Source organism: Diadema antillarum, unplaced genomic scaffold, assembly GCF_040938485.1.
Source record: "Diadema antillarum isolate AM-2024a unplaced genomic scaffold, OU_Dant_1.0 scf00000180, whole genome shotgun sequence".
NCBI lineage: Eukaryota > Metazoa > Echinodermata > Echinoidea > Diadematoida > Diadematidae > Diadema > Diadema antillarum.
This window is the reverse complement of record NW_027271069.1, coordinates 2,414,571-2,558,749: the sequence shown is the minus strand read 5'-3', so window position 1 is coordinate 2,558,749 and position 144,179 is coordinate 2,414,571. Positions and strand designations below refer to the sequence as shown.

At 37.9% G+C, this 144,179-nt stretch overlaps 1 protein-coding gene across 1 annotated transcript; it reads left to right on the top strand.

Annotated features, from left to right (window-relative positions):
- Positions 1 to 23,471: 23,471 nt before the first annotated feature.
- On the top strand, positions 23,472 to 125,805 carry LOC139723028 (gamma-aminobutyric acid type B receptor subunit 1-like). Its single transcript, XM_071634305.1, has 17 exons — positions 23,472 to 23,639; positions 98,481 to 98,621; positions 99,810 to 99,980; positions 105,220 to 105,321; positions 107,016 to 107,130; positions 108,734 to 108,882; positions 110,524 to 110,674; positions 112,636 to 112,797; positions 113,595 to 113,687; positions 116,141 to 116,291; positions 117,111 to 117,243; positions 118,486 to 118,593; positions 120,220 to 120,339; positions 121,004 to 121,181; positions 121,983 to 122,131; positions 122,640 to 122,789; positions 125,656 to 125,805. Exons 1-17 carry the CDS (start codon positions 23,499 to 23,501, stop codon positions 125,803 to 125,805), a joined length of 2,364 nt encoding a protein of 787 aa, XP_071490406.1. The 5' UTR covers positions 23,472 to 23,498.
- Positions 125,806 to 144,179: the final 18,374 nt, after the last annotated feature.

Genomic DNA, 144,179 nt, shown 5'->3' with positions numbered 1-144,179 from the left:
TAAACACGTGGAAATTACCATGTATGATGTGTAAACATGTCTCATATACTAGTAAACACTCAGCATGTATAAGGTGTAAACATGTCTCATATAAACACGTGGAAATTACCATGTATGATGTGTAAACATGTCTCATATACTAGTAAACACTCAGCATGTATAAGGTGTAAACATGTATCATATAAACACTGAGAAATTGCGATGTTTAATATGTAAACATGTCGCATGTTTAGTGTATGCAATTTTGTGATCGATCTAAAAATCAGACATGTGTTCTGAGAATAAACACTAAAATGGCAAGTAAACATGTCGCAGTGTTTTTAATCTGTCACAGCGAATAAACATGTCGCAGTGTTTACATTGTAAACAGTGCGTCATGTTTATTTTTTGGTTCAGTGTTTAGATCTTAAACATTGTGGGTGATTATGTGACTGTGCGGTGTTTAGTATTTAAACACTGTGAGTGATTATGGTGTAAACGTTTGGTGTTTAGGCTATAAACACAGCAGGAGTTTAGTTTTTAAACATCAGAACCGTTTAAAACATAAACATGTGTGTGTGATAAACACCTCGGATGTGCTGAAAATAAACACAGCATGTGTTTAGTTCCTAAACATGTTCAATAAATAAACGCGTCGCAGTGTTTTTAAACTGTCACAGAAAAGTGTTTAGTTAGGTGTTTAGAAACTAAACAAATTTTTTACAGTGTAGTAAGTAGTAGTAGTAGTAGTAAGTAGTAGTAGTAGTAGTAGTAGTAGTAGTAGAAGAAGTGGAAGTAGTAGTGGTAGTAGTAGTAGTAGTAGTAGTAGTAGTAGTGGTAGTAATTTTTTTTGTCGTAGTAGTAGTAGTGGTAGGGGTATAGCAGAAGCATCAGTAGTCGTAGTGGTAATAGTGGTAGTCAAGTAGTAGCAGCATCGGCAGTAGATGTAGAACAACTTCTTCCAGATGTGGCCATAAAGAAATGATTATTGTCCTCAGACTAACGATGGTGATGACGATGATGGTAATTTGAAAATGATAACGAGATTTTATATGAAGTGGACAAATAAACCTACACAAATGCAACAGAAGATGATGTAATGATTTCGATATGTTTGGCGTTTGTCATGTTTGTGAGGATACTTATTACTTCCCACATAATTTTAGTGTCCTGACATTACGGTCTATGTAGTATACCACTTCCGATTCAACAATATTTCAAGGCTTCTTTGTTGATGTTCCTATTATGTTCGTGAATCATGTTATGCAATAATTGTTTTTGAGATGCACAGACTTGTGGAAGACCATGCCTTTGTCTGAAGTAAGCATCCGTGTGGAAATAAGAAAAACACACTGACTAAATGAAGGAAGGAATAATCTTTCGTATATGAAACTGTAACAGTCAGTTTTTTCTCTATTCCCATTTTCAGAGAGAGAAGGGGAGGGGGGAGAAGAACGAAAAAGTAGTGGGTAAGGAAGAGAAAGAAAAAAGATGTCAAGTAGGGCCTATTTTTATAATCCCGTCAATGAGAAAGAGGCACTCAAAGGAAATCAATGGCTAATCGAGGGAGCGATCGTCAAATGTATGAGGGAATCCTCTCTCAGGTTGTCCAGATGAGTCGGATGTTAGTCAGTTGTTTGTGTGTGAGTTTGCCTCGAACAACTCGATCGACGGGGGCCGTGAGGTTTGACGAAAAGAGGGGGGCCCTAGCTGCTTCCAGTTTGTATATGCTTGTTATCTCAACTTCATGCGGGAAAATCGAGATCAAACAGCGCCGAATATCAGCGTGATTTCACTTTGTATAAAAAGCACCCCACTGACAATCTGCCTCGAAGCTGATGTCTCTCTCTCCCCTGTCTGTCTGTCTGTCTATCTGTCTCTCTGTCTATGTCTCTTCTATTTCTCTCTCCTTCTCCATATCTCTCTTTGGCCCTATCTCTCCCTCTTCATCCCGTTTTCTCTTTCTCTCCTTTTGAATTTTCATCTGCCATTTCATGATATAAATTGTGTTGATGTAAAAAGAAGGAGATAAGCATCACCCTGAATTCGCAAATCAAAATCACTCTGCGTCTTTCAGGATTATGAGACATTGACGTAAAAAAAAGAAAAAAATAATCGTATCCCCTGGTGAAATGTGAGTCGTAAAAGTTTGCCGTCCTCCGCAATTATCAATCAGAGGCTATAACATGGAAGAAAAAAAGAAACATCAACTACAATGTATAGGAAATTATGAGAGTGCAGTAGTTGTGAAGTATTAAAACATGTCTCGGAGTATACGCCGATCTTTTTAAAATGTCAGCATGTTCTGAGAATGGTTCTACCAAATCTCCTTGTGCCCATACTTTGTTTCATACGAAGGGAATCGTTTTGTGATTCTTCTTCTTTCATGTCATATACCAGAACTTGTCTTTTATACCGTGTCATCTTGATCACAAAAATAGAGAAAAACAAAAACAAAACAAAGCAAATCTGCCTGTTCGTCAAGACGCGTCATTTTCAGGTGAAGCCAACATGTATGAAAAAAGAAGGAAAGACCATATTTTTTGATGGTGTATCTATTGTCGGTAAGAGGCCAATATCAAAGGAAAATACCTCCCAGGAAAATGAATGCGCGCCGTGTTACGTGATATCCTGACTCAAAGACGACATTAAACATATCGATCTTGACGCTTTGAGCCGGCAGCAAAGGGTATGCTCATGCAATCAAGTTATCCTCATAAATGTCACTTCATTGTCTTCAAAGCTGCATCAAAAAACACGTATCTTTATTAAAGTTCACAGAAGATATGTCACTTTCTATTTTCATACTAATTGACTTGATTTTCCCGTTTCTTTGGCGCATAGTTTTTGCTTCAAGGACAATAATATTGTCCCTCTAATCATCTTCGAATGACATTGGATTTTCTCAGGCTGAAAAGCAGAGATGTGTCAGCCCTGAACACTGCTCTTTCGACTTCCACGTAAGATCATCCGGATGTCGTCATATCTATGTATCTTCATGCCTTTATCACCTGCTATTTGATTTTTTGTTGTTGTTGTATAGTAGGTCTGTCAGCATGTTCCTCTATATAATATATTCTATTTAAATGAAATTGCTATTGTTACTATCACTAACAAACTTTTTGTACGCGCAACAAAATTTTTACACATGGAATTTTACCTTTGCTGTGGATTGCAGACAGCAAGAAACATGGTAGAGAAGCGGAGGAATATTAAACATGAAAAGAGAAGAAATGAAGTATATACATATACATATATATCTATCTATATATATATATATATATATATATATATATATATATATATGACTTTCTGAAAATACCTTGCAACCAACCGGTGGGTGATGCATAGATCTAGTAGATCTCACACCTGTCCACGCTCCCCACCCCCCTCCCCCATTTCCCCTGGTGGCACCGTATTACCTCCATGGTGACACTACCCGCTGTCTGATCTCTGAGGCCCCCGCCAACATCCCACAAAAACATGTTTTGGTATCGGGTATATGTGCGGAGAAGTGGGACCAGCAAGCTTACGAGCGCAAATCTCGATAACAGGAAAGCAATTAAGTGATATGAAAACATAATGAAGACCCACCCCTGAAACCGTCCGTACGGTGCTCCCCGTAGGGTTGTAGCGTAGTTACGCAAAATCTAGGCAACATTAAAGCTCGAAAGAAGAAAGGACAGCTAGCGAACGACTTTCAGTCTGGTCGTAGAGCGATATAAAACACGTCAAAAGGAAACAAATCACCCTCGCAGAGAGTCACATGTAATACAAATCAAATGAAGAACACGATGAGATATAGTTTTCAAACTGTTTTGGTTTTTACTCAAGAGGAAGCAGGAGCGTCACCAGCATTTTTTCAAGGGGGGTGCGTTTTGACACTAAAATGTTTACGAGATTTTTTGGACAGACATTTGGAATATAGGAAGCTTTCAATCCCTAGACTTTTACTGTTTTTTTAGGGAAACCAAGCGGGGAAAGGGCACCGGCGTAGCTATAGGATTTCATCTTGGGGGGGGGGGGGGGGGAGGGGGGTTAGTATGCGAGGGAGCGAGCAAGGGTGGGGGGAGGGTGTGGAAGTGCCGGAGGGGGTTGTACCCCCTATAAATGGATTACGGAATGACGGTGTGAAACGACAAATTACTGGCAACGATATCAGGAGAATGGCATAACAACTACATGCGAGCGAGCGGAGCGAGCGAGCTTGAAAATTTTGACATTTTACAGTCCAAAAACTGCCGTTTGTATAGCCATATTTTTTTTTGCTTTGGAAATTAAGAGGGGGGCGCACCGGGCTCAACTGCTGGCAATTTAATACTGGCAGCAACATCAGGTGGATGGCATAACAATTAAATGCGAGCGGGCGAAGAGAGCGAGCTTGAAAATTTTGACATTTTACAGTCCCGAAACTGCCATTTGGAGCCATATTTTTTCGCTTTGGAAATAAAGGAGGGGTGGGGGCGCAACGGGCGCAACTGCCGGTAATTACTGGCAGCAACATCAGGAGAATTGCATAACAATTAAATGCGAGCGAGCGAGCGAGCGAGCTTGAAAATTTTGACATTTTACAGTCCAAAAACTGCCGTTTGTAGCCATCTTTTTTTGCTTTGGAAATTAAGGGGGGGGGGGGATCGCACCGGGCGCAACTGCTGGCAATTACTGGCAGCAACATCAGGTGAATGACATAACAATTAAATGCGAGCGAGCGAAGAGAGCGAGCTTGGAAATTTTGACATTTTACAGTCCCAAAACTGCCATTTGTAGCCATATTTTTTCGCTTTGGAAATAAAGGAGGGGTGGGGGGGGGGGGGGGGCGCGCACCGGGCCCAACTGCTGGCAATTACTGGCAGCAACATCAGGAGAATTGCGTAACAATTAAATTCGAGCGAGCGAGGGAGCTTGAAAATTTTGACATTTTACAGTAAAAAACAAAAAACAAACAAACTGCCGTTGTGTAGCTATATTTCTTCGCTTTAGAATTTAAGGGGGCGCATCGGGCGCAACTGCTGGCAAATAATGGCAGCAATATCAGGAGAGCATAATGATTACATTCGAGCGAGCGGAACGAGCGAGCTTGAAAATTTTACATTTTACAGTCCAAAAACTGCCGTTCTTAGCCATATTTTTTCGTCTTGGAAATTAAGGGGGGGGGGGAGGGGCACCGGGCGGAACTGCTGGCAATTACTGGCAGCAACATCAGGTGAATTACATAACGATTAAATGCGAGCGAGCGAAGAGAGCGAGCTTGAAAATTTTACATTTTGCAGTCCAAAAACTGCCGTTCTTAGCCATATTTTTTCGCTTTGGAAATTAAGGGGGGGGGGGCGCACGGGGCGCAACTGCAGGCCATTACTGGCAGCAACATCAGAAGAATGGCATAAACATTAAATGCGAGCGAACGGAGCGAGCGAGCTTGAAAACTTTGACATTTTACAGTCCCCAAACTGCCGTTTGTAGCTATATTTTTTTCGCTTTGGAAATCAAAGGGGGGGGGGGGGCGCACCAGGCGCAACTGCCGGCAATTACTGGCAGCAACTTCAGGAGAATGGCATTACGACTAAATGCGAGCGAGAGGAGCGAGCGAGCTTGAAAATTTTGACATTTTACTGTCCAAAAACTGTCGTTTGAAGCTATATTATTTTTTTTTTCACTTTGGAAATTAAAGGGGGAGGGGGGGGGGGGACGCCCGGTGCGCCCCTCCCCCTGGATCCGCCACTGTAGTCAAGGGTGTGGGTTTATGTTCATGACTGGGGGAGCTATGACCAGCGAGGTGGCGTCGTGGAAAGGATGTCCAAAATCTGCACTTTAGAGCATTCCCTAAACTAATTGTGCGTGTTTGTTTGTGTGTGTGTATTATATACATGGAAAAGTTAGGATTTTCTTTTTATTGGCAATGCAAGACATTTAGTATGTAAAGCAACACTGCAAAATCAATGATCTAGCTTTGATATAACGAAGCGTGAGGTACAAAGGTGTACATTCTACATCACATTGCGCAACATTGTAGCGACTCTTCGTTCGGATGTACTGAGTACACTGCGCACATCCTGCTTATAATATGCAGAATGCCAACCAGGAGTCACGCTAAATCACAATCTTTTGTCGGGTTCGCGTTTTTTGAACAATGTTTCACACTATATATACCTATTTAATTATGGTTAAAAGAAATCATAGAAAAAATATCTTATTTCTTGATCACCCTTTCATTCAAAAAGCAGTTTACTAACACTTGAACTACTATTTCGGTAAGTTTGTTTGTTTTTTTTTGTTTGTTTTTTTGTTTGTTTTTTTGTTTTTACCAGCGGATTGGGAGGGGGCGCACCCCCCCCCCCCCTCCGTAGTTACGCCACTGCTTTTGGGTGAAATAATTGGACAGATTTCTTAAATTCTAACAAAAAAGTAAGAAAATCTTTTCATCGCGGGAATTATGATTATGTGGGGTGGGGCAAATGGTGCGCTTGCCTTCCAATATTTTTATGGGGGCAACATTTTTGTTTTCTTTCAAAAGCAAGAAAATCTTCTCATTACGGGAATTATTAATTATGGGGGGGGGGGCAAAATTAAAATATGCTTGCCCCTCCAATATTTTTATGGGGGTAACATTTTGTTTTTCTGTCAAAAAAAAAGAAGAAAATCTTCTCGTCTCTGGAATTATGGAGGGGGGGGGTGGGCAAAATGATATGCTTGCCCTCCATTTTTTTTTCCATTTTTTTTTTTTTTTATGAGGCTAAGGCTCGCTCTTGGGCTGGCAATATGGATTGGTCAGAAGTAACGTACATAGACCCTACATACTTGTAAGTAGCACACGTACGTGCAAACGTGTATAAGTGCTCCGTATCGCACGGATGTACAGTACGGTCGATAAATAGTAAACACTGTAGAATACTAATAGATATGTATAAAATCAGTGCTGCCAGAACCAGGGGTGCGAATTGTTTTTGCCGACGATTTTTTTTTTGTGTGTGTGTGTGTGTCTCTGGTGCCAAATATATAAAAAAAAATAGAAAAGAATAATTATTTAGCGTCCGGCGTTGAGGTCGCTCGCAGACTGTTTTTTTTTTGTTTGTTTGTTGTTTTTTTTTTAAGGATCTGAAGGGGGGTGCGTTCGCACCCAACGCACCCCCCCTGGTGACGCCCATGGGAAGGTCAAAAGTTAAACTCGACTGTATGGGACCCCAGAAGATTAGGGAGAGCAATAGGACAAGGGAGTCCTTTTCCTTTTATAGGAATAAAAACTTATTATTGACAAAAACGAAATTGAGCGCTGCTGAACATAATTTATTATTCTTACGTAGTTTGCCACAACTTTTTCATACATGTATACTATGAAACACGACAGGGCTGGTTACCCCAACCCCCCCCCCCCCCCCCCGAAAAACAAGAAGAAATATGTAGAATTGGGCCTATTTGTAGGAGTAATGTAGCTGTTTTTAGTGTGTGTGTGAATGATAGCTATGAAGTTTTAGTTTGCTTTTTTTTTCATATTCAAAATGTGTTACACGTATCAAATTAATTCACTTACAATATAAACTGAATCCTCCTGTGAAAACAACGGTGCCATGGTGCTTATTCGCTAAGTGAGGTTTTCCAGCCGTATTCGACACGTGTAAGTATATGGCATTGTTGTATTATTTGCATGATTGTTTTGTTTTGATGGGGATTGATACCTACCAACCAACCAACCAACAACTCGTAGCAATAGTGTCCTCCATTTTCTCCCCCTTCTCCTATAACTCCATCTCCTTTACCCTGATTTCCTGAGTGGCGTCTAGCATTCCATCTTCCACGATCGCTCACTCCGTTCGGCTTTCCATAATTCTGTTCGATTACCAACGCCAAGGGTACAGATCCCCTATACCGACGTTATGCAAATCGCCTGACACGCCGCGAGGCAAGGAAAAGGAGGCTGCTACCAACCAACTCCCCACGAAGTCCCTGAGAACTCCCTTAGGTGATTAATTCAAACCACCTACTAGTGCGTATCATTGATTACCTAACGTGATTTATAGTTGTGCATATAATGCTGAAAAAAAAAAACCAGCATTGCATTTCAATAAACAGGCTCATCTTATTCCCTGTACATCAACCGTTCCTACTGCTTGAAAGGCCAAGGAAGGAGGAGGAGAAGGAGGAGGAGAAGAAGAAAAAGAAGAAGTAGAAATAGGGAAAGAAAAGTAAACAGAAGGAGGAGAAGAAGGAGATGTCTGTTACGCCTTCCTAGTGTTTTCACATTTTCTCTATCAATATAAAATCTTTATGATGTAATTACGCAAATTGATTACTGCTGTAGAAATGACAATATTTTTGCTATTTCAAGTCACACCGGCGAACGACTTTATTGCTTGAGACATTTAAGGTAGAGAAACTAGAAAGAACAGAAGAAAAACGCAAATATATGTTTACGAAAAGAAAAAAATCGAGACAGGTTTAACACAGCTCAAAATAGAATGCATGCTTGGATATCTTCACCCACCTTTAGAGACACTCGAAACATGTAACTTACTTGTAAATAGAGCAAATATTCCAAAAAGTGGCAAGAATAATGGAAATCAAATCAAACAAAACAATTAAAATAGGGTAAGAAGGGGAGAACATTCAAAAACAAAGATACAAAACGGCGTGAATATCTTTAGACAGTTAGAAGCGTCGATTTTATCAATGAGCTCTTGCTAGATCTGAAAAAAGTAAGGAATTGGCAGCCCCACTCCACAGGGTGTACCAGTCCTGATGTGGTTTTCTGGACCACGGGTCTTGAGGAGGGAAGGACCCACTTATTAACATTGTGAGTGGAGGAAACTAGGTCGACGCACTCGAGAAAGGCGGAAACGGTAGTGTTTTGGCGTAACAAGTTATGCTTAAACTCCGCCTACCTCCCTCTCCCCCCCCCCCCAAAAAAAAAAAAAAAAAAAAATCGCATTTTGTTTTCCATCTATATTGCTTTAAGCCAAGTACATTATGTGGAATATTGCTGCCACGTGTGATCCAGGATACCCCTGACTGATTTGCAGGGACTTCCTTTCAAAAACAAAAACAAAAACAAAAACAAAAACAAAAACAAAAACAAGAACAAAACAAAACAAAAACAAAACCAACCCCCCCCCCCAAAAAAAAAAACAACAACAACAACAACAACAAACAAACAGCGTAATAAAGTTCCAAATCAAAAGCTATGTTTCTACGTATGTGCTGTGTGTAGTATAAAGGAGAATGGAACTCAGATATTATAGGTGGATTGAGGGAATAATGCCACCATATCAAAATAGTAGAATACATCAGCGAAGCTTCAGGAAAGTCTTGCGATCCGTTCAAAAGTTTCGGTGTCGCCGTCGTTGAATAGAGGTGCAAAACGTGAATCTGGATTGAAAATGGTGATCACAACAGTTTTTATTTTTTATAGTTTCATTGGTGACATGAAAGAATGATGTATAGGCTGACTTTCCTTTCTGCCAAACTACAACCAAATGTATATAGCGGTTTTTAATATCAGGGAGGCAGTTCACCTCTCAATTGATATGCATTGTGTGGGTAGGGGACTATGTTACGTGTGTGTAGCGTGTAAATGAGTTGTTTGTGTGCTCTTCCGCAATGCACAATCAGCCCGTATTGTTGATAAGGGTAACACTAATTACAAGAATCATGACGTTTGTAAGTTACGTAGCAAGGAAACTTCGTCAGCTTTCAAAAATAAGCATTGATATAACACTTTCACTTCATAAGCCGTGGTAATCACGTACGTATAGCGAAAAGTAGCTTTAGTGTTTCTTCCCACAGTGTACTCCTCAGCCTCCGCATTGTTATAGGGGCTGTACAGTACTGGTTAAGGTGGGGATTCATGTTTTTTACATTCCTAAGTGAGATAATGAGAAACCTCTTATGAAATATGAAAGAGCATGTAATTTTAAGAAGGATTCAACGTTTATTTGATGAAAATTGGTTTTCAAATGACTGATATATCAAAAAAGTGATGATAATAAAAGACTACATGCCCCAACTTTATTAGGATCTCTTTGTTTCACCTTGTTTTTGGATATCTCTGCCACCTCAAAACCGATTTTCATCAAATAAACTTTTGATACCCCTTAGAATTGCATGCTCTTTGACATCTCATAGAGTGGTTTCTGAATATCTCGCAAAATGTTAAAAGCTAAATCCTCACCTCGACCAGAACTGTACACACCCTTTAACCAGCAGAGATAACGTTTATGAAATGTTTGCATATGCAAGTCTGGGTTTCTTTTGTTTGCGTGATTTCAAGCCCAACAACTGTATAAACAGCGAAACCGGAATATCTGATTCAAAGAAGAACAAGAACACTACGGTCGACTTATTTAGACGTTGGATCTTGGAAGCAATTCGGAATATAGTGCCCCATCAATAAAATCTTTCTTGAGATCCAGTTCTCTGAGACTACCAATGTGCCGTGTTCTGATATTCCCTAATCTCCGGACGCTCCAAGTTAATATAAACGTTCGCGCATATCCAGCCCTTCAGGGCAAACAAAACATCTGCCATATGGTTTTTGCACAGTCCGGTCCGAAGCATGCCACATACCAATGAAGTCTTTTGTTTTTCTTTAAGATAGAGAAAATCAATTCTAAGATGTTTTGCATCCTGTTTTTACTCTGGTCAAACATAGATTGTCAGAATATTTCTAGAAATAATGATTTCATGATACACTTGATACCCTTTTCCTGCCAGGGACTTTAGACGGTTTATAAAATAACGCTATGCGATTTGCTCTTGCAGAGCATACAAATAATTTAAAGCTTCAAATGCTGGAGGGATATATAGGTTACATATTAGTATACCAGACACAGACTATACATTTTTTTTTCATTAAAATTGGAATTTTGGGAATTCCGTTTCCCTTTTAAGCATGCTATGTTCGCGTTCATGGTGCCTATTTCTGGAAACTATAATGAATTTCATGCTAAAAGTTTATGGTGTTGAAATGCTCACTGGAATGAACAATGATACATAATGTATAAACAGGGCTCGACAGTAGCGGTGGCTCGGTGGCACGAGACTACCAAGATTCAAAATAGATGCTCATGTTTTCTTTTATAATTATCATTCTTTGACTAAGACTATCAGCTAACTTTAAGATAATTAATTACACGCTATAAAATTATCTTATTCTTGTTATTGTCTAAGCTCAGTCAAAATGCGACATTAAACGGTTCTGAGAAAGTGGACAGAATGTGTGTGTGCATGTGTGTGTGTGTGTGTGTGTGTGTGAGTGTGTGTGTGTAGATGTGCTTTTCTAAAGCTGGAGGAGGCATACCTAAATTGTTCATCCATGTACATGAAAGTAATTCTTAATTTTATTTATTTCGATGATTTTACTCAACGCACTTTATAGCAAACCAAGAGGGATATTGTCCTAGCTGGACTGATGGACAGTTTTTATATAATGAAAGAATTTGATAGCAAAACAAGTTAACCCCAATCTTCTTAATTTGAGATACTTGCGATTAAATCTGTTAAACCACGAAGATACGACAGGAATGATGATTTCTTTTTTTCATCATAACTTAAAAAAATGTTCCTTATATAACAACTGAGGCATCGCTGAAAAAGGTTTTATTTTGCTCTGACGACGAACTTACTTTAAAGGGATCATACAGTTTTGGTTGAGACCTAATTTCAGGTTTCTAACATTTTTTGGTGAGATAATGAGAAACCTCTTATGAAATACAAAAGAGAATGTAGATCTACGAGGAATTCAACGTTTATTTGAAAAAAAAAATGGTTTTGAAATGGCTGAGATATCCAAAAAATAGCGATTCTAATAAAGTGTGGGACCCACACTTTATTACGATCGCTTTGTTTTACCTTGTTTTTGGATGTTTCAGTCATTCCAAACCCGATTTTCATCAAATAAACATTGAATTCCTCTTAAAATGATATGCTCTGTACTATATCATAGGTGTTTTCTTGGTATCTTGCAAAAAGTTAAAAGACTAATTCTCATTTCCACCAATACTGTACCATCCCTTTAAGTTGTTTAAAAAATGGGGCTTAACCTGTTTTGGCATTAAACTCCTCAAATGTTAAAAAAAGACACCTACTATGTTTTCATTGTTATTACCATTGGACACATTTTCTATGCAAAAAAAAAGAGTCCTACTTCAGTCGACGCGGTACTACTGTCTGTCCATCATACTCATACACAAGTAAAACAGTCATTATTTTTGTAAAATTAGCCCAACGATCTTACAAGCATATTACAAGTGACAGACCCCCCCCCAAAAAAAAATACATTCTCAATCGAATTAGTTATAATACCGTAACTATTAGAAGTTATCAGTTCTTGAACACACTGAAATTTCATATTAATGAAATCGACAATGTATTATTCCCTTTAGTTAGTGAATTAATCATGGAGAGCGACATTTGAGTCTAGATACAATTAAAGACCATTTTTCCCCCATGATTTTGATTGGGAGTATCATTATGATTACAATATACGTCGGTAACAATCTTGAGATAAATGAGGATTTTGAAATCACGGTAATTGGCTGTCACGTCATCAATTATAGCATTTTAGGTGACTATGCAGGAACATTAACTCGTTTCTAGGCGCTGCAGAATTTCAATTTTATGGAAATGAATCTTTACCACGGAGACATTTGAAGAGATGTTGCAACACGGGAGGAAGATGCGCCGATCAATTCCGACAGTGGTTAAGTCTACCGGAAGGAGTGTAATGCTTTTTGTTTCTCTACTTTCCTCCTCCACCTCTGCATTCTGAAGAAAAAAACCCAAAATGATAAAGATTTCTGTGAGACAGAGCAATTCCAACCTCATCACGTCTCTCGTAACAACTGTCCAATGACAGCGCTTCTGGTGCTGGTGAAAGTCTTTGAAAATGCTTAGTCAGCAATCAGTTGGTTAACAATCAGTAAGATCATGAATATGCACAAAATCTCCTTTCTATTATGTATTTTTGCAAACACATAAGAGCCTCGTTACATTAAGAGACTCTGATTGCAAAAACAGAAAACCTTTGATTATGGGGCCTACTAATTCAAAAGAGCTTTATGAAAGATTAAAGAGAAAGTGAGATTGGAAAAACAAAATATGACAAAAGTTTTTTGAACATGCAGAACTTTAAAAACATAGGGAAAAGTTTATTAAGCTCTCTGAGCAAACTATTAAAGCCCATTGAATAACATGACGTCAAAATTTCCATTTCCACAGCTATCAATCATAGAGCGTTAATCTTTAGAAGAATCGCAGCTTTGGAGGGAAGCTGCATTTGATTTTTAATATCTGTCCTCTTTGTCAGTTGTTTGTCACGTGGTAGATACATGCATATTTACCTCTACTATCTGTTATCACTCGTGGTAATTGTTTGACGAGCGCTTATCAAAATGTGACACTTTTACGATGAACGCTGCCTGTGCGCGGTAATCAACTTCGACATAAATCATCCGGTCCTACATAACATTTTAAAATGTCAGCTGTCCGCGTTGAAAGTTTTGCTCGAGCTTTTTAGGTTGAGTGGCATTAATGCACGTATTCCGCATTCCGAAGAAATTTTTTCAAGTGTTGAACATCATCCCTGCTTGAATTATAGAATGTTCCAACATTATTGTAAGAAAAAAAAACTTCATGTTGAATACTTTATGCTTAATCTCCTCTTTCTAGTTATGTATTGAATATCTTTATGCAACAGCAGTCATTAATCGTGATTATATCTGGCACGGGGGGGGGGGGGGGAGGGCTTGATAGCTAATTACAAGAAAAGGGGACGCAGTCGCGCTGATATACCTGATATCTACAGCTGCTGAACTTGCTAATTTCGTGGCAAAGTTTGGCGTAAATATCGACAAAGCCGTAATTCAAATGGTGCAATCCCAGAATCAACAGTACCATCTATCATCTATTTTGTAACGATCCCCCTCCCCCCCCCCAAAAAAAAAAGGTCCTGCATGAGTTCATTATAAATGTCACAGAAGTCACGACCCCGATCACCATGCTGGTGAATCTCTGCTCCAATATAGCGTTTATTACAAAACCAATAATAAAAGCAGCAATATAACCTTGAGATTTCGTTTCCCACCTAACTTGGCGGGGCCTCTCCGCATGGAGAATTTTTGCACAACAAAGACCACAAAATAACACCATGATTTTTTTTCCCTCCAATTTCTACAATTTGTGTGCTTTGTGCTTGTGAGTGTGTGTGTATGTTGGTAGGTTTCTACTGGGGACATGCAAGGACATAGGCACATCTGGTTATTGTAACAGGGTGGTCGGTAAAAAAGTTCTATATTTGTCCTGTTTGTTATGCAGTAACGTCTCCTCCTTTCCACACCCACCGCATTTTTTTTCTCAGATTAAGGTATTTTTTTTTTTAGATTTATAATCTTGTGTTGTAAAGATAGTGTTGATATTGATTTTTTTTTCTGTTGTTGTATATGTATGTTTTTGCTGGTTAAGATTGATATATGTATGATTTTAAGTATACTTTCTGAATATGTTTATTGTAAACACCTTATTATTTGTGAAGCACTGTGATTTTTATCTATAAAATAATTATTTTGTAAACTGAATGTACTTCAGCCTCTGGGCTGCCATTTTCAGTAACAATAAACCTCATCAACTCAATCAAAAAAAAAACTTTGAAAATAGAAAATGATTAAGATGTCTTATGTGGCAAAACCGTGTCATCACTAATATTGAATTTCTAGAATACAGAAGTAGAACAATCAAACCCCAAAAGCATAATCATCACTCCTGAGTGTCATGAAATGGATCGATGTAATCTAGAATGACACATTTTACATAATGACCGAGATTGAAATGGATGCGCCTCTTTTCTTGTATCTGTCCCAATTAACCTCAGATTCGTTCTAATTCATTGCTCATGTTCCTTTAGTCAGCCTAGTTGGCTATCCTTGCTTATATTCTTGAAGCGCAAACACGACGGTAATCATTGCCCTACTTTCGATAATCAATGCTGTGTCGCAACCATCTTTAATTGAACGGTTACATTTGAAGTTGCAGTGTAAATGCAACGGCTCGAATGCCAAAACGAATTGACACAGAGTCTATACTGCAAAATCATTACAGATACATGAAGAAAAGTTTTATCATAAATAGGATATTGGAACTGATCCTCTTTTTCACGTCAAATTCGGAGACAGAATAAAAGACAAGTGTCAGATGTGTAGGGTACAAGAGAGAAGAACTGTCAAGACTTACGCATGAGTCTTTTCTTTTTTTCTTATACGATTCCTACAACCTTTTGGCTCCAGGGAAATAATACGATATGCCGTTTCAACTGATGAACATGAGGCTAACTGCCATCTTATATTTCCTTTTATTTTCCCCCGAGATATTGATGGTTTTGTCATTCTTTTTCTTTATCATTATTCTTTCTCTCTGTATCGTTTCTGAAACTGAGAAATCTGGATCGAAGAGAAAGAAAGAACAGAATAGAAACATTAGAAGAGTAGTGTATAGAAAACAGGTATATTTGTAAGGGATCAGAGACTGAAATTCGATCTTCTGCTCGACCTAATTATTCTCCTTTGATCGATGATCCTTATCGGGTGATATTTGTCTTATTTATTCGAGCTTTGTCGAAATAGTTGACACATCCCCCCCCCCTCTCCCTCCCTAACTATGCTAACAGCAAATCGAAAACCTAGAGTATATATAAAAAGATGATGTGCCATGATCAAACGAATGATGTCTTGATATTATAAAGTATCAGCTACGTTTTGAGAGCTGTGAAACTGGCTGTGGTGTAGTTTTCAACGTCATCGTCCCGCTTTTTGTTTACTGATATCGTCTCCATGGCCTAAATGCAGCCTTCAGAACTTTGTTTTGCACCCCTTCCCCCCCCCCCCCCCCCCCCCCGACAGCTCTGCAAATTTGCGAATAAGCCAGTTCGGAATTTAGCTCAGCGCAGAATGGTATAGGCACAAATGACTTTTTCTTGTCATTTGGTTAGGTACTTCGCTTTCCCGATGTAATATTTTACGGAATTCATCAGTCATGTTTAAACAAAGGACAAACTTGCTAGACCAAGTAAACAGAACGGTCCTTCAAAGCACACTCGGGAAAGCATCAATTATTTTCCTTATTTTGCATTGAATGTAGGCCTATTTATATTTTGATGTTGCCAAATGCCACATTTCCATATTGCCAAATGCCACATTTCCTGTCAGGTGGTTGTGCTGGCAAGCACTATTACTTGAATAATGCTTATCTCAGTGAATTTAAAAACCGACATGTCCTGTTGGTATAAAATGACATTTCTTTTTCTGCTCATGGACAAAGTGGAACCCCGAACTGGCGTATGACGCGAAGGTGGTCTGAAAATGAAAATGCGATTATAAAAAATACAAGTTTGTCCTTTTACTAGATCAACACAAAACGTCTGCTAACATTTACCCAAGATTAAAGAAATCCCATTACAAAAAAAAAAAAAAATTCTTACAGATCACTTAATGCTGCTATAAATTCAGTGAAAAAAGTGAACATTTTGAAAATTTTGCGAATCATAGACTACACGCTGCCGTCATCAAACTCACAAGGAATCAGCAAAGGAAATGCGTCCGCTGACGAAGAATGACGTCACACAATACTTGCTCGCCATGTCCCGGCGTGTGGCGTTCAATTCTGGTGATCAACAACCAGGTTTTCGACCCGGCACACACGCATACACGCGTTCAACATCCTGAGGGACAATCTTGAGTGAAGATCAGAGCGCTACCTTTCGCATTTCTCCTAATTACCATTTTGGCGAAATGAAGTTTGTCCGGGCTTTCCCCCGCGGCGCGCAGGAAAGCGATCAAAGGGAAGGGGGCCCATCCGTCGATCGTTGCCGCTGGTGCCGGCAGCGCGTGGAAAGACCGCTCGCGGGAGACGCCTCTCGCTATTCGTTAGTATAGTAACTAAACCCCCCTCAGATGTACTATTTCGTTAGCATAAAAAAGGCGGGAAAACCATCAGTCACCATGGTTGGTGTGTCACCGCTCCGAAGCTGCTCTCTCTCTCTTCTTATTTGCAACAAACCAACGGTTAGTTTAAATGGATTTACGCAGTGTAAGTCCTCATTTCATTATGAAGGGACAAACGATCGTTGCGTTTGTGACAAATTAAATCTTTATAAACGTGAAGACACAAAATTTGGTTGATTTAAGGTCAATGATACTGCAGAATCAGAAAAAGGGAGAATGCGCAAGGGTGGGAACGGACCAGAACACACACACAAACACACACACACACACACACACACACACATACACGAACACGCACATACACTGTACATACATGCACACACTTAACCTAACAGCACAATCTTTGACATGCTTGAGGAGCATAGAATGTTTGCAATTTCTTTCATTCGACGGCACCAAGACTTTATTTACATCTTATTATTGATTATTCTTGACATTTTAAACATATTTTCTATTCCTTTAGACACTATGTATGGAACAAAAGCAGAAACAAACACGCACACACAAACACACACGCATAAAAGTACACATACAGATATTTACTGAATTCATTTCTGTAAACACGAAAGCTCTTGCCATGTCAGATGAATGCTATAAGTTGTGTAACAGGTATGCCATCAATGTAAACAAGCCAATTCCTCGATTTCCCTATACTGTGTCACCAAAATACATCTGTGGTGTAGACATCAGGCGTCTAGTTTCCACCATTTAACCACGACATTATGAAAAATGACTGGAATGTTAAATGATGTTTACGCCTACAACCACAAACGTCCATTGCTTCTACCTTAAATAGCTGCATGCATATGATTAGGACACATTATGATGGAAATTGAAGGAAATGTTGTTTACAGCTATACCACATTTTGGAAAAAAAAAAAAGATAACAACTTTCCAAACAGGTTACACTGGGATTGATGACGTATATATATATACACGAAGAGTTTGTTCTCAAAAACCGATAAGTCCATTTTTGAACTTTTTGAAGTACGGTCTCTGTCATAAAGTACAAAATAATACCTTTTAAACGATATATTGGTCACTACATATAAAGGTACATTTTTGAAGTTATGGTCAAAAGAATCAAAATTTTTCTTATTATTCTTTTTATATTTCTTGACCTTTAATCGCAAATATCTCCACTTGGCAAATATGGGCTTATCGGTTTTTGCGAACAAACTCTTCATATATATATAGATATATATATATATTGTAGTTGCTCCGCGTATTGGCAGTACTATAGAAATAGTAATAATAATGTCACAATAGAGGAATGCATTAATAATAATAATAATAATAATTGATATGATTTATATAGCGCCAAATCCACTCTGCAGAGTGCTCTAGGCGCGGAAGGAAGAGAAAGTGACGAAGTAAAAGACATACAAATATCAAGTACATGTAATGAGTAATCAAATTGAGGCTTTAAACAAGTGAGTTTTTAGACTGCTTTTAAAGGAGTCTGATGAAGAACAATTTTTAACGGCTGAAGGTAAGTTATTCCATAAGGTGGGAGCAGCATGGCCAAAGGCACGTGTGCCCCATATTGTAGTGAATCTTGGAATTATCAGAGAACCGGAGTTGGATGAGCGTAAAGATCTAGCAGGGATGTAATTATGGAGTAAGTCAATGTTATACTGAGGAGCAGCGCCCTGAATGCAATGAAAAGTCAAAAGTAAAATCTTAAAAATAATGCGATCTTTGACTGGTAACCAATGAAGTGATCTCAAAATAGGGGTGATGTGAGTGTGCTTCTTGGATAGTGTGATGATGCGTGCTGCCGCATTTTGAAGCCTCTGTAGCATGGAGAGCTGAGTTTGTGGTAAGTTAAATAAGACAGAGTTTCCAAAATCGAGCCTAGAGGATATCAAGGCATGGACTAATTTTTCGGTAGAAGAGCGGTTCAAATATTTTCTAATGAAGCCGATATTACGAAGTTGGTATCTTACATTAAATGGCAATTGCCTTGATTCTAATTCAAAATCCGAATTTTCGGGGGCCTCCCCTTCGTCAGAGATGGCAGTGCTGATGACAGCGCTTAGCACTGTCGTCCCTGACGAAGGGGGAGGCCCCCGAAAATTCGGATTTTGAATTAAAATCAAGGCAATTGGCATTTAATGCATTCCTCTATTGTGACATTATTGTTGATATATATATATATATATATATATATATATATATATATATATCTATATATACATATATAAGTATATATATATATATATATATATTTATATTTATATATAATTACAGCGGCCGTGAGGAAAGGTAAAAGTTCGTATGTCCTTTTTGCAACCCCGAAAATTAAAATCCTTTCATTAACTGGTATGTAATTCAGACCTTTCCTCAGAGAAATAAAACTGGAACCTTTTTTTTTGTGACGAGGGAGGGGTGGGGGTGGAGGATACTGTTATAAAAAAGAAAAAAAAAGAAAAACGTCTAACCCTTATTATTGACGTGAAAGGGGGAAGTATTTTAGAGATACATGGGGGAAATTTTCACTTCTTTTCTTTTTCAGTATTTCCGTGCGATCTCAAACACAAAGTTGGGACACATCATTCCTCAACCCTGCCAAAATTTTGTGGCTTTTGCAACAAAAAAAAAGGGATATACGACCTTTAAGGAGTATATGAACAAAGCTGCTTGCTCCTCCAGAGGTCCAGAAAAAAAAACAAAAAACAGCAAACTTCAAACAGAACATCAATTATTTCGCCCGTCGTCAGAGGTGCCCTCGCTTAGAATCACTAGAAGATGGAGATGGGCGCGCCATCAAAGTCAGGGAGGTGTATAGTTTTCAGGCTAATCAGCGAGTAGATCATTTTCAGTCGCTAGTTCTGCTTCGGGGAGGAGACAGAGCAGAGGGTTGCAGCATTCCTCTTCTTGATTGTGATTTCGATTACAGATGGCTGATTTGGCGAGAAAGCCGGTGCCTTGGAAAAAAAGGTACTGTTTGTTTAGGTGGATTATTACGTGAAATAATGGATAATTTTCTTTCTTTCTCTCTCTCTCTCTCTCTCTGTTTACCGGCAGCAACAAGGAATAGATACTGATTATATCATTATGCTTCTCGCTTGAATTTCAAGGGTCAGAACCTTGGATAGTAATCATGACATTCAACTCAAGTAAAGCTTACGATGTCCTTTTACTCATTGTTTCATATGTTTATTGTAGATAATACAATTCATGCTAAAGATAGGACAATATGTGACACTGCACCTCAAAACAAACAAAAAGTCGCCAGACATGAATTTTTAGTTAAGACCATATTCTGAAAGAGCAGACTTTAAGCTTTAAAATGATGTATAACTCAAATCAAATGTGACCCTGCACCTCAAAACAAACAAAAAGTCGCCAGACATGAATTTTTAGTTAAGACCATATTCTGAAAGAACAGATTTTAAGCTTTAAAATGATGTATAACTCAAATCAAATGGACTCTCCTAACCTATTTAAATATTGGAAAGAAAGCACAAACTCAGGAAAAGTGTGAACTGAGAAAAGAGGCTCTTAAGTACAGTGTCTATTCAAGCGCTTAATCTTTACCAAACCGTGCTGGCTGTGCGATGAATGGGACAAAAAACAGGAAGTAATCCACCCGAGTAACAACAATGAAGGGATTATCAGATTAAACTGAAATTAAGCATGCCTCATTAACACATTCTGTCCATACTTAATGCCAACCTTCAAAGCAGTAGCACTGTCCTTTCAAAAGTTATTAGAGTTGAAAGTGAAGAGTGTGGACAAGATTTTTCAGAAATGAAAAAGGGATTCTAAAGGCACACCTAATCACACTATTCTACCAAAAATGTTCGAAATAAACTGCTAAAAAAACACACTTTCCTGTCCGTTTTATGATACCAAATTTTAGCATAATGTAAAAGAAGACCCGCTCTTTCAGAAAATATGAACAATTCAAGTTCGGCTAGGTTGACCCATTTCACTTATTTTCAGTCCTCACGCAACATCAGTGTGTGCGACTTTATGTTCGTTTTGAGGTGCACGGTCACAAATGGACTCTCCTAACCTATCTAAATATTGGAAAGAAAGCACAAACTCAGGAAAAGTGTGAACTGAGAAAAGAGGCTCTGAAGTACAGTGTTTATTCAAGCGCTTAATTTTTACCAAACCGTGCTGGCTGTGCGATGAATGGGACAAAAAACAGGAAGTAAACCACCAGAGTAACAACAATGAAGGAATTATTAAATTAAACTGAAATTAAGCATGCCTCATTAACACATTCTGTCCATAATTAATGCCAACTTTCAAAGCAGTAGCACTATCCCTTCAAAAGTTATTAGAGTTGAAAGTGAAGAGTGTGGACAAGGTTTTTCAGAAATGAAAAGGGTATTCAAAAGACACACCAAATCACACTATTCTACCAAAGATGTTTGAAATAAACTGCTAAAAAACACACTTTCCTGCCCGTTTTATGATACCAAATTTTCGCATAATGTAAAAGAAGACCCACTCTTTCAGAAAATATGAAAAAGTCAAGTTCGGCTAGGTTGACCCATTTCACTTCTTTTCAGTCCTCACGCAAAATCAGTGTGTGCGACTTTATGTTCGTTTTGAGGTGCACGGTCACATATATATATATATATATAATTCATATATATGTAGATAATATATGTAGATAGATAGATAGATAGATTCAACTATATCATTTATATCATAGGGCACAGAATCATGACCTGAAAAAAAGGTCTAAACACAGCGGTCTGAACTCAAAATGCACATTCCCGTCTGGCTCCAAGGAATAAGGATGACACAAAATATATTCAACACGCTTGGCTTCCATGGCACCAAGCTTATTTCCTCCGAGCCATTTTTATATTGCAGAAGAAAAATTGAATGTCTCGGTCGCTTTTCACTTGTTTGTTTTTGTTGTAGATTCTACAACGCATTGCAGACCAAACAGCAGACAAAGTGCGTCGCCCCTGTCAAATTCACCTCCAAGGAAAGAGGGGGGGGGGGGGGGGGGGAGATGGCGGGGGGGGGGGGGTAGAGAACGTAGTACGTACACGTGTAGAGTGATACCCTCCTCCTCCATTCTGCTCACAAGAAGCGGTCAGTCCACGTGGACTCGACGCAAGCAGAAAACATCCTCAAGTAAACATTCGCGTATTCCCTAAATTGCTTTTCTTTCAGAACTCCCCCCCCCCCCTCTCTCTCTCTCCATCTCCAGACTTCCTTCCACTTATTTTTTTTTCTCGTGTCATCCATATGAATTGCCTTCCGGATTCTCTCCTCCTCACTGTCGGTTGTCCGACGATGGTTTCGCGCGCTTTTTTTAGGATCAGCTCGCTTTGGCGCGGAGTCGACGTGAAATCGCACAAAATCGACAGATTTCCGCGCGACGGCGGCTCTTCAGCGAAGTGCTCTGCTTCACGGCCGATCGGGGACGTGTTTGTTTGGACGAACTGGATGATGCAGCGAGTCTTCTAGTAGGTCGCACCTGTCAACACGAGTGTTGTTTTCTCTTTTGTTCTCTTCCTATTTTTTTTTTTTCTTGTTCGTCTCCCTTGTAGTTTTGCCGTCGGTATTCTCTGCTGGGAAGTCCGAACATTATTTGCCTTCCGGGGTGAGTCAACGACGATTTTTTTCAACACATTGACTGTTGTTTTAATCATTACAACATAGTGAGAACAGTTTCGTACGGATTGATGCCATCTCCCGTCAAGTTTACTGACGATGTGTGCCTGGCTTTCTGGAGGATTTAAAACGAAAGAACAAGCAAACTACGCGGACGGAAAAGATTACTTTGTTGGTAAAAACTATCGCAGAAGTGAACTTCATCGAAAGAAAACAGTCAAAAATTAGTTATTTTCATATATCTTATATTTTTGTCACTCTTTCTAAGGAGGAGGAGGAGGAGCGGAATTAAGCGTCTCTTCGGGTTCAAATTCCAGCAATCTTATTATTCGTGAACTCTGTGACTTGTGGAGCTCAAGGCTGACTTCAGTTGGTAAATGGAAAACTTACAGCTTGAACGATTGATAGTCAGGAACAATCATCTTGCGTCTGTTTTTGTTAACGGTGAGAGGGGAAAAATGGTGATAGTAATTTTTTATCACCAGCTATTAGAGTAGTTACAGACTTACTGTAGCCTAGGAGAATCTCGGGAGTCCTGGACACGAACGATTTGATTTCGTGGATTCAGTCGTAACTGTGTTTTCTAAGTCTCCTGACCACCATTGTCTCTATGGATGACTGAGTCTGACATTATGATTTTGGACAATAAGAAATATCAATCATTGAATCTCATTTATTCTCTGTATCTTTGTGAAGTGTTGTGACGTCATAATGGCGAGCGGAGTATTATCCAACCGTCCATTACGTCTGGACCATGAACTTATTCAGAGCATAGTCCTTATTATAAGCCTATTGACAGCAGAATGCGTCAATGGAAACCAAACAAACGTACACAATATGACCACAACAACGACAGACGTCATCTACAAGAACGTCACGATGTCGTCGTGGACGACGACCTCGAGCCTGGGTCCCACAACGGATCTCTACCTGCTGGGGCTGTTCCCCATGTCAGGATCGTGGGCGGGGGGTCAGGGCCAGAGGCGTGCGATCACCCTCGGACTCGCGCACGTCAACGACAGAGACGACATCCTACCGGGATATCGACTGGCACTGAGACCCGAGGGCGCCGACGATGCCGATACTCAGGTGAGTGACGTAACGCGGCTGAAAAACGAACCTTCCCCCTGGGGGATCCGATGAGATAGGTGAAGTTAATGGATACGTTCACCTTCATAGACGTGTGGGTTGAGTGACTGCAGCAATTTTAGTATGACACATCAGTAAAAGTTTGGGGAAAATCCGACAATCTGTTCAAAAGTTATGAATGTTTAAAGTGTCTGCGCAATCAATGCTGGATGAGAAGACCACTATAGTGTATGATGTCAGATGCGTACAACGATATAAGGAAAATAAAAAGAGAATTTCACAAAGCTTTACTTTTTGAACAAAGTGTACATTTCTTCAACTTGTTACTGACATATGTTAAGGGTAATATTATTCCCCCTGCCTTCTAAAAGAGAGAAGTGGATTGACCTCTTGTTATGCGAGAAAAGTGAAAATAATGTTGCATTTTCTTTACCTTCTTTATATCGTTGTACACATGTGACATCACAAGCTATTGTAGTCTCCTTATCCAGCCGTGACTGAGGAGGAAAAAAAAAATCATAACTTTTGAACGGATTGTCGGATTTTACTCAAACTCTCACTGATGTGTTCTACTAATATTGCTGCTTTCACTCAAACCGCATGTCTTTGAAGGTGAACTTGCAACCAAATCTAACACACCGTATTGTTAAGTTTTCGCATAATGCTCGCGATGTAATTTCTCAAACGTGTCGCTATTGATATTCAAAACGCAAGATATCAATTATGATTATCGTAGGTATTGAATATCCATTAAACATTACACATATCGTTAGACATAAGAGTATATGGTAACTGTGTGGTAGATAGAACATTCATATACGAGTAGATATGATATTTAAACATGCTACAGAACATAATAACACTGGTCTTGGACGTATTGGCCACACGTTCCTCATACGTCATGCATGTCACACGGACAAGCTGTAGTGAGTACGCGAACAGACGGTCCTGGAGTACAAAAGCATCACGTAATTCGCGTGGGCGACTCCTCTTACTTTCTTTTCTAAACACAAATACAAACAGACACAGTGCGGAGAAATTCAAGTAAATCTTGGGCACCGATAATAGTGATTTGACAAAAGTTACGTAGGTATGCTTTGAGTCATATGGCATGTGCAAGTAAACATATAGAACCATGCACATAGATGATTAAATTGTAGTTAGATTTTGAAATTGTTTAAATTTTAGTGTGATGATGACGAGAATATGAGAGAGTGAGTGGGAAAAACATATATAGACATAGATGTAGATATATAAGCATTGTATAAATATGTATGTAGAGATAGTGAGAGAAGCATATTATAGACATAGATATAGATATACATTGTATGAATGTATATATATATAATATATAATATATATTATATATATACATATATATATACATATATATATATATATATAGAGAGAGAGAGAGAGAGAGAGAGAGCGAGAGAGAGAGAGAGCGAGAGCGGGGAGGGGCTATTTGCAGAGTTTGAAGTTTTGACACGAATCTGACATTTCAGTTGGATTTTATTCTTCTCCCCAAATGCACTATGAAGCACGTGAACGGAAACCTTGGAGCAAGGGTAACTTGATTGCAGATATTGAATTCCATTCTGGTCACCGTTGGGTAAAGTATTATGCGAAAGATTGGTGTTGATAGCTGCAGCAATATACGTTGATATGTGGAGTGTAAAGACCATCAAGTGTCTAGCCATTTACAAATGTGAATACCAATGCCAAATGCAATATATTCCATTTTGATCACTGCGGTTTATGACGGCTGAAACGCAATGATAAAAAAAAAAATGCAAGGCGTTATGGCCTTGTGCAAGGATTTATGTATATTGTGTGTGTGCGTGTGTGTTTGCATAATTCATGTTTGTACAATTAATCGATTGGGCTTCGTGAAAGACTAGCTCTTATTAAGTGACTGAATTACCTCCTGATATGGAGGGGGGGGGGGGGACAACAAAAAATGAATGAAGACGTAAATATCACGAATCAATCAATAAATAAACATATCTAACTCAATTTACTTTATTAGATGTTTGAACACATGCATAACATGTACCAACAAAATAAAGAATGGGTAAGCAAATGAATGGACATCTACGCAAACGAAAAAACAAGATGTAAGTAGATATTGTGCACACATTCTGGAAATTTTGAAAATGAATAATTTTTATATGAATGATCTCCAAGAAGACGATTTCCGCTCTTGATTAAACTGACTTTTTCGATGGGGGGGGGGGGGGGGTGGTGGTGAAGGATAGAGAATGAATTGACAGTAGGGTATCACGATGATGCTAAACTTCACGTGTCCTTCGGAGAACTACTTTTTCTACAGTTTTTGTCCTTTCTTTTCTCTCACAAAATCCCAGGATTTAAGCACCCTTGCTTTTGTAACACTTCTTCTTCCGTTGTAAATTGATTCCGAGACTATTACCACAAACATCGCGCATATCCGCAAGCAATCTAGTAGGCTTACCTAGGATCGTAGCATGGGGACTACATCGGGGGACCTGCCAGGCATGACCTTGAGTCAACCGGGAACGAATCTTTGAATCGATGTTAAAGCAGCCTTGAATACCGACTAGACGCGTGAATATTTAAAACGAGAAACATTCTTTTACACTCACAGGTAATGGTGTATGCACAGACAAGTAGCCACGCCTGCAAGATCGAGCATACACCGACACATGTTGTGTAATACATTCATACATTTATAGATAGATAAATGAACAAACGAACAAATAAATAAATACATAAATGAATACATAAATAAATAAACAAATGAATAAATAAATAGATGCATACATAGACACACACACATATACAATATGCATATAAGATATATAACATATGTATGAATAATATATTGGTCCCTAAGTACATAGATACGGGCCCTATATATTTGTTTTGAGTGTGTCATATTTCACTCTAACATACAAAATATCATCACATTATAGTTACATTAAATCATTTAACGCTTAGAAAACTTTGCTCTAAAATTACTTCAAATACAGGCCCATGAACAGCTGCGCTGTGTTATACTTAAAGGCTCTGAAGACCAGTATACACGATTACAGTAGAAAAAAGCAGTAACATTTGGTACGCATTTAATCGTCTGGGACAAGATGATATTGTTCCTGTTGAATAATTATACAAATCCTTTTCTGAGTGGTTTTCAAGTTCTTCTTTATTTTTCATTTCAAGAAGGTAGTCATAATGTGATCCATGTCCCCTAGTCCGGAAAACAAGTTCTTCACAAATGTTGAAGCCAAATGCTCCTGTGGTGATGCCAGTTATTTTTCATAATACACCCATTGATATCGAAGATGCTATGAATAGTACACAGTTCTCCAGAGTACGTGTTTTCTCCATGGTAGCCGAACACAAATCGTCAATTTCCGTACCTACATTTAAAAAAAAATATTGACGTAAAAGTTCTGAATGCCCACATGTGCAACGTGAACTTGCACTAATGGGATTTCTCTCTCTTTCTCTCTCTCTCTCTCTCTCTCTCTCTCTCTCCCTTTTCCTTCTCCCTCTCTCGGTCTCTCTCTCTCTCTCTTTCTTTAGAGTCAATAATCACCTTCCTTCATGCCTCACACGTTCTTCTCATGTACAGCGTATGCCTTAAAGGGACATTCCAGACGATTTTAATAATTTCACATCATGTAGTACATAAATCGACAACTCGATGTACAGATTTATGGAATTTCTTGTGGTTCTTTAGCAGAGAAACAATACTTTGAAAAACCTTAAACAAATTACACTGAGCAAGGATGATGACATAGGAGGTTCACATATTTCACAAATATAGCAGTGTAATTTCATTGCAATACCGCTTGCTTGCGAGTTCACCTGTGTATAATCTATGCATGCCTTCTTCTTTTGTTCTGCTTCCTTGAGCCCCAACTCCTGCATTCTTATGGTGCTTCTGCCATGTCATCGTCCTTTTTCATTGAATTTTGAAAATATTCTTATTCTTCATCCCAATCATATCTGAAACTTTGTCCTCAGTAGAACTAATTTATAGTTGTTAAGATGTAAAAATCTGAAAATGATCCAGAGGTCTCCTTTAATATTCAAGTTCAAGTTCAAGTTCATATTGCGAAAGGAAAAACGACGATATTAAAGTTACATGTTCTGCTTCCCTGAAAACCATAATCCTTTTGAAATACATGTATTGTTATCTGTATTAGCATCTTGACCGGTCTGATCTGATTTCTTCCACAACAAGAAGAGGACAAAGGTTTTTGCCTACTCGAAAAGATGAATTTCATATGTGACCGTGCACCTCAAAACGAACATAAAGTCGCACACACTGATTTTGCGTGAAGACTGAAAATAAGTGAGATGGGTCAACCTAGCCAAACTTGACTTTTTCATATTTTCTGAAAGAGCGGGTCTTCTTTTACATTATGCTAAAATTTGGTATCATAAAACGGGCAGGAAAGTGTGTTTTTTTAGCAGTTTATCTCGAACATTTTTGGTAGAATAGTGTGATTAGGTGTGTCTTTAGAATCCCTTTTTCATTTCTGAAAAACCTTGTCCACACTCTTCACTTTCAACTCTAATAACTTTTGAAAGGATATGGCTACTGCTTTGAAAGTTGGCGTTAATTATAGACAGAATGTGTTAATGAGGCATGCTTAATTTCAGTTTAATCTGATAATCCCTTCATTGTTGTTACTCTGGTGGTTTACTTCCTGTCTTTTGTCCCATTCATTGCACAGCCAGTACGGTTTGGTAAAGATTAAGCGCTTGCATAGACACTGTACTTCAGAGCCTCTTTTCTCAGTTCACACTTTTCCTGAGTTTGTGCTTTCTTTCCAATATTTAGGTATGTTAGGAGAGTCCATTTGATTTGAGTTATACATCATTTTAAAGCTTAAAGTCTGCTCTTTCAGAATATGGTCTTAACTAAAAATTCATGTCTGGCGACTTTTTGTTTGTTTTGAGGTGCAGTGTCACATATAGTTGTACCACGTTCAGTGATTTACCAGGAAAGTAGGACATGAAAGCAAAATAACTTCATCAAAAAAAAAATGTAACATGGTATAATTGTCTTGGCATTGAGCTTGTTTCTTTATTCATTGTTGGTTTCAAGTATCATCCAAAGATACAATAATATTACATGAAAGTAAACATATGGGCAACTGGATAAATAGGTTATATTAGACTTACTGATTGAAATGAGACGAGTAGTGATCTGTTTCATCCGTGATTGGAAGCGATTGGCCGTACAATATTTCTGAGATGTTCATCAAAGAACAGGAAATCGAAGGAAGAAACTTCTCTCAAAGAGCAGATTTCCAGGAAAAGAAAAAAAAAACACACACACAAACAAACAAAGGCATATTCGTTGACGTGCGTTCGTATCATTCTCAGAGCCACATCATGTTTTATGTATTTTGTATGTGGGTGTATTCTCTCCTCGTTCTATTCGACCTTCGTGACTGCCAAGCAAAGCGTCGTGCTTGCTCGGTGTTTGTTTGTTTGCTTGCTTGCTTGATTGCTTGTTTGTTTGTTTGCTTGTTTTTATTTCTTGCGGATGTTCCAAAGATCACGTGACGGAAGGCCACCTTCGAAGGCGCTATTTGTATAGACGAAAAAAAGAATAAAGAGATCTTGAAGCTTTGAACACTCAACAGCCAGTGCGTATGGCTCACTGAAATACATATAATCTGCATTAATGAAACGTTGGTAAGAGTTGTGCCGATTCAAGATCCACTACCCTCTAACATCACTCTTGTGGTCAAATGAATACCTGAACTCGTCCTATCTGTTTTATGATTTCGTTTCTATTTTTTGTTTTTTGTTTTTTATATAGATTTTTTTGGATACGCCCACAAAAATCTCCCAAACTAAGTGACATCATTTGCCAATCATTGCTAACATGCATAATGGAAAAATAAGGAACAAAAGGCAGAGGAATGATTCTTCCCCTAGACTGAGCAAACAGTGTGAAACTTGCATGTTTCGGTATTAAACTAAAAAGATGAGAAATAAAGGGAAATGTGCAAGTTATGCTCGATCTATACGGGAAGGTGCATTCCTATGGTTTTTATAAATTGTTAATCATGTAATTTGGCTATTATTGACGGTTGACGTCATTGATAGGTCTTGGTTTTTAGAAGTTTTAATTTTTTTGAGCGTATCCAAGTAATTCAAAGAAAAATAGTAGAAATATTGCTATGAAATATATGGCACATATTCAGATTCCATTTTGTCTGTATAAGTGATGAACAAATTATTGTGAATCACTACAAGTCAAAAATGTATAAATAACATACTCCCTTTAACTTTAACTTTTAAGCGTCACTAGTTGAGAATAAACACCATGCACTTATCTCTTTGACTTACCATAATTATGGACAATGCTTTGCACGAGATGCTTTTTTTTTTCTACAAGCGTGTATGTGGATACCCTTACTTGTGGCACGTCTTCGATGAGTAATCGTTGAAAAACGATTCACAGGCTTGCTTCTCGACGCCTTGTTTCAAGACTACATATTGTGACTTCGGAATGAAAGAAGAATTTGTTCACTGCACGGAAGTGATAGAAACCATTACCACGAGACTGAAGGCAACGACTGAAGTCAGTGACTATCGCATACATTTCCGAAGTGTGCAACATTCCCAACCCCAATGCTATCAACTACACTGTATGTTTTCCACATGGCTGTCATTCATAAACTTCGGACCTTGCTCTCAAATTGCGGTCGATAAAATCTTTACGAACCTATGAGGGTAAGGAGCGTCTGCTGGCATGTTGATGGCTTCATCGAAACTCCATCTTTCATCGTTGTTGCTGTTTCTTTTGCAGTCGTTCAAATAGGAAATTGTCGCCAATACACCAATGCCTTTATGCGCTATAAAACTTTATCATCATGCGATGGGACAAATTTATTTCTGATGTGTGCCATTGCCGTGGCCCGGATCTCTCTCTATACGAGCGCACGGCGAAAGTAGGGCATTTCTGAGGGCTCTCATGGAACAGCTCAATTTCGATGTGGTTTTCGTGTGGAGCGCGTGCTGCCTTATTTAGGGACCAAGGGATACCAAAGCGCCATCATAAACAACCACAACCGCAACAGAGATGGATATTTTAAAGTTTGTTACATTTCGACGAAAGATGTCTGTTCTGGAATAGTGAACGTGATTGCACTACGCGATGAAAGCAAAATAACAATATGCCTCGAAGCAACTCGTTTCATTTTGAATACATATCATCACGGACCTGTAGTTTGTTTTTTTGTTTTTGCTTCTTACTTTTTTCTATCAAGACTTGCGAAACACAACTATTATCTGCCATTGCTTCGAACATCATTTTCAAGGAATTTAGTAGCCCTGGCACGATTTTGATGTCCTAAATGGACATTATCGTTATATTTGGGAAATTTGTATGACATACTTTTAATTTCATACGTGTGTGTGTATTCCCACGTCTTATTTCGCGAAGAGAGAGAGAAAAAAATAGAAAATGTAAAACGTATAGAGGTTGACAATAACTGATATATATGGTGGTCCACATCTTTCGGCTTTCTGCCCCTCAAGATTACGATGTAAATTCATCTTCTCTGCACCAATGGTCCTCAAGCGAATAACTAGAGAAGATTATCACAATATTTCATGAATCAGTGAATATCACGTTGCACATATCATTAAACCATGTGACCTTGTGTATCATAAGATAATGTGAAATTAATATTTAGATAAAGTGTAATTAAAAAAAGCGATAACGACATATAAAATCAATATATCAGAATACCGCGAGTATTTTGTAATTTGCAAAGATCTAAACATAGAGAGAAAGAAATAGCATTTGAGATATATAATCTTTAAGAAACAAAAATACATGACAGACCACTGGTGAAAAGAAACCAAACTGTTACATAATGAAGGAGAAAAAAGAATAAGTCTCTTCTTTTATCCTGTTGACCAGCACATGTCTAAACTGACTGACGACTGGATATATTATTTTCAATCTGATTCCCCAGCGTATCGAACCTGCGTACTGAATGTTTGGATCATAATAGCTGCACATTAACAGGGATGGCATTAACTAGCCATTTCTTTCCATCAAAATGTTTATGAAGCAGCTCCGGATGCGAGATTTAACATTTTCAGTGTTTGGAGTAGACGCGACGTCGAGTACTTCCTGTAAGGGAAAGTTTACGGCTCAACACTTTGGCGCGAATAATCATCCAAACTGCTGATGACATGGTGGTCGTTTTGGTGTTTTTATTAAGCGTATCGTATTTGTTTGTAGGAGGCGATATACGTATCATGGAGGAGACATTACATTGTATGGTTCTCCCTCTCTCTGTCCCCCTCGTTTACGTCAATTACCGCGAATGGGCAAATGGCCTCCCACTCAAGAATTATGTTTTGTCCATCTTGATCAGTTTTAACATTTACATCTATATCGTCTTTCACCATCATTTTCATGAAAGCAATACGTGTTACGAACTTCATTCTGTTTGGGTAATGACACAACCCAATGATTGGGACGGGTTTCGGTAACAGGTAAACATAAGAGAGTAATCATTTTTAAAATTACATTTCCTTTGAAAGTCAGATAATTTCCAGAACATTTGATTTGATAAAGTTTTTCTATGGTAAACGTGAACTATTGAGAAACACCACGTCCGACGGAGACGACAATGTAAGAGATAGAGAGGGTAAATGGAAAGATAGATAGGTAGATAAGATAAATAGATAGAGAGAGAGAGAGAGAGAGATAGAGCTAGGGAGAAATTAAACGGGAAACGAGGTAATGCAGAAAAGCGTTTTCCGTGTTGTGCGTCACCGACGATGTGTTTGTAACCTACTTTTGGAATTGGTTTGTAAAGGCTCTTTCTTGGCAGAAATTTGATATCTTTCATTCCACAATTTGTATTAAAACCAATTTGTAAATGGCCGGCTCTTTTTATCGTTCTTGCTTATTTCTATTCTTTTACCTCTTGGGATCGGCGTAAGGACTGAGATGAATTCTAAACACGCGTATCATCCACGAATAAAGGGCGAAATATTTGTGAACGCATTCGAGGCTAGAATTAAAGGCTTTGTTTATCATTGGAAGCAGTGATTTGAAAACATTTGATACATGTGTGTATGTCTGTCGAATCAAAATACATCGTACCACACAATAAATTCCCAATAAAACCTAAAATATGAGGATATATCACTATTTTTCTCGATAAACTATAAAAGCACAATAATGCAGAAACAATTGTATCATAACAAGATATTGTTTGAATTATTTATAGTTAACAGTACTTAACAATGATTTTACTGTAAATCGAAGTTTTTACATTGGATGTTTCTATCCCTAAATCACATTTTAGAAGTATTCTGAGGCTCTAAGTTTTTTGTTTAATCTGCATATGGTAAATAATGCCTTTAAGAAAAGATAGTTGTAAAGAGAGAGAGAGGTGCAGTACGATCTTAACTCATTACAAAAAAAATTATGCGAAAAAAGAAATCACACAGGTCTTACAAGTCCTAATGATTATGTAAGAGTATTACACCGAAACAAGTATCCCTGATAATCCCCAGAAAGTAAAAAAGAAACAAACACATACAAACAAACCAATAAAATCCCCGCAGCTTCTGGAAATAAAACTATGTATTCTCGGCGTATGTTGACGAGGTGAATGAAATGTATTAATGAGGGAGAAAAATTTAAATAATAAACATTCCAGCCAATGCCACTCAGCTTGAATTATAACATACCATACATAAACATCGCGACTGTTATAAAGCAAAACCTCAATATGTGTATGGCTCTTCTTTTTTTTTTTTTTTTTGGGGGGGGGGAGGGTTATATCGACCCAATAGAAAGGAACACAACAAAGCAAAACAAAACTCACCGATATCATAGCGATAAAAAGAGATTTCAACAATCACAATTATACTTATGATTACATCAATCATCAACCTAGCATCAAACGGCAAGATGTTATCAATGACCATCTAACTACCGATCTATCTATCTATCTATCTATCTATCTATCTATCTATCGATTCAGGCACTGACCTCAGCCGCTAAGAAGAAAAGGATAAATAACATTGAAATGAAGCCGCCATTAACCAAGTTGTTAAAGTTCGTATGATGTCAAGGCTAAATTGAATACAATCATTTGGAGTCATGCGACTACAATTTGTGCAAAAATTCGTATCACCGCCATCAATCTTTGATCGCGATATAACATCTTCTCCACGAAATACAACTTGTTTTTTTCTTCAAATGGGTTTGTGACATTCTTATCATACGATTGCTTTCCCTTCTCGTTCACGTTTCCGAGAGCCGACAATTTTGTAAAATGCATTGTGCCTTCCTAATCTGCAGTATCATGATTGACGCTGGTTGCAAAAATAGCTTTCCACGTGTTTTCAAGGTGTAGTTGCCATATGTGCTTGAGAATCCATTTTTCTCGCTTTTACAAAACGGTCCTGGTGGACATTCAATATTTTGTCGATTTGCAGGTGCGTATGGGAAGAATATAACAAACTCACACAATACAAAATACTCATTGAAACCATTATAATAACACTGAGTATAGATTCTAACTGTATTTTTTTTTTTTAGGCAGTGGGGTTAATATTGCAACATGTCAATTGGATTCCATGTGTTCCTGATCATTTGGAAAGGTGAAACACAGCTTTGGAGGAAATAGAGTGTTTACCTGTTGTTTAAGCTTCTCGTGAATGATTTAATATGTTGAAGGCTGTTTGTGTACATTATCACATAGAGAATAAATAAATAATGAACACTGTTGGAGGTGCTAACCGTTCGACTCGCGAGACAAACGGTTGTCGCCCCAAATGCTATGAAATACAAGCGTCTTTGTAAGTCCTAGATGATGCCCTTGGACCATCCCCTTTTAATTCCCTCCCCAGCTGATGGAGACACACAACTATGTCGAAATTATCATATTATGGTCTGTCCTTATTATTTCTAATTAATGACATAAGTATAGTTCAGAGCAAACATGCTGATGTTAACACATACACAGAATTTATATATATATATATGTATGTATGTACGTATGTATGATGTATGTTTGTTTGTATCTATCTGTCTATCTATATATCTATCTATCTATCCATTTATTTATCTATCTATATGTACATTAACAATTTAATGTGATTTAGTAATAACAGTTCACAAAAAGTCGATATTAAGGTCTGATCTTTGGGTTTTATAAGTTGTTTATATTTGCTGCAGAGCAAATTATTATAAAATAACATGAAAAGGTTATCGCGAAATGTGAGGTGTGTGTTCAAGTCCAAGTATATTCTGTATGTGTTTTACACATTAAATGAACATTGTGCTTGTTCTTTTCCCCCTCTAATCTATCTTCAATACTGCATTGTCATTATGAACTGGGGAGGAGGAGGGGGAGTGAAACAGTTATAATTGCGAAATTCTGTGCCAGACGAAGTATTTTTACGTGCCCATCCACAGTCAATTCTGATTAACGGCAGTTACAATAGCGGGACGGAACCCCTGGGGGAAACTTACTGCTAGTCGTAAACGGCGGAAGATTGATCTCCCATACCTTGTGTAGACCGTTTTGCCATCTGTCACTGTGTCTACGAATGTTTGGCGCTCGATTGATCGTCTCGATTCCAGCAGAAAAGCGTTTGTCTAAAGATTGACGGGATGGATTATTTTTTTCTCCCCCCCCCACAAATTATTTCCATATTTTGCTGAGATAGAACCCAAGGTAGGGACACGGATGCCATTTAGAGGTCATTATTAATTTAGATTCGCGTTCTTTCAATCTTTAAGACCATGTGTCATAAGCAGGGCATCTTTCTCGAGTAGTTACTTGACCCATCTTTCAGAAATCTGTGTGGTTTCCATTTTCGACCGAAATGACAAATCAATAACGACAACCTCTCGATCAGTTTCCATTCCAATTGCATTTGTCTTATCTTTTTTAGGTCCAGCGGGAAGTTTACAAAGCACCTGTGATTTAAAGAAACAGAAAACCATAAAATCTTCTGTACAATTCCATATTACAATTTTTCTGTCTATGTGTGTGCGCAAGATAATTATAGATGTGTTAAGTGTATGTTAATGTATTACGCATTAAACGACTTTGCCAAGCGATGAAAGAAATACATTTACCCCAGTCACTGGAATAAAGCCATCACTAGTAATGCACTCAAACCATGCCTTGGAGAATATTCCAGTGCATGCGCACTGCAATTGACTTCAAACCAAGTAACCAAAGATACATCTATAATAGAGACGCACCTTGTGCATCAAAGATGTCGATATTACGATTTCACCTGGAAAGAATCTTTCCCTCATTTTGTTTGAAACGTTCGATCACTGCCATTCTGTACCCTATAGCTTCTACGAGACATGAACTTGAACAACATTTCCCCTCGACTTTGAACGTTTCCCCCGTTAACAACGAGATGTAAAGGGGCTCCAGGCAATTTCCTCACTTTAAAACAAAACTACAGATTCATTTTCGAGGACGATCAATGATATGTCTTTATTAGACACAACGACTCAGCGAATGCCTTTGAGGGAGCCTGGCGCAGCTGTTCCGAGACTCGGGTCCCGTTACGGATAAACTGCAAACGTGATAGTCTCCACTCGTTAATTTTGCTCAGCTGTACAAAATGAATATAGATTCCTGCGTTGAAGGTCATGTTGAGGGTGAGGTAAGGTGGGAAGAGGGGGGGGGGGCAATATTCAAATAAAGGAAGACGGTATTGGTGTGTGAGAGTAGCCTTATTCACTGCATCGTAACTTCATGAATATGCATGACTGAATCCTGAAATTGAATCTTTCCTAAAATACAGAGCTAAGAATCAGCAATCCTTTCATTTGATTCTAATCTTTGTTTCGTAAACAAATGAAAATATGCACATTATGCACATGTATGCATACATTTCTCTGTGTAATATATTATATGTGTGTGTGTGTGTGAGTGTTGTGTGTGTGTGTGTGTGCGTGTGTATGAGCGTGAGCGTGTGTGTTTATTTGCATGTGTAATTACAGTATTAATAGGCGAGCTAGTCGATCGTTGCTCATATTGCTGATTGCAGTGCCCTGTATAATGAGGCGCTAATATTCGCGCAGACGACATTTAAGCGATCTAACGTAGATGTGGACCTATTAGTCTCACACACAAGAGTTCGCGCGTTTCTAATGAGGAATGGAGATGGCTACAGTATGGTTCATCGGATAATGTTTGACCGAGACACACAAAAATATCTGACCTTACGAGCCTAAAATTCTAGCACTCTCCCTTCCACTCAAGATTTGGAGTAAAAAACAGAAGGAGAGAGAGAGAGAGAGAGAGAGAGAGAGAAGGAGAGAAATGAACAGAGAATGATGAGTAATGATATTGCTTACATTCACATTGTTTGACTAAATATTCTATTATGTTCTATGCTCCGCGCTAGAATTCGATAACGCTGACCATGCATCATAAAAACAAAAAAAATACGCAGTAGCAAATTGAAAGTGAAAGAAAAGGAGATTAGGGGTGGGGTGACAGGAGATTGGTTCTGGCGTGATCCATTGTCCTTGTCGATTTGTAGCCATCTGTAAAGTTTACGATTGTTAGAAATATGTTTACAAGAGACGGAGAGACAAAGAGAGATAGAGAGATGGAGAGAGAGAGAGAGAGAGAGGTAAGTGATGGAACAGAACAATGTATGTAGATCCTTTTCACAAGCCAGCGTTACTGCAGAGTCTGGGAAATCTGGCTTTAACGATTGCTTCGCATTATCCATGTGGTAATGACGGATTGGAATTCTACCCCCGTGCGGTTGTCAATCGACTGCACGTGCGTTGCGTTTACCGTCGCCCACGATGAGAGAGACATGGAAAGAGAAAGGTTAAGGAATCGAGGTTTTAGCCTTTAAAATAAAAGCGCCCTCTCGTGGGAAATATTTCTATGGCGAAACATAGACAAAAAAGTTCCAGATGACAATGTTCACTCCCCCCCCCCCCCCTTACAGCAAGCCGTACCCCTCGGGGAAAATTCCGCCTCGAGGATTCCCAGATATGTCAGCTTTCTAGACATTCGCCGTGACATGCCAGTTATTAGGAACCCGTGGTTGACAACTGGTGAAAAAAAAAAGTGTGGCTGAGATACACCATGATCTCTGGATTGATCTTTCGTATTGATTATTTCGAGCTTCCGGGACGTGTTTACGGTAATACAGGGGCTATAGTTCTGAATTTCTTTCTTTCTTTCTTTCTTTTTTACTTACTTACTTTCTTACTTTCTTTCTTTCTTTCTTTCTTTTTTTCTTTTTCTTTTTCTTTTCTTCAACTTCTTCTTGTTCTACTGCAACTTCTTCTTCTTCTTCTTCTTCTTCTTCTTCTTCCTCTTCTTCTTCTTCTTCTTCTCCTCCTCCTCCTCCTCCTCCTCCTTCTTCTTATTGAACCCCAGCGGCCCCAACCTTATCAAAGAGATTCGCAGATTTGCAAGCAAGGACAAAGTGTAATCTGATGCCAGCTTTCAACGGCAACATTTTTTTTAAATCAAAACAAAGCAAGTAAGCAAAAAAAAAAAAAAAATGCGAGAGAAATGAGAAGTTTTAGGCTTAATACGACGTCGTGTGGAAATATCTTGCGATCACTTTTTTTATTCATCTCATATTATTATCTTTCGACACTAAATTATGTTGACAGAGAGATGCTCTTGGTGCTTATTTCTCGGTTCCCGGTATTCATTCCCCCGTTGGACTTAGTCAATTGAATACTGACACGACTTTTCAGCACATGGAATCAAGACATGTTTCAGCATGAGCATATTCTAATTACCCCTCAGAACCCAACAGTGACGTCATCCTTGCCCTTTCATTTGGATTATTAGAAACCCTTTCAGAAAACAGAAAAGGTTTGGCGTTTAAGATCTATTCAAATACATTATCATATATCTTGTGGGAAATGAAGGGCCATTCAAAACTCTTTGGAAACTACAATGGACCAGATGGCAATTGGACTATGGTAATACTGCATGTGTACGTTCATCGTTTTTCAAAAGTTACTTTTGTTGTTGTTCTTGTTCCATTCCCAGTGGTATTTTGTAAATAATTTACCATTATTCATAAAACGCGAATATCTTGAAACAAAGAGTATTTTGATTTACACAAAATGGTAAAACATTATCTACACTTTCTTTACAGAAGTTACCTGAAACGCAAATTGTCCACAAATATAATTTCAAGGCCTCGTGTAAAATGAATCATCCACAGCTACATTCTGTTCAGGTTTGTCAAGCAGGAACGCTCTTTGTGCCAGAGAAGCTGGCATCAACACCTCTTTTTTTTCAAACCTCACCATGCCTTTTTAATCCCAAAGGATTCCGGAGGTATATTCCTTAAAAATATATCCCGGCCCGTAACCATAAGATCAAAACTATGATAAGAAAATAATGTTTTGCGCCTGTGCACGATGTAACATAAAAGACTATATTCATGCTATCAAGTGATTCCACAAAGAAAGGTTTGTATATGGGCTGGATAAGGAGGACTTTAATAGTGAAAGAAATTACGGCCTCCAGAGATACACGCTTATTGTGCTTTTATATCGTGTGTCACTCCTAAGAGAGGGGAGATACTCCAACTATATTTTTCCAGCATCTTGACAAACTTGTTGTTTTTCTTTCTGACGCGATAGCTGGCATTTACGAGAAGGGAAAACTGTGAGTTGAGCTTATTCGTCAGAGGCTTAAGGGATTGATTGATCGATTGCCCGCACGCTAAATTTCCTGGCCAGTTTGTAAATATTTGGTAGGATATGAGGTGTGGATCATATTCGTGACATTTCAACGTGGCAGAGTTTGCTGGACATGCACATCACAAAAAAAAAAACACAGTCTCCTCTTCTCTCCAAAGCGCGCAGAAGAGGAACATCTGGGGGCAGCTGTTTCACGTAAAGCCCTATAAATCTAATACTGTTTTCAATTCAAATGATTTTAGAGACAGTTTTGGGATCAACCAGTCCTCAGAAATGAAGAACTGTTTCACAATAAGCCATGTTCTAGATTCTTGAATGCATCTTGAATGTCTATGTTTCCAACTAGATCTGACCTGAATCTGAACCATTGTTTTGTTCATAGTTGGGCAAGGTTTAGTTTTCGTGTAATTGGTGAAACAGGGCCCCAATGAAGGGTAACTATAAAATGGAGTCCACGAAGCTGTTGTTATAAGAATATACAACTAATGATTATAATGATGTTTGTATTCTGCGTGTTGGTACCAGTACACAAAAAAGACGACGAAGGAGGGTAGTAAAGCATTTTAGTCCAACGGTGCTATCTATTCAAACCAAGTTTTCGACACATACGTCTTTATGATTACTCATGTCGATCCTGAAGAAGACGCGTATACGCGACAAAAACATTGATCTAATAATATAACAATAATGTGGCGAATATTAGTGCCGAGTAGTTGCAATAAAACAATACCAACAAACATTCACCAAGAACGTGATGTGACATAAGAGGAGATCAAACATGATGATTCTGTAACCTTACATCGACTTTAAACAGTCGCTTTTAAACTGACAATAAGAACAAACAATTGGATTATCTCATCACGTGTTGAGAACTTGTAGATGGCTCAATAACAATAATTCGTGTAAATAGAGTTCTATAGAATTTACGAGGTTAACATGCATATAAAACTCAATCTATTTATGAAGACGTATAAATTGATTGATGAGGCCTTTTCAAGGCAACGAAAGCATTCAGGACAAAACCTCAGCCTGATGACAAAAAGAGATACGAATCCCCTGAATAAACGTCAATGCGTGTCATAATTCCGATTAAGTGCACAATATTATTTTTCATGACCTGCCATCTGGGCTCGATCTCAGGCTGTGATGAGAGAGATTAAGGAAAACAATCTGGGTGTTTAAAATGAGAGTAATTATTCTACTGCCCTGGTTTGCAATCTCTTCTTTAATTCACCTTCGCCATCCATGTCGATTTATGTGCCTGACTACCAAAAGAAAAGAAACAACAAGAAGATACTTAAGGAGACTGGATAAAAAAAAAAGGATGACTGATGCAGAGGAAAATGAAATATGAGAAAGAGAGGTATTCGTCATGATAAAACCAGACAGTAATGGGGCTTTGCATTTCCGTTAATGCGGCAGTAGGAAGAGGCTTAGGGAACAGAATATGCGCGCGGGGAACATGTAAGCTTTGGACGGATAATCAGACGCAGAAGACGACACATGATTCGGGGGGAAGGTATCGCGATTGATTTCTGGAGCTGGCCAAAAAAAAAAAAAAAAAAAAAAAAAAAATCACTGCGCCCAAACGACTAGGGGCTCTTTAGTTGTGGTTGGTTCTGCCCCCCCCCTCTCTCTCCCTCTCTGTCGTCTCTTTTCCCTCTTCATCTTTCGCTTCTCTCTTTTCTTGCTCTTTCACATGTGACATCTTCATGAAGCGTATACTCCGTCGATGCTATCTCCACCGCAGTGACGATACCAAAGACACCTCTGCGAGTCTCAGGAGAATTGATGGCAAACTAATGGAAGTAGTGAGGAAAAACAACAGCAACAACAAAATCACGTGTTAAAAGAAGAAGAAGAAGAAGAAGAAGAAGAAGAAGAAGAAGAGGAAGAAGTATTGATTTAGGAATTTGAGACTGATCGCTTGGGAATGTGCATGAAACAATGGAAATTTCTAAAGATATAGAAAAGACTCTCAAAAGAAAATTTTATCGTCATTTTCTTTGTAAGAAGCAAGTAAATATCGCGGTGAACATGATTAACGCTCACGTCATAAATCCCAAAGGTGCGCAGTCATACAGTGATGTCGAAAATACCACGCTAATTCTGACGCTATTACAATTGTTACTAGAAAAACACGACAGAATTGTTCCTTGTGCGTGTACGGTAACTTTCCGGTAACTTTCTAGACGGATACGATGCTGTTTTTAAGTTATTAAGATGCCAGCTTTGAGGTAGAATTTAAGTCATTGATAATGACCAAAAGGACATTATCCTTTCTATTATAATTATGAGATGTCTTCTTTTTTTTTCCCTAAAAATTATAATCCGCTTCGACATGAGGTTGTTAGACTAAAACAAGACATAGAACCTAGACATCAGACCATTTCGCCATGTGATTTCTCGTTTATGAAGTTAAAAGCAAACAAAATCGTACAGAGCCAAAAAAGTTAGATCACTGTGGATTAGTCAATAAGTCAATGATGGACTTTTTTTTTAAACACAGATATTTGAGTTCAAGTCGCATTAGAAGAAGGTGGGCCTGGTCTCATACCATTGGTCGATTCATACATCAGTTGACGTTATACAGTGGTTTCCCCGTGACTCTGTTCGTGTTTCAATTTTTTTTTTCAATGGGGAGTTATAATGTACCTCCGGAAGGACGATACTTACCTCATTCACAAAGGCGTCATTTATTAATCGCCTGATAATCTTAAGAATATGCTGTTACATTGGCGTTCTCATATAATGTTTGTCTGTCATGAATAAAGTATGTAATTGTACGCAAACATGGCTTTCTACATGATAAGAGAGGTAAAACACAAAGTTGCATGAAAATGATGAGAAAACATTATCTTACGTTAAACAAGGAGTGTGAAAACAAAAACAGGGCGAATCGATTTTTTCTTTTTGGTGCACGATGGTATAATGGCAATTTCTGTACATGTCCGTGTAGAATAGAAATGGGGAAAGATGATCACGCAACAGGGCTAGACATAATTTTTAAAAAATACACACCTTATCTTCTGGTCTTGCATGGTACACTGTGCACTGCGAGGATATTGGTTGCGACAAAATTATTAATGTGTTGTTTAAAAGTTCCCATTGTAGTGTAATCAAGTAAATGAGAAAGAGAGGTTTGATGTAACACCATGAGTATGAAGTCATACAAAAAAGACTGTCATGAACTTATTTCTGGAAATGCTGCGCCTATATAGGTAGAAATGCTTATCAAAAAAAAAAGTAAGCAGAAATAGAAATGGAGATGGATAATGTTCCAATATTTGATCTAAGAAAAAAAGAAGAAGATATGTGGAAAGAGGAATTTCGAGGCAGACAGAGAAATCTCTGCCAAATAACATGAGCATTATCGAATGTCTCTCTATGTTTGCTCTTTAGCAAAATGTGTGCAAAGTCGGGGATGTGCCGAACACATCGTACGTGATAATGACAGCCCTGTGGTTAGTGCAAATACCTGGAGAAGGCGACGAGAGCACGGATTTGTCTGAGCATGCGCAAGTGTAGCACTACTCCGTTGTCCCTTTGATAAGACCATGCAGGCCCCCCGCATTTGACGAGACCCAAATGCAATATTTGATGTCACAACATCGTATCACGACTTCGGCGTAGTTGTCACCAGCTGCCGGCTGCACGGTGGCGTGTTGGAACCAGATAGATAGTCTTTCTGCAGACCACGGTTATTTTTTTCTCTCTCGCTTTTCTTTTGAGTGGGTGTGTGTGTGTTTGTGTGTGTGTGCGTGGGGGGGGGGGAGGGGGTAGACATAGTATTGAAGGTCACGATTTGACACAAGGTCAATACAACAGAAGCAAATTGAATTGCTTCGGGAAATATTGTGCCTGTGCTTCGGTTCCAGGTCCTGTATAGACAGTGACATTAACAATTAACAAAACAATGGACAAATCATAGCTCTTCCCCATCACTGTTCATAATGTATATCCTGTATGTACTGTATGTATTATGATGTGTGACCTTGCATCACAAAACCAACAAAATGTCGCCAGGCATAGATTTTTCATCTAAGAATATTTTTCTGAAAGAGCAGAATTTAAGCTTTAAAATGACGTATGTACAACTCATTTCAAATAGAGTCTCCTACCTAGTATCTCTAAATATTTGAAAGAAAGCACAAACACTGGAAAATGTGTACTAAGAAAAGAGGATCTGAAGTATAGGGTCTGTCCAAGCGCTTGATCCTGCAAGGTCGTGCTTTTTGAAATAAATATGACGAAAAACATAAAGAGGATGTAAAAACTTCATAGCAACATGGATATTAGATTAAGCTGAAATTGTGCATGTCCTTTTAAGGCATCTGTCCATGACTAATAACAACTTTCAAACAGCATCATCATCTTTTCGAAAGTAACTTGTATGAGAGTTAAAAGTATGTAAAGAGGAAAGGAGGCTGTAAAAGATACACTTGATTACACAATTCTACAAAAAAGTGTTTGACAAAAAACTGCAAAAAACACAATTCCCTTTAGATTAATAATCCAAACGTTATAATAATGTAGAAGAATTGCTCTTTCAGAAAATATTAAAACTCAATATTGACTACGTTGAACCATTTTGCCTATTTGAATTCTTTCATAAAATCAAGACGTGCGACTTTATTTTGGTTCTGTGATAGACGGTCGTAATGTATTATGTATAAAAATAATGTGTGCGTGTATATGTGGGTGTGTATTGTTGAACGCCAAGTAAAGCCCCTACTTGCGGGCTTGGGGAACTTATGGCGACTGAGGCTGGGAAGGAATAAAGTTTCCTCTTTTAACATCTGACAATACTTATCATTCTCCACGTTCCACCTATAAATCTTAAGAGCAGGATCGACGCAAATGTCAAACGAGGTAATCTGATATAGATACCTAAATCCTGCATGTATACATTGGAGTCTCGCAAAGACTACCAATCATTTTTGTTTTTACTTTTCATTTTGTTCTGAAACATGTTGCTTTTACTATTTTAGATTGACACAGTGCCTGACCTCCCTACACACTTGGAAAGGAAATAAACACTTCAAATTCAACTCTTTCATAGGTGCATTAATCTGGTTTTATACCGTTTCTTCGACAGCTTATTGGTAATAATATAGTACAATGGGACATATTTACCATTGTTGGATGTTTATTGGTTTGTTGGATCTTCCAATTCTCAAAATAGGGGAACTAATGCTGAGCGATCTTATTAGGTTTCTGTGGTAACGGGGAACATTACTGATATCCCACTGGTATTAGTATGACATTTGCATTACGAAGCCTGCATAAAGCCAGCTGCACTCACCCTTTAAGATCCCACACTGCAGAATTCAAGCAACTTGTCAACATCTACTTCAGAGAGCGTTGAACACATAAACCCTACCGTCAGGCACCTTCCAAGTTTGCTATTTCGCTCGGGAATTATGTAAACAGGCCGAATTAATGTGGGAAGGAAAAAAAAACGCTCTCCAGCCCTGGTCTGTTTAAATCTCTCGTCGGCTAAATGGCTAGTTGTGTACCCAAGTTGTGCTTTTTGCCACCGCCGACGCTAAAACGGGGTTTATTTGTAGACCAGTTCTCTCTCTCTCTCTCTCTCTCTCTCTCCCTTCTCTGTCTGTATGACTGTGTCTGTCCATTTCTCTCTCTCTCTCTCTCTCTCTCTCTCTCACACTCTATTTCTATCTCTTTCTCTTTATCTGTTTTTAGCTCAGTCTCCCACAAGTGCAGAAAAGCGTGACATAGAAGAATGAATAGAATGTTCACTGCAGAAAGTCCGGGGTTAGAAATGAAAAACCGAGCTGGTGTTAAATTCTCGGTGCTCATTTATGGTGTTAGATTAACAACCTCAGAGTGTCATTTCGATATATAAAATCGTGTTTTGAATAGTTTCTTAGTTACTTTTCTTCTTGTTGATTTTGAACTTCAACAAGACGATCAAGAATTACCCGATAAAGTACTTAATTTTAAAACAAAGTGTAAACACATTTACACCACAGTAACACCAGTTGGTGTGGTCTCCTATTGAAGCTGGACGGATGTTATAACATTGAAATTAACACCATCAATATCAAATCAACACCATACGGTGTCATTTTTTGATTAACACCAGCGCAGTGTCAACAATAGCACAAGGTCCAGTGTCAAATTAACACCACGAAGTGACAGGTGAACACTTTTCAACACCATCACAACATACTTTCTACACCTGTGGGTGCGGTCCTCTAGGTTGACACTAAAATCTTGATCGGTGTAAGATTTAAAAGAGATGTTGAATCTAACACCGATGTTTTTGCAGTGTTTGATGTCATATATACAGCGATGAACATGGGAGATATGGTTCTGTCTTCTTTAGGGGTTTTTTTTCTTCTTCTTTTCAAGAATGATTCGGGTAGAAAGCGAAATTGAAAGGTAATGAAATTTGATGTCTCATATCGTGAAAGCGTGTCCCTATGCCCGTATGGGCTGAAACATGGGGGAAATGGAACGCAGCTATCTCGTGACAGCAAAATGGGAGCTCTGACAAGGCTGCTGGGAAAAATGGAATGAAAGTGTGACAGAAAGCACGAAAGAGGAAAGAAAGATAGAGACAGACAACTAGACAGACTGACAGATAATCTGACAGAGATATAGGAAAAACAGATGCACAATAGAGACAGACAAATAGACAGACAGACAGATAATCTGACAGAGATATAGGATAAACAGATGCACAATAGAGACAGACAAATAGACAGACAGACAGATAATCTGACAGAGATATAGGAAAAACAGATGCACAATAGAGACAGACAAATAGACAGACAGACAGATAATCTGACAGAGATATAGGAAAAACAGATACACAATAGAGACAGACAAATAGACAGACTGACAGATAATCTGACAGAGATATAGGAAAAACAGATGCACAATAGAGACAGACAAATAGACAGACTGACAGATAATCTGACAGAGATATAGGAAAAACAGATGCACAATAGAGACAGACAAATAGACAGACTGACAGATAATCTGACAGAGATATAGGAAAAACAGATGCACAATAGAGACAGACAAATAGACAGACAGACAGATAATCTGACAGAGATATAGGAAAAACAGATGCACAATAGAGACAGACAAATAGACAGACTGACAGATAATCTGACAGAGATATAGGAAAAACAGATGCACAATAGAGACAGACAAATAGACAGACTGACAGATAATCTGACAGAGATATAGGAAAAACAGATGCACAATAGAGACAGACAAATAGACAGACTGACAGATAATCTGACAGAGATATAGGAAAAACAGATGCACAATAGAGACAGACAAATAGACAGACAGACAGATAATCTGACAGAGATATAGGAAAAACAGATGCACAATAGAGACAGACAAATAGACAGACAGACAGATAATCTGACAGAGATATAGGAAAAACAGATGCACGATAGAGACAGACAAATAGACAGACAGACAGACAATCTGACAGAGATATAGGAAAAACAGATGCACAATAGAGACAGACAAATAGACAGACTGACAGATAATCTGACAGAGATATAGGAAAAACAGATGCACAATAGAGACAGACAAATAGACAGACTGACAGATAATCTGACAGAGATATAGGAAAAACAGATGCACAATAGAGACAGACAAATAGACAGACAGACAGATAATCTGACAGAGATATAGGAAAAACAGATGCACAATAGAGACAGACAAATAGACAGACTGACAGATAATCTGACAGAGATATAGGAAAAACAGATGCACAATAGAGACAGACAAATAGACAGACTGACAGATAATCTGACAGAGATATAGGAAAAACAGATGCACAATAGAGACAGACAAATAGACAGACTGACAGATAATCTGACAGAGATATAGGAAAAACAGATGCACAATAGAGACAGACAAATAGACAGACAGACAGATAATCTGACAGAGATATAGGAAAAACAGATGCACAATAGAGACAGACAAATAGACAGACAGACAGATAATCTGACAGAGATATAGGAAAAACAGATGCACAATAGAGACAGACAAATAGACAGACAGACAGATAATCTGACAGAGATATAGGAAAAACAGATACACAATAGAGACAGACAAATAGACAGACAGACAGATAATCTGACAGAGATAAACAGATACACAATCAATCATAGAGTGATGATCAGATTTGTCGATTATGTCGATTGATTACCGTTCAGAAACTTATAATCAATAAAATGTTACCCGGAAACTTGTCCTTTTATTAGCTACCTTCGAAAAGGACACATGATAGACATAGTTTTCACGTGGGAGCCATTCAGTGACTGCGACATACTTTCTCTATACTGAAGTGATCATTGTCAAGCTGTAAAGCAGCAAAATGTCTGGGCTAGAGATCCTTGAAAATTGGAAATACGAATGCTTCTAGGTCTAGGATGATGAGGACTTGAGGTGGAAGTAGCTGTAGGGCACCTATCGCTTACAGCGGGAGAAGTGGTTTTGATGAATTCCATTCACATTTTCGCCTGCGGGGATGTGACATAAGTTTAGGTCAGGTACCGAAGTTGTGGCCTTTTTTTTTCTTTTTTGCGTTTTGCCTGGAGTGGGGGTGGCCTTTATCATAGCCTTAAATCATAGCACTTCTACGAGACACAGGTAGAGAATATATTTTACTTTATTGTATTTTATCGTCGTTAAGCTCAATTTCAACTATGTGCTAGCTTATTTTTTGCTACTGGCAAATTCGTCTTTCTTTCGTTTGTCTCTTGTTTCTCTGTGCATGTAGCTTTTTGATTAAAAAAAAGTGTACCGGTAATCACGTTCAATAAGATGACAATCACGTCTCAGTTGCAACCCAATCACTGCAAAATTGTTGAACTACATACACCAAGGCCTCTCAGAATATAAAACAATGTCGAATTCCAAGGCAGGAGATGTGAACGATATGCTTGAAAGTATTGTGACTGCAATAAAGGGTCAATTATCAATATCAAAGAGAGAAATAACTGTTTCAATTAAGTTGGAATAAAAGCTCGATAATATTTTAAACAGTGCAGAATCAATTAACCACGTGTTACGACCTAGTAAACCCATATTTCACAGGGTAACCTGATGATCTTGTATAAACTCTATGGGAACGTAAGAATCTTGTTGAGACATTAGCCGGTGTGTGGTTGATCTTATAAAAGCGGATTATTTTTTGGGGGGGTCTGTTTTGAAACGCTATATATTGACATCAATGGATGGGCAAGCTCTTTCTCTGCTCGCGAAAGTACCGTTTGCCAACACGGCGCATCGTTCGGAAGAACTATACTATTTCGGTATAATTTCTGCCATATCGGTTAAAAGAATGAATCTATACTCAATGGCACTGCAGTGCATATTACATTTTTATATGAATAATCATCTTCTGTTATTTTTTACGCTGTATATCTATCCATTACTCCTTACTGTTTTGGAAAGTAATGGGCACTCTATCGAATCACTTTGACTTAAGCGGCATACTGCCCTCATGCGATGAGATGCTCATAAAAGTCAGATACAAAGTAGCAGCGCTTACAGATGAATCGCCACAGCTGTGCATTTTAAATGCGACCGTTTTCGTAGAAGTAAGGGTTGAGAGGCAGTCAGTGGGCGGGAGGATATGGTGATACCGTAACGGTTGTGGTAGTGGTGGTGATGGTGGTGGTAGCGATGGTGTTGGTGCTGGTAGCGATGATGGTGGTTGTAGTGGTGGCGATGGTATTGGTGATAGGGGTGGTGACGATGGTGGAAGTGATTGAGGTGTGTGTGTGGGGGGGGGGGGGGGGTAGAAGGGAGGTGTCGCTGTAGCTTAAATGCACTACAGACTAGCTGACACTTTATAAGCAGACAAAAATAATGTCTACAATGCAGCATACTTCCTTACTTCACAGTGTATTTACAAAATTATAATGACCTTTCTTCTTTCTTTTTCTATGTACATCCTATTGACCTCGCACCATACTAGAACAAAAAATAACAAAATAAACGTATTAGAAAATATGTTAAAGGGTGATTCACGAAGAAACAACAACAACAAAAAGACCAACGCATGATAAAAATTGCAGTAGCTCATAAACCAGCCTTGTCAATCATTCCTACAGTCGATCATTCGCATTCCTAATTAAAGTCGTTTCCTTGTCTAAAGACAATACGCAACAAAAGAATCCCCTTCGTCAATGTCAATTACGTATCACCGACTCGAAACAAGGAAATTACATGTTCCATGCACGGTGAGCAAACAATCATCTTGTCTAAAGCGCCGTAACGGGCACATTACCTGTCGACGATCGACGACCCCCAGTAAATTTATGTAATTTCGTCGCGGCGTTAATGAGTTCATGCCAACATAATGGATTTACACTGTTGATGGATGCAGTGGCTCGGACGGACAGACAATGACGTGCATGATACATGTCTGTTCAGCACTAATTTACCGGCGTGTTTATTCCAAATCTCCCAGTAGCGTTTAACGGCTGCGATAGAACAAGTTATGAACAGGCCGGTGTGGCACAAGGAGAAATATGAAGAGAACACGTACTATAAAATTTCTAATATTAATGCCCGTGTGACTTATATTATTTGAGCATCGGATAGTTTATTCTGTGTAATTTCCCTCCCCCTCTCTCTATCATATTCACAACAGTAGGTCAACATAAAAAACTCCGTTAGAGACGTAAATTTGACGAATTTCCGCCCGCAGGGCTTTATCAAGTCAAAACATTTTTGTCATATATATATATATATATATATATACACATATATATATATATATATATATATATATATATATATATATATGAAGAGTTTTTCGCAAAAACCGATAAGTCCATTTTTGAAGATTTTGAAGTACGGTCTTTGCCATAAAGTACAAAACAATACCTTTTAAATGATATATTGGTCACTACATATACAGGTACATTTTTGAAGTTATGATCAAAAGAAGTAAAAATTATCTTATTATCCTCTTTATTTTTCTTGACCTTTAATCGCAAATATCTCCTTTTGGCAAATATGGACTTATCTTTTTTTGCGAACAAACTCTTCATATATATATATATATATATATATATATATATGAAGAGTTTGTTGCAAAATGAGCTAAGCACCATTTATAAACAGTTCAAAGTATAAAGTCCATCATCAGATAGAGCAAAATAAGACCTTTCTAGTAATACTTACGTGTAGGTTATGACATACCTAAGTTATGATTAAAAATAGCCTGGATTTTCTTTGTTTTTTTAGCAGCTTTAATCACAAATATCTCAACTTAACAAGAATGGATTTAACTCGTTTTGCGATAAAACGCTTCATACATATAAAATTATATATATGTATATATATATATATATACTCCTAGATGGGTCATTTGGAAGACATTTCCATTTGTTTTATATGCAAATTTTAAAATACATGTTCAATGGCAATTTACGCAATGGAGACACGAAAATTGTCTCCTTAATGACCAGTTGTCTCCCTAATGAAGACACTTCCCCCCAATATGTCTCCCTAAGGTGCCAACTAGGGATATATATATATATATATATATATATATATATATATATAGAGAGAGAGAGAGAGAGAGAGAGAGAGAGAGAAGAAAGAGTCTCAAGTACGCCATGGATCCAACAATTACAAAATTTTTTGTTACAAAATTTTCGGTCTGCCTCAGACCTTCGTCAGTGCAAAGACAATGATGGACAATGATAAACATGATATGATTATGATTCATGATTATCATTGTCCATCATTGTGTTTGCACTGACGAAGGTCTGAGGCAGACCGAAAATTTTGTAATAAAAAAAAAAAATTGTAATCGTTGGATCCATGGCGTACTTGAGACTCTTTCTTCTAATAATTACAGCATTCGAAGTCCAACACGTGGAAAATTCCTATATATATATATATATATATATTGATTAGGTTGTCCACATGTTGGTAGGATAAAAAGATAAGTAACAAAACTGGAACAAAGTTCATGCTGTATACACTAGAATTAAAGTTAATTTATGTGTATGTTGAATTTTGAAAGGAATAATGTACTGCTTTTACATCACTACCGCAGCTGCGTCCTCAGAGGAATTACTTCTGTATCAGTCGTGCCAAGTTTTTTATGTATGCTTTATACTCATTGTCATTTCATTACGACGTAACATTGCACTGTTGCCAGGATGCGCGCTGGGTGTTAGGATGCCTAGCATTGATGCGTTAAAGCGCGCATCCTTGGTAACACGGTTGCAATATATTGTTATGGCTTAATTTTGTTTTTGTTCTCTCAGTATCAACACGTGAGAAAGGCCGGCGAGACGCTCGAAAATTTGTGTGCAGATATAAACCGTTGGTGAATACAGCATGAACTTTGTTCCAGTTTTATGGAAATGATTACTGAAGACTGAAAGCAAAATGGTCTAAGCTCCGTTCTTAAACATTTTAAGGTACGTTTATCATCGGTTAGAGCAAATGAAAATCTTTCAAGGGGTGTCTTACCTTCAACATAACAGGAAAATACTCCCGAAGATGTGGTTTGCAATATCAAATATTTTTCATTGCTTTCATTCTTTTTAAGAGGTTTAATAACAAGAACGGAGTTATAAGTCGTTTGGGGCTAAAACTCTTCATAAGCCATATCTATTATTATCTTATTTCACTTTTTTTTTTTAAAATCTAGTGTATCATTGTTCATGTGAGGCCTGTTGTATGGTGGACTCTTGACTTATGACTTTCTGACAGAGTTTTCGGCTGGAACACTCCCCAGAGAGTGGTAAGTGAGCACTGTCAGTGCTGGTTGGAAATAATGTATCAAGTGCGCGATGTAATGATAGTCTGTAAAACGCATTGATATTTCTTTAACAAGCCTGAAATGCGCTATAAGAGATTTAGCTATTGTTATTATCATTATTATTCAAGTGCGTACGTCCTTGACAACGCCGTGAGTGCTCGCGATGTGCCTGTCGATCCATTATCAGTAATGGATGGCTGACAAAGAACATGTTGAAGAGTGTAAGATCAGTGCTAACACTGGAGAGGTTACCATAGATACACAGGACCAAATTATCAATATTATCGTCACATATTACCGTGTGTGCAAAATGTTAAGGAGTATTTGTATTTCAGACAAGTCTGACCGTTAAAGGTACAGTTTACCATTGGGGGCAGTGATTTAAAAAATGTTCGAGTTATCAATAATTTGATGCAAATGTGTAGGTCAGTTGTATCCCAACACATCCTACCATAAATTATAAAAATTTCCATATAAGGCGTAAAATATAAGCTGATACAGTTGTATTTTTTCTCAATAAACCATAACTGTAGACGGTTTATTCTAGAAACAATTTTGTTAAAAACATTGTTCACATTTTGTATACTATTAAAACAATACTTAACGTTGATTTTACTCATCAACATTTTTACATTAGTTATCTCTATCCCTTAACTCACATTTTAGAACTATTTTGAAGCACTAAAGCTAAATGTTTTTTTCATCTACTTTAATGGTAAATAATGTCTTAAACAGTACAGTAGTAATGATTTTGGAAAATAGATAGTGTAACTGAGATGATAATAGTCTAACCACGGAGAGAGGAGGACTCATCATTTAACCCATGCAGCCTGTAGTGGCAATCAGTCACGGCAGTGGTCAAAACTCCCCCCCCCCCCCCCCCCACACACACACACACACAGTACAATAGTGGGTCTATTTGCGAACTGTGGATGGCCGACCCGTAGAGATATACAGTAAGGTATCTCCATGGGCGGACTTGCCTTGATGAGCCCGGGGTGCATGTAGCTACCCTTATCCTGTTTGCACCACCTGACCGTCTTGTTTGCTAAAATCAGGGACCAGTGACGCCACGGGAAAATTCACTACGTCTAATTATTAGGGCACGTCTTAGATACTGCGATAGAGGAATTAATAATGACAGGTTATATCATTAAGGGTGATTCTATGTGTTTCAACAGCAAGCAGAGAAAATTGGAGAGAAAAGTGCATAGGATTGATAGATGATTACAATAGCGGGACACACAAAAGCAATTAGGTATAGTATATACATGGAAAGAGAGTGCAAAAACGTAGGGTCTCATATCTCTAATTTCCTGTTGTTAACAGAAAATAATTATACACTTGATTGTTGCTATGATATCCTCACACCACCAGTCGCGTCAGTAAACATCGCAGAAACTTGTACTCTATCATAATTATCATAATCACTCTACATTACGATTGTACACACATGCAATAAAACAAACAAACAAAGAATGTCGTGGAAAAAGGGGACAGGGCAAGATTATATTACGTTTTGTATCATAACATGATGAAGCACTATATCAAATTCCAAAACATTGAGTAATTACATCTTAACGATACTACATTATTCACCATCTCGAGTGTGAAAATTCCGGTTTCAAGATGGCCTTTTGAATGTTAGTCATTTGGTGGAAGATCATAGAAAGATAAAGATAGAAAGATGATATCCGTTGCGATGACGATAACTGTTAATAATATTTCAATTTGTATAAACATTTATAACAACATTATTGATATTAATAATAGTGATTTAGTGGATGATGAATATGCAGAGAACTGCGAATGAAGTCAAAATAAAAGACAAATTATACTCTACTTCATGTTCACCATACGAGCATTATTGCTCTTATTATCTTTAGATGGTCTGTACAACTCCTCATTCCGAGGAATACATGACAGAATGACAATAGTGTGATATTTCTGAAGGTCAATTTCAGTCTTGCTCCAAAGCAATAGGAACACGTAAGCTCTTAGGACAGAAAAAAAATGCAACAACAAAACTTTGAGTCATTTTTACATGTTCCATAATCGATACAATCTCGCTGCGTAGTTCACATTAATGGCAAATTTTAAAATCACACAGTGGACATTTCATAACATCCCTCAGTCCCCACCATCCTCCCCCTCTCTCTTCCTCTTTTCCTCTTCCCTCTCTCCCTTTCTTTATATTTCTCTCTTTCCCTATCTGTTATTCCCATTTCTCTCTATTTTTTTTTTTACCAGCGTCTAAATTTTTGTAACTTATCACAGTCATTCCGACGCAGACGCTGTTGCTCGCATGGATAATTATGTTTCTCTACCTCTATGTATCATCCAGTTTTTTTTTTCCCTGGTTATAAAGTCAACGGGACCAACAGGTCTTCAAGTATGCACTCACCAAGAGCCCCCTGAGAGGCAGCGGAGAATCTAAAGCTTACGAATCAAAATATAATTACACAGGGGAGACGAATGATTCCGGTAGCGCTGTTTAAAGCTCTTCAGCAATGTGCGGAAAAGCTGCATGCATTATATGCGTCCTCTCCCTGCAATCTCGGGCAATTTTGAGATTTTTTTTTACAGTCCATTGAAACTGATTGTTTCTAATGCTTGGTTGGATTTCATCCTTTCGACAAGACTGCATAGTCATTTTCCCTCTCTTATGTTTTTTTTTTCCCGCAACATTTTGCTTTACAACGATTTACATAGGAAACAGAAGATCGAATCATGTTTGAGGGCGAAAAAAGATATAAAATGAGAGGGAGAGATAAATAAATAGGTAGATAGATAGATAGATAAATACATACATAGACAAAATAAATAGATATAGATAGATAGATAGATATCAAATAGGAAGATGGAAGTATATATAGAGAGATAGGTAGATAGATAGATAGATAGAGATAGATAGATAGACAAAATGATAGATAGATCGGTAGATAGATAGATAGATAGATAAATAAATACATAGAGTAAATAGATAGATAAATAGAAGATATAAGATAAATACATAGAGAGACAGAGAGATAGACAGCCAGAAAATCACTGAATGTTCTTTCTTTTGTAAAGTTATGCTTGCTTGCTATGTGATTTGCTTGAATAGCTTTTATTGTTCCTGTTTTTTTTTTTCGCGTAGCACAAGCACTGCTCTCACCGCCCCTGCCCTTAATCTTCAGCAGATGAAGGTAGTGAAGAATTTTACAGTAGAGAAAAAGAAGGCGTGAGAGAAAGAATAGAATCGTCAACAGGTGTTGCAGGTGGATTGTTGGTTGAGATCTGAACTGTACTATATATAGTGGGACTGAATGAGATGCTTCAAGGCGACCAAATACAAGAACACACACACACACGCACGCACAAAAGATACACACGCACACACACACACACACACACACACGCACATACACACCTGGTCCACACATACACGCACGCAAGAATAGGAACGCGGGCAAACCTTCTTCTAGGAACACATGAGAAATGCATACTCTCTGAAGAACCAGTGGCGATTTGAAAGGACGGTTCCCCAAGGGCTAAATATTTTTTTTTTGTTTTGTTTTCGGTCATCTGTGTTTACGACCGATCAGTAGAAAATCAATTTTTTACTCTTACGGAAAGCTCAATTTTTCGTGTTTTTTCAGATTTTCGGTCGTAGACTTACTGTACAAAAATCCCCCCTCCAAAAAAAAAAAAAAAATGTTCCTATTTTTTAAACTATGTTTTGGTAAACTATTAGAAAAAGTTTCACTTGCTGCAGTTTTTTTTTGTTTGTTTCACTTGCTGTAAGACTTGATAAGAGAGTTAGAAAAAGAAGATGGGATGTAATTTAATGAGACAATTGTGGTATTCAGACATTCAGACTACGCTATCAAGCCTGCGATTATTTCGACTGTAATTATATCCAGTCAACCGCATCTCGCGTGACACGAATTTGAATCCTCAAAGGGGTTTAAAAAAAAGCGGTTGAGGGGAGGGGAAGGAGTGGATTAAGGGGAGGGGATGAGGGCAAAAAGAGAGGTATACAGAAATGATCCAGAGGATTGTGTTACAACCACTGGTCATCTGTGCATACGGGTGGCTAACAGAGCAAAACCATAAGGAATGGAAATCTGAGCAAAATTAGAAATCATTGGATTTCTCCTTGGGCAAGTTTTTTTTTTTTTTTTAATATTCCATGTGAAAATCGAATGGAGATGTCTTATCCATGAGAAATTCAGCCATGCGAGGATAATTACACTACGCACAAAAATCTACTTCAATCTAGATCCTTCAATTTTCCACCGCATTGCTTCCTGTTTGAATCTATATTTTATGTTCTTTAAAAGGGGAAATCTATCCCGATATTATGTTGCTTACATTTGTATGAAAACAGGTATGGTATATAGGTATAGATACAGCTATGGCCTACTTTATTTTGGTGAAATCCGGTCACCTTCTGTGCATGGATGAGACTAATAGGGCAATATGCTCGGAAGGTGTATTTGAGCGAAACTAGAATCGAAATGACAGATATTTTGTTACATCCGGATTATTCTTTTCGTCATGTTGAAACGCAATATCATAAGTATGAGAAGGCAGACAACTAGTCAACTAGCCGAATCATATACATCCAAACATAATACGGAATCCCGACAAAACAGAAATAAAACCAGGCAGCAAGTTAAAAGAAAATGAAAGAAAAAAAGAAAAGAAAAAAGGAAAGAGAGAGGGAAGGGGTATGTATATAATGCATCTAGATAATGTATTAAATACATTATTCCATACAGTCTAAATTTTAGACTTCGGATGTTTGTCCGTGTGCACAATTTTATGTGACGATCCCAGTCATAACTTAGACACAGAAAAAAAAAGCCATCAAGAATGTCTCCTGTTTCTTTCAATGAAATTATCGGAGCTAGACTGATGAATAGCAAAGATTCCTTTGAGCAAAATATAAATAATGGGTTAAGCGCCGCCGAAGAAGAAGATTTACAATATGCTTCTAACATATTATGTCAGTCGGGAACCTGTTCGCCGAGATCAAAATGATTTGACCTTTGAAAGGATTCACGGTGAGTGACGAGAAACGACGAGTTAAAAAAAAAAAAAAAAACAGAGAGTAAAGAATTCACATATCAATCTCTCGGAATCATTCATGGATTTTGGCGGGTGATGAAACAATGTGGAGTACTTTTGAATAAGGAAAATGTTTTGCTGATACATGCACTTTGCGGCAAAGGTTAAATATTCGTGGCTCGCCGGTTGTTGTTGTTGTTGTTAGTTTTTTTTTCTGACTCAGTGCTGAAATTATTATTGTTTCTTCGAATCCCCTCAACTCGATTTGCATTTCAATTTTTTTCACCCTTTGTCCACAACCAAGTCATGATTGTTGATAACATGATTAGAGGTAAATTTTATAATGATAGGTTTAGATTACTAAACTTGTAAGCTTGTGGTACAGTGTCCTTTCCAAACTATTGTAATTATAATGAGTAATAAGAAAAGTGTTTTCTCTTTGGTCTTTTAGATACAATACACATTATCGGAAAATGAAAAATCCTTTTTATTTTTTTCAGAGTATTTGTTTTAGAAAAGGTTGTGTCAGCATGTCATCCAGATGTCCAGATCGTATTCTATTTACCTGTATTGAAGAGGAGTAGAATATGTAAAATATTTTGTCGGAGTACGTACTCACCGCTTTGGATTCGAACCGCTGATTTCTCATCTATGAGTCTTGAGCCTCAACCACAGCTGACCTCGTCACATTTTCATTCTCATTTGTGCTTTTAATCACTATTATACTTTCTCTTTCTGTTTTCTGTCTGTCTGTCTGTCTGTCTGTCTGTCTATCTCTCTATCCTTTTTCTCTCTCTCACGTCTTTCTCTCTCATACTCATCTTTCCCCGTCCCCCTCCCTCTCTCTCTCTCTCCTCACTCTCTCCCTAAATATCTCACTGCATATTATCAATATATGGGTCTTTCCCTCTCGCCCTCCCTCTCTCCTTCTCTCTCTCTCTCTCTCTCTCTCTCTCCCTCGTTCTGGCTCGGAGGTAGACCGCGAAAGGTAGTGAAAGAGTGACACCCAAAACCAAGTCATGTTACAGCGAAGTTTTTATGTAGGTCATCTCTCTCACAGTGCCATAAAAATAATTGGTGAGGTTATTCACGTTATTATTCCAAAAAGCGCCACGAGCGCGAACGCGGTTGTTGCGGTGAGTCTCGATCGAGACGGCATGAACGGACCGAAAATGTCGTCATCAAGTATATTTGATATATTTTTTTTTGTGGTCCTCTTTATAGCCGTACTCACTTCGTTCTTCACTACTTGGTTGAAGACAAACATATTACGATACAGGGACCTGGGAAATCTGTCAGGCAATTGACAAATAAGAGTTTTGCCCAGCTGTAAATGTACCTCGTTTCACAGCTTGAGGTTTTGGTGGTGATAGTGTTTGGAATTTTGCGAGGAAATGTTCATCTTCACCTTTTTTATATTGTCTCTTTCTCTATACTTCATTGCATATTAACAAAGCACGCATATATAATGATATTTACACATACATCCCCACACACGCGTACTTTTAATCTATTATTATCATTATTGTTATTATTATTATGTATCATAATGTATAAAAATGTGTTGCTTAATGTTCACAATAAAGGACCCATCATGTTCTTTTCGAGTTCTATGACCATTAACAGTCGTCCAACTATGACTCATTGCTGTATCTACTTCCTTATACATTTTGAAAGAATTCTTATTTAGTAGTATTGAGGTGAAGGAATTACGAATTCCTTTTAAATCGATTATCAAATATATCAAACATTGAAAGGGGGAAGATCGGAAAGGTTCAAGTGATCGTGTACGCAGTAGCAAAATCTTCTAAACTTGTTGTTGAAATGCTTGAATAACGTTCTGCGTGGGAAAAAGCCCTGCCATCTAAACTTAATTTCAACAGCTTCAAAAGACGTCAATCAATAAATAAGATAATATTGGAGTGAAGATTAGGGAGAAAGAAAAGGAAACCTGTTAAGTTCGTCATTTTTCTTTTTTATGTTAGTGTTTTGAATTTGACTGAGAAATTAATTCGTTTATCCCGTGCAAATTCCCTTCGACGCCCACATGGAGTAAATTCCAGAGAGTGCTAAACGTCCTCCGCATCCAGGGGTTGGCAGGGATCTTGTTATACGGGCTCTACGCCTGGGAGTATACTATTTCGGCGCTTACATTGAAAAGAGTTCACTCTAAGATTTCCCGCCTCTGTCCTCAGCTGCGCAGGATGGGACGCCTGCACGAGTGACGCCATTAAAGACGTCAGATTTTGCAGAAGCCCGTAACTGCCAATTGCGAAGTGCTTAAAATTATCTATCAGTGAGAGAGAGGGAGAAAGCGAAATTTGTGTGTGTGTGTGTGACAGAGGAAGAAAGAAAGAAAGAGAGAGAGGAAGAGGGAGAGGGAGAGAGAGGAAAAGAGAGGGTGGTAAATTGAGAGTGAATTTGAGTGAGAAGAAGAACGAAAAGACAAAAAAAAAACTTGAGTAAGGCGCCACCTAAACTCCTCACACCCACTTCAGTTTACAGGATTTTGTGAGTTGTATATCTTAGGTCTTGTTTGGGGAATTTTCATGGTCGTCGGAATATTATCTCATTTAGGGGCTCAGAAATCATATCCTCTTTCATTCATTCATTCATCTATTCATTCATTCATTCATTCATTCATTCATTCATTCATTCATTCATTCATTCATCCATTCATTCATTCATTCATTCGTTCATTCATACATACATTAATTTACTCATTCGCTCATTCATACATGCATTCATTTTATTTTAGTACGGTACAAGCTTCAGCCATATGGCCGTTCTTCAGCATGTGCACAGTTGTACAAAAAAGAAAATAATCATGCTCAGTATCTCATATCTCATTAGCTATCAATACTCACTACTTAGTTATTTCAATTCTACTTGAATATCATCATATTGCTTCTATGCTTAGTTTATTGCATCCGTGGAGAAGTTCCCTGCCACGAATTCTCGCATTGTTAACAGAATGAAGAAAGTAAACGGCATATGGATGCATTTTATACCACTCTGAAGGAAGGGGCGGGGGAGGAGGGCAAGGGTAAAACACAGAAGGAAGGGGGGGGGGGCAGAGGCGGGGGCAGGGGTTGAATTTCGAATGACAAAGGTCTCATCACAAAGAAACAAGATATGGAGGAAACAGAAGAAGAAGTAGAACACGTGAACTCATAACCATTTCCCCGGGCTCTCTCAAACACATGGATACAATGTTCACAATCCACCCATGTCTACCACACTAGGAAATTCGAATCTACGTGTCATATACTCACCGGCGGTCATCTAATCTAAGCAAAACTAACAAAATAAATCCTCAACAATACCAACAACAGGCGCAACAACATACAGACTAAAAAAAGTGCAATAAGAAGAATCGAGCAGGCAAGATAGTCAAGAGAAAAATGAACAAAAATAAAAGTGAGTAAGGAAAGGAACTATACATCCGCCCCTGCGTAACTGAGCAAAGAAGGTCGCACGACTTTCTGACATTTTGATTAGGATTGCTTCTAGGCATATACCTATTAGATTCTGATTGTTTTCATCTGATTTATTCTTTATGTTGCCCTCTATTCAGTCCAGCAGCCTCCACATGTAGACATAGAACTCGTTCCAAAACGAAGTCGGCCTACAAATGTCTGTTAGATGAATTTACTCCATCTATGTTTATCATTATTTATTGTTCTTGTTGTTGCTTTCATGTCAATAGATAACTACCAGTGATGCATATACTTTTTGAAATTGTTTGCAATAAGAGCTTTTCTTGCCTGCGAATAGTTTCTTAAATGTGTGTGTGTGTGTGTGTGTGTGTGTGTGTGTGTGTGTGTGTGTGTGTGTGTGTGTGTATGTATGTATATGTGTATGTATGTATGTTTGTTTGTATGTTTGTTTTTTTGTGCAAAGTCAGGTGGGGTGTGTCTTGCGATGATCGAACCAGACCGTCATGACATGGTCTTGCATGTTAATTTATCACTACACAAATTTCACTGATTCCCTTTCCCGGCTATTTTGATATTTGGTATTTGATATTTATTTATTTCTGCAATTTCATGACATACTTAATATATACAAACAAATACATTTTCTTTTATACAAATTATGAGATTTTTGAAGAAGAATTGATAAATTTGATGAATACAAAATACTGACAATTGTTTAATACAAATTGCGCGGTACATTAATGATAAAGAAAAATAATCTAAAGGTACAATTTAAGGGGAGCAATTACAGAAAATTTGATTTCAAAGACTAGTGAAGACAATATCCATATTAACTTTATCTATTATTAACCGGTTGACCATTGATATATTCGAATTCTAAAGGGAAATCGCCACATCTCATGGGAAGGTGCTAAAAACACGATATCGAATACAAGTTACCGCCGTATGCTGGAAACAGAGAAGCTGGTGGACACAATTCCGCATTCCGGCTTTCAATAATGGTTATCGCCAATTCTTTGAACATCGCAGAGTGGTATTTTAGAATACACGTAGGCCTTCTAACGTTGATGTTGGCACAAGCCCTCAAATTTGTTGCAACTTTAAAAAGAAGATGCAGGTTGCAATCAACAACGCACGTATCATCTTTATGAAATCCAAACAAGAGATATAAGGCAGCGTCGCCACCGAAAATTTGTGAGGAATCGAAAATCCAACTTTATTTCTAAAGCGCCATACTGTCTCGTTTTCTCTCGAAACTTTGCTTCCACTCGGCACGCTCGGTGTGAAAATGCGAAATGCCTACACTTGTTTTTTTATATATTTCAAACTTTCTATAAACTCGATGAAACTTCCCATCTGTTCAGTGAAACCCTTTTCATCATGACAAACTTGAACATGGTCCTGAAATTATACCTTAAGGCGTGATGCGGGTATTAAATTGATCGTACAGTGCTCTTCCAAACGAATACGATTATAAAGAAACGCGCGTTACAACGAAGTAAAGATTCAGGTCAAGAGGTTATCATCTATAAACATTTACGTACTTTACTCTTCGGCGATAACGTCATTTTGATATAACGAAAGAAAATCGCTGGTCCCGAGGACTTCATTATAACGGGATTCCACTGTATTACGTAATACTCTTGTAGATGACGACGATGGTTTGACTGCTTAAATCTGATGAGATGCGCCGCTTTGTGATGAAATGGAAGCATCTGTGTGATATCTTCGATATTTAGTCCCGTTTCTCTCTTCATTCATACTACATGTATGGGAGGAATCGAAAATCCAACTTTATTTCTAAAGCGCCATAATGTCTCGTTTTCTCTCGAAACTTTGCTTCCACTCGTGGTACCATACGTGGTACCTTGTGGTCCTGATCAAATTTCACAGGATTTTCTAGCGCTCCGTATAAAATTTGTTAATACTCAAGCTATGGTTATTGAGTACCTGTCTTCTTTAATATAATTTTATGCTGCTTTAGTTGCAATATCACGCACGAATAATGTCAGTAATTATTCAGGTCTGATTGTTATATTCCTTACTTGAAATGCACAAAGAATTTTTCTACAACTATTTCTTTGAAGAGTTCGAGGATAAAAATAAAACCAAGTGAAGCTGCACAGATTTTTTTTTTATTTTTTTTTTTTGCGATTGTTTAGCAACATGCTGAGATTTTGGTTTTGACATTGTCCTCGCCACGAAATACGAAAATTAAACCGTTGTATTCCACTGAAAAAAAAAAAAACAACCCGGAAAACATGTCATATATGTAACACTGTCCCTTTGCGCTGATCGTCATTTAATTGAAGCTAATTTACGCTCCGTCTCCAAGCGTAGAGAGGTGGTTTGACATTTAACGAAGCTTGTCAGTTCTAAATGGCGGCGAAGTATGACGGACCAATTCTACTGTGATCAAAAAATCCCCGGGAGGTCGGTCGATGACGCTGATTAACTTTGGGCTCTAAAACGTCCGTAGATGCATTTCATGACAGGGCCACGAATGTGTCATGTCAGAGTGAATATGGAAGTGCCTTCTGCGATTCAGAGAAAACGTCAAACACCAACTGTAGAAGGAGTTGCCGTTTTAAAGATCCCCCTCCTTCCTCTATCTCTACCCCTCGTCCATCTCTCTTTTTCTCTCTATCTTCCTCTCTTTCCCCCTCTCCCTATCTTTCCCTCACTCTCTGCTTTCTCTCTATTATCTCTCTATTCATCTATCTATCTATCTATCTATCTATCTATTTTTATCTATATCGCTCACTCTGTCTATCTATCTGTCCATCTATCTGTCTGTCTGTCTATGTATCAATTTACCATATTATCTTCTATTTATATATCTATCTATACATCTTTCTATCTATCTATCTATCTATCTATCTATCTATCTACACTGCAGAAAGTCCGGTGTTAAATAGTGAACACCGAGCTGGTGTTAAATTTTCGGTGCTCATTTATGGTGTTAAATTAACACCTCCGGGTGTCATTTCCAAATTTCAAACTGTTTTTTGAAGAGTTTCTTAGTAACTGCACTTCTTGTTGATTTTTAATTTAAACAAGACGATCAAAAATTTTACATTAAAATACTAGATTTTTGAAAAAATGTGAAAATAAATTTACACCAAAGTAACACCAGCTGGTGTGGTCTCTTATTGAAGCTGGACGGGTGTTAAACCATTGATATTAACACCAACAAATATCAAATCAACACCATGTGGTGTCATTTTTGAATTAACACCAGTACAGTGTCATAATAACACCAGGTACAGTGTCAAATTAACACCACGAAGTGTCAGGTGAACACTTTTCAACACCATCACAGTGCATTTTTAACACCTGTGAGTGTGGTCCTCTATTGAAGTTTGATCGGTGTTAGATTTAACACCCGTGGTGTTAAATCTAACATGTTTTTACAGTGTATCTATCTATTTATCTGTCAACATCTATCTCTTTGGTATTCAAGAACAAACAGGGACGCCAAAACATTGGGAGGGCCAGAATCTAAAAAGAAAGAGGGAGTAAGTTTGAGCACACAGTAATTCCTAAAGCAATGTCCGCTTTCTCTCTCTCCAAAAATAGGAAAGACAAGACGAATCGACACTCTGAGCAGGAACGCTCACGAGAATTACAACAACATGAACAAAAAAAAAAAGTCCATCCGCACCATTGCGGCGATGAAAAAAAAAAAGCCCCAGCATCCCTTGCAGGGGAAAAAGTAGACTCTCGCATTGCTCCTTCATTACGCGACACCGGGGAAGCCGAGTACCAAGCAGCGAGGCCGTGGCAACTTCTCATGGGATCCTAGCCCGCCGCTTCCGATTCCGTTCGTCGACCACTTCAATTTCTGACAGGTCAAAGACTGGATTTAATACCCTTTGATCTTCCAAAATGCTTTACGTGCTCCTCCTATTCTTGTGCTGGCAATTCTATCCGACTTCCACCTCGGTGCCTCTGTACATCCTCGGGCTCTACCCGATGTCGGGAAACTGGCCCGGTGGGCAGGGGCAGCTGCCGGCGACGCGACTGGGTTTCGAGCACATCAACAGGCATCCATCCATCCTGGCCAATTTTTCTCTGACTCTTATTTCGTACGACACCCAGGTGAGTCAACGCCATTCTGTTTATACTAAGCTACAGGTGGCGAGATTTATTTCTGTATCATATTGTTAAACAAAAGCATAAAATACATTCTTTCTTCTTTTTTTGCCAGATCCTGCAACGTGACTGTGCAACACAAGTTCTTGTAACGTTAGAACAGTACATACTCTGAGATGTTGGTTCGTAGCATGTGTTGTGTAAAGTTTCACACCAAACTCCCTTCTATCAGAGAGTAAATCTTTGAGAGATACATAACTGACAACGCAAGTGACATGTCTCGATTTTTATCATTACATTACATTTACAGCTAACTAGGATTTTTTTTTTATGGGGGAAGGGTTCAGAATTGGAAAAAAGTGTATTTCTTTACTTCATGTTTATGTTAAGTTTCGCAACACATACCAAGCGATACCAAGGAGCAAAGGGGGGAGGGTTCCTCGGAACCCCCTGAAACACCCCCCCCCCCCTTGTTACGGGCCTGATTTAGTGCACTCTATGCTGTCGCTGTGTGTTTGAGTTTTATTTACCTGATGGTACGAACTTCACCGGTTTTTTTTTTTGTTTTGTTTTTTTTTTTTTGTTTTTTTTTTTTTGGTCAGAACCTGGTGGGATCTATACTTGCAAACCCGAACAATACTAAGCATTGTCCACTTAAACACAACGCTTGATATAATCTTCGACCTGACGGGCAAACGGGAAGTACAGCAAGGCACTACATTAGCCTTATTATGTCAGAACAACTGCCACAGAGAGAGAGAGAGAGAGAGAGAGAGAGAGAGAGAGAGAGAGAGAGAGAGAGAGACAGAGAGAGAGAGAAAAAAAAAATGCCAATAAGGAACACTTTTTTTTTTCAACGGATTGTGGTAATAACGAACGTTAATGTCTCGTATCTACCGTATACCCTCCGCATTAGTGTAGGTTAGTGTTGGTAGTGTTCAACTTTCTCTCTTTGCGAAGTATGTTGTCATAGTGTCTGCGTTTTATGTGCATTTTTCATTTATGATCAAACTGTTCTATTGCCAAATACCCTGCACGTTTGGAAGAAGCGTGGCTTCCTTTTTGCTGCATTTGCTACGTGACTAGCTGTACCTTGCAACCAGCTTTCATTCCGTCCCAGCGTGTAGGTTTTGAGAGATGTAGTCGGCCAAAACAGATTATAAAGCTATAAAAAAAGATGTACCAAAACCATAAAACCAAATCTAACATCAGTGAACCATAAAAGTTAAATATTGGAAAGGAATTCAGGATCATAACGACGGCATCTTGTCTGGGAATTTGTTCTAAACAATGGAGAGAAGATGGGGAGGCAAATCTCCCAAAGACCGAACAAAAAAAGATTGCTTTATTTTTACTTTTGACCTGGAAACAAATCGTTCTGCTGAAAAATTGAAAATGCACATTAAAGTTGATATCAAACTGTTGTTCACGTTGTGTTTTATTTTTGTTTGCTGTTTTGCCATTCAAAGGCCACTGACAAAAATATTCCCAAGGTCATGATGCAAACTTCATCGCTTTTGAGCAAAAACTGGATCACTAGAGCAGCTGTTTCAGTTAAAAAATTTAGTGTATTCTGCGAGCTGCACAATGAGCTATTCATACCGAGTAATTTTCTCTCTCCACGTTCCACAATGTATTGTTCACTATTACTTTGCATTCAATTATTAAATTGATGTTGTTGTTATGCAGTAGCAAAATGGCCTTCGATGATGATGCATTTGCATATATTGGAATAGTACAATAAATCCATGGAAAAAAACCCCACAAAAAGATTCCCATTTCAGAGAGAGATAAATGATAACGTAAGAAAGTGCTTCTCATGAGAAATACTATAGCTGTAACTTCCTTGATCTCTGGTACATAATCTTTTATATAGGCTTTTTTGTTGTTGTTGTTGTCGGAGTGATATGCAGTGCCATTAGTCCTCTACAACGTGCAATGTTACTGATAAAAAAAGTATAAAGAGACAGAACATACATACAGAACATATATGGAGTGATATCATTCTTTCTTTCTTCCCTCTTACTGACACAATTCATACAATTAGCAGGCTTTTCCAGGTTCGTTTTAAACTTTTAAGCCTATTGAACGTACCCTCCCTTCTAATGCATTTTTATTGGCCGAGTATTGAATGTATGGCTGAATTGTAGCATGAACTGAAACATTTTCTGCCAAACTAACATGACAAGTGGTAACACTACCCTTCCACAATGAGCCATTTCCAGAGCGGGTTCCCCAGCGTGTTGTCCATATGATCAGATAACCTAGCATCAGATGTATTACGTAAAAGCGCTGCGTGCTCCAAGTATAAGTGCATCGAACCTCAAGTCAATCCACGGCGAATAGTTTAAAGAATATGTAATACCACATTTGATTCCTCAGCCAATAGAGATCGCGGAGGAAGTATATTGGGTAGACATTCAACTCTTCATCTGCAACGACCCATCGCGTGTTACTCATTTCAAATTGTATGTGACGTAAAAGAGAAGAAACGCACGAGAAAAAGAACAACCTCTGATCTATATGGTCGGCAATTGATCGTCATCTTGCCTAGGTAGATCATTATACTGCATTTTTATCTAAGCAATTCTATTCTAAGCCTTTATGGAACGACATACATAAGTATTTCCACACAGCGCATGGAGGAACTACTTAGTCGTTGCTTCAGAAAGAAAATTAAGCAGTGAGAGACGTTTAAGACAGACTACCCATTTCCACTTCATGTCTCAGTTGGCACAGGCCCGAGTATGCGTACCTGCACATCGTGGTCCGGTGGCGAGGTACCTGCTTGTAGATAATAAAAAATATGATAATAATAATTCCTCTTTATCTAGGGTATCCTCTTCAGCGTAGCCGCTGTTCTAGCAGAGGGTCCAGCCATTATTATTACCCTAGCGTTGCCAGGTACCCATTCACGCACACCTGGGTCAAAAGGGACATTGTGGGTAAAAACATCTTGTCCAAGGACGTAAGCACTAGGCGGAATCGAACTCGGGTCCTCCGAATGGGAGTCGGGTGTCTTATCCACTATGCCACAGCGCCCCCACGATCATGAACTGATACATCCAAGCCTCAGAAAAGAGATGGGATCATCCTTGATATGTTTACTCTCTTTATCTGCAAGTAGGCCTACATGGACCTGGCCAGTCAGTCCTTGATCAGTACATTGAGACTCAGCCAGCACTAATCTCTATCTACCATGTAGGGGGACTGAGGGGGGGGGGGGGGGAGGGGGAGAGAGGAAGATCCATATATTGTATCATGAGCCGGCAGCAAACGTGTACAATAATTATAATGCAAACTTTACTACGAGCAACACAGACCTGTAGAGTGAACTCCTCATCCCCCCCCCCCCCCCCCAAAAAAAAAAAAAGATTAAAGAAAATACAAAAAACTAAATAATAATGATCAACTGCTAAACAATTACATGCAATATCAAAATCAACATATTTCTATCTTCATAAGATATCATCTTATGGAGACAGAAATGTTGATGTACCCCCCCCCCCAATCTTGTGTCGAAGTAACCTCACTTTAATATAATGAACATCAGTGCCCTCGACATAAAACAGGCAGTGTGTAACCTAGTTACAAATAAATCTGAATATGTCTCTTATGGACTAATGGATCCTTCAGCGGATCTTCATATATCCTTGTCAATGGATATGAAGGGCAATCTCAGCTAAGTGGTGGAGAAAATGAAGGCGCAGTACAAGAGTGTTTCCAGTCGTCCCTCATGTAATATCGCCGAATGCACCGGAAAATTGCGCTGAAAGGGTAATATATTAAACATGCCTCATTCATTTTACTCGATTGCTGTTCATCGTCTTATTGTTAACTCATTCATTTGTACACTCATGTAATACAATAGTTTTTATTTATTCATTCATTCATTTATTCATGGTTTATTAAAATCATGGCTTGCACAGCAACGAAATTGCTGAATTGCTCGCAATTGTCACGATTGTACATAAAAGACATGCTTACATATAGATAAAAATATAACAAAACTGTCTAATACTTGTACTGCAAGTACAATCACAAAATTTCATTCAAAGTTCAACGTTTACACTTCAAATTTATTTTCATTTCAATCAAATAAACAGAGAAAATTATATAAAATGTAGAAGCAGAAGCAGAACATATCAATACATTTAAGCATGATATTTGTTGTACATAGATATAGAGTAAAATGCATAAAAATATATAGGATATCGATACTTTGCTATGAAGAAAATGCCTCTTGATACATTTCAAACATTTGCTTAGGTGCGTGATGGATGTGTACTGTATGTTAGCTTGCGTCTGTATAATGTGTATGTATGTGCGTATGTGTGTATGTGTGTGTATTCAACTGTATGGCAATGAAATTGCTGAATTGCTCCCAATCGTACATGAAGGAATAAGGAATTAATTTATTCGCTGTGGAATGATTTATTTTCTTTTTCGCTACTCCTTATCCTTCTTCCTGTTCTATGACGTTAGGAGTTGGTTTTTTTTTTCATGCAAGACACCCAATAAATCTGTGGATATATCGCTTTGAAGATTTTAAATTTTTAAGTCACTCGACACTGTATGACTATTTTTAACGTGTGCGTTAGCGTCTTATTATAGATTATTATAGCATTATAGCGTATATTGTAGCGTTGTAATTTCCTCACGAAGAGTTTAATGCAAAACCCGATAAATCAATTTTATCAGCTTGAGCTAATTGAGATCGAAGGTACTGAAAAACAAGAAAAATAGTCAAAATTAATGTATCTTACTAATATTTTGAAAACATTTCATTTCCTGTAACGATTGTAAAATCATTGCAACGATTTTTTCTCTTTTTGATGACTTCACTTTTTCTCTTTTTGCATTCAAATTCTTTTTTTTTTCTTAGTGCAATATAGTCTGGTGTAGCAATGGAAGTTGTAACTCATGGCACTTCATTCCTCACGGAACACGTGGAACAACAACAATATTCTCTAGAACATCGCGAACTTGGCCTAGAACGGCAAAGTTTGAAATTCAGACGTTGATGTGACCGCGCCCTTGACAGTTGAACTGGAGAAATATAATTTTCCCGCTGTTGACTTTGTCTTGCTGTCTGAGTCATAGCAGACAATCCGGAGACGCTTTGAGCAGCGGAGGGCATAGACCCTGCCCCTAAAATGGGTGATCATGAATCGATTAGCACACCAATTATGAAGCTACGGTTCGTGCGTTGTATTACCGGGTGGCCCTTCCGCTGTCGAGACGCTTATGCGTCTGTGTATATCTCCATTCACACGTAGCATATCATTCGCAGATCTTTTCAAAGTCGTCCAGGCTCTAGTCTGAAGGTAGAGTATAAGGACCACGAGAGCGAGAGAAATAGACCTGAGGTGCCAACTCATGAACACGCCGTGTGTGTGTGAGTGCGCACCCGACATTCGGTTCCTTCTTGAGACGATCGGGGCGCGAAGCGGCATGATAAATATGGAACGAAACTTTATCCGCGTAGATATTTTTTCGCCTATTAGGCTGAGAGGTTTGTGTTATGTTTGCCGTTGGAAGTCATCCATCTCCAAGCTCCGCTGTTTAATATTTTCTCTTATCACAGCCGAGAGACTGTTGGGAGATGTTTGATGCTGAGAAACACTTGAGCGCAGAGGCGACAGATTAACACAAAAGACCGGAGCGTCCTCTTTCAGCTCAACCGATCACTCATTATAAACTTCACGAGTTTCTTTTTTTTTCGCCTAAAAAGAAGAAAAAAAAAACACACATAGTGAATGAGATACCGTGAGAAAAATATACGTCATTACATATAAATCATTGATCATATACTTCAACATCATACACTGCTTAAACACAGCACGATGTGTTTGGAAAAAAAAAAGAAAAAACAAAATACATTTTAGTCCACCCGAATTCGAGATTAAGACAAAATCTGTTGTTGATGGCAGATAATCACACATGACGAATTCAATTGCTCGGTATTATTGTTGTTAGCTTCCAGATTTGGTTCCCCCGTGAATAGCTATGGATCGCCATCGCACAGTATTTATTTTGCCCACATTTCTTCACATGACTCAGCCCGTATGGGGAAAGTGGGCGGTGTAGGGCGTCTGCCTTCAGGTCCAAAGGACCGGGCCTCGATTCCAGAGTCTAATTGAGCAATATTGAGTTTCACGATTGCACACTGTACTCCAGTTATAATGAAATCTCCGTGACAAGCATTTTCCATTCGTTGTAACGAAATTTCGTTACAGTTGAACAGTAGTATGACTGTGATGGAACCAGTCCTGAATTTTGATTTCGTCGTAATGGAAATTTTATCATAGCGGGAATGCACTGTTATCATGCCCTCTAGAAAGAGGCAAACACTCTGTCCCTCACATAGGACATAAAATGGAGGTCCCGTGTGTGAGAGAGTCACAACTCATGCACGTAAAAGATTTATCTTCATTCATTTTATATTGTAAAGAGCAGGATGCTTAACCGGGTGAAGTAGTCCCGCCTCACATCCAACTGGACCCCATAGAAGACCAGCTATTGCAGCTGAAATGGGTTATCCAGCTATCTTCTTAGATGGAAAAACGAAACAAGAGTGAAGAAGACAGTGTTTCCGTCAAATGAACTGTCGTCCCTTTACTTCCCTTCCTTGTTCCTCTGTTCCCCTAGGGCTCTTGTATAGCAGATTTATACAGAGAGTATTACATTTAAAGGCTATACCGTTGATGAGTAATGAAACTAGCTTTTTATGTTTGTATTTTTGGTATGGTATGGTATGGTATGGTATGGTATGGTATGGTATGGCATGGTACGATACGGTATGGTATGTTATTGTAATAATGGTATAACATGGTATTGACATGTAATGATATGGTATGGTATGATGTGGTGTGGTATGGGTATGGTATGGTATGGTATGGTATGGTATGGTATGACATGCTATGGTATGGTTTGGTATGAAATGATATGGTAAGGTATGGTATAGTATGGTATGGCATGATATGGTAATTTATTTGCGTATAAAAACAATGAACAAAATATACATAGCAAAATGATAATTTGATACTTGAGTAACATAATTGTGGGTGGATAACATGCTCAGCAATGACGTCATGGAAAAGCTGTTTTCCATACAGAGGGTACACTTTAAAGGGATGGCAGAGTTTCAGTTGAGATAGAGTTTCAAGTTTCCAGCATGTTTTATGATGATTTTTTTTTTCTTTTGGTGAGAAACCTCTTTTGAAATATGAAAGAGCGTATAATTCTTAGAGGAATTAAAAGTTTTGATGAAAATTGATTTTGAAATGGCTGGGATAATTAAAACAAGGTGATCCTTAATAAAAGGTGAGACACGCTTTTTACTATCACTTTGTTTTAATTTGTTTCTGGATATCTCAGTCACTTCAGAACCGATTTTCATCAAATAAACCTTGAATTCCTCTAGAATTGTATGTTCTTTAACATTTCATACAGTGGTTTCTAAGTATCTCTCAAAACGTTGAACACTGAATCCTCACCTCAACCAACACTATAACTGATTATCATCCTTTAAATAACAGGCACATGTAATTTGCTATCTACTCCTGGAGACAAAGTAATCCAGCCAGCCTCCATGTTAACCCCTCGAAACTGATTTGATGTGAAGTCCGATTAACCATGTCAATGTCAAATCCTATGTTCGTGAGAAGTCATGTGTCATTCTTCATGCAGGCAGATCATGATGTCTCTAAAGAAAAGCAGCTTACAAACCCAGATGGTGTCAAAATGCTACAAGCCACATGCTGAACTTATAATCGGATTCGATGCTGCCGTGACCATTTTGCAGGCATAATTCCTTCAGCCAGTCCTCTCATGTTAGTAGTTAGCCCTGCTGAAAAAAGAAGGATTTTAGAATTTGAAATAAAATATAACTTTCTGTTTCGCCTGAATGTCTAAGTACTCTGTCGAGAGCGACGAAAGAAACGTATCCTATATTTTTACGTAAAATCATTTCGGACAACCAAATTAATGGGGACATACAACCGAAAATTAAAATGAAGTTTGTCATTTTTCATTTGCCAAGGACCGTTTTCTGGGTGTTTTTTTTTTCTTGATCTCTACTCAAGAAATTATATTTTCAAGTAAAAAGCTTGGCTTTTCGAGAAAATGGCCTGCATCTTGGAAGAAGAAAATGAGTGATAGAACTATGCCATCTTAAGGCACGTAAATGGGTCAGGTCGACTTAAAACAATAAGTAGAAGAGTGAAACACTGTCGAATCCGTTTTCTCTGTCTTAAGTTGATGTTACAGCTCACTAAAGAAAAAAAATATCGATCATACGATAAGGCAACGTTTCACAATAGTCGAAAAAATGAACGCATTTAAATATTTGATTTTTCTTTTAACTTTTCGCTGTGCGTGGTGTCGCATGTTCATATTATGCTTTTTTCTGATCATGAATATCAAACGACATCCATGCTATACATCAACCAAGATTATAGCTGTTGTTTTGCATTATTGCTAATGGCATCAGTACGTGATGCGTTTTTTTTTTTCCGACTATTAAATCCAAGTTTAGCCGATTCTATTCCTTATCACGTAAGGAAATGACTTGTTTATGATACGTTCCTGTCCATGAGGTATATAACAGGACGACATTTTCTCACCAGGAACCTATATTCCTTTCATTGCTGCTATTGGTTTGAGGCTTGGTTCGTGCTAGAAAACAAACAAACAAACAAACAAACAAAAAGAAAACAAAACTGAATGAAGGCATGAAATAGGTATCAATCAATATGCAATCAATTTTTGCGAGATTCTCCTGTATAGGTAGCCGTAACGTAATCCCAATATGACAGGGCTGATCATTAATTGGAATGCCATGGCGCTGGAAGAATATGATATTGCTTATTTGAAATAAGATATTTCAGCTGATATACATACCCACTTAAGTGTATGAGCAACGCTGCAGAGAAAGAAATATATATATATATATATCTGTCTATCTATCAATCTTTATATAGTATGATACATATACAACATTTGAAATGTATAATAATAAATTATATATAATACAATATATATAATACATATATGGACATTTTGGAATACCGCTGTATTCAAGTATCATCCAAGTGAGTCGCTGATGACATTTCAACGAATGAAGAGGCACAAATAACAATTTTTTTTGGGGGGGGGGTGGAATCACGATCGGGCGTATTCAAAAGAGACGCAATAACGTTATGGTATAGTCGTGTAAGCCTGCAGCCTTTTAGAGGGATATTCATCGCAGATTGATTACGGGGGATTTCTCCCCCCATTGGGAAGCTATCCAGGTATAATGCCTAAAAGCCATGGATGCAAGGTTGAATTGCCTACCGAAGAATGATTGATGCATTCCCTTCTTTCCATGATACTTCCACGGCTGTAATATATATTATACATCTTTCTCATTGCACATAATTCATTAGCGGTCCTTATGCAACATTCAGGGACGCCGTCACGCGGGTATCAAAAGATATCAGATGTGAATGGACATAGATATTTTGAGCCAATTTGACTACCAAACGAGAGTCCCATCAAAAGATCAATGCAGAAATGCTCGTTCTGTAGATGTCTCTGAGAGTTCCTGAAGTATACAGATTCGTCTTTACTCGTATGTAAATACGTGCATATAATGTATCAACTCATTTTCTTCACACGCAGTCAATCACGACACACAAACACACATAATGCACATACCGGTATGTGCATGTGAAGAGTTTGTTCGCAAAAGCCGAGAAGTCCATATTTGCCAAATGGAGATTAAAGGTCAAGAAAAAAAAAGAGAATAGTAAGAGAATTTTTGCTTCATTTGACCATAACTTCAAAAATGTACCTTTATATGTAGTGACCAATATATCATTTAAAAGGTATTATTTTGTACTTTATGACAGAGACCGTACTTCAAAATCTTCAAGAATGGACTTATCGGTTTTTGCGATCAAACACTTCATGTCTTGATTTGTGTATTATACAAATACATACGACTAGTAGGACTTGTACTAAGCATAAACATATACTCAAACATACACATAGTAATACAGAAACATAATTATACAATTGTTGTTATCATACAAATACATGTATATAATACATATAAATAACATAATGAAATATATACATGTAATGGGGGTCAAAGAAGAATTATCGAACTTGTAGTATTACCTGCGCTGCAGAGAGAAAAAAAAAGTACAGTATTAAATAGAACTGGAGCATTATTACTGCATCTGGCTTTAATCCCATAAACCTGCGTTTTAAGAGGTAAAAAGTATTTGAAGAGTTTGTTTGCAAAAACCGGTAAGTCAATATTTGCCAAATGGAGATATTTGCGATTAAAGGTCAAGAAAAATGAAGAGAATAATAAGAAAATTTTTGCTTCTATTGACCGTAACTTCAAAAATGTACCTTTATATGTGGTGACCAATAAAAGGTATTATTTTGCACTTTATGACAGAGACCGTGACTCAAAATCTTCAAAAATGGACTTATTGGTTTTTGCGAACAAACTCTTCATTTGTAATTTACTCTGCATCTAATAGTGCCAAGTCGGTCACCTCCATCAGCTGAGCAGCCAATCGGCAAAGTATACGTCTACAACATGCACCGTCAATACCAGTTGAGCTTACGGAGCAATTTTTGTTTTTGTCTATAATGTTCACACCCATGATTAAGTAAAAGTAATGGCCAACACCTTCATGTTTTGAAAGGCGTGTTTACACTGCTACTGCTTACTAGGAGGCTACAGTAGGACCTCGATTATCCGGCCATCGATTATCTGGATTCTGAGTTATCCGGACGTCGACTGGATGACATTCTTTTTTTTTTTAATTGTTTCCATATCTTTCCAGTGCTAATTATCCATTAAAACAAACACACGTTCAAACATTACCGCGCGAATACACGACGGGACATATTTTAATCATCGCAGCTGAAGTCAATATACATAAGTTACATAGTCATGACCATGTAGGGAATATACAATGTAAATTCAACACAGCGGTGTTGCGGACTTAATACACACGCCACAAGGTTCCCGCACGGAATGGATTAAATGTGGAACATAGCGGGTTAAATCGGTCCTGCAAGGCCTTGTTAATGGTCCATGTCGCGGATCTATGATAGTAATACACCTGTTTCAACACCAACTCTGAAAAGGCAAGTTTTGTATCGTGCTTGAATAATGTTCGACTGCCAGATGGGATGCTGTCTATTATATATATCATTTCCAGTATACATTGTGGATGCTTTCAAACACTAACCTTACGAACGGTTTATTTTTGTTGCTGTTGTTTAGAATGACGAGAAAGTCATATTGGTGATTATCGCAATTTTCAGGAAATATATTCCTTTTAATGATGATGCGTTGGAGAAAGCACGTTGATTGGATGTGAGTGTAAAAAAAAACGAAATAAAGTGATGGGAAAGAAATCGATTTTCAATACGAAATCAGAAAGTCGTAAACTGACAGCTACATGTATGATACCTCCATCTGTTGTTTACGTGTTACGAAGAAAGCATATCTCCTAAATAATCATGCAGTAAAGATTTAAAAGTACAACAAAATGGAAGAGAACAGCAGAGTGTGTTCTTGTGATATCTTTGGTTTGCAAACATTTGCAAAAATCTGAAAAAATCTAAATCTAAGCGATAACGATGGGATAAGGACATTCATTCGTTATTCCGAAGGTTCTTTAGTCTAAAGGTGCATTTATCCAAAAATGAAAAGAGGTTCGTTATTGCGAAGGTTCATCATAACCAAAACAAGTTTCGTTGTTCAAGTGGATCGTTAACTTGGAAACTAAAATCAGTAAGGGTCGAAATTCTGAAGATTCGTTAATACGCACCCTCTTTCTCCCCCCCCCCCCCCATTTTCGGATTAACGAACCTTTTGTAATTTTCGGATTAACGAACCCTGGGAATAACAAACTTTATTTCATTTTTCGGATCAAAGAACCTTCGGAGTAACGAACCTTTGTGTAATAACGCCACAAAAATTGTTGTTCTGAATGACGAACCTTATTTCATGTTCGGATGAACGAACCTTCGGAGAAGCGAAAATCGACGGTTAAGATAAGGCGAGGTATATGAGGGCCATGCCATACCCCTCGAGCTCCACTTACGAGAGGGGTTCACCCATGATTATCCCTTCCCCATCCACCCCTTCTTCCTTTACTCATCCGCTCTAATCACCTGTAACGCATCCTAGGTTCTTCGAAACTCCGTCATGAACCTTAAAGTCTTTGATTTCACCTCGGTAGGAAAGGTTGGAAAGGTGTAAGAAAAGTATGAATACGGAGCCCAAGGGAGATTGAAAATGAAAAAGAGTGAGAGGAAATGCGACAGAGAAAAAGAAAATGATCAATGTATTAATTGGTTAAATGATACGTAGATGAAAAAGGATGCAGTGTGCATTGCTTTTTTTTTCTCTCCCTCTCTCGCTTTTTTTTCTCTCTCTCTCGATTTTTTCTTTCTCTCTCTTTTCACAGACAGTCATGCTTGTTGCTGAAATCTTATAATTGATATCCGTGTCAAACATAATAGGCTATGGTATGTGAACCAAAGAAAAAAAAAACCCTGATCGATTTAACTGAGAAATGCAAGTAATAATGGAAAATACATTCCAAACAGAATGGCATGAATTTCTGTCTTTAGTTTTTGATGTCCTCCTTCCGTGTTGTTCTTTTTTTTCTCTTCATCTCCTTGTCTTCATCCTACCTTCTTCTCTTATACTTCAATCTGGTTGATACATGAATTGAGCGGTCCCAGAAACCGAGATTGAGTAATGGATAGAACCCATCGATTTTGCGACGTCATTCAACGCAGTTGGAAGCCATCGACATTCTCGAATGTTCAATTGTTACCACAGTTTGAGAAATATTGGTCTTTAACAAGTTTACCTCGGGCGGTATTTTCCCCTCTTTCCAAGCATTAGATGAAGTTGTATATGAGCAAATGATCCTTTTTCTCAACCGCTGAAGGATCGTTTTGCTCAAGACCCCAGGCAAGTTACGCACTATGGGCGTCCTCTGCTTGACATCGTTAGATAAACTGTGCTCTAAGCTACCGTTTGTCATCGAACAGTGCTCGTTCGTGTGTTTGTGCATTTCGTTTTTACTTCGTCTTGTTGTGTCTTGTTTTCCACTCTCATCAGTCGATCACAAACATGTCTATAATATGACATGCTGTATGTATGTGAGACGATGAGGATGTGTGAGGATAGGCGTGTCAATCATCTATTCCTTTTTATTTTGTTCTTGAGCTTTTCTAACTGAGCGGGGATCTCATCTTCCATGTAGCAATATTGTCATTTTTTCTTGATACCCCACATTTCTAATCAAGGTGCCTATAATTTCAAGTGCAGGGAGGTATCACGTGTCACGGTGATGCATTCGCCTGTACTGTGATTTTCCCCCAGACTTGTTTACGCGAAACCCAAATGAGAGTATGATATTTTCATTGCCACAGTGAAACAATAGACATGTATGGAGCCTCGGTACTAAGTAGTCAAGCTAAAATTTGCCATAAGCCAAGAAGATTTTCATCGTGTTCATGTCGTTCAGTATTCATTATAACTGTGATAATCTAAACATTTCGGATGAATTGTAGTGGTATAGCTACAGACCGACACGTTGTTTATGTCCTTCTCAGCCATCAGCATGTGCCTTGAAGGCCAATGTATTTACATCTTCTGGACGAGGTATTATTCCTTACCGTTATGTTACAAGTAATATCAAGGACGTTACATCATAGAATCTCCTAAAGGCAAGAGAAAGTTGCATCAATCATATGTTCGCTGAAAAGAAACTTTACGCTCACACGACGTTCCTAAGGTAAACGATTATCCCGAAGTCTTAAACTTCTATTACGATAAGCTCGAACAGTTTAGCCCGTGTACAGGCACTTGAAAGTTGGCAATTTTAAAGATCAGTCGTTGATTAGAACCATAAACGCCACGTTAAATAAGTTTGGTCATCTTTGTTTTGGATAACCCAGCCATTTCAAAACAAAATAAACGTTGAATTCCTCTTAGAACGTTATGCTTTTCATGATATGTCATAAGAGGTTTCTCATTATCTAAAAAAAAAAAAATCACCATAAAAGAAAAAAAGAAAAGAAAAACAACGTTGGAAACCTCAAGCCACATCTCAACCAAAACTGTATCAGTCCTTTAACGAGCAGTCTCCACGGTGCATGATTATTTCATTCACGGGAGAGTTTGTATAATATCAAAAACAAACATCCATTTAGATGATATAGGGTCTTCATAACTGATGTCCCATTAGTTTTGGTTACCTTTCTAATTACATTCCTATCACAATCACTACAGAGCCTTTATTGCTAAAAGCTCAGATGGGATACTTCCTCTTGAAATTTACCCCTGGAACACGTTTTTAATGAGCTCCAGTCATTATCGCCTCAAAACATACATTATCATTGCAGAGTTATGATGCGCCATTGTGCATACTCCAGGCTCGCGTTGAAGGGAAAACAACTGACAACAACGAACATCCAAAATCGAGAAATTCGTGTGGCGAGTTTTTTTTTCTTTTATTGCAACTGATTAACAAATTGACCTGCATCGACTTACATAAGCACCGAGTCCAGCTTTGATCAGTGTTTTAGTAGTGGTCATGACAAAAGAAATCATGGGCATGCATACTCGAGCAGGATTCGAACGAGTATATTATAACATTGATGTATTCCCATGCTTTCTTTTGTCATGACTACTACTAAAACACTGATCAATTATTCAGTCCTTATCTACGTCGATGAAGGGCAGTTTACCAATCAGTTGTAATAACAACGACAATGCTAGTCATATCCAACTATATGAAACTGTTGACATTGAATGATTGCAACAAATACCGAAGTATTGGTGGATAAATTATGGTAGAAGCTAGGTTACAGTAATTATGCTACTGTAAAAGGTCTTGTTGTACCTCTCTCTCCCTCTCTTGGTGTATGGGTCTAAATTTCTAAATCTAAGAACAAATAGAAATTACGTCAGTGACAATAAACGACAGAGGAGATAGTGTACTGTTTGAGAAGAGAAAGAGAAAAAAAAACAGATTTGGGGAGGATTAGGAAAAGAGGAATAGTGCGCAATTAGACAGGAAGATGTAGTTTGATTTGTGTGTGTGTGTGCTAAACTCTCAACATTTTGGTAATGACATCGTGCGTCTAAATGGGATTAAAGCGGGCACAGATACAGAATGGTCAAGGTTATACATGGCTTCTAATATCCAGTTAATCATTATTCTTCTTCGGGGGGTGGGGGTGGAGCGCAATCACGTCCTAGGTGCGCGATTAGTAAAATGATTATCACAATAATTGTCGTGGCAGTGATATTGAGCCGTGTTATTCAACTCGTCGCCTGTCATGGAATGCCGATACAAAATATTGTAATGTTGTAGAGTTAGGATTCGTGGACACGATTCATGTGAACGAGTTGTTTTGCTTGCAATGCTGCCCTATGATGAGACACATGTAACATAGAATACTAGATCACTAGCAGCATGCAAGAAGTGTAGGCCTACTTTCTTGAGTTCCAGTTGTGAAGTTGGGCGGGTATTATTTTGTCGGTTGCAAAAACATGCTTCATACCTACAGACACAATAATATACACACATTTAAAAGGCAACAGAAGCGAAGTGTTACGATGATATTTAGTCCATGGGCCAAGACCCGAAAAATGGGTTGTTGGTACCATCTGAGGTGGCACAACCTTTTTGGTGTCATTTTGTTTGTCGGGCATAGATATGCTTATCAAGCTATGATAGCATTTCCAAATGAGTAGCTTAGTCATAATAAATGAATTTTTAACCAATTTGGTCTCGTATTTATATCCCTATACTTCTGAATCGAAACTAAACCGCTATACAAAGAAGAGCACTGCCTTCTGTATGTCCACAGGTTTCTGTTGTAAACGCGGTGCGCTTAGTCTTTATTCAAGGCAGCGAAGGGAATATCCAAAGGGTTATGATGTCCACAGCTGCCACGCGGTGCGCTTAGTTCTTTATCTAGACCAATGTACCGTTATCATATCTAAAGTTCCTCATAAAAGGGATTATCTATACTGTTTTTATACCACCCTATCAACAAATACATCAGTTTTAAACAAAAATCACTCTGTTCATTTACAATGTTATTTATTATAATGTATTGTAGTGTACCGGTACATTGTTTTTGCATTATCTTTCATTGTTGGAGGGAAATAAAGCGACATTGGCGTGGTATCAGCGTTTTCACCGTAGCGTTTTCGCAGGAAAATGATAAATAATTGAAAGATACGGTAAAATTCACGAGGAATTGCTTTTATTGTCGTTGTTGTTTTTAGATAAAAGGATTTACACTGTATCGTGTGCTTTGGACATTCCCTTCGCCGTCTAGAATAAAGACTAAGCGCTGTGGACATCATAACCTTTGGATATTCCCTTCGCTGCTTTGAATAAAGACTAAGCGCACCGCGTTTACAACAGAACACCTGTGAACATACCATAGAGCTGCATTTTACAGCTCTATGGAACATACAGAAGACAGTGCTCTTTATGGCGGTTAGTTTCGATTCAGAAGTATAGGGATATAACAGCGAGACCAAATTGGTTAGAAATTCATTTACTATGACTAAGCTACTCATTTGGAAATGCTATCATAGCTTGATAAGCATATCTATGCCCGACAAACAAAATGACACCAAAAAGGTTTTGCCACCTCAGATGGTACCAATATCTGGCCTGGCCCATGGACCAATTACCCACCAAACATTTAATGCCAGAGAAAGCATTCATCATTAGAAAAAAAAACAAAACAAACAAACAAACAGCTTGCGTATAATGATACCATAGAGTGGGGAGGCTGGTAGATCCGAGCATCCCCGTAAGAAACTGTGTACTGCTTTGGCCCTGATCTCTGTGCATAAAGAACACACACAGACACACAGCTGAAGAAAAATTCGATTTAGAGACAACCGTTACCGATGAGTGTACGCTCCGATGAGCATTATTCGCTGACCGGTATACTATTCATGGTTTTCGAATGTACCTCGGTGAGCAGCGAACGAATCGAGCAAATCATTATGAACACAGTGTCCATCCTACTCGGTCTTCAACCAACACTGTCTTGTGGATGTCATCGTCGTTGTTGTTTTATCTTTCTTCAAGACACGGTATTTTTTTTTCTGCCTCAATCCGGCCGTTCATTCTAACGTCATCACTAGGCAATTGAATCATTTAAAATCTCTTTCCATCTTGGCGTGGATTTGCTCGGCTGGGTAATGCAGAGTGCACACCGTTGCCTAGATTGTAGCGCATGTGATGAGATGGACCATGACAACCGGGTAGACTAATCTTTTCAAGTAAAAACAAACAAACAAACAAACGAACGAACACACACACACACACACACACACACACACACACACACACACACACACACACACACACACACACAAATCATTTGGTTTTACAAGGACGATAAAATGAGCCGTATATTAAAGAAACGGCGTTCCCCCGCACCCCTTTTTTTTTATCAGGACGTCTTGACCCGGGTAGATGACAGCTTACCTTTATTCTGATGTGAGAGCTTAACCCGTTGGGGACGGACTGATTTTGCTTTAACACGCATTTCCCATAGACACTTGCCTGAGTATTCTCGGGACTTGTCCTATATATGTATGATAACATGTGTCCTCGCAGAGTATGGTAATATTGGTGAAGTATTGATATAATTATTTAGACGGTTATTCATCATCTGCTACTACTATAAGAAGCTGTGTATTTACAAAGTATCGATGACAATGCACATCACCCCGTCACAAGAAATGAGAGACAATTATTATTACGTCGAGCACGAGAACATGATAAATGATTATGTTTGAGTGCGGACGCGAACGCAGCTGACAATATCGTATAGTCTATGATTGTCTTCGAGATTACCCATTGAATAGCTTGAATTCTTAGAAACAAGTCGTTTATCGTATAGGTTGCCAGTTGAAGGGCGGAAAGGTAATAAATCCGGGCAAGGCTATTCGTTTATACCTGCTAGCCTTGTAATAGGAGAAATTCGTTAGTGAGAATTCTGACAATGACGTCTGGCAGTATCATGAAAAAAAATGGGAAGGTCTTTGACAATTACAATTAGGTACAGCCAAGACTTGAGCATTCCTAATGTCTTTGCCATGAATGTCGTTATTTCAAGAGCGATACGTATTAGTTCTCATTCACACGGAGCCAGTACACATAGATAATCACAACACGATTTTTATAATTTGGCTGAGCAATACAAATTACCTATGTTACAAATTTCATCGAGGAATAACTTGTAGGATCATGTCTCTTATTTGTAGCTAATGCTGGTCCGTACAGTGCTGCTGAGTGCATACATTTTCTATACCACGTTCACTCACCAATGTGAAGTCGGCGAATGCTAACAAATTAGTTCAACATGCGGAAAAAAAAGTTTTCTTTTTTCCCTTATATGATATCTTTCCATTGTTTATCAGTATGTGACGAAAAACACTGTTGCATCTAGACACCACCCCTCCCCCCCAAAAAAACAAAAACAAAACAAAACTCATAACTTTTGAACTGATATTCCGATTTCCCCAACCATCTTTCAAATTTTACAAATCCTTCAACACTTGTTAAATTCACATTTCATTTTGGAGCACCCTCTCGGGATATGGGCTGACGGTTTCACCTTTCTCTCTTCCTTTTTAATTTTCTATTTCCGACTCTTTTCCTCTTTATAATGTCTTGTGGCTAATGTCATTGCCAATGTTTGATAGTGGAGAAAAAATCTGTTAATAAGATAGCATGTTGATTTTCAGCACACTCTTCAAGTTGAACTTGCTGCTCATTTCGATTGAACGTTGAATATTTTTAAAGAGATACAGAAGGTAAGATGGACATACTCTACTTCTGCAGCTGAAAGATAAAATGGGTAAAAACGGCCAACTTGAACCGGAAGCTTCCGATGTCCCATTTGGACAGCCACTATGGCCACGGATGAATAACCGAGTGGACGCTCTAGAAGTTGTCAATAATACTCCTTCGAAACACCCGATACCTCAAATGCGAACGTATAAGGTAATTGAAACAGTGTCAAGGCACTGGGATACACTTCTCAACAGATATACATTTCGTGTGAGAGCGTTGTGTTTTTTCCCCGCTCTAAGTGACTGATTATGCAGTTGATACAAATCCCCGAGCAGTGTAAGATTTTTTTTCGTACCTTTTTGTCCTGCAGCGAACAAGGAACTGCATCCAACACTCTGGAGATTTACTGGTTATCATGTTTTCGATGCTTGTCAAGCAAAGAAACAAAATGTGAGAGCTTACCATGTCCGAAGGTATTGTATTCTAGGGCAAGCGTTGTCACTTGCTTATGGTCATTTGAACACGAAAAAAGTGTAGATGTTTCAGATATCCCCCTGAGACCCTCATTGAAGTCATTTTAAAGGGAAAAGACTAACAATCGAAGAGAGCAAGTGCTTACGTGGGAGAAAAGATGGAGTGTTTTATATCCCTATATACACAATATTAAACTACTACCATTCATTTAACTCTCCTCGGTTTCCTTCACCCCTCCACCCCGACCCCCATCTCTGATCCATCTCCCCGTATCTTCCACTGACACCATTTATCGTGGGGGCAATCTTATGATTACTCATCATATTGCTAGAAGAAAATGTTTTGACATTACATTGTCCCATTTCCCCAAGCGAAGCAAGCATGTCACTCACAATTCACCTACTGTATATGCAGTCAAAAGTCGTGCTTGTTTATATTCCCGACTAACAGACATTATCTGCTTGCCTGTAACAATCACTGTGATAAGCCGATTTGATTACTGCTACGTGTGTAAGCTATAGACATAAACATTCTGTCTAGAATTGTTTTGCCTTTGGATTTTGAAATGGTGAGTTTATAATTTCATAACTACTCCATGAACTTTATGCTTTCACTTGAGAATTGATATTTCGATAACGATAGTAACAATCATTTCAAAGAAAGTTTTTTTTTTTTTATACTAGAATGGGGTCGATATTTTGATAGCAATCAGTTAAACTTGAATGGTTAGAGGGCAACATTACTTGTATTCAGTTGCAACAATCCTGATATTCTTTAAGCAAATTCAAAGCTGCCATCCATGATTGCGTGCTAAAACAGCAAATAGCAAAGCCACCTTCTTCATCTTTCCAAACGAAAATGACTAACAGCTATATCCGTCGTTGCGCGTACAGTGGTATAGTGGTTATGGTCTCGAGCACTTTCAAATCTGTCAATCACTCCTCCAAAATCCCCTACTGTTATTGTGGGCATTTCTAACGGGGGACTTGATGTATCAAGAGTGAAACTACTTCACCCCACATATTTTGACTGATATGATTTTGGAAGAACAGAAACTAAAGGCATAGTGTTTTTAAACTTTTTAACCCTTAAAGCAACTGTGACAAACAATATCACGTTTTTGAATTTCGTCGCCAAAGAAAAAAGTTACTTTGTCCCATGTGCACAGCCACTTTGCTGGTTTGCAAAGCCAGATTTTTGTTCAAACCTTCACTTTCGTTTTATTGGTCTCCGGCGTGACGAGGAAGTCATCTCGGATGACACGGGGACACCGTTTCGACATTCAAGTGGCACGTTCTCGAAACTCTCGAGAAATCGGTCACTCACTGCTTCGAAGAAATAACGTCGCGATCAAATGTCTACTTCCCAAAGCGCAAGCCAAGTGACCACCGCATGTAGAAAGTTACCCTTCAGATAGAAGAACGTTTATCATGTGTATGAAAAAAACAGAACGGAGGAAAGGTGAAACTGTGCAAGTGAACTCTAGAAAACGGTCAAAACTCTGAGAGCTGGGGAGAGGTCTTGTCAGTACACTCGCCCTAGGAAACAAGATTTATCGTTGTTGTTTACCTTTTGATGTATTCCCCTCTTTTTTTTTTCTTTTTGCATGAGGTACCCATGATAACGGATGTATCGACTCAAAGGTCTTAACGCAACGGCTTTATGCTAATAACGGAAGTAACTTTCGAGCCACACTTGATCCAATCTCGTTCTGGTTCGTGATTTGATAATCTCGTGGATTAATATGTAAAGGAAAAGTAAGAAAGCCATAGCATTGATAATGACAACTTTATTGCCATGCTGCAAGTGGCTAACGATGTTGCGGATAAGAGGACCTTGATACGCTAAGTATACGAAATGGTGAGATGGGAAATCCATTAGATGGGAGGTTGCTGTAGGTAGAGTTCCTATACGTCATGTTCAAGTGACTATTGATTAGAGAAAGATTCATACAAACAGAATCACGGAGATGAGTTAGTAAGATCAAACCTCAAAAGCAAAGTTCCATCAAATGTCATATCATGTTTTTAAGGAAGCAGATAATTCATAAGCAACTTCATAATTTCGCATCTTTATTTACTATACACGATGATGACGTCACAGCTACAGAAGCCAACCCACAATCGACACGCAAAGCTTAAAGCTAACGTCTCACCTTTAAGGAAAAAAAGAATAGTAATCCTTCTCATCAACGCATTGTAGTATTGTCGTAGCGGAATTGACTTCATATGGGACGTGTTTAAAATAATTGTTAACAATGAGAGTTTATCATTACCTCAGTATCTTGCATACATTGTTGTCGTCGGGTTTTTTTGCGACCATAACAACTGTTTTGTGAACTTTATTTCATTTTCGGACTAACAGACCTTTGGGAGAAAAAATAAACCAAACTTTTTTTTTTTTATTTTCGGATCAACGAACCTTCAAAATAAGGAATCTTCGGAGTATCATAAGCATTTTCAAAATGTATTTTTTTTCAATTTCAAAACATTGTTGTTATCGGTTTGTTTGTTGTTATTTTTTGCGACCATAATCACTCTTTTGTGAACTTTATTTCATTTTCAGACTAATGGACCTTTGGGAAAAGACACGAACTTTTTTTTTGTTTATTTTCGGATCAACGAACCTTCGAAATAACGAATCTTTGGAGTATCATTAGCATTTTTAACATGTATTTTTCAATTTCAATTTCAATTTATCTATTTCATACTTCTCATTTATAAATATTACATCAGAAATAATGATACAAGTTCTTTCACCTTGTAGAGAATGTGCAAAAACAAACAATATTACCTCCCCCCCCCCAAAAAAAAAAAAAAAAAAACGCCGCTATATATATCCATCACCTCAGCAACTTGGATTTTTATTTTATTGCGACAATAATCGCTCTATTATTTGTGAAAATTATTTCATTTTCGAAGTAAAAGACCTTGGAAAAAAAAAACCCGAACCGTTTGTCGTTTTTGGATTAACGAACCTTCGAAATAACGAACGTTCGGAGAATCATCATGTTTAATATGTATATTGCCCCCTCCCCTTCACCTGAAAAAAAAAAAGAATAGCTGCAAATTACATAACAGAATAATGCGCATTGTAAAGAGCATGATGTAAACGCAGCTATCCATCAATGTCAAAAGATCCTGACACTAATGTAGGCTTCATTGCTGAAATAAGAAGAATATTGCACTACAACTTGCGATAGAGGAAAACTACGTCCACAGGTTTATGTGCGACTCACACCAAAAGAACAGGCAAAACGCAAAGATATTGGTGAACACGATTCTTGGCAGCAACAGTCAAAATACATTTATGTATACTTGTAATAAAATATGTGCCATCATAAACGTCTGTTTTTTGTTTTTGTGTTGTTGTTTTTTTCGATACATTTTTCCTCCCTAAGACTCGTACTTTATTCCTCTTTATTTGACCATAATATCATTATGACCACATGCACGAACTTCGCTTTTTTAGTTACAGCTGTGACAGTGACTATGCACAACATGCCGTTATGTGTGTGTGTGTGTATGTTTGTGTGTGTGTGCGCGCGCGCGAGCGCGCGCGTGTAATTTCCTGTAGTTTCCTTATGAGACCACATTCACTTTCGCAAATAATAGTTGTGTTTATATTTGTATGTGATTTAACAATAGGCATGAATATCACCAAGTAACTATCATACAGTCAACGTCACTGATTTCTACTACTCCCTCTTTTTTGGCATTTAAGAAATGGCTTGTTTTCTCGTTCACTTCGGTGAAATTTAGTGAGCTGTATTAAGGAATAACTGTTGCAGCTGATTCCGGAAGGCCAGCAAATAACACCTACTTATCTTTCACGAGGTTGTGGTGGCCATGATTTTAGAAGAATAATAATTGATGTACATTGCCTGAATTGCATGGCGTAATGACGATATTAACATGTTTGCAATGATGGGAGCAACATAAATGCAAGAGTAACGCTATTGAAACAGGAAAAGAAAAGATAAGACTAACAAAATCATTAAATTTAAAAATGTCATTAATAGCGTAAAGACAAATGAAATTTTCTCAGTTTTCGGAACAGATCATCATTCTTGATGGACTTCAGCGCATTATAAGAGGTCATTATTATTATTATTATTATTATTATTATTATTATTATTATTATTATTAGTGGAAATGGAACATTATAACTACGTTCTTTTCGTCAGTGAACGATTTCCTATTTATAGCACGGACAGACCCATCAAGTCGAAAATTAGCTATTGATCTATGATTGACTAAATTGTTAACCGCCGGCAAATTTTCATGTTTTCTATATTGCGCTTCGCCCGATTTCTTTTCGCCGAAATCATCGAACTTTATAAATGTCGATTTACTTGAAATGAAAGGTTGTCAAATTAAGGACAGGTTTCCTCCAGCTATCAAGATATTTCTCCTCATTCCGCGCCTATGGTGCAATCACCATGACAACGCACAATCGTAAAGACAGACAAGTTGTATAATATATAGATTCTGGAAGATTGCACAAATGTCAGGATGGCTACAATGACTGTTTGTGTATGTTTTATTTGCCCCCCCCCCCCCCCCCCCCCCAAAAAAAAAAAAAAAAAAAAAAAAAAAAACTTATTTGACTTTTCCACGTGTTTAATCAACAACTTAACGCGGCGCAGCGGAATACAGAATTATCAGTTTGCATAGAAGATTCAGGTTAGCATTTTACCTTTGTCAAGGATGATAGTGTGATTTGGCTGTCACCATTCAGAAAAAAAAAGATCGCATGGCGCGATATGATTGCATGTCTTTACACTCAGCAGCTTCAGTAATAAAGGAACGAACGGGGACGCCACTGTAGGTGAAAGTAAAGATTTGCCAAAATATCTAGAGTAAAATGATAATAACAAATGTCATCACTGAGTTCACAGGAATTCAATGATTATAAATTCTCTCATAAAACATTAGAATGAAAACAAATAATTATTTGAGATGAATTCAATCTTTATGGAAAGTGCGTTTTTTAGCAGTTTATCTCGAACATTTTTGGTAGAATAGTGTGATTAGGTGTGTCTTTAGAATCCCTTTTTCATTTCTGAAAAACCTTGTCCACACTCTTCCCTTTCAACTCTAATAACTTTTGAAAGGATAGTGCTACTGCTTTGAAAGTTGGTGTTAATTATGGACAGAATGTGTTAATGAGGCATGCTTAATTTCAATTTAATCCAATAATCCCTTCATTGTCGTTACTCTGGTTGTTTACTTCCTGTTTTTTGTCCCATTCATCGCACAGCCAACACGGTTTGGTAAAGATTAACCGCTTGAATAGACACTGTACTTCAGAGCCTCTTTTCTCAGTTCACACTTTTCCTGAGTTTGTACTTTCTTTCCAATATTTAGATAGGTTAGGAGAGTCCATTTGATTTGAGTTATACATCATTTTAAAGCTTAACGTCTGTTCTTTCAGAATATGGTCTGAACTAAAAATTAATGTCTGGCGACTTTTTGTTTGTTTTGAGGTGCAGGGTCACATTTGATGAATTCAATCTTTATATATTTGATATCTGGGGCTGATAGTAAAGTGTTTGTGGTGTTAGGTATGAAAGGTAGAACGCAATGTTACAATACCCCATGACGTATTTATACGTACTGTAACTAACACACTGATATGGTGTAGCATGTCGTAATTTAGACAACTTTGAGATCTGATCATTCAACCGGAATGCTGACAGTTAAGCTTGCAAAACAAGGGACAAAATTGCTCCCGGGTCGTTGTTAGAGCTTTCGGCAAGTTTAACAAATGTCACTGAATATTTCAATACTTTTGTTCGCACTTCAGCAACTTGATATGTCGTTGGTGTAAATGTTCTATTATAACAGCATCTGGCTGAGAGAAAAAATAAGGTAGGGGGGAGATAGAAGGGAAGAGGGAAAGAGATGGGGGTGGAGGAAGCGGGGAGATAAGCTATCCGAAGTAAAGAGCGAGGAGGAGAGCATGGAATCGATAACAGCACAATTTCACGCCAGATCCACGTTAACATGTGTATAAATAGGTGTAATCAGGTGGACACGGCAGATGTTTATTCGAAATCTGACAAGAAATAAACTCGCAAGGAAATTCCATAGCTTCAACCGTTGAATAACATCACTAGTCATGAGACAGTCACACACATTAAAGGGGCGATGAGTATAATGGCTTCATAAATAACTATTCTTTCGTTGGTCTGTACAATGAAACGATTAGTTGAAAAACCGTGTTTTGGTTGACTATTTGGCCCGTACATTATCCTTTCCCCCAAATATATGAATAACGCTTGATCAATTCATGCTCCAAATAAGATAGATTGTGTTCACACATTCGTGTTCATTTCAGTGTAATACGCAAGAAGAAGATATTACACCATCACCATCTCCGATTTGTACATCACTTGTACATGTTGTTGCCACTGATATCTTAGATGTGTGTGTACAACTGTTGAACTACAAAATCCCACATTTTTGTTTCTGTTTTTTTTATTTTTTTTTTTTAGGTTCGAATTCAAATGAAGCCAGTTGTGTCTGTGCGCCTATTTTCACACTCATTTTTAATACCAAAGTCAACCCAAGTATTGGGTGTTCAGATGTGCACTTTTATAAGAGATAAAAAAGATAATAAGTATGTAATGGATCAAATTTAACCCGCTGAGGACGGACTGATTTTCCTATAAAACGTATTTCCCATTGGCAACTGCGCAGAGTAAACTCGGGACTATAGTCTTCAACGGGTTTTAAGGAAGAAAGAGAAAGGGGGGGGGGGGGGGTGGGACTGAACGACAAGGAAGACGGCTCATCTGACCACACCCCTTCGCCTTTGACTACATCCGATGCTTAAGGCAGCAATACTGTTATCCTTCGACACATTTTTATGTATACAGTCACTACGTTTCCGGTGCTCGAACCCAAGTACCCAACCCGTGGGATTATGCAAATCTTGAGTGCCCTGGCTAATCTTGAGAGTTCATCCCTGTCGATTTCCGAACATTCCTTGAGCAAGTCTACTCCTCATTCTTTTCATTCCCGTCTATCTTTCATTTTCATACATTCTGGTCAATGCTCCCCAGCACTCGTAAATCTTTATCTGCATCTTTTTCGTCTCTTTCTTTTTAGAGAGGTTGCGCAACTTCGTATAAAGGCAGATAAAAAACATTGACAGGGAATTATAAGCAGGAAGCTGCTGATTCTAACGTTGTCTTGAGGGCGACTAAAAGCAAAAACGTTTCAACAAACTAATAACATTGGCTGCGGCAAAGATGGAGGGGGCGTGACTTTAGTGGCTTCTTGCCGGAGGGGGTGAATCTCGAGCCCTTTCGAGCGCCATCTAAGAGTCTCGCGCGGTCTCTCTAAAATCTCTCTCTTACCTTCTCCCTCTCTATCTGCCTTTCTCTATTCTCTTCCATCTCTCTCTCTCTCTCTCTTCCTCCTTACTTTTTAGTTCTTGTTGCTCTCTTTCTGCTCTCCCTGTATCCTTCGATCGCCAACATCACTCTGCATTTTGAAATGGGATTAAAACTTTGTGCAGGAATTTCTTCGAGGGGAGTGTAAATTTGACGACTCCATTATCGTCCTTCAACTGCATAAATCTCGAGACGTTGGTCAAACATCCAGATAACATTTCCGCCTGTGTAATCAAGTTTGACTTCATCATCTCGATTTTCGCTTTCCTGAAGACAAAAATTACATAGCGATGGAGCAGACGGCGTGACAGAAGATGTAGATAGAGAGTTGGTATTTCATGATACTATTACATAAAAATGCCCTTTTCCGTCGTCGTTTTTTCCCCGATTGTTTGTATGTTCCTTCAAATAGTAATCTGGTATTGACAGGCATGTGCACAGAATATGAAATGCTGGCACATGATTGAATTGAAGCCGTTTGTTTTCTGTAATTTCACTCATTTTCAAGAAGTCTTGAAGTGTTTTACAATCACCCTAAGATGTAGAAGGGTACACTGTTTTCATCCATAATCTTCACTGGAAGCCAGTCCCCCTCCGTAGGAATCACCGTGCATGTTCAGTCATTCTTATGCAATAAACTGCTGATAAATTTGCATTGATGACATAGATGCGTTTGACTTGTGGATGACCTGTGCTGCTATCTATATCAGCCGCTTCTCGAGTCCCCCCCCCCCCCCCCCCCCCCCCCCCCCCCAAAAAAAAAAAAAAAAAAAAGCCGCTGCGGTTACCGTGCGCTCACACTCTTCAAGTTATTAACCATTTGAGCTACTGCTACCACGAATTCTGGCAGATTATTGTGACGTGAAAGCAAATTCTCGCCACGGACTCGTGGTCGCGTAAAGGAGAAAGCTCTCGTCACCCCCAGAGACGAGAATTCCTCTGGAGATCGGTGAGTGTTTTCTCTTATCGTTCTCCACTCTCTCATGTGAAATTAAACTGCTCCGTCTCTCCCCTCTTCGTCTCCCCACTAGAAAGACGATAGCACACTCATGAACTATGGAGAATCCTATAAAGACCGCTGCCCAGTCAGCTTTATTACCGTGTTGGGACGTGACGGCTTCTTCAGCTGTTCTTGCGGAAGATGAAAACATGTGATGAATTTCTTAATTTATAAAAGGGACAAACCAATCTACTGAAAACTAACAGAGTTACTAGAAAAATGCAGAAAGTTATTGTTGTTATTGGTTTTTTTTTCCCGCAAACTTGTTAGAGGTCTCTGCAATAAAGATCAAATATTTCGCAAGTACAAGAGTAAAGTCAAAGTACTGCAGAAGTAATTATCGCATTTTTTTTAGTTTGGCCATATAGATTAGTTGATATAAAAAATAACATACAAAACATCTATAAACTACGCCAGGCTTTACGTTACTTTTTGTCACATACTTTTCGTTCATTGCCTTAATTTGGAAGTGTATGTCGCTGACGCGAAGGCGTAGATTAAATCAGTTTGGAGTTCAAAATTTGATAAATTATCACTGAAACTGAAATGTTAATTGTTTTCTTTGAAAACATGTTAGCATAAAATGGGTAACTCCTATATCTTTTTAAGCATTGCAATATAAATATCAATTTTAAATTCTTCCACGCGGAAAGATTTTACCAGAAGTTGTAAACTTATAATTGAATCTGAAATGGTAATGATTTGCTTGTTGAGACCCACATTTCATTTCATTTCAATTCAATTCAATGCAATTCAATGCAATTCAATTCAATTCAATTCAATCCAATTCAATTCAATTCAATTTAGTTCAATTCAATTTCATTCAATTCAATTTTAATTCAAGCTCAATTCAACATTTTACATTTTTATATTGTATGTGTTTGAATGTGTTTGTAAAACATTATATGTATATTGTATTCTTGGGGAAAATGCTGAAATGAATAGAAATTTGTCGAAAATAAAATGTTTGGATGAAAACTTTATCTGAAAAATAGAATGCAATAAATGTACGTACTAATAATCATAGGGACATCTACCAGAACAAGGGAAAATTGAGTTTAGTGAACAGAATGAGAAATTGATGGACTAACGCATTATTTCATTAGCAGAGTATAATGATTTGTGTCGGTTAACTCTAACAATTTCGACTTATTAAAAGGGCTCTAGGTTTGCATGCAGCATTTGATCTGTTTGATTTACTAGGACAGATTGGGGCTGGAGCTATTGATATAATAAATACAGTACACTGTTTCAAATTCAACAATGTCAAAACCACTCCGCTTACCTCCTGAAACTCCATTATTTATTTTACACGAAGAGACAGCTCTTTCGATAAAAACATAAAAACCTGGTATAAGTGACGCACAAAGCTCTGAACTACTGGTCTTCAGTTACACGTGCTTTCTGTCTCACCCTCCCTATCTTTATCGTTTTTGTAGTCATGACAACCATTTACATAGATTATTACTGGTTCCCCTGTCGATGCAAATTGTAACATCACCTCCATAATCATAATTTCCTAAAGTGCGTTGCACGATACCGGGAAACCCGACACCACGAGCCATCGGAATTTTGGGCTGCTTGGCCCCTTGTCGATTATGACCGGACGGGCACGGGGGACTTCCCGGTACGATACCATCACAAAAGGCACATGATGGTTGTCTATTTTCTTCTTGTTTCTCCAAGATGGGCTTGTGGGATTCCAACGATTTTCAACGCCCTCAGGGCGTCACGGCAGGTAATCTAATCATATCATACAATCCAGAGTCGCATGATTTCTTCTTCGTTCTGGCTTTTCTTCTGTGTGTTTTTTTTTTTCCTTTTTAATAACAAACCAATACCGTTCCGAATTCGATTATCACCAGTGTAATTTCCTGGGAAGAGTTCCATTGTCGTTTTGGCCTATGTAAACCATGAATGCTCTGCAACAAATTAATATCACAAAAAGAAATATTGATGCGATCAGTAAATGCATTTATCAGGAGATCATGCATGTTATCTCATTCTACCTCTGACTTTCTCTCTCTGTCTGTATAGCAGTGTATTATTCTTTTTCTCCTTCTCTTTGTCTTTCGGTTCCATTTTCTCTCTCTCTCTCCCTCTCTCTCTCTCTCTCTCTTTCTCTTTCTCACTCCGTCCCCCTCTCACACACACTTTCTCTCATCATGTCATCCTTTTTTCTTCATGTGTATGTGTCATCACTTTTCTCTCTCTCTCTTTCTCTTTCTCTCCATAAGTATATGTATACATATATATATATATATATATATATGTATAATTTCATATAAATATATACATATATATACATATGTACATTATATACACATATACATGTATACAAATATACATATACATATACATATACATACATGTATGTACATATATATAAACTATAGATACATTATATACATAATATACATATATACATACAAACATATATACGCATATATATTCCTCTCTCTCTCTCTTTCTTTATGAGACGAGTGTTTCTCCCAAAGCTATCAATTAGGATATGGGGAAACATGGGAAAAAGATTTTTGAATGACATTCATAAAGTGTTAGATCATTCATAGTCCTTCGTTTACTTGTTTGGTGCAGCGAGCTACCTCCATCAGTAGGCTATTCACATTCTTTCATGTATTTCAGTACTTATTCCAGATATGGCTAGAAGCTTTTATTCACTCGGCTTCCCCAATGTTGTTAGAGTCCATTTACCCGATAGCTGCGCTCGTTATTGTACTTTCTGCCGTATCAAAAGCGACTTATTTGCTGAAGGCCGCACGTTAAAATTTCGGCTGAATAGAGGAGAAGTTCTCATAGCCAGTCGTTTGTCAGCGGTCAGATGAATACTGAAACGCCAGAACGCAGGTAATCAAATAAAGGGTGGTGAAAAAAAAAGATCCTCTCTTGATAATTCTTCAAAACCCCACGTTTTCCTCTTTGGGGAAAATGTTTCATCGCAAAATTGTGCCGCGATTTAATGTCATTTGAAATGAAGATGCATGCTTCTTCATTTCATCCCCTAATACTTCCTTTCACTGTGAGAGATACGATGTACAGCATGGTATAATACAGACCGGTCTGCCATGTGCTAATGTACCTCTGAAGGCACTGAATACATTGCGGAGTGGGAGTAAGAATAATGGCCATGATGTTCCTTATCTCCCCCTTTCTATAATATAGAATATATCATAATATTATGATGAGATCCACGTGTTGGCTCCACGAAGAAACGAAGACACAAACTGGCAAAGCATTTTTGCCCAATAAAGCATGAATTTATTCGATTCAAATTTTTGGCGTCCTAAGCCTTCTTTGGGAGTCTTGACAATTTATATTATATATATATATATATATATATATATATATATATATATATAGAGAGAGAGAGAGAGAGAGAGAGAGAGAGAGAGATAGAGGGAGAGAATATCTTCGTAGACTCCGAGCAGAAACATGGGGCTGTTATATATATTATATATGTATAATCTTAAACATATATATTATATATATATATATATATATATATATATATATATATATATTATACACATATATATGTATGTGTGTGTGTGTGTGTGTGTGTGTGTGTGTTATTGGATCTCTCTAAAGGAATTTGATAATTTGTTTTTCTTCAAGAATTTCAAGTATTTTTGTTGTCAACTTAGTACCAGCCCCTGCTTCAAAATTTCCTGTCATACTATATTAATATTATCATTGTCATCCACCGACAGGAGTTAGATTGATGAAATTTTATTAAGTGATGTAGCTTGTAAATTGTGCCTTTTTCATTGAAACATGGATAAGAGAGAGTGAGCGAGAGAGAGAGAGATAGAGAGAGAGAGAGAGAAAGGGAACGAGCGTGTGAGACAATGATATAATTCACTTGTTTGACACATCTCTGAGAGTTAACTTTTGACCTTCTTGTATGTATTTGTTTCCTGTATAATTACTTTTCTGATTTAGACCCTCTTTTACTATTTTTACAGTATATCATATCTTTCATTCGATTGACGCAATAAGAAAGTGTGCTTCATAAACTATTTCCCTACCCGCATGCTCTGCACGGAATGTATTTAATTCACTATTATCAAAACGAAGCGTTTTAGCAAGGCTCGAATGGGGATTTTAACACAATTGACATGACCAGGCCAACACTCTTTTCATCTATCAACAACCTGTTAGACAGCGCAATCAATGGTTTTGACACTGCTTTGTAATTTCAAATGATTTTCTGTACGCATTACAGTATAAATGTGACTGTGAGCGAAACAATCGAACAAACTAAAACTTGATTGTAACTTCTAGTTAAAGATTGTATAGCAAGAGAGATAAAGAGGTCACACTATAGAATAGAACTTTTCATCTACACATCATAAAACATTCCAGTGATTGCTGTGGGCTAATCATTATGAACGTATCTTCTAAGTTAATTGATTTAAATGATATTCCACTATCTAAGAAAAATAGGTCAAACTTTGCACCTTTACAAGTGACACAATTATCATAATTGTAGCACCTTCATAACGGGTGCAGCTTTGCACCTTTCTGGTCTGAAAGGTGGGAAATTGCACAAGTAAAAATGCTCCCAGGTGCAATGATGAACATAATTTTCTCAAAGTGCATCCGGGACCCTCAGTTTACAACATTACAACATTGCTCAATGATTTTGATACCACAGTTTTGTTTGCCTGATTACAACATTCAAATGAGTGTCATATCTTATTATCCTTTGTTTGGTTTGATGCCGACTGGCAGAGAATACCCTATAGCGCTGTGCTCACTTTTCGAAAGATCCTGGTACACAAAGAGTTAATCATAGCTTCTCAAACATCAGGCATTATTACAATAACAAATGGATTGGGCTATAGTCAGTCGCTCCTGATGCGTTCACTTGAAAGGAGTGTTTCATCATTGACCTGAGTGTATGTATGAATTATGTGTGTGAGTGTGTTCCTGACGTCTATACGCTGTAGAAGGTCTCTAAACATCGCGGAGAACGAGGCCGAAAAGGTGCTTAATTATAAACTGCATTCGCAAGTCATGCAAGTATCGTAAGAGTTTCAATTCAGAATATTTCATGTTCTGTGCCTGTTGATGTGAATGTCATTCCTATTTGTCACCCTGTTTGCAGATACAAAACCGAAGGCTCTTTGACACTATGATTAGTATCTAGTCGTTTTCAACCTGCTCTTAGAGCACACTGATTGTTCCTCATTTGAAGGTTAATTAAAGTAGCAAGATACAAATGCAAAGACACGGCCACGTTTTCATCCGCGGAAGGACGTGTCAATAAGGTGTATGGTGACAATATGACAATGACAAAATCATTGTGATTGTGAGAAATATCTATAATATGCAAGTGTTTTAGAACACCCCCCCCCCTCCCTCCAAACACACGCAAAGACGTTTATTCAGACACTTGTTTTCGTTGTAGGTTTCAAAAGTGCCTTTTTGTTGAAATAGAAATTTCTTGGTATTTATTTTGATGAATACGGCACATATGGTGTAAAATGATAAGTACAACTGGAGGAGAATGAAGAAAAAAAAAAAGAGAATCGAAGTAAAAACCACTTTATCGATCAAATTGCACAGTTAGAATGTTACAAATGACAACACTAAAAACCATTCCTTTTGCAACGTGACACACAATATAAAAAAATAATTAAATTGAATTGGAAAAAAAGTTCTTTATTATAGAAATGTGACTGGGTACCAGAGGCGGAATTACACAGATTAAGGTCTACATGTACAAATGATACTCACAGACACAAATGGAAAACGATTTCATATTATATGAATATAATATCACAACTAAAATATTAACAATTCTATACAAATAGGGGGATACAAACTCCAACATGTCTATACAACAGTGATAGCCAACTAAAACGTTTTTATTTGTCATGTCTATTACCAAAACGGAGAAATTGTTTAACTGAGTTACATTCATGACTCTCTCTCTCTCTCTCTATCTCTCTTCCAGTGTAACGGAGGCACCGGAACTGACGTCATGTACAGGGAATTATATAACAAATCGACGACCAAGATTATGGTGCTGGGAGCGGGATGTTCTATTGTCACCCAGCCCACGGCACAGGCGTCTCATTTGTGGAACCTTTTGCAGGTAATATCAAACCTATTAAACATTGTACCACGGTATATATACATATTATATATATATATATATATATATATATATATATATATATATATACATGTATAAATTACATTGATTGATTAGTTATGCATTAATCATTATATAATATAAAACTATGGGTTTTTTGTATCCCCTTGCAATGTTTTCAACTTGATTAGATCCCATCGAATCACAATCCCGTCATGCTCAACCTGCTGACATTGCTTCTTTACATCGATGTCTACATCAATGGAGCCAGTTTTATATAAATCATGTTTATATATACTTTGATTAGGAGCTAATTTTGGATGATTCTCTGCGCAGTTGACTTTGTGTTGAATGCCCTGACTATAGCAAATCCAAAATTAAGTATGAGTATGAGTGTGCGTTGTGCGTGTTTGTTCGACTTACATCTCACTAGTCAAAAACAAAATGATCAACAACCTTTTTTTTATATAAAGCATTGTATGTTCCTTATTGATTAAAAACTGTAGAATTAATGTACTGTAGTGGACCCTAGGCCTTACACACCATAAACAAGTCAACAAATGCGTGGCTACTGATGCGGTACCACTTCGCAGATCGTGATATTAAACTTTTTTCCCTTCAGTCTTCCTCCTAAACGAAAGCACATGCCATCTCATCTTCAAGTTATATATTTTCAAAAACTGCAGTGTTGTAGTCTTTCTTTTTCCCACAATCAAACTATAAAGAATATAAACGAAATATTATCTAAAAACAGATTAACCAAGTTTGAAAAAATTAAGTAAGCCGGGTAAACGTTAAAAGATATAAGGGAATTTTTTCTAATTCTTCGTTTTTTGTTATTATTGTTCGTTGTCATTTTGCTACTCTGAGAAAAAAAAGACGAGTGAAACGTTCACTCACTCATTTTGAAGTGACCTCAGGGATCACTCGAATATCTTTGAGAGATCCCAGAGGTCACTCCAAATTCAGTGGAAATGAACATGTTCACTCAAAATTCAATACAATTTCAATCTAAACTCACTCTTTTCTGTTATTCACTCCTTCAAGAGTGAACATTTTGCACTCGATCTTTTTTCCTTTTTTTTGAGAGAGAGAGAGAATATGCTGTGTACTTGTTTTCTTTTTGTATTAGTTTGTTCCCCGGCCTCGTGTTGTAATTATACTTCTCTTCGCTTTCTGCCGATACAGCTCTCGTACTCGTCCGCATCGCCCAAGCTGTCAGAGCGAGACCTCTTCCCCAAGTTCTTCCGCATGTTTCCCCCGGAGACGGTATTTAACGTGGTCAAATTCGAGATGCTGCGTCATTTCAGATGGCGCAAGGTCGCGACCCTGCATCAAACCATCGAACTCTTTTCCCTGGTGAGTCCCCAGCCTCATCCCGTAGGGTGTCGATGGCGGGTGCCGATGGGAAGTAAGCCAGTATAATTATAGGGTTCACCCATCACATCCACGTATAACATTTGGGGAAATTGTTATGTTTTTATATTTTGCTTTCGGGAAGATGTTTTGTTGACTTTGGGTTGTTATGACAAACAGTATGATTCATGGATAAAAGATCAACAAGAACAACGAACAAGCAAGCAAATAAGCCTAACTTGAAAAAACAACAACAACAGGGAGTTGTTTCTTTATTCAAATAAATATTTATTCACTTCCAATCAAATAATACAAGAAACATCAATTCACTTTGTTACCTACGGTACAGACATTTCAAAAAATATAACGGAGATACCACGATCATAATCATAATATTATACTCTCACCCATACAGGCGCATCCCTATACACCTAACGGCATATTTGTGTCATTATCGTCATCACCGTCATTATTATCTTAACAATGAAAACTGCTACTTAATCTTTAACATTATCACTATCGTCCTAATTACTATTGTTAATAACTCTCGCCCATACATTGCGTAGTCGGATTTATTTGTAACCCTGCACCACAAAACAAACAAAAAGTCGCCAGACATTAATTTTTAGTTAAGACCATATTCTGAAAGATCAGAATTTAAGCTTTAAAATGATGTATAACTCAAATCAAATGGACTCTCCTAACCTATCTAAATATTGGAAAGAAAGCACAAACTCAGGAAAAGTGTGAACTGAGAAAAGACGCTCTGAAGTACAATGTCTATTCAAGCGCTTAATCTTTACCAAACCGTGCCGGCTGTGCGATGGATGGGACAAAAAAAAAGAAGCAGGAAGTAAACCACCCGAGTAACAACAATAAAGAGATTATCAGATTAAACTGAAATTAAAAATGCCTCATTAACACATTCTGTCCATAATCAATGCCAATTTTCAAAGCAGTAGCCCTATCCTTTCAAAAGTTATTAGAATTGAAAGTGAAGAGTGTGGACAAGGTTTTTCAGAAATGAAAAAGGGATTCTAAAGACACACCTAATCACACTATTCTATCAATAAATATTCGAGATAAACTGCTAAAAAAACACACTTTCCTGCCCGTTTTATGGTACCAAATTTTAGCATAATGTAAAAGAAGACCCGCTCTTTCAGAAAATGTGAAAAAGTCAAGTTGGTCTGGGTTGACCCATTTCACTTATTTTCAGTCCTCAGGCAAAATCAGTGTGTGCGACTTTATGTTCGTTTTGTGGTGCACGGTCACATTTGTAGTCCAGTTCCCGCCCCATTCCTCCACAGCTCCACCCGTCCCACCCCTTCCTGAAACCACGAGCTTGCGATCATTGAATTTATGGAAGCCATTCATATCATGGAAAACATTTTCAGCAGCTTTCGAAGACAAGACGTCCCCTGGCCTTTCCAAAGTCGAAACGGTTGAATTATACATCATTGCCTTCACCATGCTAGATGAATTACCTAACGCTGTGTCATCATTTTCTCCGTTGGTGATTCAAGGCAATGCAAACTTGCAACTTGTTCTCAAAATGACTGTCAATAAGTTATCATGTAGTAGAGAAAAAATAATGAATAAGTAAAGAAGATCAAACTAGAATAATAGCGTGTCGATACATGACATTTTGATATAATCATGCAAAATTTCTGTACACAATGTTTGAGAATAATTTCCGTGTCCGAAAGCACGCAAATCTTAACTTGCCGTCCTCTTGCGTGTACTGCAAGGGTGTTTTGACATGAGCAATGCTTTGCACGATAAAACTCACGTTACTTCACACCGAGGAGGTACTAGGCCTACAGTACCTCCTTGATCACACAAGTAGTCTACTCGACCTGTATTTCTAGAACTGGAGCGGAAATGCGGAGGTCATCAAAAGCGCCATTTTTTTTCTAGACCAAAAGTGAACCTTATTCACCCCTATAATTGAAATCACAACGACAATAAAACAGAGAGGCGCGGGCCTATCATTTGAATACATTCATTTTGATTGTCATGTTTTAGGATTGTGTGTCGGTAAGCTTTCAATTACCGACACTTTGAACATCCATTTACCATTTGAATACGCGAATACCCGAAATGTCTAAAGGCGCCCCGGGACAGTTTTCATGTCATGACGGAACGCAACATAAAACTGCAAAATGCTGCAGCTAACATCTTGTTACGACATAACCACAGGGACAAACTTATGTCTAGAATTACCTAGATGCAACGCTGCAAGCAAGCAGCAGTCCAATTATCGGTAGCTGGAACCAACATTTCATTTTAGTTTATTTTCTTGAGACCGGTATAGGCTTTATTGCCGCTCATGGCACCAGTTGCCATATTTCGGTCCTCTTTGTTATTTTGTTTGAAAAGTTATGCTGAAATTCCCGTTTGGTTTGGTTTATAATGTATGTAAAATGCAAAATTAGCATGTCTCACTTCAGGTCTGGACATTCGGTGGTATACCCTGTTTTATATTGGTCACATCAATGCTTTTCGTTCAAAGGTGTCTGCTTTCGAAAATTTGATTTGCATACTCTGTAGCATTTGAGACAATTTGGCGGTATACAAATAAACCCTCCCTCTGTCCCAGAGAAGTCGTCCAAGGAAATGAGAGAACATTATTATTATTATTGTTGTTATCATTATTATGTTATTATTATTATTATTATTATTATTTCATTATTATTATTATTATTATCATCATTATTATTATCATTATTATCATTAATGTCATTATTATTATTATTATTATTATTATTAGTAGTAGTAGTAGTAGTAGTAGTGGTAGTTCTTGTTGTAGTAGTAGTTGTAGTATAAATACTAGTAGAAGTAGTAATTATTTAGCACAAATGAGAGGGGAAAAAAAAACTAGATTGTGACGTAGAAAATAGGGCTGCCAGGGGCAAGAAAAGGAAAACTTAATTGTTTACCATGACCCGCAGGTCTTCTACCCCACACCCATAAACTATGTCAAAGTCTGTACATAAAATAACACTTGCATTGTATCAGGCACAGTGACTTAAACTTTAAGAGATCCAAGGGATAAAACAATCGTGTCAAAGAAATAAATTAAAGAGATAAAAAGGATTACGTAAAAGGATCAAAAGGATAAAGCAAACAGATAAAAGGGAAAAGTAATGATATAAGGTATAAAGTAAAGAGTTTAAAGGGATAAAGAAAAGACATTAAAGGGATAAGATAAAGAGCTCATAGAGATATCGATAAATTAAAGAGATCAAAGTGATAAAACAAAATAATCACACGGATAAAATAAAGAAATCAAATCTAAGAAGTGAAGAGATTAAAGGGAGAGAGTAATAGAGAAATCTTATGTCAGATTTTTTTTTTTTTTTGGGGGGGGGAGGGCTGAGGAACGTTAGGTACTGACACAGACCGATGAGTAGTGACACGGTAGGTCAGATGATACCAAAGCACAGTGATTAATTACACCGCGAAAGGGGAAATTGTGCAAAGCAATTGGATTGGGATCATGCGAGCCCTGTCGAATCGCATTTCCATATGATTTCACGTTTGCCAAGGGAATATCCCAATCAATGAATGTACAGTGATATGTAACTGAGCACGCACACGCCTATTCATCATTCGGTAATAAAATGGAGATGTAAAAACACCTGTCTCTAATTGTCGGGAGAGACTGGTCCACTCGGAATTTCAAAATGAAAATGGTTTTTGAAAACCGACCGGAAATCAACATTGCAAACATCTCATTATTCAAACAAGAAATTCACTCAGTAGCTTTGAACTTAAAATGATTTTGGAACACCTTATTGTCATGACAATAAATTAATGTAATCGAATTGTCACTTTTCGTTACCTTTAACATGTATAGCCGTATAGCATTCTGTACGATCTACCCCGTGACACAGGCATGTTTGATCGTTATTCTCATACTAGTTAACCAAAGTAGAAGTATGGAAATGCAATAATTTTAAGTTTTTAGTTGAAGAATACACAATGCATATTATGTGGTGACAATGCTAGACTGGTATTGTCACTTTGCTATTTCATAAAGTTGAATGATTTTTTTTTTTTGAAGCAGCTTAATGACTCGACAATCTTCATGTGAATGTAATTTCAGCAATTTAAGCATTGGAAATATTTCCATGTGCATTTATTATGCTTCGTTACCTTAAAGTGCAATTTGTTGACCTTGCGATTTTTGTAATCGCTGTATCTATTTCACATAATTTACTCATTTGATAATTTGATTAGTATATGTACATGGTATATGCTTACGTATAAACGGATTTCTTTTTCTACACAATGATTACACACTTACATAGAAAACTGATGACAAATGGGGGGGGGGGGGGATCCGTGTAATTGAGTGTCACTGTCAAAGAGTTATTGAGGATACTGTCAAAGAGTTATTGAGGATACTGTCAAAGAGTAATTGGTGAAATCAAGAGAGAATACCGAACTCCTGGATTATTATTTCCATCACACATTTATTCCATAAAGTACTAAACTTGTTCAAACATATCCTGGCTGTCATACTTGTTTGGAATGCAGAGAAATAATCAAATGATGTTAGTACAATTAAAGTAAAAATATGGCACAGCTAAGGTTAAATGATATAAAAATGCATCCCTTTCTGAAGATACGGTATGTTATTTAATCTTTGTTTATTCGATTTGTGAAAACGATCCTCTTTCACCAGTTTTTATTTTGAGCAATAGTTATGTCAGATTATAACCATGCAGTGGTAGCATTCTAAACTTTGCCTCAGTGGACCATTTCAGCATTGAACGCCCTAACCCCCAATACCATCTTGCAAACTTGCAATACTACAAAGAATATTCTTTAAAGTGAACAAATATACGCAGATACTGAGGCAAGTGGAAAATCAAGATGTCCTTCGGGGAAAGGGGTAAAGAGTAGCTTTGTCCTATGTATAGTCATCCTAACAAAACGTCGCATTCCGTTTCCGAAATGCGAGCTCATATTAAATAGACCATGGCCGTTTTGTTACTTTTTTTTTTCTTTCTCTGTCGCTTTAAAAGAGTCTCGATATTTAGCTCCATTCTGCGGACACAGCGAAAGGGCGAACTCGAAACCATCCACTTATCTCTTTCTGTTTCTCTCTACTTCTCTCTCTCTCTCTCTCTCTCTCTCTCTTTCTCTCTCCCTATTCTCTCTCTATCCCTCCCCCCCCATCCTTCTCTATCTTATTCTGTCCTCTCGCCGTTTTTCATTCTCTGTTTTTTAGCCGACGGCAGATTTTCTGCACGATGCTCGGTCTCAAGGCGTCGAAATCATCGCCTCGGAGAGTTTTTCGGAGGAGCCTTCTCTTCAAGTTTCAAACCTCAAGGTAACGATCCTTAACTCTATGGGAGTACATAAGCGCCAACCAATCTCCAACCCCACCCCCATCCATCCAACCAACACACACAGATACAAACACACAGATCTGAACACCCACCACGCAGTCAAAACAGTCAATAGAATATCACTGCGTATTTGTCATTAGGTATACACACAGTGGTTGGCATCTAGGAAACTGTTTTGCACCAACCAATCTCCCCCTCCCACCACAACCCTGCAACACTCACAAATACAAACACACACACACATCCTACCCACAACGCAGTCAAAACAGTCAACAGAATGTCACCGCGTATCATATGTCTGTAGGTACCCACGTTGGTTGGCATCTATCCTGTACAAAACTGTTTTTGATGCGAAACAAGATACATTATGTGCTTTGATATCTAGGACTAAAGCAAACATAGTATAATATGACACATACACACACACGCACTGATGCCCCAGTCAAGAAAATCAAACTGTTTCCTACGGGATTCGGGTGTGCCGTGAAAACTAACCCCGATAGGAAATAAGGATATATCGGAGGCGATAGATTAACCGACTTTCACTCGGCCCTTCATCAGAATATGAAATCTAATCGTACAAAACGAGCTCAATTACTTAAGAAGCATATTTTATTTTTAGCGTGACGCGACATGAAAAGAACAGAATTAATAGCTACTATATACCCTGTAGACCGAGTGATGTGTAATATATCAGAAGTTACGCTTTTACAATTTTTTCTAGGCTAATCCAATTTCACCAGATCATCTGGCTGAGCTGGAACATGGCCTGCTCTACTTTAATACATCGTCTGAATGACGGCTCTAGATGCGAAATGGGATTTGTCTGGTCAGCATGCATGGCATTATGGAAAGTCACGAAACATTATGTTTGTCTCGCTGTCATAAGTCATAATGAACAGAAGATTATTACACCATGATGTTTATAGTGCGTGCAAGTAGCAAATTTGATATACGTAGTTTAATAACAAAACGATACCCCGTCATGGGAAATAGTACCACGTAATCAGAGAATGTAATGATGCTGTCCCAGCCAATATTTATCCCCTCCTATAAATCTAGGCGTAAATTCCCTGATAAACAATACCAGTATTAAAACGTCCACACATTAAACGGATCGTATAGTTGTGGTCGAGACCTAATTTTTGGTTTCTAATATTTTTTGGCGAGATAATGAGAAACCTTCCATTAAATATGAAAGAACATGTAATTCCAAAAGGGATTCAACGTTTATTTGATGAAAATGGTTTTAAAATGGCTGAGATATCCAAAACAGAGCAATCTTAATAAAAGGTGGGATCCGCTTTTCATTAGGATTGCTTTGTTTTACTTTGTTTTTGGATGTCTCAGCCATTTCAAAACCAATTTTCATCAAATAAACTTTGGATTCATCTTAGAAAGGTATGCTCTGTATTATTTCATAAGTCATGTAAGTAGTTTCTTGGTATCTCGCAAAAAGTTAAAAACCTAATCCAAATCTCCACAAATACTATATCATCCCTGTAGCACTATATTCGAAGTGCATCAAATGGGGTATGATATTCGTGTATATACATGTATATGATATGCATGCACAATACAAGGGCATACACCGAGATTGTCCCCCCCCCCCCTGCCAGTTACTAAAGCATACATTATGGCTCTGTTTTATCTAACGTCACGTTCCATCATGCAGAAGCAAGGGGCTCGGATCATCATCGGAAACTTCTACGAGAATCGCGCCCGCCAGGTCTTCTGTGAGGCGTACAAGAACGGGTTGTACGGAGAGAAATACGTGTGGATAATCACAGGTCAGTATGCATACATACTTGACCATTATTTTGTTGTGTTTGACAGGAAAATATTGTGTAATACTTAAAGGACGAGTTCACCGAAATATGATTATGAGTGAATTTAGTAAATGCAGCAATATTAGAAGAACACGTCTGTGAACGTTTGAGGAAAATCTGACAATCGGTTCAAAGGTCACTGGTTCATATGATTTTTTAAAGTTTCAGGGCCGCCATCGCTTGGTGAGAAGACTATGGCAGCTTGTGACATCACTACTGGGCAATGATTTAAATAAAACATACAGATAATTCAAAATATGTTCATAATTATTTCTAGCAAGAAGAAAGAGCATTTGAATTAACTTTTCTTTTCAGAAAGCAGAGGGAACAATGTTTCTTGTAACGTGTGTCAGCAATTTGACAAGTCGAGGGAATGTGTACTAAAAAAAAAAAGATGACATTTTGTGGATTTCTCCTTATATTTTCTTTATGTCGTAGCCCTGCAGTGACATCATGTACAACTGTAGTCTTCACGTCCAGCGATGGTTTCACTAAAACTTTAAAAACGCAAAGCTTTTTAAACGGATTTTCCCAATTTTCCCCAAACTAATATTGCTGCATTTCTTCAATCCGCGCATAAAATATACTATTTAGGTAAACCTGTCCATTATAATCCCTCACAATTTGGCAACGTTTGGAGCGCTTCATTACATTAATAATAGATATAGGAAAAGTGCTCTACGCAAGGTGTACCAGCCTGTTATCATCAAGTATTAACGTTATCTGCGACAGTGCACGTGATTTTTGACAATGTGGCAGATTCAAGTTGGTGACGATTACAGTTTTGTGGATTGTTTTCAAAGGGACGGTTTAGTTTGGCTAAGAGGGGAATTCAGGTTTTAACTTTTTACGAGATAATTAGAAACTTCTTATATGAAATATCTAAGAGCATACAACTCTAAGAGGAATTCAAACTTTCTTTGACCGAAACCAGTTTTGAAATGACTGAGATGTCCAAAACAAAGAGGTCCTTATAGAAGGTCACAAGTGGGTCCTACTTTTCATATGAACCACTTTATTTTATTTTATATATATTTCAGCCATTTCAAACCCGATTTTCATCAAACAAACTTTGAGTTACACTTAGAGTGGTATGCTTTTTCATATTTCATAATTGGTTCTTATTATCTCGTAAAAAGTCTAATAGATAACTAAATCCCATCTCAACCAAAATTGCATTACCCATTGCGTTGAGTGGAGATGGGGCTCTCTCTACGAGAGCATGCAACGTTGCTCGGTTATCGACCTCTGACTGCAGACAACCCACTTCTCTGCTCCATGAGGAAGATAATAATCGACATGGTAGACCATAGGGATCTCTCTGAAATCCCACACATCCCTATAGAGAAAAAGAGGCGCTACGTAACATTACAGAAATTGTATGCCGACGTGTGAAGACCCTCCTGAGGGACGCAAAGCCTTTGGCGTGTGAGAAGATAATATAATAATCTCCCCAGCTCACGCCCTCTGTATCCTTTCTTCTGTCTGTCTCTTTTCTATTTCTCTTAGTGTCTTTTTTTTTTTCTTTCTTTATCTGCTGTTGGGATTTTCCCGTTTCTCGCAGGCTGGTACAGCAACGAGTGGTGGCGCGCTAACGACCCCGATTATCCGCATGACTGCACCACGCAGCAGATGGACGAGGCGGTCGCTGGATACTTCACCACGGATGCCCTCCCGCTCAGCTTGGCCACGAGACCCGGGGTTTCGGGGAAGGTAGGATAATGTGGTTCTTTTTTTTTCGGGCAATGTGCCTTTAAGTCTTGTTCGCCCATTACTATCATAACTATTAGATATTGTTCACGGGAAGACTGCATTTTACAAGTCAAGCTTTTCAGACGTTCCCTCCATTTCCAACAACTTTTATTTGACAAGATAAAGTCACAGGTAGCCTATTATGATTGTATTCGTTTAAACTATGTTTTCCCTTATTATAAGAAGTGAGCTTCATAGATTTCATAGATTTCGTAAGTTTGCACATGCAAATTTTATATTGTACTCTTTTTTTTTGTTGGAATTGTAATAAAATGATATGATTGAAATTAAATCAAATATGGAAAAATTGTCTTTTCAACATTTTTGTTAATGTATTCTTACTCCATTCTGATTAACTGATATTATTTGAACATCTTTTCCCTCTTCGCGGACGAAAAAAAAAAAAAAACAGTTCATTGCCAAAACAATATATCTAGAACAACCGGATAGGACGGGCAGCTCTGATTTTGACAAAGCCAAGATAGTGAATATTGTTACTTTGAACAAGTCAGATGTGTGGATGTAGGACTGGAAAGAGAAATGAAAAAGAAGATGGAAAGATAGATAGAGAGAGCAAGAAAGAGAGAGAAAGAAAGAGAGAGAGAGATGAACGGAAAGAGAGAGAGAGAGAGAGAGAGAGTGAGAGAGGGAGAAAGAGAGGGAGATAGGAAGGGAGGGAGGGAGAGAGGGTGAAAAGGAGACGAGAAGAGATGGGAGATGTGTGTTTGGTTTCTCTGAGCTGCCAATAAGGATGAACGTGCGTGAAACCTCAGGGGCGGTATAAAGGGAAAGAATCTAAAAAGGATGATGGAGTCTGTTGCTAAAGGTTGCTAGGTGCCACATTTCAAAAACTGATTGACACTATCGTGTCTTGATCAAGTAACAACGTTATTCCGTCAAGGCAAATTACCTTGAATGGGGAGGGAAAAAAAAGAAAAAAGCTGGCAATTGATCCACTTTGATTGTTTTGAATTTCGAGATAGTGGTTGTTGATGGGTACACGAAGCGAAAAGTACCATTCATCAGTGCTATTTCATTTCTCTTTTCTCGGATGCAAATATATTGTGAAAAGGAAACTCGGTTTTTTTTTGTATGCTTTTCCCCATCCAAGACATTTTGCGTAAACTACACAACGAACAGCGTTCTATCCCTTTCAGAGCTTGTGAGGAATTACATCAGTAATCGAAAAACACTATGACGATAATAGAGATAGAGATAGTGAGAAACCTCTTATGAAATATGAAAGAGCATGTAAATCCATAAGGAATTCAACATTTATTTGAAGAAAATTGGATTTTGAAAAGGCTGAGTTGTTCACATAAAGCGATCCTAATAAAAGTAGGGACCCAACTGTTATTATCCTAAAACTATTATCCCTAAAACTTTGTTTTTAGGATTTCTCAGCCATTTCAAAACCTGTTTTTATCCAAATATTAATAAATTTTAAAGTCCTCTTAGGGTGGTATGGCCTGTAACATTTTATAGATGGTCTCTTAGTATTTCGTAAAAAACAAAAGCTCGTTGATCTTCATCTTCATCCCTGTAAATTTGCGTTCATCATATTGGTATTTGTTTGTTTGATGGTGTTTTTTTTCACTCCAGACAACCGAGGAATTCTGGGAGGAGTACTCTACTTATGTTGGCGGGAATCCGGAGAGTCTGTCTGGCCACCAGGAGGCGCCCTACGGATACGACAGTGTGTGGACCATCGCTTTGATGTTGCAGGAGGCAGAAGATATTCTACAGAAGATGGGTAAAATACCGGGAAATTAACGTTGTTATATCGATACTCAAAATCATTTTCCACTTTTTCTTTTTCTTTGTGTGTGTGTGTGGGGGGGGGGGGGGGAGGGGAGGGGGATTAAGGTACATTGTTGCGTAATTCTTCTGTTGCCCAAGTCGTCTTTAATGAGTGGTGAGAACGTGCATGGTGATACTTCTATTCACTTACCTTTTAATTTTTTTTTTGAATGGATAACTTGATCACTTCAATGGATCTGTGGCTTATATGTGATAGAATCTTCCCCCCAAAGCTGACATTCACGCATATATTTAGTATTCGCTTGTGGATGCCATCTCGTGATAATAGGACACGGCAAATACTTAACCCGTAAAAGTTCCGCACGGGAACCTGGGGGCCTGTGTATGAAGTATATGGGCATTTTAGAATTCGGTACGGAATGGGTTAACCTTTCATTTTCTGTTTGTCCACTGGTGTTTAATATCTAAAGTAGATATGAATGTATTATTGTGATTTTCGATATAACAAGACATATAATACTTACACCAAATTTCATGGGGTTTTTTCGAGGATTTATGAATGAAATATATGGTGGTAATCTGTCTTCGCTGTTTATGCATAAACTACAGGGTTCTGCTCCGTAAAAACATCGAACTCATTGTAAAAGGCAGTGCTATATATGTTTTATTACTTTCCCACACACACACACACACGTACACACACACACACACACACACACATACTCACTACCGAGACACATGCCATTTTGTCAGCCAAGTGTAGTAAGTGGTGTGCAAGAAACACCGCTTCATTGGCAATGGCTTTTCCGTTGAAGTTCTTGTCCTCGAATATACCGAATTAATAATCTAAAAAGATCATGTAATCAACGAAGAGCAAGTGTGACGACAATGTCTTCTTAATTTCGCTTCCACGCGCCGTCGTGTTCGAAAACCCCTGCGGGTTTGTGGGTAATGCATAATTTCCTTCCTTACTCTCCGAGCTCGTCTCGCTGTAGTCGTTGCCATGACAACCTCATATGTCGCGCGTTTCCCGCCGTTAATGTTCACTCATGAAACGCACTCCCACCGCAATCAATCGGCTGTTGAAAGTTGGACGCAGGCCAGCTCGATTCACACGTCCGAGAGCGATGACCTCAAGGATTCTGCACCACATTCCAGTTCTAGTCATTTCTCCAAATACTATACACTGTAAAAACATCGGTGTTATAGATTTAACACCATGGGTGTTAAATCTAACACCGATCAAGTGTTAATAGAGGACCACACCCACAGGTGTAGAAAATGCACTGTGATGGTGTTGAAAAGTGTTCACCTGACACTTCGTGGTGTTAATCTGACACTGTACCTGGTGATATTTTGACACTGCACTGGTGTTAAAAACAGTTTTATATTTGGAAATGACACCCGAAGGTGTTAATTTCACACCATAAATGAGCATCAAAAATTTAATACCAGCTCGGTGTTCATTATTTAACACCGGACTTTTTGCAGTGTACGCCTTTTTCGTAGGAAAATTGCCGAGGGGGAAGAGGGTGGAGGGGTAGAGAATCTGTGTATATTATGTATGACGAAATCTACGATTAAGATGGGGAAGGGAATACAAGGAGTAAGATGTTGATTTCTTTGATTCTCTATCATCAAAGCACTATTACTAACATTCTTAATATGCTTATTTCAGGGGATACTCTATATAAATGGCTACACTGTCGCAAGAGAAGCATTGCAAAATGCGATTGTGTCACTTAATTTTACAATTCTCTCCAACATTATTATCATACAAAATGTGCACATGATTGTAATGTATGATGTTTTCTATATCGATTGTCTGAATGGAACAAAGAGAATGGAGAAGAAAAAGACAAACAGACAGGCAGATTAACAGCCTAAAGTTGGATACTTGTAGAAACTTATGCTTGAAAAGTGCAGACTGTCAATTAAACTCTTATTCCCCAGATCCTCCGAGATCGATTGCCGACTTCAGCTACGAGGACGACGAGATAGCAGATCTCTTTTACGTCATCATGAACAAGACCAACTTTGAGGGCGTGTCGGGGCCGGTGCAGTTCACTGCCGCTGGAGACCGAAAGGGCCTTATGCAGGTGGAGAGACAGATAGGTGGGTGTAGACATCAAACCCAACCCCTCCTTTCCCTCCCATCCTAACCCCTCCCGCTCCTATATTCCAACATCCTCCCTCTCATCCTCCTACCCCTTCCAGTCATCTTCTCTTCATCCTACTTCCCGTCTCTACGTCTCTCTGTCTGTCTTTCTGTCCGTCTGTCTATCTCTGTCTGTCTGTCTCTCTCTCTTTCCCAACATCAGTCTATCTATCTTTTTCTGTATGTATCTGTCGCCCCCTCTCAGTCTTCCGCTCTTATTCTGATTACAAATATCTCATTCCACCCTCTCTCAATAACTATCTGTCAATTCTGACACTCTTTGACTATGACTACGCAACGAGCAATAATGTCCAGCACGATGGCAGAGTCGTGGGTAAAGCCCTGGTCGTCAGCCCATTTCTTTTTAGCATGTTCAAAAAGGGGGGAATAAGATTACGCAACAATGATTTCATGAAATATAAAATCTCTCATAAAATACCTCAAACACAAAAACAACAAAAATGAAATATAAAATTTACATACTAAGGTTGATAAACCAACAAACAGTTCGATTTTTTAGAAGTTGCTAATACTGCTTTGAAAATTCGTTAGGTTAGAAAAACCGGCCGTGCTGTGAAAACGAGGACCCTATCAGTTTGAGCAAAATTACTATGTCTATGTGCCGTCCGTGTTGGAGAGGTCTAAAGATCCAAAAACAATTGGACATACAAACGATAGGTGAGCAAGCGTAATAGTAAGAACAGGACCAAAACGAAATGAAATATGAAATACAACGATGTTTCTTTCCTTGCAGGTGACAGTGAGGTGCGGGTCGGAATCTACGACCCGTCGGCCAGACCGGGGGAGGAGCTGCAATGGAGTGCGGAGAATCCGATCATATGGGAAGGTGGGTTTGATTCAATTTGACCATATTTCGCTCCTTCAAAAATTAGCCTCGTTTTGGTGGTTCCTAGTTGTTGTCTTTTCCCCTTTCATCTATGTTTCATCCTCTATTTTGTCCTTTTATTTTAGCTGCTAACTCACGTTAATCTCGTTTAGTTCGGTCTATTTCTCTCTATCTCTAGGCTATTATAAACACCACTTCAAGCTTTATTATCATTTTTTGTGCTCTCCATACATTTCGTAGCAGGGAGCTTTAAATTTGCGACGCGGACGTTTCAGACGATTGCATTGGGCGTTCTCCTCTCTCCTTGGGTCGTGGAGCGAAGTACCTTTATATGCTAAGACGCAACCTATGAAAAGTAAAATGGCGCCCCCCACATGATCTTTGAATCAAGTAACTCTGCATCGTGAATTGAGCGGATGCAAAAAACAAAAAACAAAAAACAAAAAAACAAAAAACAGAGTGCGTAGTGAAAACTCGAACGACGCGAACAGCTATATAGATCGATTTTTCATTAGCGATTTTGCGCATGCACAGAACATGTTTGTCCTCTGAACAGCCGCGTCGCGACAATCTAAAGCTCCCTATTGACGACTTATGATCCATTATTCAAGATCCATGCTTGTCGCTAGCTATTATAGAATAGCCTGAACTCAGATTGTCTGAAAGGAAATTTCCCCGCCCGTAATGGTTTATTGAGCAGCTTCGAAAGGCTCCGAGATAGCGGCTGCTCCTAAAAGTGCACTCATAGACATAGATAAACAGCTAGATCCTGGCGCAATACTGCTATATCATGTATATACCATATATATGTATATATGCTGTTGTTTCTTCCATCAGCGAAAAGAACAACAGTTTTTCTCCATCGGCGCGTTTAATGATTAAAATGTAAAACCCATGCGCAGCCTATCTTCTCTTTAATCCGCTGTGTGCTCCAGTCTGCACTGTTTCTCTTCTACTCGATTGTCTGGGTCAAATTATTTGTTTAAACAAACACATTTTATGTCAGTATTGTCTGGAGCAAATTCTTTGTTTAATAGAGTCCCATTTTCTCTCTCTTCATTTCTGTAAAACAACAACAGCAACGACAATTCTCGCTGGAATGACGTTGAGAAATTATGTCATAAATACTTACACTAGATACATTAGTATTTACGACATCACAACGATATCATGGTGAAAAACAAAGAACTTTTTTTCTTTTATTTGTGCATATAATTACCCATTTTCCAATCAAAGGAGTAAATCGTCATTCGATATGTTGGTACAGCAAGAGATGTTCTTTTTGCACAGTCTGTTTAACATTTTGTGTATTTTGTTTTACTATACATTTCATGTGTGAAATACTCTGAAAAAAAGCAGTAAAGATTCAATGCCAATATGCAGAATGTTGCCCCATCGCAAAACGAAGTTTCTTATCAAAACCAAACACTGTGAAAGATGTTGGAAGATCATAGCTATTTTAGTTTATGAGTTTGACATTGATTTCCATTTAATGAAAAAGAATGCGTCATGAAGTACAAGAATTCTCCCTCAATAGCTTACTGAAAGGGTAAACCAAGATTATGTAGAGCTGTATGACAATATTGGTGGAGGATCAACATTACATTAATTAATCTAACTGCATGTTGTGTTCATATCTATAAAGTTGGTTGTGAAGTAATTTCGATGTCGCTGGTCTGTTATTATAATATGATAGTTATCATCATAACAAAACTGCTTTCTCTAACTACCATGCAGCATAGAGATCGAAATCATGGGATAACAGTATATAAGTACCAGCAATACCGGCACACTACGTATATCATCGTGCACAATAGGATGACTGACTAGCGTACACAATACGATGCTAAACATTGTTATAGCAAGGATTCTGTCCGACGATCAGTAAACTTGCTCAATGATTGCATGGGATTGCCCAACATAGCAACAAAATAATGGAAACCCAGTGCACCGGTGGACCAGATTGAATAGATCATTTTTAGGTCCCAAGATGACGAGACTCCAACTCTTCCACTTTTGACGGGAGATCTTCCGCCGAAAGCCCTTTTTAGTCTTTTTTTTTTGGCAAAATCTCCTGTTCTTCCGCTTGAGATTTAATTTCTACGGCTTGAAATGATTTCTTACTTAGTGTCATCGTATGTTGAAAAATAAGCCTTAGATAGCACGAGATAACATCTAGAACCCTCGAGATGGACCCCGACCACAAAGAACTTCGCGCACATCAAGTTGTTGGAGTCTCCCGTTTGCTAGGGGTTTCAGGCGGGAGAATCTCCATATCAGAAGGTGCTTGGGGTTGTGTCTCTGGAAAACAAACAAACAACCAAAACGAACAGACAAACAAACAAACAAACAAACAAACAAAATATACGTGATCTGAAAACATGTTTGTCTATTTCTTTGTTCTCAGAGTAGCCCATTACAATTTTGATTTCATTATTTTTATTTCTTTGTAGGAGGGCGCCCTCCAGCGGACTCTGTCATAGAGCGAGAGACGAGGGTCACAGTTTCTCTCGCTATTTTCATCGTCATGACAACGTTGGCTATCTTTGGGATTTTCCTCGCAGTGGCCTTTCTGGCATTCAACATAAAATATAGAACTAAGCGGTGAGCAGGGACAAACACATACGCATCGACACACACACGCAATATTATATCCTGATATGTTTGGTTCTATTCCGTACAAAAAATGATTACAGATTATTCAAATCGGTATTTGATCACAGTGTTGATTGAAATTATTTGTGAAAGCGATTTGCAGTGAAATATTTTCAAAGGCGTGTAATTAAATTTATTTAGCATGAGAGCACCAATAGCACAGGCATATAGCACAGTCTTAACGTAACGTGGATGATTCACCTGCGTAGGAACTTCTTCTGGCCAGTATTTCACTTGAAAAAGGATAAAGGGAGTTCTTTAAAGAGAGAAACCACTAATAATTGTTTTTCATTTTGATTTCTTAGACTCTTGATTGGTACATATGATTCTCAATCTTGTAAAGCATTCGAAAGAAATTTCAAAATTCTGTAGTGCACAAATCAGAATTATAAACGCTACCTTGAAACTGTTTCCTTACGATTATGATGCCTTTCACTCGTATGTTGCCCACGGGAGACCTATTAGGTTAAATAACTGACTGTAATTGCTTGACTTTACACCTTTGCTAATCAAACAAGAAGTCGCAGAATGTCCTGGGACGGTGCAAAATTAATCACTTTCTAGATTACAGCTTTGATATCGGCTTGATAACAACAGATACTAGACTACTATGCTAAACTACGGCAAGGAAGAAACTACGAAAGACTAATCAGAATGGTAGTCTGTCACGAGACTTGCTTTAATAGGAGCGGATTTTAAATGGGATGCAATTCATCTGCAGCCTTGAGGCAAGGCTAGTAATGCTGTGACAACCTCTTGTCCCGACAGGTACATCAAGATGTCTAGCCCGAAGATGAACAATCTGATACTCGGAGGCGGGATTTTGGCTTACCTCTCCATCATTTTCCCGGGGCTCGATTCTGTCGACATCGATGACGTCACTTTTTGCTGGATGTGTAGAGTAAGCAGACCCACCGATTTCTCAGTGTCTACATTCACTTTGTTCCCCCGTGTCTCTCTCCTTGTTTTTAATTCATATATATGACCGTGCATCACAAAACGAACAAAAAGTCGCACACACTGACTTTGTGTGAGGACTGAAAAGAGGTGAAATGGGTCAACCTAGCTACTTTTGACTTTTTCATAATAATTTTCTCTAAGAACAAATCTTCTCCTACATTATCCTAAAATTTAGGATCATAAAACGTTCAGGAAAGTGTGTTTCCTAGCAGTCTATCTCGAACAATTTTTTTGGCAGAATAGTGTGATTAAGTGTGTCTTTAGAGTCTTCTTCTCATTTCTTAAAAACCTTGTACACACTCTCCACTTTCAACTCCTATAACTTTTGAAAGGATGATGTTACTGCTTTAAAAGTTGGCATTGATTAAGGACAGAGTGTGTTAATAAGGCATACTAAATTTCACTTTGAACTGATAATTCCCTCATTCTTGGTACTCCAGTGGTTTACATCCTGTTTTTTGTTCCATTCATCGCAAATCCAGCACGACTTGGTAAATATTAAGCGCTTGAATAGACACTGTGCTTCAGAGCTTCTTTTCTCAGTTCACACTTTTCCTGAGTGTGTGTTTTCTTTCCAATATTTAGATAAGTTAGGATAGTCCATTTGACTTGAATTATACATCATTTTAAAGCTTAAAGTCTGCTCTTTTTGGGATATGTTCTAATAACTAAAATTTCATGTCTGGTGACATTTTGTTTGTTTTGTGGTGCAGGGTCACATAATTATACACATTTCCCCCCCCCCCCCCATGTTCATTGTATTTTTACAGTTTTGTTCACTGATTATACTACATTTTATTCGTTCAAAGAAAATTTCATTGTAAACGTGAGTTCAAGGAGAAGAATGTTAATGATTTTTTCACATCTTCAATTACAAGTCAATATATCATCTCCTCATATAAAAGTTGCCTATAAAAGCTCAGAGCAAGATATCAGAATAATTGATATAAAAGTGCACATCTTAAAGTAGCTGAGTATTCACTTAGTGTAGCTCAAGTAACTAAATACCTTTAAAAGTAATTGAAGTGTGAGGAAACACAATGGTAACCTTATTACCTTGTCAGAAACACTACACTAATGGAACTCAAATATTTTCATGCTGATTTTAATGGATGGGACAATGCTTATCCCATTTGAGGTGTCATTCTTTTGTTCTTGTTTTTTTGTGTTTTTGTCATTCAAGGCAAATACCTGGACTCTGGCCATTGGGTTCTCTATTGCTTTCGGTGCCATGTTTACGAAAACATGGAGGGTCCATCGAATTTTCACAACAAAAACGGCAATGCGTACGGTGAGTTTCTCGAGTATTCTGTAGAATAGGACAGGTGAAATTTTGCATATGTGTTTTTGTCGTGGTTCTTTGGTTCATTTCTATGTTACAACTTATTATTCTCTCTTTGCGAATTCAGGGCACTGAATGTTGCATGAATTTCATCATTAATTCTTCAATCCAGATGATTAATTATGTAGGTTTCGTGATTTCCTTTTTATCAACAACTTGGAAAAAAAAATCATAGAGGTACATCGAATATTTACAACAAAAGCGGCTAGGTGATATGCAAACTGTGCGTTCCTCGATTATTGTGTAAAATAGGCCAGGTAAAATTTTGCACTGTATTTGTGCCATTGTGTTTGATTCAGTTTTATGTTACAACGGAATCGTTTTTTTTAATGCGTATTCGTAGCTCTGAATGTCGAATAACATTTAATCATTAATGTCTAATCCTGATGATTAAATACGTAGGATTCGCAATTACCTTTTCATAAATAATTTCCATCTTTCACAAATGTCATTGGACGATACTTGGTCACCTGCGGTTATTCGTTTTGTTTTGTTTTTAAATCACTAATATAGATTCGGTTATTTCCTGTTAAGTTGATTTCCACGCAACGAGGAATGTTTACCAGAAATATCAATAACATTTCATAATTCGTTCCCTCTTTTCCGCATATTCAACTAGTGTCCATGGAAGATAATAAAGCACTATGATACGGCATACCGAATATGGGGCATCCAGCCGTTTTGTCTTATCACGTACCAACTGTCCCCGTTTCGTCTTATCACGTACCAACTGTCGCCGTTTCGTCTTAACACCTACCAACTGTCCCCGTTTCGTCTTGTCACGTACCAACTGTCCCTTTCTAAAGAGTTTCTTTCTGATATATTTTGTACAGCATTGCCACCCTTGTAATGTGATAATTTGATTCCACATGATTTATATAATTAAAGCGGAAGAGTAAGGGAATGCAAGTAATGTCATGCCATTTTTTAGAAAATCGACCTCCCCGACTTTCGGATCCTTTTGTTGTAACGGCTCACACTTGTTCCACTGAATAGCATGTACAATCTTCTTTGCGTGATTAAAAGTCACCGCGGACTTTGCGTACAAACTAACATGAATGTTACATTGTACACATCAGATTTCGTCACAAACTGTTGTTTTTGCATATCGCGCAAGATCAAAGGGATAGTACTAGTATAGTATTGGCAGAGATGAGGATTGACCTTTTAACTTTTTGCGAGATAATACGAAACCACGTATTAAATATTACAGAGCATACCGTTCTAAGAGGAATTCAGAGTTTATCTGGTGAAAATCGGTTTTGAAAAGGCTGAGATATCCAAGAACAAAGTAATACAAAGTTATCTAATAAAAGGTGGGTCCCACGTTTTGTTAGTATCGTTTGCTTTTGATATCTCAGCCCTTTCCAAACCAATTTTTATCCGAAATAAACATTGAATTCCTACCAGAATTACATGCACTCTGTTTTCATATTTCTAAGACGTTTCTTATTATTACATCAAAAATGTAGAAATCTGCAGCCAGATCTCAACGAAAACTGTATCATCCCTTTAACTTGCAGGCATTTGTTGGGATTATATGATTTTTCTTTTGTTCCCCTGTGCTTTCCTCAGATGATCAAGGATTATCAGCTGTATGGCATGGTCACTGTGCTCGTGATTCTAGACATCATCGTCTTCGGATGTCGAGAAATCTTTGATCCGATCATCCTGAACATTCAAATCAGCAGACAGGTATACGAGATAACGTGAAAAAAAAAAAAAAAGATTACTCATCATCAGAGGCGGATACAGGAATTCCATAAAAGGGGGAGGGGGTGGGTGTAAATCAGTTTCTGGTGTCACTCCGGGTTTATTCAGCTAACAAGCACAAAAAAAGCTTGTCTTTTCATTTTCTCGTACCACTTCCGGGTTTCATCAGCTGACAAGCAAAAATAATCGAAAAAAGATAAGGATTTGTTTGTTTTATTTCATTTTACAAACACAGGAGAGAAAGAAAAATCAAGGGGTGGAGGGAAGTCCCAACCGTCCACTTCATTTTTTTTTCTTTTCCTTGTTTTATAAAGAAAAAAAAAACGAAAGAGTTTATGACGTAACAAAGGCTTCTATATTGGGAAATCGGGCGGCTTTCAGCACACATTGCAGTACGTATGGATGGAAATCACTGATCTCTATAGAAGATCAAGATTAGTGCGGGTGGAAATGGGCTGCATGCTTGGCGGAGGTCTGCGCTTTTAGAGTGCTTTTCTAGTTAGAAATAGAATTGAACTGATTGAAATTGAATATTTGTAAGTCTGTGTCCTAAAACCTTATTCTCTCTCTTTTGTTTTGGACGAATATTTTGTCTGGTTTTATCTGTTCATGTTTTATTTGTCTTTCTTTTTTTTTCTTTGTCAAGAATCTAGATGAGGATGTAGTCCTGGTCTTGATGAAGAGGACATGTACGTCTCGTTACGTAGTCTACTGGAACGGCAGTCAGCTGGTTCTAAACGGTCTTCTCCTGATATTCGGGGCATTTCTGGCTTGGGAGACCCGGAAAGTCACCGTCCCTGCCCTTAATGATTCCAAATATATAGGTGAGCCGTAATCTAAATATTGCGATTATTTAACCTTAAAAGCAAAAGTAAACCAAACAATATATGCAAAAACAAAAACTACTAACCAACAAACTAAGCTAATAATCATATTTATAAACACACAAAAAAGATGATGATGATGATGATGATGATGGTGATGAAACAGCATTTATATGGCGCCATTTATCTGTAGAAACATTCAAAGGCGCCCGCCTCCCACAATGTGTCACACATCATTCACAAAATTGCTGGAAAAGATAAGTCTTCAGTTCAGACTTGAAGGCAATAATAATAATAATAGGTCCTATTTATTCAGGGTAGCCTCTTCAGTGTTGTCACTGCTCTACCAGAGGGCCCTGCCATTGTTATTACCCTAGCGTTGCCAGGTACCCATTAATACACCTGGGTCGAGAGGGACATTGTGGGCAAAAACATCTTGTCCAAGGACGTAAGCGCTGAGCGGGACTCGAACTCGGGTCCTCCGATCGGGAGTCGGGAGTCTTATCCGCTATGCCACAGCGCCCCCTCAATTCTTAACTTGCTCCTTATCTCTTCTGGTTTCAAAAAAAAATATATATATATTATGTTTAACATACTGTTGTAATTAAATTGATTTTTTGAATTGTATGAGAACAAAATTGCCGTATTGGAGAACAATGATTTAAATTGCCATGGCTTACATTTTCACAAAATGATAAGATATCTTCTTTCCGTCATACAACTATGTGTTTTATTGAACGTTATCGGTGTTACACGGTGATGATGCAACTCGAGATTTTTTTTTACCTTGTCTCTCATTAGGCATGAGTGTTTATAACGTCGTCGTTCTGTCTTTCGTTGGCCTTCCCGTCTCGCTCGTGCTCGACGACGTCAACGCACATTACGCCATCATCGCCACGTTCATATTCTTTGCGACGACTTTAACTCTGTGCATGGTTTTTGTGCCCAAGGTAACGGCATAAATATACTGTATCTTCTCCCAGAAGAAATTATTTGTAATTTAGCGAAAATGTGGTATAGCCGGTGCCAGGCCTCAACTCCATTTCTTGATTACATGACTTATTGGCCAATGCTCTTCTGCTACTATTTCCAACGTGTTCACGAAACGTGTCCATGGTATTGCGTGATATAGACGAAACAGATGTGATTTACATGGTGTACTTTACTCTAATTATAAAAGAGAAAACTTATTCAACATTGCAGAGTAACAAAGCAAAGAACAAGTTCAAATGGAGATAATGTAAGCTTTTACGATTGCCTACATACTCTGACATAGTGTGATATATGCATTTTACGCAAAACAATTTCAAAGACTTGAAATTATTAAGCGATGCTAATGTCTTAGGAAAATGCAAAACGTATGTATACGTTATGGCTATTTGCAACACTCTCAGAAGACACTGTTATCAAAACAATGTTTTTAATGTTTTTTTAAATAATCATTTCCTTATGGTCTAGCTCCGAGTGCGAAACGAAGTGGAGCCGAAGGGGACAATGTTCTCGACGATGGGTAATAGTCAGAGTCATCATGGCTGCGAGTCCGAGCACGACAAGAGGGTCAGGATGCTGAGCGATCGGATAGAGAATCTCCAGGAACGCCTCGACAAGGTTTGTATCACTCCAAAAATCGTTGCCTCAGACAGATTTTCATTAATACCCCTATTCCACAGAGATTTCTTCCAATCGGTCACTCGTCGGAATTAAAGTCTGTTGCTTCCACCGGCCACCAACCGAAGTATATACGGCCGCAGTCTGATGAATCCGACTTGTGTTGTTGGACTATCGAGTCAGTCTCAGACATGTGATGCCTGATCCTCACCGGACGATCTTGCTTCATCGGATCATGACTGGCGTGTCTGACACTGACCTGGTGGTCGACCATCACGAGTCGGATTCATCAGACTGCTATCCCAAACAGTCTTTGCTACCGAGGAGTGACCGATGAGAAAAAAAAATATCTGTGGAATGGGGTAAAATCAATTCATTCGTCCATCCATGTGTCTTCTCTCAATCAATGTTTAACATTTATTGTCCATTCATTTAACTGATATCTCGTTTGGTGGCTGAGGTATTTCACATGGGTGCTGTTTAAACTTGGTGCTTGTTAAATTTCCGTATGTATTCAGTGAAAACGTGTAACGATAAATTATGAATACATAAAGGCATAGATTAATGAATAGATATCTATTCTCCTTTTTGTATTTCAATGAAGTCCGATATTTTTCAATGTGTTAGAATATTATCTCAGCCATTTATCTGCAGAAACACTCAAAGGCGTCCGGCTCCGACCCACAATATGTCACACATTGTTCACAAACTTGCTGAAAAAAATTATGATGCAATATAACCGCATGCAAAAGAACTATCACAGTAGATGTTATACTAGATACTTCCTAGGTCCTTGCAGTTGAGAAGACACTATGATTAAAAGAATCCATTATGCCATAACAAAGATTATTTTATTTTTCATCGATTAAAAACATTTATTTGATGCTTTCATTCCACTGTGTTTGGTTATTACTTTGTACGCATGCAGTCAAGTGTGTCTCAGTTCATGAAGTGATTAAACAAAAGCGTGCGTGTTCGACGTAATGTTAGGAACACATCAAAATTCATTGCGAATAGATGTACGAAAGAATGATCTTTTCAACATTATTGATGACGGTTTACAAATACGTAGTTCACTCAAATTATTCAATTATTTGGGCCCTTTCGCACGTTGCTGGCGATTAAAAATAAATAAAACGCAATGCTTTCATGCAAAATACGTTGCTTACAAAGATGTATTGTCATGATGGTTATGATAAAGATTAATAAAATAAGTAAGTTTTTTAATGATAATAATGGAAGTATTGCTATTAGAGTTCTACACTATTATAACGATTATACTAATGACACAAATTCGAAACCACAATTTCAAAAAGAGCACATGTCACACATGGACTTACAACTCTTCTGCTGAGTGAACCTCAAGAATATAATTATGTGACCCTGCATTACAAAACCAACAAAAAGTCGCCAGATATGGCTTTTTAGTTAAGGACAGATTCTGAAAGGGCCGAATCCCCTAAGCTAACTAAATACTGGAAAGAAAACACACACTCTGGAGAAGTGTGAACTTGCATGTTCGACGTAATGTTAGGAACACATCAAAATTCATTGCGATAGATGTACGAAAGAGTGATCTTTTCAATATTATTGATGACGAGGTATTTGTTTACAAATACAGTGTAGTTCACTCAAATTATTCAATGATTTGGGCCCTTTCGCACGTTGCTGGCGATTAAAAAAATCAAACACAATGCATTCATGCAGAATGCTTACAAAGATGTATTGTCATGATGGTTATGATAAACGTAAATAAGATAAGTAATTTTTCAAATGATAATAATGGAAATATTGCTATTAGATTTCTACACTATATAATGATTATACTAATGACACAAATTCGAAATCACAATTTCAAAAAGAGCACATGTCACACATGGACTTACAACTCTTCTGCTGAGTGAACCTCAAAAATATAAATATGTGACCCTGCATTACAAAACCAACTAAAAGTCGCCAGATATGACTTTTTAGTTAAGGACAGATTCTGAATGGGCTACCTGTGCGGTGAAAGGGACAAAACACAGGATGTCAACCACCGGAGCAACAACAATGAAGGAATTATCAAATTAAGCCGAAATTGAGCATGTTCTATAAACACATTTTGCCATGGTCAATGCTAACTTCAAAGCAGAAGCGCTATCCTTTTAAAAGTTAGACTTAAAATTTTAAAATGAAATTAAAGAGTGTTCTAGGGATTTCCAGAAATGAAAAGGGGCCTCTAAAACATACCTGATCATTCTACTACCCCCCCCCCCAAAAGAAAAAGGGTTGTAGAAAAACACACTTCTCACACATGTTATGATCCCAAATTAAAGGGGATGGCTAGTAACTGATCAGTGGAAATAAGTGGGAGAGCTTGGGGATGATTTTTCCAATTCTTATGGGATTCATTTAAGAGTACATTATATATATATATATATATATATATATATTATATATATATTGTTGTGTGAAATTATTTGCTGATCACTGCCAGTTACTAGCTATCTACTTTAAAGCATAATAATAGAAGAAGGGTAGCTCTTTCAGAAAATAATGAAAAACCTCAAGATTCACTCTGTTTTTTGAAGATTTTTGAAGATTTTGAAGTATACGGTCTCTGTCATAAAGTACAAAATAATACCTTTTAAATGATATATTGGTCACTACATAATAAGGTACATTTTTGAAGTAATGGCCAAAAGAAGCACAAAATTCCTTATTATTCTTTTTAATTTTCTTGACCTTTAATTGCAAATATCTCCATTATAATATTTTGACAAGTTTGGACTTATTGGGTTTTACAAACACACTCTTCATATTTTCGATCCTTGTTTTTCTCGTTTTCCCCGTCACCTCTCCGTTTTAAAATTGTGCATTACAGAAAGACACTCGAATAAGAGAACTGGAGAGTTGCGTCATAACGTCGGCCAGTACGAGGGAAGACTGTACGAGCGTATTGAGTGAGGACAAGGAGACGGTATGGACCACTGACAAGGCCCAGGCCGGTCCGTCAGGCACCGTGCCTAGGTGAGGACAGCCCAAAGGGAACCTCCGCTAAACCATCATGGGTTTCACTCACTCAATTCACTGTGTGTATTCAAAAAACCCAAACTGAGCGCTATTGCAAGTTCAGGTAGCTCTATTTCATTAAACAGGAGCACTTTATTGGTGTATGGAAATAATGGACAAAAATAAATGCAGATTAAGCACTACAACATCCAAATTTAGCTGTGCAATTAAGATCCCAGAGGAAATTATGGTCACTGAATTTTCGTTCTTATTTTGATACACCCAAGTCGCTTGCACGGCACGTGGGGACTTCTGGAAAAATCGCGCATGACTATAGATATTCGTCTAAACATATCGCAAGGCTGAAAATGCGACAAAAATTGATGGAGCGTCGCCATGGATACATATTACTTGCCTCAGAAGGAGTGGAGTCATAAACGAGGACAGTAACCATACGAACTCTTGTATTTTGTCTACAACGTGCTATGCGTGTCATTTCTACTACACGATCGCTGAGGAGCGTACAATATCTACTATTTCTGTGAGGATTGAATAAAAAAAAATCTTTCAGTAAAACACTTTCTCTGCATTATCAGACTCCTTCTTGCAGTAGCTACTTCTGTAATTATCATAACTGTTGGCTCTTAGATATTTTGCAATCACTTGATTACTCGCTTCCAAAGTCAAAGTCGTGCACACAATAAGCCACGCAAAACATGCTACTAAGACAGATTAGTTTTGATATTCTACCGCTCGATTTTGGCGTCGTGGCTTGGTTTAGCACGATTTAACCTTGTTTACATTTAGTTCGGCATTAATAAAGAATGACCATAAGAATAACGAGATGTTTGCGCAGATCAACTGTAAGGTATATTGGCTGTGATAACAACACTGACGTTCAAACGCACAGACACATGTATCACTGAGGAGTTAACCTGTACTTTCTGTGTTAATATTATGAGGGTTTTGCACAATAAGTTCTTTACTTGTTTACGTGGACTTACAGAGTATACTAATGATTGCTTCATGTGTGATACTTACATTTTTTTTTCATTCATATCTTCGAGAGTTTTTACTTTCCAGCCATACCATTTGGCATTGCTTTAAAGAAGGGTTTCCTCACTCAGCAATGATAATTATTTCCGTTATTAATAAGTTGATTTGCCTACCCTGTCTGATATGGGGACATTATTTTGCCTCGTTTGCAATCGTTGCATCGTGGGTTCGGAAGAAAGGAATAGGCCTATAGTCAAAATGTGACGGTGTTTCCTAATTAAAGCCACCAAAACAAAACAAAAAATAAATAAATATTGACATTGACGTTGAGGTATTGTGTCCAGTTGGTACCTATTTAGCAGATTCCCGTCCACGACCGTTACCTTACGCATTCCAATGCCGCTTACTGTGTCATAACATGAAAAACAGTGTAAATGCATACTCTTCGATTCAGGTGATTATATTAATTGGCCATGCAGTTGGAAAGAGAAAAGTGACAAAAGTCGTTTCATTTCCGATTCCATTGAAAAAGTAGGGCCTACTTTCTCCTCTTATTGAATGTCTATGATACATTGCTATCCTGTTTAGCTCATTATACCGTATGTCCCCCCCCCCAAAAAAAAAGATACAACGGGGCTCTCCACAATGATAACTTTAAATGTAGTGAATCAATCCAAATACAATTTGAGAGTATGGAACTATAACTTAATACTCACATCTTGTAGAAAATCTCATCCGATATGGTTCAGTGGTCAAAGAGAAATGGGGATTTTCGTAGAGCATGTGAGGAATCCCTTCCCTCCAAGTTCTGTGTATTGTGTTCCCACATTATGCAGTTCCAAAAGCATCCAAGTGCTAAGCTCAGAAGAATCAGACCCATGACATGCTCTACAATGATTCACACTTCTCTGTCACCACTTAACAGATTTTTAAATGTTTTTTTTTTTTTTTGCAAACCATAGCTAAGATTAAGACCCTGAAATAGCATGTGTACAATTTGTGACCCTGCACCTCAAAACAAACAAAAAGTCGCCAGACATGAAATTTTAGTTAAGACCATATTATGAAAGAGCAGACTTTAAGCTTTAAAATGACGTATAACTCAAATCAAATGGACTCTCCTAACCTATCTAAATATTGGAAAGAAAGCACAACCTCAGGAAAAGTGTGAACTGAGAAAAGAGGCTCTGAAGTACAGTGTCTATTCAAGCGCTTAATCTTTACCAAACCGTGCTGGCTGTGCGAAGAATGGGACAAAAAAAAACAAAAAAACAGGAAGTAAACCACCAGAGTAACAACAATGAAGAGATTATCAGATTAAAGTGAAATTACGCATGCCTCATTAAGACATTCTGTTCATAATTAATGCCAACTTTCAAAGCAGTAGCGCTATTCTTTCAAAAGTTATTAGAGTTGAAAGTGAAGAGTGTGGACAAGGTTTTTCAGAAATGAAAAAGGGAGTCTAAAGACACACCTAATCACACTGTTCTACCAAAAATGTTCGAGATAAACTGCTAAAAAACACACTTTTCTCCCCGTTTTATGATACCAAATTTTAGCATAATGTAAAAGAAGACCCGCTCTTTCAGAAAATATGAAAAAGTCAAGTTCGGCTAGGTTGACCCATTTCACTTAATATTTTCAGTCCTCACGCAAAATCAGTGTGTGCGACTTTATGTTCGTTTTGAGGTGCACGGTCACATTTATTCATGTTGAAAGTTATTAAGGAAAAATCTGATTGTATTTTTTTTTTATTGTATTTTTTTTTTTTTGGGGGGGGGGGGCATACTGTATATCCGCAACAAAATCGGAGAGCTACAGCTTGAACTCGCAAATGTAGTTGTATTCAGCATCGCACGGGACATCGTTCAAACCGCTGAAGAAGCGCAATATGACGCAATCCTCAGTACCATGTGAGTCATTTGGCTCCCCCGAATGCCACATGGTGTTGTTAGGCTGCAGTGTACCTCCGAAACCACTCCAGGCGTACACGCCTTCCTCCTCGCGGTCGTTCAGACCGACGAATGCCAAGACGCCTGTCATGTTGCCAAACTTAGAGGAGAGTAGATTTCCCAGGGTCGTCATCTCCTCAGGTGTGTCTATGGCAGCGAGGTGTGCTCCTTGCTTGATACAGTTGTCCCTCGCCCCTGTCCATACTCTCTTATTGACAAAGAGTACGTAACAGGACTCCCCATCGGGGGAACGAATGTTCCAGCCTCTTGGACATTCGTCTAAGTGCCAAGAAAGAAAATTAATGAAAAACATCCAGCTCGCATAATAATCTCTGAAGATAGACTTACAATATGCTTGTCCAGCATAAAAGAAGACAAAATAATATTTTTGATTTACGCCTTATCTGACATACTGCGGTTGGTCAACACAAGTTACAACATCTTGATTGGAATTGGAAGATCCCAAAACTGGTATTATGATATTGCACAATATTTCATACCCCTTCATACTGTTTCACCATGCGCTACAACGGATGCAGATAATAGTGCCAGGATGTGTTGCTGAGTCATCGAATAATGACAGATGCCAGTTCAAAAAAATGCGTAACTCACTGTTTGTGTCTACATCCCGTTTGGCCAGCTAAATAGAGCAAAGCTGTAATTGTGTACTTTATGAGAGACATACATTCGTGAAAACATTCATTTCTTACGTTTTATCGTAGGTTTTCACGCAAAATTTCATCAAATTTGCATTCAATTTCATGAACAGGTAGTTAAATTCATTTGGTTTCCGTTAACGCTCTTCTTCAGTGAGACCTGCCAATGGTACATTTTCATTCTTTGAGCATTACTTTTTTTTTGGTATCATTCCTCTTAGATTCTATTTCATTCAATTTAGAGAGAAACTTATTAAATACAACGACGTGAACTTGTCATTTAATTTCCTGCCAGCTGCATAGACGTTCAACGTTGTCCCTATATACCAATTTTATAAGCATAATGCACATCGTCGCACTTTGAACGTTAGAATTCAATCGACATAAATTGAATGAATGCATATTTAAATCGAATGCAGCTCTGACGAAAAAAAAAACACCTTTGCTATGCGCAGTACGGCTGCGCAACCACTAACGCATAAAGTGTTGCAGTTACACGGTCTTGTTTATTCTGACTTCCATGGTTGAGTTATTGCAAGAAACTTACAAAGTTCGCATCTCTGTCCATGAAATGGATCTCGACACAGGCAGACATAGTCGTCCAGTGTTTCCCGACAGGTGCCTCCATGTAAGCATGGATTTGGTTCACACGCTGCATATACACAGAGAAATAAAGTCACGCAAAGAGAGAGAGAGAGAGAGAGAGAGAGAGAGAGAGATGGGAGGGGGGAGGAGGAGTACAATATCGGTCTCGTGATCAGTTATAAGAACCGATGTCACTGCAAGATTACGCTCGATAGCTGGACTAGCATGGAACTCAGTATAAGAATACATTTATAAAACTAATGTTTTAGACTTAATGTCCCTTTTAGGAACACTTCACACATATGGGGTCTGTTGAAAAAAACAAAACAAAACAAAACATTCACCTGAGGAAATCTCTGGCAAGAACTGAAAACCGAAGTTACTATGATTCCTCCATTGATTTTGACACCGGAAAAAAAACTCCTTAGAAGAGAAACATGAGTTTTTCTCTCTCGCAAAAAAAAAAAAAAAAAAAAAAAAAAAAATATGCGACAGGCCCCTGGAGAGAATGATACAAGCTTTACACATACAATTTCCTAAATCTTCAACATAAGCACGCTAAGCATTACAATGCACTTCATATTTTTAAAATGTCATTTCAAATCTAGGAATGTATACTTTTTGCTTGTGTTAAATTTTACTTTAAAAGGAATACATTTCTTGAGCCCCATCAAATGTGACCGTGCACCTCAAAACGAACATAAAGTCGCACACACTGATTTTGCGTGAGGACCGAAAATGACTGAAATGGGTCAACCTAGCCGAACTTGACTTTTTCATATTTTCTGAAAGAGCGAGTCTTCTTTTACATTATGCTAAAACGGGCAGAAAAGTGTGTGTTTTTTTAGCAGTTTATCTCGAACATTTTTTGTAGAATAGTGTGATTAGGTGTGTCTTTAGAATTCCTTTTTCATTTCTGAAAAACCTTGTCTACACTCTTCACTTTCAACTCTAATAACTTTTGAAAGGATAATGCTACTGCTTTGAAAGTTGGCATTAATTATGGACAGAATGTGTTAATGAGGCATGCTCAATTTCAGTTTAATCTGATAATTCCTTCAATGTTATTACTCTGGTGGTTTACTTCCTGTTTTTTGTCCCATTCCCATCATCGCACAGCCAGCACGGTTTGGTAAAGATTAAGCGCTTGAATAGACACTGTACTTCAGAGCCTGTTTTCTCAGTTCCCACTTTTCCTGAGTTTGTGCTTTCTTTCCAATATTTAGATAGGTTAGGAGAGTAAATTTGATTTGAGTTATACATCATTTTAAAGCTTAAAATCTGCTCTTTCAGAATATGGTCTTAACTAAAAATTCATGTCTGGCGACTTTTTGTTTGTTTTGAGGTGCAGGGTCACAAATGCACTTAATGTGGCTGGGTGCACACACAAACACACACACACACACATACCCACACATACACACACATACACACACACACACACACACACACAAAATTTGTTGTTGTTTTTTTCCTGACCATTTCTATTGTTTACATGTGTCGCTGTGATCTGAGCTACATGATACTGCCTAATAGAGAGCCACCCGCGGACAGGGATGCGGGCATCCACCCCTGGAGACACCCAGCTAGAGCGGCAGAGCCGAGGGCTACAAAGAGGCGAACATGTGTGCAAGTAGGAGACGACGGCTTCTGCTGCTATGATAAAGGGTCCAACAGGGCTCGATTCGACCATGCCTTACCGATTTGCACATAGTATTGCCAGTATACCAATAAAGCCACTATGTGAGCTTCCGTAAACCATCATCAGTGTGTGTAGACTGTCGAGGGTATAGCTGGGCAATAAGATGTAAGCTATTCTTACCTGGAAGAGAGCATGCCAACCTGTTCTCGCTGCGGATTTCCTCGGGCACTGTGACGTCACCAGTGGCACTGTGACGGTAGGCATATTTGGGCGTAGATTGCACGAAGCGGTTGGTACGAGTCGAGAACATCCATGGACAAACGCCGGCCACGTCCATCACAGAGACCGGACATCCCCCTAAGAACAATCACAATTTCATACGGCTCCTAAAAGGATGCACATCCCCTTATCCTCCAGTGAGGGCAAACTGGACCTTTCATGGAGGTTGAAGATAAAAACATGCTGTATCTCGTCAGTATTCTCTCCAAAAAAAAATCGAGTGAAAATATTCACTCTTAAAGAAGTGAATACAAACAAGAGTGAATTTAGAGTGAAATTGGAGTGAATTTTGAGTGAAAATGTTCATTCTGACTCGTTTTAGAGTGACCTCAGGGATCACTCCAAAATCTTCGAGTGATCCTTGAGGTCACTCCAAAATGAGTGAAAATGAAAATTTTCACTCAAAATTTACTCCAATTTCACTCTAAATTCACTCTTGTTTGAATTCACTCCTTTAAGAGTGAATATTTTCACTCGATTTTTTTTAGAGAGTTCATAATTGTTTGATGTTCCGTTCTTCGGTATTACCGCAACATACTGTTTTATGATCATGTTTCATACGTTCGTCTGCTCAGAAATAATAGAAACACAGAAATAGAAATTAAAAAAACAGATTAAAAAAAAACAACAGATCAAAAGCTCTGTAATATTGTTGCCAAGAATCACCAGTTGCCTGTTCAGATGCATATTAGATGTTTAGAAAGCGTCGATGTGCCTGAAGGGAACTCAAATAAACCCTGTTTAAACATTGATTGAGCTCGATAGCAAACGTGAGAGTCGTAGCGTGCTAAACCCGATATTTTTTAGATTTCTCGCTGATAAAATAAATCAATGGCGCCTGCTCAACAAAAGACAAAGTGGGTAATTTAGGCATGAATTAAAGGGAGTGTACAGTACTGGTTGAGGTGGGAATTCATGTTTTGAACATTCCCAAGTGAGATAATGAGAAACCTCTTATGAAATATGAAAGAGCATGTAATTTTAAGAAGGATCCAACGTTTATTTGATGAAAATCGGTTTTCAAATGGCTGAGATATCCAAAAAAGCAACAGTAATAAAAGGCGACAGGCCAAAACTTTATTAGGATCTCTTTGTTCCACCATGTTTTTGGATATCTCAGCCATTTCAAAACCGATTTTCATCAAATAAACTTTTGATACCCCTTAGAATTGCATGCTCTTTGACATCTCATAGAGTGGTTAACTGAATATCTCGCAAAGTGTTAAAAGCTAAATTCTCACCTCGACCAGAACCGTACGCACCTTTTAAACTCTAATGCTTCTATTTATCATTTGCATGGAAATTTGCATTAGCAATCCCAAGACTTTGCTTATGACTAGATAAAGGGATGGTATAATATCGGTGGAGATGAGGATTGGGTTTTTTTATTTTTTGTGAGATATCAAGAAACCACTTGTGAAATAGAACAGAGCGTATCATTCTAGGAGGAATTGAAAATTCATTTGCTGACAATCGGTGTTGGAATGGCATAGATATAAAGCAAAAAATAAACAAAGCGATCGTAATAAAAGGTTGGTTCCACCATTAGGGTTGCTCTTGTTTGGGTATCTCAGCCATTTCAAAACCAATTTTAATCAAATAAACGTTGAATTCTTTTGAAATTACATGCTCTATCACATTTCATGAGAAGTTTCTCATTATCTCACCCCCCCCCCCAAAAAAAAAAACAAAACAAAAACAAAAACAAAAACGTTAGAAACCTGAAGTTAGGTCTCAACCAAAACTATAAGATCCCTTCAAAGACACGGTAGGCGTGGGGATGCCTTGGAATGGGAAGGCCGCTCTGGCTTTGGTATAATGCGTAAATTAGCGTACGCTTTGATGTACACTTTTGCGGACACACGTGTGCCTGACGGGAGAGGGGGTGATAGAGTAGTAGTTTTTACAATCGAAATGTATCCCCGATTGACAGCGACTGAAGACCGATTCCACCGCACCACATTTCCCCATTCTATCGAGTCTTTAACCATCTGTATATCACATTAATCTCCTCTACATATGTTTGTGATTGAAATTTGTGCACGTTTGACTCGTTGGCACGGAAAGGAGACCTCCGGATGATTTTCAGACTTTTATGTTTTGAACAACAATATATTCAAATTAGTAGATCTGATTACAGAATTTAAGAATTTATAGTGATTAGGATGAGGAATGTCTCGGAAATTTATAACAAATTGCAATAAACAACGTTGATGATAAGGCAGCCTCACCATAAAAATGCATGCGTTGGTGCTCAAGTAAATAGAAGATCAAGAAGAAGGCATGCACAGATTCTGGTGAACTTGTTAAGCAAGCAGTAGGCCTATTGTAATGGAATTATACTGCTGCGTTTCTAAAATACGTAAGGCTCCTGTGTCATCAACACTGTTCAGTGTAATTCGTTTAGGATTTTTCAGAGTAATAGTTTCTCTGCTAAAAAAAAAAAAAAAATCACATTGAATTCCACACAATTATACATTGACCTGTCGATTTATGTAGTACATGATGTGAAATGAGGAAAATCGTCTGGAATGTGCCTTTTTGAACATGTAGGGCTCATTACTGCAGCCTTTATTTTTTAAAGTCAATGTGCGTTTTGCCCTTACCTGCCACGCCAAGTAAGGTGAAAAGGAATACGCAGTACGTCATTTGGCACTGTGAAAGGAAGAGAATTTACATCAGATGTAACAGTCAGTTATCTCTTGGATTCGATTAGTCTATTCCATTTTGATATGCATTTATATACAATCGTTTCGTGTGCCAGAGGTACATAATGCGCCTTGGAAAACTGCATAGTAAACTCTATCTCATGAATGAAGGAAAAAAAACACACTTATAATTACAGAGAGAGTGTAGCTCTTTTTTTATTTTTCTTTTCGTTTTAATTCTGCTCTATGTAAAGATCGTATAGGGATAGCAACAGTTTAGGTCACTATCTCAAATGCAATTCCTTGATTTTCAGAGCAGTTGCACATACTATAGATGTTATATTAAAGTGTCACTAGAACTTACGATGGTCTCTATGCCTTTCCTAGACATTATGATATTAACTACGGAACTTGAGAACCAGAATTATAGGCCTACAGTTGATGGCAGTGAGGACATATTTATGTACAAATTTTCTGCCAACGAGTTACCGGGTGTTTTTACTAGCATGTTCAGAAAAAACTATTTGATTCATAATTATCCTACCCGCCAAGGTGACGCATTTCACCTTTCACGTACTCGAACAATTTTCGCTAAAAAAACGATAATGTATACGGGCCCTAGATACTGGAATGACCTCTCCCCCGAAATAACAAGCTGCTCGTCCTTATATTCCTTTAAACGTAAATTAAAAGAGTTTTTATTGAGTGCATATTTTGCAGACACTGAACAGTCGTAATGTCTTATGTAATACTGTGGTATGTTATTGTCCAATCAAACATTTTGTCAACACGTTGCAGATTCCATTTAGGGTCTTGCCATCGGGCTCTCTGAATTCATCATTAGCAATTCCACATTCTACTTCGTTTCCCTCTCTTCCTCTTTCCCTCTACCCCTCTCTTCTATGCAGAGCTTGACGGCAGGCACCAAATGGCTTAATAGTTGTACATGTTACTTTTTGTGTCTTACTGATCATATCCTGGTGAAAGTTTTAATGCAACAATAGTTCATAGTATATATACCAAAGTAGGCTGTATAATAATGATGGCTCGGTCACAGTAAGTTCATATTAATGTATAGTTTGTTTGTTTTTCTTCTTCTTCTTTTTCTTCTTCTTTTTTATTACATAAAATTTGGCAACCTTACATCATCATTCTGGTCTTATCTTCTATCCGTTCTCCGTTTCTTTTTCACAAACACTGATTACTCGGGGCTTACAGCCAAACAAGCTAGCTTTCATGTAGGTCCCGTCATACTTCTCTTTGATCAACCCCATTTCGATTTCGATTTTGACCAGTTATCATTACATGTAATTACTGTGTTATCACCATGTATATTGTTTGTTTTCTGCACATTGTTCACAAGGTAAAAGAACTTGTCTGGTTTCTGTTGTAATGTTCATAAATGAGAAGTATGAAAATAAATGAATTAAATTGAATTGAATTGAATTGACACCAGACAAAGTGATTGAAAAACGCTCGAGAACGTATTCTCTTGTTACTATCTTTTACTACTGCTAATATACAAATATTGACTGCTCATGAGGATGATGGTGGAAATTATCATTCCCGAGGTGCTTTTCATACCGACCCTTCTATCACCCCGAGGCGTTAGCCGAGGGGTGATGGAAGGGTCGGTATGAAAAGCACCGAGGGAGTGATAATTTCCACCACCATCCGAATACAGAGCAGTTAATATTTGTTTTATATACCTCATCGTTTAAGACTTAACCAAGATCTAGGGCTAGGCAAATACGAAGTAAATTCTAACTGTTAGGCCTAACGTTAGCCCTAAAATCAGGCCACAGCGCTCGCTTGCATGGTTTTCGTGCATTTCGTAGACTACCCAAAACGCACGGCAATCACTCACAGTAAGTCACACGGCCTTCGGCGAGCTCCTGCATAAAATCTTGGCAGAAGATTACAGTATACGTCCAGTTTCCCGTCGCTCGTGTTTTAATTCGATATTTCCAACAAGCTGAGATTTGTCTCTGCTTCGGGATCCTTAAAATCCTAAAGACAAAGTGTACGATCTTTGATTCAGCTCACTTCAAATCACGGAAGAGCGCTCTATCATCATGCCATGTTGAAACATGCCTGCTGTGCGCTCACTGAGTGCGATGATTGTGCATGTGTTGTATACGATGCGCGTAGTGAACGTCCTTGGAGGGGTTGCGGACACCGTGCGCGAAGTCTAGTGTACTTGTTATGTGTACAAAAGTCGCGGAGGGTTTACGAATTCTATCACGAGGGTTTTGACTTACTATCACGAGGGTTTTGCCTTTCTATCACGAGGGTTTTGCCTTTCTATCACTTACATGAAAACCCTAAGGCAAGATAGACGGGACTACACCTTGTCACATGATATACTTTTGACCAATCAGTGATACGAATCTCACTTATGAGGTATATAATGGAAATTATCACCACGTATTGCTGTCTCAACAGTTCATTTACAGGGAAGTAAGCGAGGATGGACTCTCTCTCTTTATTGCCATTTTAACAGCCTCTTTTGGAGAAACCACCTCGAATGTCACGTAATCTGATAGACAGGAGTGACCATGTAATCACCATTAAAAGCAGAAAATATAGAGTGGCATCACGGACGAGGGATATATAATATATGTGTGAAATTTATTAGCATGAACGGTACCGAGCAGATGTCGAGGGATCCACGCAACACTATACTTGTTCATGAGCGGAATTTTTACTCTTAGTCATTATGTTACTATAGTCAACGGACGAAGTTGATATGCATCAATGTACATATATTTGCAGAGGACAGTTATAACATTATTTATGGAACGTATTGAAATCAATAAGACATAACAATGGCGGAAAACGTATGTTATGCAGTATTAAGATAAGGCCAGGGAGGGGTCATGGGTAGTTTCCTTTTCCCCTTCTTCGAGAGACATCTTTGCTGTTTAATTGGTCTATATTTTCTAATTATTTGTCGGGGGTCGGGATAACTCATTTATTTCATTCATATTGGTGCATGGTTATACATGATTATACATAATATGTTCATTTTAATTTGTCAATGTTCGATGCTTTGTAAAAATGCAAAAGTAGAATAAAATCCAAATCAAATCAAATATTAACATTGGAAAATATCAGTGTATCGTCACTAAAAGATGTCAGCGATACGAGACACGAATTTTCGTGTTCAGAACCATTAAATGTGCTTCGAAACGCAAACCGGGTGAATGAGTTCGTCGCCCATTCTGAAAGCATCTTGAAGACGATAGCCCGGCTGATACTTTGATACGAATGCTTTACTGACACGGTGAAGCTATGTGTATAGGAATGAGCTGGAAAGAACTGCCAACCATACCTACCGTCATGTGACCAGATGCATAAGACAAAACTTTCCAAACTCAAGTCCAATTTGTCGTCTGGCGTTTTCCTCCCCGCTGATTATGCTTGTCGTCTTTTGGTGTCTAGACGTTATGCTTCCCAAAAGCCAACATCGACATACGACTGAGGGTGGGTTATTGACAACTGGGAGAAATGTTGCTCATCCACTGCAATCAACGGTGGAAGCTCTTCCCGGAAGAGGGGCTGGTCGTTGAGGGAGTAGTCTTATACATTCAATATTTTGGCTTGATGGTAATAACATGATATGGAATCTATGAGGCGTCAAATCCTTCTATATTTTGATCTTCAATGCGCAACCTATGACCTATGCAGGATATGAATCACATGCACAAAAAAAAGGGTTAAAGTGAAAAGTGCCCTCCATGTACAAATGTATGTATAAATATATAAAATACATATAAAACATATCTAATCAGCAAATGTATTTACGCAAATAATATAATACTGATTTCTTAATGTGACAAAGCACAAGACCTCAAGAGAGTAATGGTTACTTGTTTATCAAACGTAAGTGTTCACAGGATTGTATCAATACCATTTATCTGCGCTTGTCTCAAATCGTTTGAGTTCATTAACACGCCAAATGTCACACAAAAAAATGAAAGAAATTGATCTGAATAGGCACCAGAATCTATTTCAAGAAAGTGCTGGATAGTCTTGATTTTTTTTTTATGGACTGTCAAAATGAACTTTAGGATAGGATAAAGTAACAAATTAAGTGTCAATTGTAAATATCTAATGACGAAAAATGTGAATTCCTTGGCAAATATATATATATATATATATATATGATTATCAATTAATTTCTGCATGTCTTTTTTCGAGGAAAGCAGTAAGCAAAAGTAATTCAAAATGACGTACATACAAGTCTAGTGACATCAGATTGTTATCTTTTAAGATATCCAACAATAATGTTAATTCACCTTTCTGAGAACATGACACAAAGAAATGGTTTCTTACCCAAATCTTAACATGCTTAAAGAAAAATTTAAATCCATTGTGCGAAGAAAAAACAAATCCATAACAAACACAAAATGTATGGAACTGGTACCTTTGACCAAGAAAACCGTATCTTTAGAGCACAACCAACATGTGACTAATGTGTACACTTTTAAAAGAAACTAAATGGAAATCAAGAGGGTGCACAAAAATAAGAGTACTCTAAAATTCCTGTGTACATGTTTACATTTATTTTCGACATTCTTGAATCATTCTACTCTTGTGAATTGATTGTACTAAAGCGAATTTGCCAATTGTGTCGAGTGACACTTAAAACGTACGTATAATGTTATCATATTAAAGGAGAACTCCGGATGATTTTCGGACTTTTACATCTGAACAACAGTTACTATAAGATACACTCAGCAAAAAAAAGAAAGAAAGTAAACTCTTTTTCGAGTTCATACTTTGCAGAGAAGATTTGGATGAAAATCGATGTTTTATATACCATATTAAGGGAAATCTAATTGGCTATCAAGTTAGTAGGTTAATTAATACAAAAGGAGACGTTACGCATGAGCGAACACATGAATTTTTGCGCGTCAAGGCATAAAAGTAAGAATTGCAAAAATTGACAAGTTGTCTTTTACTTGGCAATGCCCTTCAAGATAACAATGACAACAAAAAGCTAGTTTAACACAATGAGAGACATGAACGAAATAACAAAAACAAGTTTTTTGTTTTCTTTATCTCTTTATAACCTCGAATAAAAAAAAATGACACATTGCCGGGGCAAATAAGAATTTTCTGTCTGATTAAACTTCAAACGACATATAGAGCAATGACAACAAGATGATAAAATAAACAACATTTCTTTATTTTACCCTTTTTATATGGTAATCTAAGAATTCATGAGATAAATTTAGGAACGAAATATTATTTAGAACTTTCCTAATTTGAAAACAAATTGAAATTTCTACCATTTTTGTTATTATTGCTTCTTCTCCTATTTCATATGAATTTGGGTTTGACCCAAGATTCTTCATTTTCTCCCTGATTTTGGCTTTTATTCGTATTTTTGGTCTTCAAAGATATTTTAGAGATCAAAGATTAGTTTTGCAACTTAATTCATGTATCTAATTGTGTTAATTTTGTCTTTTGTTCTTATTATTATTTGGAAGAGCACTTGCGCATGAATGGCAACTTGTTCATTTTTGCAATTTTTGCTTTTTGCTTTGGAAGAGAAAAACAAATGTGTTCCTTCATTTCCATTTTTATTGACCTATCAGTCTGATAGCCAATTAAATCACCGTCAATATGGTATATGATACTCTAACTTTTAGCCAAATATCAAATGAGAAATATCAAATTTTAAAAAGTGTGTACTTTCGGTTTCTGTATTTGGTGTTGTTGTTTTTTTTTTTGCTGACTGTAGTTATATCGGGTACAGAATTTCAGAATTTATAGTTATTGGGATGAAGAATAAGAATGTTTCAACATTTATAACAAATTGCAATGGGCAAGGATGATGACATGACAGCATCATCATAAGAATGTGCATGAGTTAGGGCTCAAGGAAGCAGAACAAAAGAAGTAGGTATGAATAGTTCTACACAGGTGAACTTGAAAAGCAAGCGGTATTGTAATGGAATTACACTGTTGCATTTATGAAATATATGGGGCTCCTTTGTCATCAGCATTGTTCAGTGTAAATTGTTTAAGGTTTCTCAAAGTACTGAAATAAAATGAAAATACATTCCACAAATCTATAATATGTAGCTGTCAATTTATGTACTACATGATGTGAAATTATGAAAATCATCCGGAATGCCCCTTTGATATTTGAATACGGAAATTTTGGACTACACCTTAACCCTATAAAGCCCAAACTATTTTGACACTTCCCAGGCCCAAGGGAGGGGGGGGGGACACATTGTGCCCCCTTTAACTTTGTTAATGTTGAATACATCATCGTCATATTCGGCACATAGGCAGAGCAACCCTTTCTCTACCTGACCGCACATCATTTAAATTTCCTGCAGGTCACCCATAAAGGGCGCTATTTACCAAAATATTTAGAGAAATATATAGAAAATAAGCTAAAGACATGATTTTTTTCTGTTTGATTTCTTTATCCCCAGTATAATTATGCCTTACTATAGTTCAGTCATTTTCATATTTGCCATAAATGATGTGCAAGTCAAATCTCATTATTTCTAGGGTTGAAATTCTCAAGGTCACCTTATTGGGACGCTATTCAAAACAACATAAAGAAATAATCGACATTATCAGACCTGTGAAATATTGTTTGGGACAGTTACATGTATAGCTATCACATTTCATACTTCCATAATATTGGAATTTTAACCTTGCAGATTGACAATATGATAAACAAATTACATCACAGGCATAACTTGGGTGAAGGAATCAAAATGACACAAATCAGAAGGGCAATATTCGGAAAATATTGTTGTTTTCAATTATCTCTTTTATATCTATTGTTTTATGCTTTTTTTACATGAGAACAAAGGCAATATCAGGAAAAACAAATGAGTGCCATAACTACTCCACATTTTGCTACTTTAGTAAATTGCAGCCGAGAAACGCGCATTTCATACACTACAATATTGTTAATTGATATTGGAACAGAGAAATACTCAAAATATGACTGACATGGTTGTCAGTTTATGGTTGCCATGGCAACCAGCAATATCAAATGTGACCCTGCACTTCAAAACAAACAAAAAGTCGCCAGACTTGAATTTTTAGGTAAGACCATATTATGAAATAGCAGACTTTAAGCTTTAAAATGATGTATAACTCAAATCAAATGGACTCTCCTAACCTATCTAAATATTGGAAAGAAAGCACAAACTGAGGAAAAGTGTGAACTGAGAAAAGAGGCTCTGAAGTACAATGTCTATTCAAGCGCTTAATCTTTACCAAACCGTGCTGGCTGTGCCATGAATGAAACAAAAAACAGGAAGTAAACCACCAGAGTAACAACAGTGAAGGGATTATCAAATTAAACTGAAATTAAGAATGGCTCATTAACACATTCTGTCCATAATTAATGCCAACTCTTAAAGCAGTAGCGCTATCCTTTCAAAATTTATTAGAGTTGAAAGTGAAGAGTGTGGACAAGGTTTTTCAGAAATGAAAAAGGGATTCTAAAGACACACCTAATCACACTATTCTACCAAAAATGTTCGAGATAAACTGCTAAAAAAAACCCCACACTTTCCTGCCCGTTTTATGATACCAAATTTCAGCACAATGTAAAAGAAGACCCGCTCTTTCAGAAAATATGAAAAGGTCAAGTTCGGCTAGGTTGACCCACTTCACTTATTTTCAGTCCTCACGCAAAATCAGTGTGTGCGACTTTATGTTCGTTTTGAGGTGCACGGTCACAAATATAACTAAATTATAAAATGTTTCAAACAAGATTTAAAGAAAAGTCACCAAATTTGGTTGAAATTGTAAAGTTGGCAAATGAAATTCTTGTTTGGGGGCACTATGTGCTACCCCCCCCCCCCCACCGTCCCTCGGGATTCATAGGGTTAAAGGTCAGCCTGCAGAGAACTGGTTGCAGTGCCTTCATGTGTGTTGATTAGTGATGTTGATCACACACGTTGTGTGTGTGTGCGTAAATACTTTGCTTCAAATACCCCAGTCCCAATCATATGACACACTGCTTACTCCTGACGATTTTGTGTCTGCCGCTGATGACGTCACTTCCTCGCCCTTCAGTCCCAGTTTTTGTCTCCAGAGGGCGATGTTTCGCTTGTTGACGCCAAACACCAGCAGGAGAAAGACTCCTTGAAGGGAGTTGACCACTGTAAATACATACCACAGTTCTGGGATGTTGGCGTAATTACAGATGTATGCCAGGACCCATGTGAACCCCATGACTCCAGAGAGCTGTAGGGGTCAAATTGACAATAAGGTAATCCTGACATGATATTGTTAATGACAATCATAAAAGTCGCAACCATCGACTATTTTTAACCCCATTCGAGTTGCATTCTTTATCATGATAACATTACGACACTCAGACTGTTGCCATGATTTATCAATGCGATGCAATATCATGACGTTATAAAGGGTAATGTCAGGGGACAAGAACTCTTCAGTTCTAACTGGTTGGTTTAGCAAACTAAAGGATATTTTGAAAGGAAGCAATCACGAGAAAAAAAGGAAACAAAAATCAGAAACACAAGAGTTTGATGGCAAAATGGACTAAACGCATCGTAAAGTATAAGTACATCATATCTAGAGCCTTCCCACTAATATTGAACTTGTAACAAAACATGCAATATTCTTGTAATTTGGAAATCTAGAATGCCTCATATTTCTTAATCATTTTCTTTGTATATTTAGCAGCTTTTATCGCAAATATCTCAACTTAACGAAAATGGGGCTAAAAGGACGGTATAGTATTGGTAATAATGAGGATTTGGCTTGTAACTATTTGCAAATACTACGAAACCATTTATAAAATGTTACAGAGCTTACCATTCTAAGAGGAATTAAATGTTAGTTTGATGGAAATTTGTTTTGAAATGGCTGAGATATCTAAAACAAAGTAAAGCAAAAAGACCCTATTTAAAGGTGGGTACCATCACCTCCTGAAAGTCAGTGTAATATGAGAAGTAAAAAGTATGGTATAGTTTTGGTTAAAGGGATCATAAGTTTTGGTTGAGACCTAACTTCGGGTTCTAACATTTCTTGGTGAGATAATGAGAAACCTCTTATTAATATATGAAAGAGCATATCATAACAAGAGGGATTGACGTTTATCTGATCAAAATTGGTTTTGAAATGGCTGACTTAGCCAAAACAGAATGATCGCCAAAAAAAAAAGTGGGACACACGTTTTATTACGATCGCTTTTTACTTTTTTTTTTGGATGTCTCAGCCATTTCAAAAACGATTTTCATCAAATAAACTATGAACTCCTCTTAAAATGGTATGCTCTGTACATTTTCAAAAGCGGTTTCTCGGTATATTGCAAAAAGCCAAAGCCCATTTTTCATCTTCACCAATGCCATACCATTCTTTTGGGACCTAGCTTCAGATTTCTAACTTTTTTGTGAGATAATGAGAAACCTCATATGAAATATGGAAGAGCATGTAATTCATCAAAAATATATTGAAATGGTCGAGATATACAAAACAAGCGATCTTAAGACAGACTGTTCGATTACAGTGTTGTTTCCTTGTCATTAGATTAATCGAATATCACAGCTAATATTTACATAAATACCAACAGATTAATATTGAAAGCAGAAAGGAATTCAGAATTGTCGCGAACCTTCATG

Excerpts from the sequence above, each read along its gene's own strand:
- LOC139723028 (XM_071634305.1), top strand. The coding sequence starts at position 23,499 with ATGTCAGGATCGTGGGCGGGGGGTCAGGGCCAGAGGCGTGCGATCACC. Across the intron at positions 99,981-105,219 it reads CCATCGAACTCTTTTCCCTG|CCGACGGCAGATTTTCTGCA; the intron begins GTGAGTCCCCAG and ends TCTGTTTTTTAG. Across the intron at positions 117,244-118,485 it reads CTTTTTGCTGGATGTGTAGA|GCAAATACCTGGACTCTGGC; the intron begins GTAAGCAGACCC and ends TTGTCATTCAAG.